This window comes from Megalobrama amblycephala, linkage group LG4 (genome assembly GCF_018812025.1).
Source record: "Megalobrama amblycephala isolate DHTTF-2021 linkage group LG4, ASM1881202v1, whole genome shotgun sequence".
NCBI lineage: Eukaryota > Metazoa > Chordata > Actinopteri > Cypriniformes > Xenocyprididae > Megalobrama > Megalobrama amblycephala.
The window spans coordinates 44556083-44677978 of NC_063047.1; the positions used below are offsets into that span (position 1 = coordinate 44556083).

Consider the following 121896-nt stretch of genomic DNA (forward strand, 5'->3'; position numbering starts at 1 on the left):
GAAATTGTATAATTTAAAACAAGGAAACAATACGGTTAACGATTATGCCTTGCAGTTCCAAACGCTTGCCGCAACTCATCACCACCTTCCGACAAGGTCTGGAACCCAACGTGCGGCTGCATCTCGCTGCATACGAGGACTCCATAGGACTCGAATGTTTCATCCAGCTCGCCATCCGAGTGGGTTCTCGTATGCAGTCGTGTCTCCTTGAGCACCAGGGCCAGCCACTAGCCAGCACTCTCCTCCGTCGGTCCGAACCCGTCAGCTCTCCAGAACCAGCCACCGAACCCACGCAATTGGATAACTCCCGTTTGTCACCCACAGAAAGACAAAGAAGGCTGACCCTGAATCTGTGCTTATATTGTGGATTGCCTGGGCATGTCATCTCTGCATGCCCAACCCGTCCTCCTCGACCCGTGGTGAGTGCTATCATTCCCTCTATCCAGAACATGAAACCACTCACTACAATTGTAAACCTTACTGCTGCTGATGTTTCCGTTCCAGTGGTGGCACTCCTCGATTCAGGGTCAGCAGGAAACTTCATCTCCGGCGCCCTCTGTCGACACCTCGGGCTCAAGACCTCGCCGTCTCCGACTCACTATCAGATCAACTCCATCACGGGCAAACCCCTGAGCCGTAAGACGTTTCGCCGTGTCGCTGGACCCCTTCAACTACAAGTGGGTATCTTCCATCAAGAACTCATCCATCTGCTGGTTCTGGAGGAGTCCACCGCTGACGTGGTTCTAGGGCGCCCGTGGCTGGAGCTCCATAATCCCACCATCTCCTGGTGCACGGGCGAAGTCCTGAAGTGGGGCGACCACTGTTTCTCCAGCTGTTTTCCAGACCTTCCTGTTCCAAGATCTCCTCCATCCAAGAACCTCTCCATCAATGCTACCTCCATCGAGAGCCCTGTGGAAAAACGCTCCATCGACATACCTCCCGATTACGCCCCCTTCAGCGACGTCTTCTGCCCGCAACGCGCCTCCAAGCTTCCTCCACACCGGCCATGGGACTGCGCAATTGATCTGTTACCGGGTGAGCCAGTGCCTAGGGGACGCATCTACCCCCTATCAGTGCCGGAGGAGAAGGCCATGGAGGAATACATCAAAGAGGCCCTTAACCAAGGATACATCCGCCCGTCTACTTCCCCTGCTGCTTCAAGCTTCTTCTTCGTGGCCAAGAAGGACGGAGGCTTGCGGCCCTGCATCGATTACCGGTCACTAAACAAGATCACAGTCAAATTCCGGTACCCACTTCCCCTCGTCCCAGCGGCCCTGGAACATCTCCGCGGTGCCACTGTGTTCACCAAGCTGGACCTCCGCAGCGCGTACAACCTCACCCGGATACGCGAGGGGGACGAGTGGAAGACCGCCTTCGTCACGCCCACCGGTCACTACGAATACCTCGTGATGCCGTATGGCCTGGTCAACGCCCCCTCTGTATTCCAGGATTTCATCCATGAGGTGCACCGGGAGTTTCTCCACAAGTTCGTGTTGGTCTATATCGATGACATCCTTATTTACTCCCGGAGCTTGGCCGAACATCGCCACCACGTTGCGGAGGTCCTCCAACGCTTACGGCAATACCATCTGTTCCTGAAAGCAGAGAAGTGCTCTTTCCACCAGCCCTCTGTCCACTTCCTGGGATATGTGATTGATCACAGTGGCATCCGGATGGACGAGGGGAAGGTATCTGCCATCCAGAACTGGCCAGCTCCAAGCACCATAAAAGAACTCAAACGATTCCTTGGTTTCTCCAATTTCTACCGTCGATTCATCAAAAACTACAGTACCATCATCAGCCCACTCACCAACCTCCTCCGTAAGCAGCCCAAGTCTCTGTCCTGGTCCCAACCTGCCACAGAAGCTTTTGAAACCCTCAAGAAAGCCTTCACCACCGCTGTCACAGCAGCAGGGGAATCCAAGTAGGCTCCATCCATGCGCCTTCTTCTCCCGCAAGCTCAACCCGGCGGAGGTGAACTATGACATCGGGGACCGTGAACTCCTGGCTGTGAAACTCGCCCTTGAGGAATGGAGGCATTGGTTGGAGGGGGCCAATCATCCTTTTCAAGTACTCACCGACCACAAGAACCTCGAATATCTGAAAGCCGCCAAACGACTCAGCCCTCGCCAAGCCCGCTGGGTAATGTTCTTCTCAAGATTCCATTTCACCATCTCATACCGACCTGGCTCAAAGAACCTGAAAGCCGATGCTCTCTCGTCTCCACGCTCCAGAAGAAAAGAATGAAGAACCCGAAACCATCCTGCCTGAATCTATTTTCGTCAGCCCCATCGAATGGTCAGAAGAGACCTTACCCTCCTCCAATGCCTCCTCACGCACTCCGCCGGGTTGTCCCCAGGGCTTGCGCTACATCACCAGGACACGACGCACTCCACTTCTGCACTCCGTTCAATGAAACCCTCTCGCTGCTCAAACGGCGCTTCTGGTGGCCAAACATGGCCAACGATGTCAGGAGGTACGTGCAGGACTGCAGGGAGTGCGCCATCTCCAAGAGCCCACGCCATCTTCCCAGCGGCAAGCTCCATCCTCTGCCCGTTCCTGAGAGACCCTGGTCACACCTGGGAGTAGATTTTGTCACTGATCTCCCCGAGTCTGATGGTAACACCTGCATTCTGGTCGTCGTAGACTGCTTCTCTAAAGCCTGCCGTCTTATTCCCCTGGAGGGTCTACCAACAGCTATGGCCACAGCAGAGTTAATGTTCAACCATGTCTTCCGTCACTACGGCTGGGCCGAGTACGCCCAGAACTCCCTCCGCCAAGCTACAACAGGATTAACACCTTTCCAATGCGTGCTCGGCTTCCAGCCCCCACTGTTCCCCTGGGACGGGGAACCCTCCAACGTTCCTGCTGTCGACTACTGGTTCCGGGAGAGCGAGAGGGTATGGGACTCAGCTCACCACCAGCTGCAGAGAGCCCTGCGCAGGTGCAAGACGACAGCCGACCTTCGGCGCTCCCACGCTCCAAACTACCAACCGGGGCAGAAGGTCTGGCTGTCCACCAGAGACATCAAGATGCGCCTGCCCTGCAAGAAGCTGAGTCCCCGCTTCATTGGCCCGTTCACCATCCTTCAACAGATCAACCCTGTCACTTACCGGTTACAACTCCCAGCACAATACAAGAGAATTCACCCAACATTCCATGTTTCACTATTAAAGCCTCACCACCCTTCTGTTCTTCCTCCCACAGAACCTGACGTGGCAGCCGTCGAGCCCCCCCTTCCACTCATTCTGGATGATGGAACAGCCTACGTTGTATGTGAGATTCTGGACTCCCGGCGCCGTGGTGGTCTTTTAGAGTATCTGGTGGACTGGGAGGGCTACGGTCCCGAAGAACGCTCATGGGTTCCCAAGAATGATATCCTTGATCCTGCTCTGTTACAGACCTTCCACACCAACCACCCAGACAGACCTGCCCCACGACCTCGAGGACGACCACCACGACGTCGGGGTCCACGGCCCTCTGGAGCGGGCCGTGGGAGGGGGGGTACTGTCACAGACACGTCAGGTTCCACCTCACTCCCTTACCCACGCACTCAATCACCAGCCTACTAATCACCGCCACCTGCACATCATCACCGCAGTCATCAGCACCAGGATAAATACCACACACTCACACACACTCATTGTCCGGTCTCGTTTGTGATACAACCTGTTGTACGCTTACCTTCAAGGACTCCAAAGTGATAGTACCTGCCTGTGTGTGAGTGTGTTCGTCTGCCAGCTCCAGCGTCTCCTTCCAGTATCATCTGCATCATAAAGAAAAGGACAGTATTACCTCTCATTCACCTTCAAGATCATCGTATTCACCAGTCTACTCACCTGTTTCTCTGCTGATCCTTTCAATAAACTGCATCATTGCTTTTATCTCTGCCTCCGGTGTCTCTGTCATAACAATATATATATATATATATATATATATATATATATTTCCCTACATAACAGTTTATTTAAAAATATATGTAAAGTTATAGTTACAACTGGGCGGTCAACTATTGTTTATTTTGGCGCGATCTCCACGGTAACACCAGCTTTTCTGGTTGGTGGATGAGGTTCACGTGATGCGTCGGTTGAAATTTCTCCCACTGAAGGGTGAAGACGTCTGTCGGACAACCGCTGTTCTAGGTAAGTGAAGTTATGTTGTGTACGACCTAACATTAGATGTTATGTTATGTTAGATGTTTTGAATCAATATTTGGCCTTTTGGAAAGAATTGAACTTAAAACTTAAAAATTTTTACAAAAAAGCCACCAAATGTGGTTAAAACTCGCAGATTATTTTGGTTATTATGATTAATGAATTCCATCACTCGTAACAGCTATCTTTAAAAATAGAATAACAACCCATTTTTGGCGCTTTTTGAAATACATGAAACTCGGATGCCACTTAGTTCTTTATTGAAGTGAATTTTGCCTATAAGGTAGCTGATTCACTGCCCCTTGAACTTGAGAACCCAGATATGAGGATTGACGCGACCGGGGTGAGATAGACCGGCCTGTGGGATGTCCGAGGCGCGGTGCTTCCTGTCCAGTGTGCGGAACAATGTAGCCCACTGTTGTTAAAAAATCACAGCAAAATCAGCAACAGTAATTGACTTTTTTAACTGAAAGTGATTCAAAGGTTGTACAATCAGATTTAATTATATCTAAATCTAATCTCTGACTTTGATAATCAGGATAGGTCTATGTCTGATATTTTTGTTTTAGCTAGTAGACATTCTTAAAACAATAAGAAAGCAATTTGTTATTTCGTAAGCATTTTGCATCAGTCATAGAATCAAATCTGGAATAATCATTGTGTCACATAAACAAAGACATGTTTTTGGTATTTGTTTTGGTATGTGTCATTGTTAGTTTACATTAACCTATGCAATAAGTAACTGTTTAAGACAGACCAGTACATTTTGAAATTAAATGCACTTTTTTTGAAGTGGAAATAAGATGTTATGCTTTGAATGCGTTACATTATCAGTACTTCAACAGTGCATTGGTTACTCTGTTTACACCACAGTTTCCATATCTCAACATTTTTAAGGGTTTTGTTTGCTAAAATGGTTTTATTTGTCATAATACTGTTGTCAAACTCTGACAAGCCAGTTAGTCATTCAATACTGCCATATTATTGGCAAGCATTTCCTGTAAAAAACACCAAAGCAACCTTATTTTTCATTTGTTACCTACATTTATTTACAGTAGATGGATGAATGTTTGTATATGTATTTATTAATTTTGTATTATTATTTTGTCTTTTAGCTGCTGTGAGGAAAAAATTGTCTGACACCACCCCAGACAGCAACATAGTGTGGCCCAGATCCGGCCCACATCTGGTACATGTGGTTTACACGCGGACCAGATGTGGGCCGGATCTGGCCCGACACTATGTTGCTGTCAGGGACAAGACTAATAGTCTGCTGGAATAAGGAGAGAGCACTTGTGGAGAAATGAGGGGCTGCAGAGCTGTACTTGACTTCCTGAGGACAGTCCTAAATAGGATCACGTTCTCCCTCACACATACAAACATTCTGATGTGTAAATTTGTTTTAAGTATTTTTTTTTTAATTTGCTCTATATTTGTTGAGAGTAAAATTACATTATAATATCTTTACATTTCAGTGCTAGATTCATTCATATATTCATGAGGTGGTAATAAGATATGCTTTGATTGTACTAAATAAAATAGCCTTCACACAGTTACACAATTCTGAATGTGGTTATTATTATTATTATTATTATTATTATTATTATTATTATTATTATTATTATTATTGGCTTGTGCAATATTGTTAAATAAACTAATTTTGAGAATTGAATTTTCTTGTGACTCATTTGTTCACATGGTTTGAGTAAGATTAGGCTGGGTTATGGCTCATTTTTGGGGTTTCTGGTTAAAGGGTGGTGGTGATATGGTTAACATATGGCTGAGAATTGGTACCAATAATAAAACCTGTATTGGCCCACTTCAGGGCCAGTTAAGGGTGATTAACTGGCTGAGATTCGGGCCGGTTATGGCCCATGTGTGACCCCTGTCTTTAATCCAGTTCTGGGCCACTTCAGGGCCGTCATTCTTTGCGGTACTTGGGGCGAGGGAAACGTGATCGTGTGGCCCGGAGCTGGGCCAGAAAACATTTGCTATGTGGGTAGTTGGCATGTCTGTTCTTCCTATGTGGAGTAGCGTATTAAATAAATGAGAGGATAAACCCTTTAGTTCATGTGAATAGCTTCTACATACAGTAGTTCTGTTGTGTTTGTTTTATGTTTTTCTGAGAATAGACATGACTTTTTTCTTCGCTGGAATTCCTACATACATCCTAAAACAACATTTGTCATGCTGCGCTCATTTGTTTCGATTTCTCCTCGAGAGGCAGTGCGAGCGCCTCAACAGCGCAACATTTTGTTAGCGTCAGTACATTACATCAGCCTATATATTATTATGCACTATCGATAATCTCGATATTATTATGCACTAAGCCACTTAGACTAAATGAATGCAGAATCATTATCGCATTTTGGTGATTCTCTAGTCATTTTTTGTTATTGCCGTTTTAATCAGGCCAGGCAAGTAAAATTCTCTTTCACTTGCCCCTTTAAAAAAATCAACTTGTCCCGGGCAATGTCGAGCCCATGCGACGTGTGTTTAGTTCTTCCTCGTTTTTTTTTTTTTTTTTTTTTTGTCCATTTAATTCATAATTAATGTTATCATGCAATAAGATTGATCTCATTTGTGCCCCCCTGAAAAAAAAAATGTAATGCCCGTCCATGAATTTGTGTCTGGCGCCGGGTCTGAGTGAGTCCATTATAAAGGGTGTGCAGATGATCAAGTCCAGGTGCTGGTGATAAGTGATGATGGGGAGATGACGAGGAAGTGAGTGCAGGTGTGGAAACACGGAGGATTAAGGGTAATGGAGTCAGGGAACAGAGGGAACTGTGACAGTTGTAGCCTATTAACCAATTTTAACCACCAATAATTGCAATAGGCTCTGTGTTTTTTTTACTTTTGGTATAAGAAACAAAGTCTCATCTTTCAAATTCTGTCCATTTTATCATGAAATTCAAAAAATAAATACTGTTTTTTGATGTGGCATGACAGATTGCTGTATATGCGCGATCATCCCTCTACTAGATACAGTAGGCTATGAAATAAAAATGCATAAACATGTTGAAAGACAGTACAACTTACTGAAATGTATCATGCCTTGTGTAATCACTAAATCAGTGCTATAAACAACGAAAAACATCAATAAAACAGCTTGTAAACAATATGTCACATATAGCATATACATTTATACTTATTTAAAAGTACTATTCTATAAATATATTTATAAAGACTCATTAAGATTTAAACTGCATTATGAGAACAGTTATAGATACATTTATATTATTTTTATAATTACTTATAAGCCATGCATTTTCTTTTTCAATGTGCATGCTCATAAGCCATTTTACACTGATTTATAAATGATCACAAAATCGTTCCAGAGACACATGTTTGCTGTATCAACTAGTTATTATGTCTTTAATGGCTAAAGTTTGCATTAGAGGTAATAAATGGTAATTTTGATATGTTAAAATATATATCTCCTCAGCCATTTGCATGGTATTGCTTATAGCAATTTGGAATTATACTTTAAAAATATTGTTGCAGTGTTTTGCTAGTATGTAACATTAAAAAAAGATACTTTTTTTCAATTGTTTGTATTAATGATTTCCTTTTTTTTTTCATTACAGGAATTGTTGTTTATCAGTTACATTTACAAGTAAGCTTAAAATGTAAAATGAGCACATAATCGTGATTTCTTAACATTTGATTTAGGAAAATTGCATCCTATGTTTTACCTTTTCTTAAAGCCAACAATGATGCATTTATAGAGATTAGTAACTATTATTACTCACAATAAGTATTTATAAGAACACAGTACGGTGTCACAGAAACGCCAGGCTTCACCGTCACCCAATCACAGCGCACCCCGTCACCAGAATACTAATCACGCACACCTGCACGTCATTAGCGCACTCATCACCAGCAGTATAAAGGACTCTCTTTCACACACACTCATTGTCCAGTCTCATTAGCATCTAACCTGTATGCTCACCTTAAGGACTCCGTTGGATTACTTACCTGTCTCCAGTCTGTCTCCAGTCTGTCTCCAGTCTGTCTCCAGTCTGTCTCCAGTCTGTCTCCAGTCTGTCTCCAGTCTGTCTCCAGTCTGTCTCCAGTCTGTCTCCAGTCTGTCTCCAGTCTGTCTCCAGTCTGTCTCCAGTCTGTCTCCAGTTCTCCTCCTGTTCTCCTCCTGTGTGCTTCGTCTTTGTGTGTGAAGTCCAGCTCCTTTGTTGTGTCTGGAAACCTGCATTCAGCCATCCTCCTTCACCTACAAAGCAAAGGACAGTATTACCACTCCATTTATCACCATTTACCTGAAGATTTGCCATTCACTCACCCGCTTAAGTGTGCTTCATCTGGTTGTGAAAATAAACACCTTACTTTTATACATCCAGTGTCTCTACCCTTCTGTGATTGTAACAGAAGACCGGACCCTAACCGACTCACTCCAGTATGAACGACATGGATCCATTTCAAGAGCTCGTCGATGCCATGCACCATACATTCAACGCCAATCCACCAGCGATCACTTCTGCACAACCCAGCACCTCTCCTTCGCCGCCAGAATACGGCAGTCCCATGGCTAAACCGCCGCCCTTCTCAGGATCGGCGGAGGACTGCAATGGATTCCTGCTACAGTGCTCGCTGGTCCTGGAGATGCAACCGCACCTTTACCCGGATGATCATTCAAAAGAGGCGTTCATCATTTCACAGTTAAGTGGCAAAGCTCTCCAATGGGCTGAAATGCTCTGGACACAGAAGAATGCAGTAACCCAGTCACTCTCCAGTTTCATCTCCCATTTCAAGGAGGTTTTCGGAAAACCTGCATGGGATTCATTAATTGGTGAGCAACTTTATCATTTAAAACAAGGATCTATGACTGTGAATGAATATGCTCTTCAGTTTAGGAATCTTGCAGCTGCCAGTGGATGGAATGAACAATCTCTACTCACCACCTATCGTCAAGAATTTAATCCACGTGTGCGGTTGCATCTTGCTGCATACGAGGACACCATCGGGGCTCGAACGCTTCATCCAGCTATTTATACGCTTCGCCACTCATATGCAGTCGTGTCTCAAGGAGCACCAGGGCCAGCTTGAGCTTCCAACATCCCTCCACCGACCTGAATCCGTCAGCCCTCCAGAACCAGCCAACAAACCCATGCAACTTGATGATAATCGGCTGACACTGACCGAGCGGCAGAGGTGGCTGACGCTGAGACTGTTTATATTGTGGAGCTTCTGGGCATTTACTCTTGGCATGCCCCATCCATCCTCCTTGTCCCATGGTAAGTGCCATTCTTCCTCCTATGAATTCCATGAAACCACTCACCATTGTTGTAAACCTTACTGCTGTTGATGTTTCTATTCCAGTCAGTGCCCTTCTCGACTCAGGGTCAGCTGGCAATTTCATCTCCGGCGCCCTGTGCCGCCAGCTCAAGCTCAAGACAGCTAACATTTCGTCCACCTACCAGATCCACTCAATAACTGGAAGGCCCCTCAGTCAAAGAAAAGCCAATCATATTGTCGGACCCATTCAAAGTTGGTATCCTTCACGTTGAACAACTCCATCTGCTGGTTCTGGAGGAGTCCACAGATGACGTGATTCTAAGGCGCCCATGGTTGGAGCAGCACAATCCTGTTATATCATGGAAAACCAGTGAGATCCTGAAGTGGGGCAACAACTGTTTCCCGACCTGCTTCTCGACCCTACCTCAACCACCTTCTCTAAGCTCCAGGCATCTCTCCCTCTCTGCCACTTCCATTGAGAGCCCTGTCGAGAAACGGTCTGTGGACATTCCACCATGCTATGCCCACTTCAGTGAAGTCTTCTGCCTGAAAAGAGCCTCTAAGCTGCCTCCACACTGACCATGGGACTGTGCCATCAATCTGCTTCCGGGTGAGCCAGTGCCCCTAGGAAAGATCTACCCTCTGTCAGTACCGGAGGAGAAGGCCATGGAGGAGTACATCAAGGAGGCTTTGGAGAAAGGTTACATCCGCCCGTCTACTTCCCCTGCTGCTTTGAGCTTTTTCTTTGTGGCTAAGAAGGACGGAGGCTTGCGGCCTTACATCGATTACTGGTCACTCAACACGATTACAGTCAAGTTCCGTTATCCCCTTCCTCTTGTCCCAGCTGCTCTGGAACATCTCCATGGTGCCACTGTTTTCTCCAAGTTGGACCTCCGTGGCGCTTACAACCTCATCCAGATACGTGAGGGGGACAAGTGGAAGACTGCCTTTGTGACCCCTACTGGCCACTACAAATATCTTGTCATGCCATATGTATTAGTCAACGCCCCCTCCGTATTCCAGGATTTCATCCACGAGGTGCTCCAGGAGTTCCTGCACAAGTCAGTTCTGGTATACATCAACGACATCCTCATTTACTCCCGGCAGAGATGGGCGTAAATACATGGAAATGTATTTAAAATACAAATACAAAATACTGTGTGGAAAAAGTATTTTGTATTTGTATTTAAATACATGTTTGGAAAAATGTATTTAAATACAAATACAGTATTTTGTATTTTGAAAATACACAAAATGTGAAATTGAAGATTCAGTGCAGGTATCCCTATTAGGCTGAAATCTATCTGGGCTATTCTGAATGCCAAAAAGCATTTAGATGTGTGCAACTACTTAGAAACTTTCGTTTTAATTTTATATACCTCTTCCCTTCCCCTGCCCTGTAGGAAATAAAAAAACTATTTTTAACTTTTATTATGTTTTATCACCAGAAAGCTAAAGAGAAAGCGGAAAGTCCTATCTATGTAAACGATTTAGAAAAAGTTACATCGATTCACAATTTATATCATCGCTACGAATCTACGATATTGTCATATGATATCACCCATCCAACATACAGTAACGTTTATGCTTCAAACACATTTGACAAGCTACTTTAATCAACAAGTAGCACATCCTCACCTTATTCCAGAAAAGCTGCGGCTCACGTGCATGAATGTTGGGGTTAGGAGGGAGGGGCGTGTCTGGTCTGAACTAGTTGATGTATGAAAACAACACCCTGATAAAGAGGTTGACTATCTCAAAGTATTTTGAGTATTTTGAAAATACAAAAATACTCATCTTAAATGTATTTAAATACAAATTACACTTGATTTTTTCCAAAGGCTTTAAAATACAAAATACAAAATAGTATTTTTTTAAAATGCGTATTTTTCAGTTCCTTGGCTATAACATCGATAGCAGTGGCATCCAGATGGACGAGGGGAAGGTGGAAGCCATCAAGAACTGGCCAGTACCATCCACAGTTAAAGAACTTCAACACTTTCTAGGATTTGCCAATTTCTATCATGGCTTTATTCAGAACTTCAGTATCATCTCCAGTCCACTCACCAACCACCTCCGCAATAGGCCCAAGTCTCAGTCCTGGAACCCAGCTGCCACCAACGCCTTCAAGACCTTGAAGAAAGCCTTCACCACTGCTCCTCTCCTCCTTCACCCCGATCCAGACAAACCATTCCTTGTGGAAGTGGACGCCTCTACCACCGGAGTTGGAGCAGTTCTATCTCAGCAGCAGGGGAACCCAAGTAGACTCCATCCATGTGCCTTCTTCTCCCGCAAACTCTACCCGGTGGAAGTTAATTATGACATCGGCAACAGCGAACTTCTCGCCATCAAGTTGGCCCTGGGAGAGTGGAGGCATTGCTTGGAGGGTGCTCAACATCCATTCCTCGTGTTGACTGACCACAAGAACCTAGAATATCTCGTGATGCAAAAAGACTCAACCCAAGACAAGCGCGGTGGGTGCTTTTCTTCACTAGGTTCAACTTCACTATCTCCTATCGTCCCAGTCCAAAGAATGTCAAGGCTGATGCTCTGTCCTGTCTGTACAGTCCCAATGAAAACACAGAAGAACATGAACCCATCCTACCTGAGAAACTCATAGTAAGTCCCATCACCTGGACCAAAGAGACCTTACCCTCCTCCAATGCCTCTGCCAACACTCCGCTGGGTTGCCCACCAGGTTTGCTTTACATCACTCGGACACGGCGCACTCCCCTCATCCACTCCACCCACACATCACTGGGCACTGACCACCCTGGATGAATGAAACCCTCTTGCTGCTAAAAGAGCACTTCTGGTGGCCGAATATGGCATCTGACGTCAGAAGGTACGTGCAGGGATGTAAGGAATGCGCCATCTCTAAGAGCCCTCGCCATCTTCCGTCCGGAAAACTCCATCCTCTGCCCGTTCCCAACAGACCCTGGTCACACCTAGGAGTGGATTTTATCACTGACTTACCTGTTTCCAATGACTGTACCTGTGTGTTAGTGGTTGTTGACAGATTCTCTAAATCTGTGCGTCTGATTCCTTTAAAGGGACTACCCACTGCCATGGAGATAGCTAAGCTCATGTTCAACCATATCTTCAGGTACTACGGAATCCCGGAGGACATCATGTCTGATAGAGGGCCCCAATTCATCTCCAGAGTATGGAAAGCCTTCTTCTCTCTCCTAGGTGTGACCGTAAGCCTCTCGTCTGGATACCACCCTCAGATGGACAGGCAGACGGAGCGGAAGATCCAGGAGATCGGCCGCTTCCTCCATACCTTCTGTCACGGCCACCAGGACTCTTGGAACCAGTTCCTGGGTTGGGCCGAGTATGCACAGAATTCCCTGCGGCAATCCACCACTGGTCTCACACCCTTCCAGTGCGTACTCGGATACCAACCCCCACTGTTCCCCTGGTCAGGGGAACCATCGGACGTTCCTGCTGTCAACTACTGGTTCCGAGAGAGCGAGAGGGTCTGGGACTCTGCTCATCACCAACTCCAACGGGCACTGCGCAGACGCAGGATGACAGCCGACCTTCGTCGTTCCAACGCTCCCAACTTCCAGCCAGGACAGAAGGTCTGGCTGTCCACCAGGGACATCAGGCTACATCTGCCGTGCAGAAAGTTAAGTCCCAGATTCATTGGCCCCTTTACAATTGTGAAGCAGATCAATCCTGTCACTTATCAACTCCAGCCCCCCCCTTAGTACAGGATTCACCCTACCTTCCATGTTTCACTCCTTAAGCCTCACCACCTCTCTGTTTCTGTTTCCACAGAGCCTGGCGATGACACGGAACCCCCCCTTCCTCTCATCCTTAAAGATGGCGCTGCCTACCAAGTGCAAGACATCTTGGACTCATGGCGTCATGGTGGTCTTCTGGAGTATCTGGTGAAGGTTACGGCCCTGAGGAACGTTCATGGGTTCCTAGAAATGACATACTCGACCCCAACCTGCTTGACACATTCCACGTTAACCATCCTGACAGACCTGCACCGCATGGAAGAGGCCTACCACCACAACATCGGGGTCCTCGGCCCTCAGGAGCGGGCCGTGGAGGGGGGGTACTGTCACAGAAACGCCAGGCTCCACCGTCACCCAATCACAGCGCACCCCGTCACCAGAATACTAATCACACACACCTGCACGTCATTAGCGCACTCAACACCAGCATTATAAAGGACTCTCTTTCACACACGCTCATTGTCCGGTCTCGTTAGCATCTTGCCTGTATGCTCACCTTAAGGACTCTGTTGGATTACTTACTTGTCTCCAGTCTGTCTCCTGTTCTCCTCCTGTGTGCTTCGTCTTCGTGTGTGAAGTCCAGTTCTTTTGTTGTGTCTGGAAACCTGCATTCAGCCATCTTCCTTCACTCAGCCGCCATTCACTCACCCGCTTAAGTGTTGTTCATCTGGTTGTGAAAATAAACGCCTTACTTTTATACGTCCAGTGTCTCTGCCCTTCTGTGATTGTAACACACGGCTATTAATAACAATATATTCACTAATTTGACAAATAAATCTGAGTAAAAAGTCATTTTAACTATAATATAGCATTATAGCAATGCTAGCTGCATCTTTATAAATGCATTCATGGAACCATACGATGGGCTAATTAATACTTATAAATCAGTGTATAATGAATTATGAACATACATTGAAAAGGAAAATACATGACTTATAAGTAATTCTAAAAATAATATAAATGTAACTATAACTGTTCTTATAATGTGGTATAGGTCTTAATAAGTCTTCATAAATATGTTTATAAAATAGTAATACTTGCTAATAAATAAGTATAAATGGAGCTATAATTCATTATAATTCATATTCATTTAATTGTAATTTAATTTATTTAAATACTGAGACAAAATTTCTTCAATAAACCACTGTTTAATAAAAAAAGAAAACCATTATTTTTGTGTACTGTTACACCCCTAATGAGTATTACAGTATAATGTATTATAACTGTGGTTACAAGAATACAATGCCTTATAAGGTGGATTACAAGGGATAATTAATGCATTAAAACTATTTTATAATGCATTATACTGTTTATAAAGCCTTTAAGTAAAGTGTAAAAACTGTAATTGCAGATAATATTAATAAACTATTAAGGCCTCTTAAGTGTATACTACATAAAGAGAGCCCTACACTATTATAACATTTATTTCTTAAAACACTTAGATATTTAAAAAGTATGTTTTAACCTTGTCCTGTTTTAATAATTACACTTATTTTGTTGACTAACATACTAAAGCATGTCAAGTATTATAATTTTAGCACTGAATTGTTAACCATAAGGTACTGGAAATAAATTATTCCTTTCTGTAATTGTTTTAGAAAGGATCTGCAAAAAGGTTAGAGAAGGTAATATTGACAAGGGAAATGGATATGTGATTGTATTATTTGCATGTAGAAAACAAAGCAGCATAGAAATATTCCCAAGAGCTTGTCTAAATATAGTGAAAGCATTTTTTTTTTTTTTTAAATGAAGCCCGGAAGGGGCTGATTTTCCCAAGGGGTTGAGTCCGTATACCTAAGAGGAACACTTGCATAACGTGTAACAAGAAATTGTTTACCTGCATTTTATCACAGTCACTTAGCCAGCTTGTATGTTGCATTGTGTTAATTTTAACTTTTATGTAACCAAAAGAGAAGTTGAATGACCATTTCCCATGTCTATTGAATTTATTTGACAAGTAGAAATGGATTTTGTGAATTCCGCATGAAGCAAAGGATTATACCTGATACTGCTATTGAACTAGGCATTCACATATTTATCAAACGATTTTAACTTGTTATGTCTTAATCCAATTGACATATGTTCAGGAAACCAGGAATACTGTGGGGAATTGTTTGATGACACTTTGATAGTCAAATGATGGCAGAAAAATAATTGGTGGGAAGAAAATCCATTGAACCTTTACTTATCTAAAATAATCTGCAGACTGAAATTGTGCCCAATTATAATTAAAATGTAATGGATTTTACAGTAATTGAGAGTGCATCCTTACCTCCCTTACATATGGACTGGAACATCAGAACTATTTACGTTGTCCCTAGTTTAAAAAAAAGAAAGAAAAAGAAGAAGTACGTTTTACTTTTTAAAAAAAAGAGTACTTAATGGAAATAAGTGCGAACTGAATGTTTCGGACACTTAATTGGATGTTAACTTAAAATGTATTATAGTTTAAAAGTGTATTAAATGCAACTGGCTGAATTTAAGAGTACTTTTTTTGTCATTTCAAAATTTCCTCTGTTGTCTTTGAAATATGGTTTAAGTGTCCTGCTGAATGTACTGACAGGAACTGATGGTAAACTGAAATGTATTTTGATGTCATTTCTATTGAAACTTGAATGTCATATATTTAAAATATAATTGTTATTAAACATTTGTAATGATGATGTTGCAATTGTTACAATACATTCAATTTAAATGTAATATTGCACATGGGCGTAGGTTTGGGGGGGGGGGGACGCTAGGTACTAGTCCCTATCAATATTTTGAGATGACAAATTTGTCCCCACCAATATTTAGCAAGCTCCTTTGAACTGCTATGGATCTTTACACTGCTATTTGGATCGATTCTAACGGCCAGGACGACGACAGTACAAGAAACGCCGTAATTTGATTGGCGGCGAGGTATCTGACAGGCTACACGCGCGGGCCGGGACTACTTTTGTGCTTGCACTAGCAGCGAGCGGGTGGTGTGTGTGCGCGCGCGCGCGCATGTTGACGACGCCAATGGTAAGTTACCAGGGCTGTCTCTCTGCCACATACAAAGGCCAGAGTAAAAACATTTTAATATTCCGTTTTTTTGCCCCTAAGAAGAAGAAAGTGGACATAAGAAGCTTTTTCATAAAGCAGAGTCAGAGTGTAAGTAGGCAAAATAACTAGCTAGCCACACAAATAAACTAGCAGTAGTGACTGACCAGGCTTTCAAATGCAGATTCTACTGTGGAAAATATTATTAACTGGTGATAGTATGTGTTACCCAGGATGATAGAATGCTACGTTAGCAAGTAACTGAATGTCAATTAGCCTGTACCTTAACTTAGAATCTAGCAGTCAACATAAACGGTGGATCTGAGACATTTTTCGTTTCCTACATTCTGTTTATGTAATGTATTTGTGAGTGTAGCCTACCCTACATGCAGAGAAATAAAAGGGAAACCACCCACAGTTTAATGAAGAACTGACATTGCTTGACACATGTGCTGGAAAAACGTGTTGGCAATGTTAAAAAGGCAAAAGTTAACACTGTTGGTTATTCAAATATAATGAATCATTATTTAATTTATAATATCCAATAACACTATCTGGTAGGAGGGTTAAACTTGCTAGCCATAGGATAGACTTCAAAATTAATTAACCATTTTGTATGCAGGAAAGACAGCAACAAACCACAACAGATTTACAATTACATTTATTCATTTAGCAGACACTTTTATTCAAAGAGACTTACAATTGAGAACAATATAAGCAGTAAATCTAGGACAACAATATGCAAGTGTTATGACCCTTCCCAGTTTAATCTAATGCACTATTTTTTATTTTTGTTATACTAATCAATGTTATATAGTTCAACAAGAGTTAATAGTTCAACAATAGTTCCTTGTGGCAGAGTATTTTTTATTAGTGTAAATACTAATGTACATAATAATTTCTGTTAATAAAACGTTTGGTTGTGCAGCATTAAACAGTCTCAGGTTTTTATTTTTATTTTTTGAGAGTGCATTTTTGAGATTATACAGTTATACTAGCTCTTTAGGGACAGTATACAGGATGGTATATCGGGGTCAGGAATCCTGACTCAGGATACAATAGAATGAGATGAAGTAGATTCACTTCTGTATTGTGATATTCTGTATTGCCAACAGTCTGATATAAAAATGCAAATCACCATTAAAGCACTGGTATCTTACAACAAAAGAATTCCGGGGGGTGTCCCCACCAAAGCTGAGACCAAACCTACGCCCATGTTGCACACTGCAGTTAACATGCTTATTTAGCCACAGCTTTGATCTGTTCATATTCCAGCTTGTGATGCTATGAAAACAAACCCTTGTTCAAACTATCTGATATGTTGTGAAGCTCTAAGATTGTTTCTGACACAGGTCACCTCCTATAGATTCTACATTGAGTGTGCTTTGTCGAATTCAGCCAATAAGCCAAGCTAAACACTTGATGATTACCTAATGAAAGCTTTTGTAGTCATTAATAATGCATTATGGGTATGCATCTGAAGGATTACATAAGTAGTGTGTAAATAGAGACTATACACTTGAGGATGTATTCTTGTCTCTTTAAGTCAACTTGATGCATGTTAAGTGTGAACAGAGCAAAATAGTTATACACTAAGGAGCGTCTATCGACTTCCTGACATTCATTCTATTAACAAACCTGTGATATTGACAGCTATAGAAAGTATGAGTGTACTTTGCCCTCCAGTGGAGAATATGATGTATGGCACTGGTATGAGTCTAGAAATCTGGCCTGCTGGCAACATTTTCTAATTTTAGTGCTATCTTGCTGTGCATACACTCTGCATGCCTCAGTCACACTTCGCCACCCAGTGATTAAGCTTGAGTCATGAAATGGTAGAAGGGTTCGCTAATGTTGCTGAAAAGACTGATATCCACAATCGGTTTTTAAGCCTAGCACAGCTAATGACTGTGAGCGTATGTGTGTGTTTGTGGATGTGTAGAAGCTCTTGGGCCCTCTCTCTCTCTCTCTCTCTAGGGGGTTTGGAGTAATGGCGCACAGCAGTGAAATCTAATAACAGCTGTGAAGAAATTAGCTGGGGTATATGGCCCCACATGCTGCCGTAGTGATTTAATCTCACTTCAAAATCCACTGCTATAAAGATTAAATAAGGCATGGTGGATAAAGATATGGTATAAATAGGCAGTGCTAATCAGAGTCGGGGCTGATCTTAAAACAATATTTTGTCACAGATTTAAAGGTGCCCTAGAACCCTTTTTCACAAGATGTAATATAAGTCTAAGGTGTCCCTGAATGTGTCTGTGAAGTTTCAGCTCAAAATACCCCATAGATTTTTATTATTCAATTTTTTAACTGCCTATTTTGGGGCATAATTAAATATGCACCGATTCAGCGCATTTCCTCTTTAAATGCTCGCGCTCCCTGGCCCAGAGCTCACAACTCTATAATACATTGCATAAACAAAGTTTAATATAGCTAATATAACCCTCAAAATGGATCTTTACAAAGTATTCGTCATGCAGCCTATCAGATCATGTAAGTATGGTATTTATTTGGATGTTTACATTTGATTCTGAATGAGTTTGATAGTAGCCTATGCTCCGGCTAACGGGTAATGCTACACTGTTGGAGAGATTCATAAAGAATGAAGTTGTGTTTATGAATTATACAGACTGCAAGTGTTTAATAATGAAAATAATGGCATGGCTCTAGTCTCCGTGAATACAGTAAGAAACAATGGTAACTTTAACCACATTTAACAGTACATTAGCAACATGCTAACGAAACATTTAGAAAGACAATTTACAAATATCACTAAAAATATCATGATATCATGGATCATGTCAGTTATTTTTGCCCCATCTGCCATTTTTCTCTGTTGTCCTTGCTTGCTTACCTGCATAATGTATGTTGATTCGGCTGTGCACAGCTCCAGACGTTAATACTGGCTTGTCTAATGCCTTGAACATGGGGGAAAATTTGGGGGTATACATATTAAGATCCCGACTGTTGCGTCACAGTTGGTGTTATGTTGAGATTCGCCTGTTCTTCAGAGGTCTTTTGCACAAATCAAATTTACATAAGAAGGAGGAAACAATGGTGTTTGAGACTCACTGTATGTCAATTCCATGTACAGAACTCTATTTCACTATGCCGAGGTAAAATCAATTTTTTAATTCTAGGGCACCTTTAACATGATATGATTCTGCTTACCTTTGCAGAATGGAATGCTAGCATACTGTTTACTGCTTACCCTATTGTACAGTATATGCTATATTCTGCTAAGAACTGATTTAATTAATGGGTGAAATAGCATGCAGTAAACATTTTTAACTGCAAGATTGTCACTAGGTTGTAAAATTTGTACAATTAATTATTGATTGTTGCTTTTTGCTGTTAACAATTTTGTACAAAAATGTCTTATCAATCTATTAAAATGAGTCTAGAAAAAGATTCTACACAACTGCTGAACAAGGTGATTTCTTTAGTTTCAGAAGGTTTTTTCTCAATTTTTTTTTTTTTTTTTTACCTCCTATTACCCAAAAACTTGGCAGATCCTAAGTTGATCCTTGTCTATTTGTAAATTACAAGACATGGATAGATCAATAGGTCATTATATCCTCTGGGGGAAAATTATGTTTTCATTTGTTGACAAGCATTGTTATTTGAAATCTTAGGTCTTCTATTGTTCTCTTTGTGCATGATTACGTTATGAAATATTATGAGAAAACATGGAATTAACTTCCTTTGTTGATGGCACTCAGATTAATATTTCCTGCAGGCTGGAAAACACTTCTCAATTTTCCAAGCTAGTGGAGTATATTAATGATATTGGAAGGACTATAAGACCAGCATTACTAAATTCTGACAAAACAAAGCTATTGTTCATTAGGCCAAAAAAAAAAAAAAATTATCTGAAGGTAATCTGCTACAGCTGGACAGAATAATTTAGATGACAATCTACATGACAGAATTGTTATGTCATCAGATCTTGGTGTCTAGCCTAACAGAAATTTGTCTTGTTAAAATCACATTTACAGTCTTCCTACAACATTCTTTCACATTAGAAATATTCTAGGTTCAGAAACATGCTCTCTGTTCCTGACTCAGAAAAGTGTATGTATTCATGATCTCTAGATTACGGTAATGCATTACTAACACCTGCAGTCTCCATAAACATGCTTCAGGTGGTCTCAGTACTTAAGTGATTTTCAATCACACTATAGTTTGTCATGTTCATTAAGGTCACAAAACAGCCTGTTGATAGTATCTAGAATATCAAAAACTAAAATAAGTGGTTGAGACTTTCCCTTTTGACTCTTAATATTTAGAATAGACTACTTAGCAATGAACTGTGTAGAACACAGCTGAGACACTCTTTCATTTTAAATCTAAACATAAAGATTCATATCTTAGCCAGTCATACGTCTAACTTATGTCTCAGTATTTTATTTCTGCACTAAATAATAATAATAATAATAATAATAATAAAAATCACTCACACTAACATTATCTCAATAGTTTTCCCTTCTTCTCCCTAGGGATACCCATCCCACCTCGTCTGTGTTGCTGAGAGACGCCTACTGCCAACTGCAGTCTATGCCAGACAGACAGCAAATGATGCTTCACTGGCCAGCTCTACCAGTCATTTTCGGATGGGATTCAAAGACTACAATGTGCCAACATTCCTCCAACACTGGCCAGACAAAGAGATACGCTTCGCAGACCACTGCTTGCATCTTTACCAGTCATTCTAGGATGGGCAAAGAGTATAATGTGCCAGCAGGCTAATACCAGCCAGACAGCAAGAGACACTTCACTGACTATATCTCATTTTAGATTGGACTACAAATGCTAAAATCTTTGGTCTATAACCCTGCTCCTGGAGACCCACTGTTCTGCAAAGTTAATTTCCAACCTGCTTCAACACACTTGCATGTACTGAAGTGATCCTGAAGGCATTGATTTTCTGGTTCAGGTGTGTTTGATTAGGAATGGGGCTAAATTCTGTAGCACAGTGGGTCTCCATAAGCTGCTCTAAATTAAAGGGGGGGTATCACACACAGTTTCTGCCAATCTCATGTTAATCTTGAGTACATATAGAGTAATAATGCATCCTTCATATCTCCGAAAAGTCTTTAGTTTTGTTATATTTATAAAAGATAGTATTTTATTCTGTGTTGTCATCATTTCACCCCAAAATGGCGGAAACGAAGTGCTGCTGCTGGGCGCCGGTGTTGCAATGGAATGTTCTATTGAGTTGTGCTTCTTGTTAGTGTATATTCTTTGGTTCTTTGGGAAGCTGAAAAATGTAATCTTTCCCTCACAATCAAAACACACACCTCTTTGGTGACAGGAGCTGTTTCTCATTTCGGAGGCTGCATCCTCCCGGGGTCGCATTTGAAGGCTGTATATGTCATCAAGGATGTCTTATTTAAGAAAAGTAACCGCAATAAAATTGACTGATATTCATTGTGAGGTGTAAAATACTGTAATTTCTTTCTTATGTTGCAATCTAACGGTTAATTTAGATTGCCTCGATGATGTATGCAGCCTTCAAAGGGTGCAGCCCCTGAATTGGGACACAGCCATTATTCAAAAATCTCTTGTCTTCAGTATCCCTAACAATGTCATGATCCCAGTCTGTGTTTCCCTGTCATGTGGACTTTTGTTGTATTTTCTGTCCTAGTGCCATGTTTTGTAGTTCTTTGTAGTTTTTCTTGTTGATTACTTCCTGATTGTTCCCAGGTGTGTCTTGTTTACCAGTCACCCCTTGTGTCACCCCAGTGTTTCTCATGTTCCTTGTCTAGCGTTTCCATTACACGGTTGTATTGTGTGCATTTGTTGCAGCTTCATGTTCATGAGTCTGGGTTTATCTTGTTCCTTGTCTACATATAGTTTAGTTGTTTTGTTTCAATAAATTTCTACCGCATTTGGATCCAGCGCCTCTTGTCTGCAGCAGCAGCGTTACAGAACACTAGAACACATGGATCCAGCAGAGGAAATTCTGTTCCTTCGACAAGGTGTCAGTTCTATCGAGGATTACACTGCGCTGTCTGTGTTTTTGCTAATCGTTTGGACTGGAAGGACGCTGTTTTGAAAGACGTTTTATTATCATGGATTAAACAAACCTATAAAATCACTCCTGCCAAGAGGAAAAAATTATTTGACCTTAGAACAATTGATTGACTATACTCTTTTGTTAAGTGGTTCCCCCTTCACTGTGGGGGTTGAAGAGGACCCTTCCCCTAAACATTTTTTGGAGGGGGGCACCACACACCAAACTCCGATGGCCACGGAGCCTGGCCCATCTTGGTCATCAGCATGTCCTCTTTTGACCTATGCCTGTTCACAAGATGGCCGTCATTACAGAGCCTCATCACGTCTCAGCTGATCCTCCAGAGCCTCGACCCAAGATGGCTGCCACGCCTGAGCCCTCAGAGATTGCAGCGCTGGCCATTATGGCCACAGCTATTTGGTGAGTGTGGGCTGCACACATATCAGCTCCAGCCCATGAATCCGCTCCACAGCCCGCTCCAGTCCATGAAGCCGCTCAAGAGCCCGCTCCAGTCCATGAATCCTCTCCAGAGACTGCTCCAGTCCACGAATCTGCTCCAGAGCCTGATCCAGCCGATGAGTTCACTCCTGAGCCTGCTTCAACCTATGAGTCCAATCCAGAGTCCACCTCAGTCCATGAGTCCACTCCAAAGTTTGCCGCGTTCCCTAAACCCAGCCTCGTAAGCTATGAACTTCCTATCTGTCCTGAAACGACTATGGAGGTCGTCCCTGAGTTCCTTGTCTGCCCTGAAACGACCACTGAGGTCATCAATGAGTTCCTTGTCTGCCTGGATGTGACCATGAATGTGGTTTCTGGGGTTTCTGTCTGCCTCGACATGACCGATGAGGGCACCTCAGCTCACGTTCTTCACAGCTCAGGTCCCACTTCTGCCGAGGTTCTGAGGAACCAGAACTGTCTGCCTTCAACACAACCAGAGAGGACATTCCAGTCAGAGTCTTTTCTGAGCTCCCTGCCTGTCCAGTTATGGCTCTAGTGGGCAATGCTAACCTTTCTGTGCTTGAAATGCGCGTGAGAATCGCATGCGATATATCGCCCAGCCCTAGTTCCAAGCTACTATTTGTTCCTTGACCTTGTGGATTATTTCAATAAATCTTACTGCACCTGGATCTGCTTCCTAGCCTGCTTCTTGCCTGCCTGTATACCCCGTTGTTACAGAATGATTGACCACACAATGGATCCAGATTTTAGATTAGTCCGCCTTTCGACATTGCTTATTTAACTGACCTGCCAGACTGTGCACTTATCGATTTGTTCTGTTATGGACTAAACAAACCACTTCAAGATAAACTGGTCCGTGATGGTCCTCAAGCATCATTTGTGGAATTTTTGGACTATGCCCTTTTGCTAGTTGGTTCCTCTTTCACAGTAGGGGAGGTCGAGGAGGATGCTACCCCTAAACATTTTTTGGGAGGTGGCAATAGGCAGCAAGCTCCAGTGTCCACGAAGCTTGACCAACCATGGATTCCAGCACGCCCTATGCTAAGGGTTGCGAGCCCAGTCTTTGAAGCAACTTCCACACCAAAGCCTCTTCACAACATAGCCGCCATGCCAGAATCTTCAGCTAACATGGCCACCACACCAGAGTCTTCAGTTAACCTGACCGCCATGCCAGAGCCTCTCTACAACACGGCCGCCATGCCAGAGTTTCCAGCCGTCAGGGCCGCAACATTTGAATCTCCAGCCATCACGGATGCCATACCAGTGTTCCCGGTCATCATGAATGTTGCACTTGAAGACACCCAGGGATTCCAAGGGCATCTGAAACTGATATCCAGCTTGACGGATCCACCATTGATTTCGGCAAAGGGCAGCTGGCATCACAATGACCGCAAGCATGTCACCCGTAGTGCTGGAGGATGCCCTTGAGCTCCCTACCTGTTTTGACAGGGCCTCTGAGGCCAACACTAACCTCTCTGTGCTTTGTGTTCTAGTTCCACTAGATCTGCCCTGGGAGTCTTCAGCTCCACCGTTTTTGTCATCAGCTCCATCTGCTCCACCATGGGGATCTTCAATCCTGTCTACACAGCTGTGGTGGTCTTCTGCTTAGCCATGGGGATCTTCAGTCTTGTCTCATTTGCTGTGGTGGTCTTCTGCTCCACCGTGATGATCTTCAGTCTCATCTGATCTGCTGTGGTGGTCTTCTGCTCTGCTGTGAGCATCTTCAGGCCTGTCTACTCTGCTGTGGTGGACTTCTGCTCCACTGCTGGGATCATCTGCTCCACTGTGGTGGTATCCAGCTCCAGTGACGTGGTCTTTGATCCAGACTGCAGCGCCCTGGCCACCGGCTCAGCCTACACTGCCTTGGCCACCTGCATCACCTCCATTTCCAGTCCTTTCTCCACTCCATGGACCTGGCCCTCCATCCCTCCCCTTGATCTGTCTTTGCTCCACCACCCTCTCGCACTGTGACCAAGTTAGGGGCATCTGGAAGCCGCTCCTTAGTAGGGGGTTATGTCACAATCCCTGCCTGTGTTCCCTGTGTCTGTCATGGACACCAATATTGAAGTTAAGTTCTGTGTTGTCTCCATTATTGCCTTGTTCACCTCATGTTTCCCTGCTACTCTGTTCCCTTGTTTGTTGCCATGGACACTCATTTGATCAAACCCATCTCCTTGTCAGTGTCCATAGTAATTTTTAGTTAATTGGTTTTGCTCAGCATTTATAACCCTGCCCTGACATTACACTACCCAACAGGCCCAATGTTGCAATATTACAAAATTGCCTTAATTTGTGTCTTTGAGGGTTAAACTCACGGGGCTGGATATACGAATTAAGTTTTAAACTTCCTTTGTTCTCACTCAAGAGATTCCCACCGAAAGTTCGCAAATTCATGGCAGTTCATGGAAGTAAACATTGTGCTGAACGGTGCATTCTGTGTCCTTCTGAGTTCATTCTGTCAAAGTAAGATTAGAACGCAAGTCTGTTCTTTGCGTTCTCAATTGAGAAACAGCCTGTGTCTACCCCAAACGCGAGCGGCGTGACACGACACTGGAACCCATTATAATCACTGATACTGTGTGCACTGGATGTGACTCAGCACAACGTCGAATCCCAGACAGTAAACTGATGCCCCGTTATATTTCTGATGTACAGTACTCCCAGTGCTTACGCTGTTTCTGACACGAAGGACAAATGGATTTGCATTTTGTAACAGTTGCTTTGACCGTTCGTCCAATGTAGACAGTTTCAAGCTGTAGTGGCATTGTAGACATGGTGTAAGGCAAATCCTGTCAATCCAAATGTAAAAAATGAGGAAAACCATAATGGAATGGTGCCAAAAAGGCCACTATGGCAAATATAGTAATATACAGCAATTTTTAAAAATACTGTAAATCTGTATGTGATGTCACAGAAAATTCCCATGATGCAAAAGGAATCACAGTTATTTACTGTAAAGATTAACAGTAGTAAACATGGTTACACATCTAACAAACTCATTCAGTCAAGTCATAAAGTCCTAATAATCATTTCTAATGTCTACATATTGTCACATCCCCGTAGCCTACATCACAGTATGCTCATCATAGTTCAATCATGTCTGAAATAGACGGTTCCCATTTCAGTGTACTGACTTGAGAGTGGGTGCTATCAGATCTGATTTAATTGGAGTGGTTATTGCAAACAAAAGCAGACATCACTAGGTTTTAGAATAACTTTACTCCATCTTGAGTCGGAATGTCAGATATGAGAGACTATAATTCATTCATTGAGTGGTTTGTAAATCAGTGCTGACATTGGATGCGAACTATTTCAAACTGTTCAGTCCAGTTTGGTCTATTGATTGAACTGGTACACTGAAAAGAACCTGAAAAGAGTGATTTGTTTACTAATGGGTGTTACTACAACTTATACCCTGATATTAATTGAAAACAGCATAGCATCCTTGGTTAAGCCACAGCCTGTACCTCAGCATGATGAATGTATACAGGAAACCTTTTCATATGTTTGGGCAGATGCTTGCACATCTGTATCAATCTATTTTTCTAAGCATAATTTTGTGCATAGAGTGCACAAACTCTATGCACAATAGAGTGAAATCAAAGTCTCCAGAAGAGAACATGCTGGAGCACAATCTGAAAATAATGAGAGTCAGCAGTACAGTCTATGCTCAGAAATGACTCTGTTTGTGTTTTTGAAAATGTATACAAATGGAAAAAAAGTCTGTGTGTGTGCCTCAAACTGAGAAACATGTGTTCATGTCATGTGTTTTCACACAATAGAACACATTTACTTTGTATCTGATTTTTAATGATAAAACCCCTTAAAATTAATGAGGTAATTTAATACCTTGTATCCTTTTGGGCACCGCAGACACATTGTTATCCATTTGGAAGAACCCTGTATCAAATTATACAACATAGAAACGTCCATGTAAGGGCAGGCTTTAGAAAACAAAAGTGACTCCAATTTTAAGACAGTTTAGAGCTAGAGAGTAAAAAACTGAAAGGAATTCAAAAGAAACTGAAAAATACTTTATTTTTATTTTAAAAAAGATGACATACTTTGTGAGTCTCTGAAGAAGATAATGAAAATGGCTTCCCAAACACTGAGATTATTGTTAATCTACTTCATTCTAAAAGGTAGGTCTATTAGACATCTTTGTATTACACACACACTATAGAGTATAATTGCTCTGTTATTTTTACTTTTTTTAAAGAAAATTCATCTTTCTATGCACACTTTTTTGTTTATCTGAACTTTTTTCGTTCTGTTTCATCTTTTCAAGACATTCATTCTTTGACTGAATTATGCATCTCACTGAATATATGGGCTTATCTATTCCCAATAACCCACAGTCACCGCCATAAAGCTCTGGTCTCCTTCCGGATGGATGGTTAAAATGCCGTGTCAGTATGAATACGAGACTCAAGGAAGTATCCAGCAGTTGTCCCTACAGTGGAGAAGCCCCAGGAACCAGCTCCTCTGCCACCTGATCAAGCACAGAAAGTACAGCAACTGCACAGCTGGATACTCGGTGCACTACAACCCAGGGAATATTACTCTCATCATCGCTGAGGTGAAGCAGGAGGATTTTGGGAGGCACGTGTGTTCTGTGAGCAAGCTTCACGAATTCTCAGACTTCAGCATTGAATTAAACCAGAAGGAAGGTGAGGATGGCGCATTAAATGAGGAAATTCACAGTAATATCTTATCATTGAAAAGTGATGTGATTACTTGTAATAGATTGAAAGCATGTACAGTATCAAGTTCTGTACTAACTCACTCACAACTTGAAATCTTGTTTAGATCTCTCTGCTGAATTGCCAAAAGGCAAGGTAGATCAGTCAGGTACTGTATGTAACTGAGTATTTCAATTCAGAGAGCATTAATAAAATATCATGGGTACAGTTTTTATGATGATTTTAGATTATTGATTGAGTGCCTAACTCTTTTACCCACAGGTTCTGCAAAGGATCATTTCTTCCTTCTTGGTTGCAGTCTTTTTGTATCCATTTTTGGGTGATAAGACAAGAATAATAATCAATAGTAGTGCCAGACTAATGTTTCACACTAGCAGATGCCTTGTATTCTGAGATATGGCACACCTTATATATCCTAAAAATAAGACGTCGCTTTTTTTTATTGTTATTTTTTCATAACACGACCACTGGATGGCAGTATACTCATGTATATCACTAAACACAATTTTAAAGCTATGAGACACGAAGTACATGATTGATGTGTAAATAACATTAATTAACATTTTTGTTATAGTTAAACATACAATAAAAGTGCAAATAAGTGCAATAAAATGATCTACTAATACAAATATCTATTAATCTGTATATGTATATACACACACACACAATTGTACAATATATATATTCTTTTTTTTTTTATCTTTTTTATCTGTAAAGGGTACTAGTAATTTAATCCTGCATAACTAATAGCAAAATATGGGTAAAACACCTTTAAAAAAAATCAACACTTCCTTCATATTAACACAAAACATTGGGTCCTATTTTTACAGACATTTCACAGAGTGTAATTTATTTGTTATTTTTAGATTAGTGTGGTTATGAGATGCATATTTAAGTTCTTTCAGACCTGTCAAGCAATCAAGCAAGCAAAAAATCACTGTGCTTTGCACATCATTTCTGTCATTAATTCAAAATGCACAGTGTGATTATGCATGTGCATGTTTAAATCTGTTAATAGTGGGGGTGTGCAATGCCAAACCAGCATGTCAAATAACTGACAAAATAAATGCAACAACACAAAGGTTTTAAAATACAGAGTGACATGTTGTTTACCAAGTTATTTGCCTTTTTAATGCTTGATTGATGCTTCTTTAATCAAAATTAATCTAGGGTGTGATGAAATGACACTTTCAGAATGAGCATTCATTTACCATTGAACATTCAGCGTTCATCTTTACAGGCACATTGGCTTGTATCCATTATAGGGGTCTGTGACATGAGCTGGCATGAAACAGTGCCAGCATATAAACATGACTGTATGTATGCCTGAAGGATTGTGGACTGACATGCCTGCCACCTTCTCAAAGACAATTCAGCCTTAGAGCATTTAATGCTATTTTAATCATACAACGTATTGTAAGAACACAGATAGCTGAAAACAATGACAGTTATGTACATATTAATACATAAAGATGCTGTGGTAACAAATAATTTAATGTTTGCATTGTTATAAATTCATTGTGGCAAAATATATTAAGTTATTAAGTATCTTGAATTATATATTATATCTTTAAAAATGTATAAAAGAGGAAGTGTGCTTGTGTAAGATGAGAAAAGATGAGACTCTTATTTAATCAAAGTGCACCAGTGGTTGTACAAGTGTAACTGGAATCAAGCATGTCATTTGAGAGTCTGCATGCATAAGACATTAGCTTTATTCATTTTAACCTGTCAGCATAGAATAACACATTAGGCTGTGACCTACAGATTAAGGCTAGTATAAATTTTTTAACTGGCAGTGTCATGGACTACTGATAATGCTGTTCTTTTGAATTTTCTATTAATCAAAGAATACTGCAAAATGTATCACTTTCTACAAAAAAAAAAAAAATATATATATATATATATATATATATATATATATATATATATATATATATATATATATATAGTAAGCAGCACAATTTTTTCAACAATAATAAGTGTCACTTGAGCAGCAATGATGCTGAAAATTCAGCTTTGCCATCACAGGATTTAATTAAATTTTTTATTTGCACAAAAAAAACAATTCTGAGCTAAGGAAGTATCATTTCATATCAGATTTATAATATGATTTGTGCACATGGTAGTGGATGTTAAATGACAGAACTGGTAACATCTGAATCATCAGGTTCTCTCATTCCATTTGTTATATAACATATACACAAGCTGTTCATTTACATCAAAACACAACGAGAAATATCTTATTTGACCAGATAGGGAGGGTTTTAACACTTACCACTTTATCTGCTGAATCCACAAAGGGTGCACAGAATAGGACAGTGTATACAGTAGGCTTGATTTCACACAACTGTGACTAACACATACCCACGCTGTCTGTTGTATTTTTTGAGTTGTTGGCTTATGTTTTATATATTTGTTTCCAAATTTAATTTTCTCTTTTTAATTAAAATGTTTCATATTTGTTTCAGTTTTTGAAATAAAATGTTTAAAATGAAATGAGGGTGGAGGGTGGTGATAAGATTGCATAATAATGATTTTTAAGTAAATGTTATTACCACATTAAATATATGCATATTTATTAAAATGTTTTAAATTGGTTTTACAACCTATCTGGTAGTGGTAAAGTTGTAACAAACAGCACTTTTGTATATTTATTTACAAAGTTTAGGGATAAGTTGTACAGTAGATTCCCTTTTTAGATTAGGTTACAAACATACTTTCAAAACTACATAAACAACATACATAACTACATAAACAATACTGACACTGAACTTAATGTATTGTTAAGTGCATACTATTTACAATTAAATGAAAATGTATTATAGTTTAAATTTATATTACATGCATTTATTTACATTTACATATTACATTTGACCTTAATAGGGCTTTTTTGACCCAATTAAGTAGGATTTAAGTATACATATGTACAGGTGCTGGTCATATAATTAGAATATCATCAAAAAGTTGATTTATTTCACTAATTCCATTCAAAAAGTGAAACTTGTATATTATATTCATTCATTACACACAGACTGATATATTTCAAATGTTTATTTCTTTTAATTTTGATTATTATAACTGACAACTAAGGAAAATCCCAAATTCATTATCTCAGAAAATTAGAATATTGTGAAAAGGTTCAATATTGAAGACACCTGGTGCCACACTCTAATCAGCTAATTAACTCAAAACACCTGCAAAGACCTTTAAATGGTCTCTCAGCCTAGTTCTGTAGACTACACAATCATGGGGAAGACTGCTGACTTGACAGTTGTCCAAAAGACGACCATTGACACCTTGCACAAGGAGGGCAAGACACAAAAGGTCATTGCAAAAGAGGCTGGCTGTTCACAGAGCTCTGTGTCCAAGGACATTAATAGAGAGGCGAAGGGAAGGAAAAGATGTGGTAGAAAAAAGTGTACAAGCAATAGGGATAACCGCACCCTGGAGAGGATTGTGAAACAAAACCCATACAAAAATGTGGGGAAGATTCACAAAGAGTAGACTGCAGCTGGAGTCAGTGCTTCAAGAACCACTACGCACAGCCATATGCAAGACATGGGTTTCAGCTGTCGCATTCCTTGTGTCAAGCCACTCTTGAACAACAGACAGCATCAGAAGCGGCTAAAGACAAAAAGGACTGGACTGCTGCTGAGTGCTCCAAAGTTATGTTCTCTGATGAAAGTACATTTTGCATTTCCTTTGGAAATCAGGGTCCCAGAGTCTGGAGGAAAAGAGGAGAGGCACACAATCCATGTTGCTTGAGGTCCAGTGTAAAGTTTCCACAGTCAGTGATGGTGTAGGGTGCCATGTCATCTGCTGGTGTTGGTCCACTGTGTTTTCTGAGGTCCAAGGTCAATGCAGCCGTATACCAGGAAGTTTTAGAGCACTTCATGCTTCCTGCTGCTGACCAACTTTATGGAGATGCAGATTTCATTTTCCAACAGGTCTTGACACCTGCACACAGTGCCAAAGCTACCAGTACCTGGTTTAAGGACCATGGTATCCCTGTTCTTTATTGGCCAGCAAACTCGCCTGACCTTAACCCATAGAAAATCATTGCGTTATTGTGAAGAGGATGATGCGATATGCCAGACTCAACAATGCCGAAGAGCTGAAGGCCACTATCAGAGCAACCTGGGCTCTCACAACACCTGAGCAGTGCCACAGATTGATCGACTCCATGCCACGCCACATTGCTGCAGTAATTCAGGCAAAAGGAGCCCCAACTAAGTATTGAGTGCTGTACGTGCTCATAATTTCATGCTCATACTTTTCAGTTGGCCAAGATTTCTAAAAATCCTTTCTTTGTATTGGTCTTAAGTAATATTCTAATTTTCTGAGATACTGAATTTGGGATTTTCCTTAGTTGTCAGTTATAATCATCAAAATTAAAAGAAATAAACATTTGAAATATATCAGTCTGTGTGTAATGAATGAATATAATATACAAATCAACTTTAATAAATCAACTTTTTGATGATATTCTAATTATATGACCAGCACATGTATGTGTTGTCTTTAATATGAGTGTACTACTGAATATACTGACAAGCATTTATGGTAATACTCTATGACTGTCATTTGAAACATGTATGTCATGTTTTTTGATATATTTGTAATTGAAGATGAAGATGCAATTTACATTTAAAATATATTAACTTAAAATGTAATATCAAATAACACACTACAGTTAAAATTATAATAAAGTACGTTAGATGTGCTTTCGTATGTCAGTCAAAACATCAAAATAAGTGTGCTTCTTTAAAACACAAAAGATTATTAAAACATATTGATTTAAAATGTTAAATGAATAATGTAACTTTTTTTTATTTGACTATTACAAAGTGCACTTTGTTTAGGTGTGTTAAGAAACATAAAACTCTCTTAACTACACTTAAGTCGACTTTTATGTCATTTAAAAAAATAAAAATAAATACAAACTCGATTCCAAAAAAGTTGGGACACTGTACAAATTGTGAATAAAAAAGGAATGCAATAATTTACAAATCTCATAAACGTATATTTTATTCACAATAGATTATAGATGAAATGTCATGCCAAATTGGCTCATTTTGGATTTCATGAGAGCTACACATTCCAAAAAAGTTGGGACAGGTAGCAATAAGTGGCCGGAAAAGTTAAATGCACAAATAAGGAACAGCTGGAGGACCAATTTGCAACTTATTAGGTCAATTGGCAACATGATTGGGTATAAAAAGAGCCTCTCAGAGTGGCAGTGTCTCTCAGAAGTCAAGATGGGCAGAGGATCACTAATTCCCACAATGCTGCAGTGAAAAATAGTGGAGCAATATCAGAAAGGAGTTTCTCAGAGAAAAATTGCAAAGAGTTTGAAGTTCTCATCATCTACAGTGCATAATAATATTATCCAAAGATTCAGAGAATCTGGAACAATCTCTGTGCGTAAGCGTCAAAGCCAGAAAACCATACTGGATGCTCGTGATCTTCGGGCCCTTAGACGGCACTGCATCACATACAGGAATGCTACTGTAATGGAAATCACAACATGGGCTCAGGAATACTTCCAGAAAACATTGTCGGTGAACACAATCCACCGTGCCATTCGCCGTTGCCGGCTAAAACTCTATAGGTCAAAAAAGAAGCCATATCTAAACATGATCCAGAAACACAGGCGTTTTTTTATCTGGACTAAAGAGGACAAGGCCAACCCAAGTTGTTATCAGCGCTCAGTTCAGAAGCCTGCATCTCTGATGGTATGGGGTTGCATGAGTGTGTGTGGCATGGGCAGCTTACACATCTGGAAAGGCACCATCAATGCTGAAAGGTATATCCAAGTTCTAGAACAACATATGCTCCCATCCAGACGTCGTCTCTTTCAGGGAAGACCTTGCATTTTCCAACATGACAATGCCAGACCACATACTGCATCAATTATAACATCATGGCTGCGTAGAAGAAGGATCCGGGTACTGAAATGGCCAGCCTGCAGTCCAGATCTTTCACCCATAGAAAACATTTGGTGCATCATAAAGATGAAGATGCGACAAAGAAGACCTAAGACAGTTGAACAACTAGAAGCCTGTATTAGACAAGAATGGGACAACATTCCTATTCCTAAACTTGAGCAACTTGTCTCCTCAGTCCCCAGACGTTTGCAGACTGTTATAATAAAGAAGAGGGGATGCCACACAGTGGTAAACATGGCCTTGTCCCAACTTTTTTGAGATGTGTTGATGCCATGAAATTTAAAATCAACTTATTTTTCCCTTAAAATGATACATTTTCTTAGTTTAAACATTTGATATGTCATCTATGTTGTATTGTGAATAAAATATTGAAATTTGAAACTTCCACATCATTGCATCCTGTTTTTATTCACAATTTGTACAGTGTCCCAACTTTTTTGGAATCGGGTTTGTAAATAAATAGGCCTATGAATTAGGCTACTACAAGTGCACATTAAGTGCACTTCTTTTTCACACGGGTTTCTAATAACTGTTATTTAATTCAAATATGGGAGCATTTGAGACACATTCTGAAAAAGAGTAGCTAATGGACGTTATAAAACAAAATGTGTTAATTGTAATATTTGCCACACCTGGCAACACAATAAATTAAACAAAATGGCACAAATCTTGTCAAAGCTTCTTAAACTGGTTACTGGTTACAATAGGCAGAACCTATTGTATTTTTAAGAGTGAAAAAACATCGAAATAAAGTTTATAGAATTTTTCTAATGTACTTATTATATATAAATATATATTATACATATTTAATCCATAACAGTCGGCATGAAAGCCCAGATGAAGAAAGTCGTGCGATAAATGGTTGCATGTGATGGGGGAATATGTCACGCGCCCTGATTGGTCAATTCAGCTGAAGCGCTCATCATCTACAGACAGTCGGAGCACACAGAGAGCTCAACACACTGAAAGAGAGAGACAACATCTTTACCGATATATTCTTCAGTCATAGTTTAACTGGACAACAAATCTCAAACTACTCAAACCTGTCATCACAAATCGCAATGGATTGTCGAAACGTAAGTGGAGTCCGTGTTTATGTTTGTACAGCTTTAAAAAAAAAAAACTTATGTATTATGCATTTTAAAGATTTTGGTTAGGCTATTTCGGTTATTTATTAACAGACTGAAGGGAAGTGTTATATTACATTTTTGCTATATTCGAGACATTTTTAAAAGATCTGTTGTTTAAAAATATATCAACATTTCTGATTTCTCCACAGTAAAGGTCAAATTGAACTGTAAATGTTATTACATAGCCTAATCCAGCAACTTGACCAATTTAGCCGAGTTAATATTTTAGGATTTAGGGAATATTTTAGGATTTGCTGGACTCCATTTACATTAAAATATTAAATTTGCAAATTAATAAAAAAATATGCATTATGATTACAGAGTTTAATCCGCTAAAACCAACCATTATCTAAGTGACTATTGACAACAGGATTAAACAGAGAACCTGCTGTAGGTGGGTAGGTGTATTTTGAACATGTTCAATGCCCTGGCAGAGGAATCACAACTTATAGCCTAAAGATATTTGAGGAATATTAAAACATTTCTAAAGTTTAAGGCAACATTTATAACTGGTCATGTTTTTGTTTTAAATCTGTTCATATCTATATATATTCACAGTATGTAGAATGACACTTCTCAGGCTGTTTGAAAGGAATGAAATGCGTTAAGCAGATATGCTGTGTATGCAGTCGTTTGTGGTAAGGGTCATTGGTCTTGTGCATTCATAAGTGCTGATTTTCAGAAGTGACATGTCTGTGTCTAAAGATAGAGCACTTGAATACTTGATCAGTTCATTTTTACAAGCTCAAACACAAGTACGGTTCTACTATTTCTACATTTCATGTTGATTAAATAAACTAGAGAATGAAAGCTGGTTAATAGAAAGTGTGCAAAATTGTTGCACACTCCATGTACAGCAGGAGTACAAGCAGTCTTTGTTACACAAGTCATCTATTGCGTGGGCTCAGAGTTGTGTGTTTGTGGGAGGGTCTAGAACTTTCTAGAAACAGCAATTATCTGTGTATAATTTGGAAGATGTTGCTGTGACTGATGAGACAGATGGTCATTTGCATGTTCCAAACTGATGGGCCGTCTTTCCGATAAGACACTCTCACAAGTAAAGTTCACACAAGATGTTCCTTGATTGATGATTGGTCTCAGAATCAGTGCCCATCTTGCTTGAGAAATCTCGGTTGCTAAACATTCCCAGAAGTAAATAAATGTAGTTATTGCTTATCTTTGGTGTTGCATAGAAATTTAAGAGCATGTCGATGGAAAGTCAAAGGTTGTTTTCTTTTCCTTCTATCTTTTTTTTTTTTTTTTTTTTTTTTTTTTTGAGACATGAAGGGCTTTATGGGGAATGATCATGATTTATGGGGTGAGCCCTTGGGTTCTTGTTTGTTGTGTATTGGATTATTGTGTATCCCTGCATAATAGTGCTGAAACCTCAGAGGAGCATCAGGCTTCCACCCCACTCAGCTGGATCTTCACACTGTTAGCCTGCGAAGCTCTGAATGCTTTCAGCTTCAGTCCCTTGACTGTGACGCACCCCCAGCAGGCAGCGAAAATTAGTCAAGCTGTCAGAAACTTGAGGCTCGCTAGGGACCGCTGACAGATTGTTTCCCACTGGATGAGGAGAATAAAAGAATCAAAGAAATCAAACAAAAAGAATGTGTATTCCTCTAAACATAATGATTTACCTTTGAGATACTGTGTATTTTAATTATTTTGATTCTGAGAGAAAGAGAAAAGATTTTGGAGAGAGAAACGGAATTAATGGAATAGTATTTTTTTCCTCAAAAAAATGAAAATCCTTTCATCATATAAGATGTAAAGATAATGTGAAGATTGTTGGTAGTCAAACCATTTTGGTTACCATTGACTTCATATAGACAAAAAATTATCTTCTTTTATGTTCCGCAGAAGAAAGAAAGGTTTGGAATGACACGAGGAGATGAGTAAATGATGACAGAATTTTCTCTAGAGAGTTTTATTTGTTGCAGTTTACAGTTGCTGATTCTGTTTTAATCAGTATGAAGCAGTAATATTAAAAGATTACACTATAATAATGCTATAAATCACAAATGCTGAAAAGTACATTCATCCAAAAATAACTCATTCAGGTGCATGAAAACACATTTACCAATATTAAATCCTAAAGCCGGTGCACTGTTGCTCCCAAAGGAATTTTTTAATGGGACTTTCACCAAAAACTGGGTTGGTGAGAGGGCCATTAAACAATTCCTTTGGGAGCAACAGAGTGCCGACTTTAGGTTTGACATGACTGTAACAATACTTTACCATTAGACACCCCAGCAAACAACACTGCAAAAGTGAAAAGATACACATTCCACCACGATCTTTAGAAGAATCAACACAATTCGTATAATGGCAATTCATAACTAAAGAATTCATTAAATTTCATCTGCTGACGCCCCACTGACAGTTAGGTTTAGGGGTGAACCTCCATGGTTACTTTTTTCGAAAAATCATACAACTCTGTACAAATCACATTGTAATAATTCATACAGTTCCACCTCATAAAATAGTAACGTTTTCTCATGAGATCAGGTTGGAAGAACTGCTAAGCACCTTCTGAATATCCTATTGTGTACTCAAGATATATAGACATACTGACATAGAACCACTGATCATATTTAAGGTTTTTCCAGGAGCTTATTGGGATCCTTTTGTAAATTTCTCAGAGAACTGATTGGCAATCTGCAGTCATTTTACACTTGGTGTTCTTGATACAGATTGGTATCAATGGGGTATTACAAAGTGTGAAAGTTCGTTGACACTTTGCTGTAGATCTTGACAAGGATCTGTAACTGTAACTGCCATGTAGTCATAGCTAAAATGGCTGACTGTGTTTTTAAATTTTTTTTTATCTGAACTGCAGGAAGGATGCACTCAGCCGCAAGATGAAGACATCATGGACATTCCCCTTGATGACCCAGCCGCAAACAAGGCTGCTGCTAAGATTCAAGCTGGTTTTCGAGGTCACATGACCAGGAAGAAAATGAAGGATGACAAGCCTAGAGAAGAGGTTAGCAGCATGGGCAGTACATCAAAATACATTTGCCAAGGGTGACTTTACTAATACCACAAAAAAAGACTATACAAAGTACCACACAAAGTACTATTATATAAATTTACTTTGAATTACAGATTAGACTCAATGCCTGATTACATCTGTAAATTACACATATTAAAATATTCGAAATACGAAACAAATTTACAATTTAAAAATACCGTTTTCCATTGAAACAGTAATATACCATAAAAACAATGCATTCTGGGTAATATTATTTGTCATTTTTGAGAAAGTAGCCTATAGGCCTCTTTTCTTAAAATGACAAATATTACCCAGAATGCTTTTTTTATGGTATATTACTGGAAAACGGTAATTTACTGTGTAAATGTGTTTAGTTTTTTTACAGTTATTTTTTAGTGTGTTGCATGGTTTATCTCAAGACATTTTTGTTTGGTTCCTAAACATTTGTATGTGTAGAATTACTATTTGCACCACTGGTTAAGTATCTTGCTTATACAGCACAAGCCCTACAACTATTTTAAAAGTGTCCATAAAGAACATGGCAGACAGAAATACAACTGCAGTGTTAACTCTGTAGTGTGATTACTAAATCCATCAGCCAGTCCTCTAAGCCATTATCTCATTGAAGGTTGAATGTATGCGTGATTTTGCCACTCCTGGGTAATTGAGGTAAATCGGAATCCCAGTCAATCTTAAATTATCTTAATCCATCATGTATTGAAAGAACAATAACCGTTAAAGGTTCATTGGAACTTTCGTTATCACAAACTCTACACAGACCTTTCAGTCTGGAATCAGTATTTCTCCAGCAGACATCAGTATGGTTAAAATGGTATCCTAGCAATAACGCCTTAATTGCTTGTTGCTAAGCAATAATACAGATGGTACCCAGTTAATGTCATGTGAGCACCCTTCTCAGTTGTATTGCCTACGTATGGTAATGCTCCCTATGTTTTACATAAAAAGAAAGCTATAGCTACAGAATTTTGACAGGGTTAGACTTTTATGAAATCATGTTGAAAAAGATTCAAATGAAAAGATTTTGTCATTTCTTGGTTTGAATTTAGCAAGTCTGTTTTATGCACAGGAACACAATACAGTCATTTTTATATGTCAGTCTTTCATAACCATCTTTCAGGAGTTTTGTGCAGGAAAAAACAACAACATTTTTCATCTATTTCAGAAACAACGAGAGCAGAAGTAGCTAAGAGGAGCACCATCACCACCCCCCAATAGCACATCACTGCAATAACCAGAGCTCTTTTGTTTAAAAAGAACCCTTCAGTGTATATGAAAGCATCAACATCCAAACAGAGTTTGTCACCTGACTAGCAGACTCTTTCACACATTCCTCTTCTTCCTTTAGCATTTGAGTGGCTGTTTCTGACTTGAAACGGTTTCACAGCATGACATTATAAATTCAGTTAATTTTAAGATAGAAATTTGTTCGTGATCTGTCAGCTTTCAAATCTGAAGAGTTTTTCTTGTTGCTTCAAGCAAGGCAAGCCAAATACTCTGTCTGGAGATTTGTTGATTTGTTTGAGGTTGTGCTTTACTTCTTTGGCTGTACTGAATCTTACAATATACAAGTATGCATTTACTAAACGTCAATGTTTTTTCTAGCATAAATTTTGTTTATGCCTGTTTAATAAAGCAAATTAAGTTCCACATATCCGCTTTCTGTGTTCACTGGATGCCTTATTATTGGTGCTTTTGTGTTGGGGGTAATAAAAATGTGGCCCCACTTTATAGGTGTCTTTAACTACTATGTACTTACATTTAAAAAAAAAAAAAAAATGTTTGGTGCAATGTACTTATTGGGCTTATTTTGTATTGCAAAACACTTTTGCTGCTATAGAGGTGGATACAGGTAAGGTTAGGGACCTGTGTCGTGGTATGTGTAGGTTTACGGGTGGGTAAGTGGTAAGGGAAGGGTTAACAGTGTAATTATAGATGTAATTGCAGAAATTAATTACAGCTGTAACCACATGCAGGCTTTTTAACATATATGTACAATGTACACAATAAGTGCGTTGTATCAAATGTTAATATAGTAATTAAAGAGGGTCCAAAAATGTTAATTGCTGCTGATTGAAAATAGCTTAGATATGTTTTTAATTAATCAAGAGATGTGGTTTACATCACAAATATGCAAGCTGTGCAATACACAGAGAATAGTGTTTTATTTCCAGACAGCTTGTGTCAGACCCATATAATTCAGCAAAGTATTCCCAAAGCTTAATCAATCTTTCAAACAGTGAGACCGTAGCCTTCAAATAGCACAGATGCTCATTAAAAATGGATTTGCTCAAAAGCACTCCTTGCGTGCTGTCCTGCCTGTGCATATCTTTTTGGTGCATTTGTGTGTCTGTACCTGTCTATTTGTATTGAATCATCTGCTGGTAAAATACAGCATTTTTACCTCATGTTCTTGTAGCTCAACTAGTAAAGCATGGCATTAGCGGTGCCAAGGTCACATACAGATAAAATGTATAGCGCAGATGCACTGTAAGTCACTTTGGATAAAAGCATCTGCCAAATGCATAAATGTAATGTAAATGCCACTCGAAAGCATTCTTGCCCTTATTGCTCAGTGCTTAATCAGTCTACACTACTAATATATGCAGAAAGCTGTGTTAGCATTGCCATTCATTTCAATGGCAGTTGTTTGGAAACCACAGAAGTACACAATTTAAAAAATGTGCCATCTTTAAAAGACTTTAAAATAATATAAGAGGGAACTGAATGCCATGTCTTTTGGACACTTAATCACATTTTAATTGCTATTAAATGAAAATTAATTATAGTTTAAATGCAATTATTGAAACTTTAAAGTGTTATGTCAGGACTAAAAAAAATCAAACACAATTGATTTGCTGCTGCTAGCTTATTTAGCCCTCCCTTTCCACTATAGGCAAGAAAAACTGTGATTGTGAAAGTGACCCAACATTCTACACTTTGCACTTTCAGTTTAAGAAGTACAGTACATTACCTAGGTACTTCTAGTGCACTACACCTCACTGTGCCTATTGGTCACTGTAATTTTGCCAAGTAAAGACATCAACAAGATATCACCATCATTCCTGTCTAAAAAAATGTAGTCCTTATCCTATCCCTAACCCCTAATCATAGCCCTATACCCACAACCAGTGTTGGGGGTAACACATTACAACTAACTTGGTTTACATAATCAGATTACTTTTTAAAGTAACTAATAAAGTAACTTTTAAATTTACAACAAATATGTGACCTGCGCTGGCAAAATGAGTCTCAAAGAGTAAATTTTCAAAAATTAGTTATTGTTACTTTCAAAATCTTTAATAAACCTTCAAATTATGTATGATTTGTTGGAATCAGCAAACAAATGACGCTACACCTGTTTGAAGTCGATAGAGTCAGCAAAGTCAATTTTGAGAAAAATCGAGTTAAAGTTTTCTGAAGGTTTCAAAACAAATTAAATCATTTACCTTAAAATCCCTGTTAATAACACCTAATTTGGCACACACCTCGTTAAAACCAAATTTCTATAGGAAAAAATATATATTCAACTTTTTTTTTTCCAATATTTTACTTCAATATTTGGAAGTAGCCTACTGTAATTCTGTTTATATACGTGGATTGCACGCTGTCTGAGGCATCTTTGTTCGCGCACTTTGGGTCGGTCAGTCAGTGTGAGTTAGATCGATTTGTTTATATCAGCATGAGTTTGAAAACCACATTTTTTTGGTTCAAACTCATGCCATCAAAAATTCGCTATGAATATTCAGAAAGCTGGAATGCTGCGCTTTAAAACGATACCATACTTGCGCTGAGGCGAAGTACGAGTGTTGAAGTGAGCAGAGAAAAATGGCATTTTTCATGGACAAAGGACAGGTAGGCTACTCCTCTCATAAAACATACAAATAAAGATACCTTTAGATGTCTAATTGCTATTTGAAGCATTTGGATTGCTAGACGAGGGCTTAATGAATTCATTTTTGTGAAAGCCTCAAATTTGACCAAAATCAACATTTCTGACTTGTTTTGCCTGTAGCTCATAATTAGCCCATGCGCATTCTGACTCTTTTTTTTTTTTTTTTTTTTTTTTGCCAGCACGGGTCACTAAGATACTTTTTCGAAAGGAAAGTTCATTTTTTTCCCTCTGACAGCTCAGAGGGAAATAGGTGAATAACACTGATGTAGAAGCACCGAAGTTTAAACTTTACATAAACTGTAAACTTGTCTTTCAAATCTGATTGGTTGATTGGAATGTTGTTCCAGGATCAACAAAGATGTTGATCCAGTAACATGTTGTACTTGGAATCATATTCACCTTGTTTTTATAGTGTGAGCACACAACTAGCACTACTTACACTACAAATAGCAAACAATGGGGTGATGCAGTGATTTTTTTTATGTATTTGTAGGCTAGCTCAGAAGTTAGCATCACCCTGGTTCTCTCAACAGAAACCCAATAGGATTTTCCATTGGCTTTTGGGTTGTTGCAGAAAATAAGCTCTCTGCCCAACAAAAGGTTATGGTTCTTACAACCTTTTTTCCCATTATGATAACCTTCACAAATGAACTTTTATGAATTTTGAAGCCTACATAAAATCGGCAGAAGTAAAAAGCTAAATGTAGACTATAAACAAACTACACCACGGTTGCATGACTTCAGCGTTCCCTACATTAAGCTTCCAACAGCTTTTTCAGTCTTTATTTAAAAAACATTTTCCCTGAAAGGATAGATTAGAATAGTTTGCAAGAGCACAATAATAAATATAATGAGGCTGTGAATGTGGACTAGTGAGTAGGTAAGTTCAGGGTCATTACTAGTAGGGGGAAAAGAGGGACTGAGTACAGGGGGCCCAGAGTCATTGGAGGGCCCATAACGATCTCCACTGAGGGCCCCTGCACTTTCTACCCCACCAAAATGCAATTTCTACTGAGGGAGTGCAATGCAATAAACTGTACAGGGGGCCCAGTTAACCTAGCAATGCCACTGGGTGGCATGATAACATTCAATATCCCATAATGTCCACTGTAGTCCCATTTAGCCACTTGTTTATCTTTAAAAAAAAAATCACAAAGTATTACTGATGTATTTTATGTCATAGAATAACTTGTGAAAATATCTTAAGCTTGTATTAATCACAGACTTTATTTCAGGCATTTAACCAAAAACCCATTAAAAAAAAAAACATTGACGATGGAACCGGAAATGCTAAAATGCTAAAATTTCTGGGTTTTAGCCTACAAAAATATATCATCCCTGCAGCACTCTTCAATGCCGAATTATGCAAAATGGCACACACCCATAAAATCCAAGGCTGTGTTCAGCCCCGACAAAACGTTGCAAAACGTTTTTTAAACGGAAACGCTGGTGCGTTGAACACCCTGTTCGGATGACGCAAGAGTTGCAACTATGGCAGCTGAGAAGGCCATTCTTTGTTTTCTTTTTGAAGAAATGATATGCTGTATTTTTACTATAAAACTCTTACGACAAACATGTCTTCTAATATCTTCAGTTGTTGCGTATACCTAGCTGCCACGGACATATTTGTAAATGATTTTACTTGGACCCATTGTGCGAGCTGTCTCTTTAATACCGCGTGGTTTATATACATGTTGATGCTGATTGGGCTGACATTTTTGACACACTCAACAAAGAAGAGAAAACGTATCTCAAACCCCATTGCACACGTTTCCAGGAAACATATCGTTCAACCCGGAAACCGTAGCAAAACCAAAGAGCTAAGAACCATAAAACTTAGTGTATATTCTTTGGAAAAACGTTGCGCACCAGTTTGATCTTGAACGTGCCCCAGCCCTGCTTAGATCCTTATGGGTGGCTGTTTGTAATGCCTGATCAAAAACTTATCACATTAACATGTTATCCATCCATCCACTTCTCCAAACTGCTTATTCTGTGTAGGGTGGTGGGACATGTTATTTTGTTCAAGATAATCTAAAAAGCTTTTGTTGCAGTGGTTACTTGTATAAGGAGCGCTCTGTTATCTCTTTTTATCTGTTATATATCTGTTATATTTTCCGCACTACCGTAACCTATACTATCTAAAACTATGGTTACATATAGTAAGTTCTTGCAAAAAAGAAAGAATACATAAACATTTAGTCAGTATGCAAAGATAATTTTTCTGCCAATTGTTGTAATTCCAACATGCACCAGCAGGGGCTAACTAGATCATGCTAATCAGCCAAACCCTGACCCTTTTTGGTTTTAACATGCCTTGGTCAAACAGACATTTTACCAGTGGGTTGTTTAGAAGACATCCCATTCTTCCCACAGAGTGCTCTTTGTTGGCAATGAAAGAGTTCCTTTAGAACTCATGTTTTAATTACAGTACACAACTCACAATGGACAGGGGAAAGTAGAGCGTGCTGTAATTATCTCTTCCTGCCCTGTCCCCTGACAGAGATTTTATTACATCTTGGCCTCTTCAGTGATATAAAGCAGTTAAAATAGAGCAGTGACACAAGACTGCTGCAAGCTACAGTGTGCAGTTTGTAAAAGACACATTATATGTGGTTAAAAATCAGGGTTCAAAAGTGGATAGAAGTGCTTCGTAAAAGATGAAAACTGTTTTAAAGTCAGCATGAAACGGAAGTTGAGATAGTGTTTTCTTCCTTATTGTGATGTATATCTGAGTAAAGCAGCTTCTTGAACAAGGGCTGGATTTGATTTTGTCCAAGGGGATTGGATCGTTGGATAATTTTCATTTGCTATTGCTGTGATGTCATGTGAGTGAAAGATTGTCCCGCCCAAAAAAGAGAAGAGATGTCACTGCAAGAGGGAGGGGAAGTTATTTTGATTAAAGATTACAAGGCACATTAATTTAAAAAATAATAATTATAATGATGATGATGATGTACACAGATAAATTGTTTAATAATAAACACTGCAATATGCCATTAAAAAAATAAGAATTGTCCATTTTGATTTCATGGTGAATTTAACCAGAAATCTGTAAAGGGTGAGTAGTTAATGTCAGAATTTTCATTTTTGGGTGAACCAGCTCTTTAAGCAGTACATGAAAAGTGTTTCTGTTGTTTCATGAAAAAGGTTTGAAACGTCTGTGTATTTGACAAATATTGCATCTTATCCACTTTTTCTGTGATAAAGTACACAAACACCATGCACTACGGGAAGCAGAAAGTGCCTGACTTGACGGCTTCATTTTCAGTTCCGCCCCTGCATGACTGCAAGTAGCAAATCTCGCCAAACGGTCTGAGCAGCGCAGCATGAAGTCGAACACAACTAAAATGATTGGAGAAGTCCTGCATACACTAGATAGAAGTATGTCATTTAACCGGAATATTAAAAGCACAATATTAAAATATCCAAAAACCATTAGAACAATGTTATATATTTTGTTGACTTATGTACTTACATTATCCCAAATGTTTACAAGAGAAATAAGCAATTTTAACCAGGACACAGGCCTTGTCCATGCGTCGCCTATCAATGACATCAGACGCGTGTTACCCTCTGTTTCTGTTTTTATTTTATAGAAACCATGGAAACACCAAATACGTTTTAATATATTATGTGTTTTTATTAGACAGGTGAGCAAGGTGAGTTTGGATACATTCACTGACTACTGAAAACTAATCATTGTTATATAGCTCAACACAGTAGGGTGAATTCAGGTTGATTGGGACACTTTTTCCAATTCATCTCAATGGCAAAAAATGTCCCAATCACCCTGAATTCATTCAAGTCTTATTGTTTAAATCTTGTTTCTTGATTTACCGCAAGAACCATGTTTTACCATGCCTAATATCAATCTATCTTACTGCAGTGTGCAACAAGTGTCTCATAGTAGCCGCCGAGCGAACGCACGGAGTAGCACTATAAAAACTTTCAACACACAAATGTATCTAATATGATAAAACAGTGATGAGTTACCACACATACACTTGACCAGAAGAAGTGGAAGTGGCGACTGCAGCATCATAAAAGCTCCACTGCTCTCGAGCCGTGTGTCGCACTCGTCTCTCATTAACAGTCGCTTCGATTGTTTTCAGCCTGCTTCATACAGTAATGTTAATAAATCTTTAAAGGTGCAATGTGTAAAATTTGGTAGGATCTATTGACAGAAATGCAATATAATATACATAACTATGTTTTCAGTGGTGTATAAGGACCTTACATAATGAACTGTTATGTTTTTATTATACATTTATTAGCCATTTCTATCTCATACACCACGGGTCCCCCCTCCATGACAAATCGTTATTATGCGTCGACATGTTTCTACAGCAGCCCTAAATGGACAAACTGCTCTACAGAGTGCGTTTAGTCACTATGTTGTTGTTCTTCTAAATCGTTCATGTTTTTAGAGGCAGCTTGCATCATCACTACAACGAATACGCACAGTAGTAATAGTAATAGTAATAATAGTCGTCTGGTTTATTAGAAGCAGAGACCGTTCTTTGTTAGAAGTAAGAAGAAACCTCATTGCTCCACGCAGGCTACTCTGCTTTCTAAGACGATGACATCTTTGTGTCGTGTCGGCCAGACGGCCACTGTAGCTTCTCTGAAAGGGAGGGGTGCGAGGGGCAGTGTTGCCAACTGCTTTCAATTGAAAGTAGCTAAAACTGGTTGCTAAATGTCACTAGATGACATCATAATAGCAAATTCATTGATCTATATAAATATGAATATAAATCAGTAGGCAAAATAAGAATCTAGATAAGGTTTGTCCAAGAAGTTGCTAGATTTGTCCCTAAACTTTTGAAGAAAGTCAAATCTAGTGACAAAATCTAAAAATTGGCAACACTTTTGAGGGGTGCGCCGTTAGTTGCAGTGTGCAACCTCACCACTAGATGCCGCTAAAATTTACTCATTGCACCTTTAATACCTTAGCTCAGGGGTTCCCAAACACATTCCTGGAGCCTCCCCAACACTGGATGTTTTCCATGTCTCCTTAATCAAACACACCTGATTCAGATCATCAACTCATTAGTCGAGACTCCAAGACCTTAAATAGGTGTGTCAGACAAAGGAGACATGCAAAATGTGCAGTGTTGGGGAGGCTCCAGGAGTGTGTTTGGGAACCCCAGCATTAGCTCATCCATGAATATGATTTCTGCCCGACAAAACTCTCATAATTCTGTGCTCAATCTCAGCGTCATCAAGCTACGCCTTTGTTTTGAATAAGCGACCTTATTACTACATATTGTGCCTTTAAGTAACGACATTTTGTTTAAAAAATTACAAGGACAAATTAAATAAATAAAAATAAAATAAAAATGAAATGAAATGAAATATATACATGGATGAATCGTTAACAATTAGATCAATGACATGCATTTTTGCTTGTCAGCAGAGGTTTCGGGGAAAAATCTACTTTTCCTAGGTTTTTGACTCGATTGAAACCAAACCAGTGCAGCAAGATTTTCTGGAGACTGATTGTCAATAATTATCAAAAAAAAAAAAAAAAAAAAAAAGGTTGAAATTTCAATTCACGGACTCTAAGAGCCACCAAAACATTGGAAGTGGGGGGAGCCACTTTTACTGAAATGGCTATAACTCTGAATGAGAACTGAATGAGATATTTTCACCACACTTAGAACACGTTTGTATGGGCTCAATCTTTGGTCACAATAAAAAAAAAATCTCTGAGATTGGACACTGTCACAGACACGTCAGGTTCCAACGTCACCCAATCACAGCGCGCACCTTCTCCAGAATACTGATCACCGCCACCTGCACCTCATCACTCTCCTCATCAACAGCACTATGAGGCACTCACGCACACAGCACTCCACGTCCGGTCTCGTTTGCATACCCTACTTGTTTATGCTTACCTCTAGGACTCCTCTTCGCATACCTTCCTGTCTCCATCGTGTCGATTCCCATTGTGTGCCTTGTCTGCTCTGTGAGTGTGTTCCCTTCTGCTTCCAAGTGCTCCAGCGATTTCCAGTCTCCAGCGTCTAACTCCCTGCAAAGAAAAGGACAGTAACTATCCCATTTGCTATCAGTTCAAGTCAACTACTCCCAGTTCTCTCACCTGTTTCATTCTCCTTGCTCTCCTGTGGTCAAAATAAAGACTGTGTTACATTATACCTGTGTCTGTCCTCCGTCTACTGTAACAGAAGACCGGACCAACACCGTTGACCCAGGATGAGCCAACCCGACCCCTTTCAGGATTTGGTGGATGCGCTCCGGCGCACGCTGACTGTCCATCCATCGCCACCATCTCCAGTTCCTCCATCATCACCTGCACCAGCACCAGCTAGCCCCACAGAGCACGTCAACACACCTCCTTCACTGCCGCCGTACGCCAGTCCCATGGCCAAACCGGCACCCTACTCAGGATCGGCGGAGGATTGCAGCGGGTTTCTGCTGCAATGCACACTGGTCCTGGAGATGCAGCCGCACCTGTACCCGAGTGACACCGCCAAAATAGCGTTCATTATCTCTCAGCTCAGCGGCAAAGCATTGAAGTGGGCCGATTCCATCTGGTCCCAGCAGGGCGCTGTAACCCAATCCTACTCGTCGTTTATTTCCCACTTCCGGGAGGTATTCGGGAAACCCATCACAGACTCTTCAGCTGGTGAGAAACTCTATAATTTGAGACAAGGATCTATGTCCATTTATGATTATGCTTTGCAATTCAGAACGCTTGCAGCCCTCAGCGGATGGAACGAACAAGCCCTGATAACGAACTACCAGCAAGGATTGGAACCTCAGGTGCGGCTGCAACTCGCTGCATGCGAGGACAACATCGGCCTAGAAAAGTTCATCCAGCTCTCCATCCGCTGCGCCACTCGCATGCAGGCGTGCCTCCAGGAGCACCAGGACCAGTTCTTCTCCACCGTGCCACTCTGCCGATCCGAACCCGTCAGCACTCCAGAACCAGCTCCAGAACCCATGGATGTAGTAAACTCGTCTATCTTATGAAGAACGCCGCCGCCGCCTCTCCCTTCTTCTGTCTCTACTGTGGTGAACCGGGGCATGTGATTGCAGCATGCCCCACACGACCGCCGCGACCCCTGGTGAGTGCCATTATTCCTGCTACTCGCAAAATGAAACCACTCACTACTGCCGTCAATCTTACTGCCGCCAATGTTTCCCTTACAGTGGTCGCGCTCATCGACTCGGGGTCCGCCGGCAACTTCATCTCTGGTGCCCTCTGTCGTCAACTCCGTATCAAGACCTCGCCTTCTCCGACCATCTACAAGATCTGCTCCATAACCGGCCGACCCCTGAGCCGTAAGCGCGTCCGCTCCGTGGCAGGACCTGTTACCATTCAAGTGGGACTTCTACATCAAGAAGAGGCGCATCTGCTGGTTCTGGAGGACTCCACCGCTGACGTGGTTCTGGGGCGCCCCTGGTTGGAGCAGCATAATCCCACCATCTCCTGGAAGACGGGCGAAGTCCTGAAGTGGGGCGACACTTGCTTCAAACACTGTTTGACGGAGCTGCCAGTTCCACCAATTTCCTCACCTGATCTCTCTCTCTGCGCCACGTCCATCGAAAGTCCTGTTGAACAACGTTCTGTTGAAATCCCAGAGTGTTACGCCCCCTTCAGCGACGTATTTTGCCCTCAGCGGGCTTCCAAGCTGCCTCCACACCGGCCATGGGATTGTGCCATCGACCTGCTTCCGGGTGAACCAGTGCCCAAGGGAAAGATCTACCCTCTTTCCATCCCGGAGGAGAAGGCCATGGAGGATTACATCAAGGAAGCCCTCGACCAAGGTTACATCAGGCCGTCTACTTCCCCTGCTGCTTCCAGTTTCTTCTTTGTGGCTAAAAAGGACGGAGGCTTGCGGCCCTGTATTGACTACCGAGCACTCAACAAAATAACTGTGAAGTTCCGTTACCCCCTTCCTCTCGTCCCAGCGGCCCTAGAACATCTCCGTGGTGCCACTGTGTTCACGAAGTTGGACCTCCGCAGCGCGTACAACCTCATCCGGATACGTGAGGGGGACGAGTGGAAGACCGCCTTCATCACCCCTACTGGCCACTACGAGTACTTGGTCATGCCGTATGGACTAGTCAAAGCCCCCTCCGTATTCCAGGACTTCATTCATGAGGTGCTCCGGGAGTTTCTCCACCGGTTTGTCCTGGTCTACATAGACGACATTCTCATCTACTCCCGGAGCCAGGCCGAACATCGCCAACACGTTGCGGAGGTCCTCACCCGCCTTCGCCAATACCATCTGTTCCTCAAGGCCGAAAAATGCACTTTCCATCAACCTTCCGTTTCATTCCTGGGATATAACATCGACCACAGTGGCATCCGGATGGACGAGAGGAAGGTGGAATCCATAACCAACTGGCCAGAACCCACCAGCATAAAAGAACTCCAGCGTTTCCTCGGTTTCTCAAATTTCTACAGACACTTCATCAAAGGTTACAGCTCTATCGCCCATCCACTCACCAGTTTACTCCGCAACCAGCCCAAGTCTCTGTCCTGGACCCCGGCAGCCACCAACGCCTTCAACCAGCTCAAAGAAGCCTTTACCACAGCTCCCTTACTCGTGCATCCTGACCCAGAGAAACAGTTCATTGTTGAGGTGGACGCGTCTACCACTGGAGTAGGGGCGGTATTATCGCAGCAGCAGGGGACCCCAAGTAGACTCCATCCATGCGCCTTCTTCTCCCGCAAGCTCAGCCCGGCGGAAGTCAACTATTCCATCGGGGACAGGGAACTTCTAGCGGTCAAGCTTGCCTTGGAAGAGTGGAGGCATTGGCTGGAGGGAGCCAAACATGCTTTCCTAGTATTAACGGATCACAAAAACTTGGAGTACCTTCGCTCTGCGAAAAGATTGAACCCTAGACAAGCTCGCTGGGCCATGTTTTTCTCCCGCTTTAACTACACGATCTCCTTCCGCCCTGGTACGAAGAATGTCAAAGCGGATGCTCTCTCCCGTCTACATGCTCCTGAGGAAAAGACTGAGGAACCAGAACCCATCATTCCTAGCTCCCTCATCGTGAGTCCCATAACATGGTCAGAAGAGACCATTCCCTCCTCCAATGCCTCCACTAACCCTCCGCTGGGCTGTCCACCAGGCTTGCTCTATCTTCCACGGACACGACGCACTCCCACCATTCACTCAGCCCACACGTCACTTGGCACTGGTCACCCGGGGGCCAATGAGACCCTCTCGTTGCTGAAAGAACGCTTCTGGTGGCCAGGGATGGTGGCCGTCGTCAGAAGGTACGTGCAGGGCTGCAGGGAGTGTGCCATCTCCAAGTCTCCTCGTCATCTGCCAGCTGGGAAACTCCTTCCGCTGCCCGTTCCAGATCGCCCCTGGTCACACCTAGGAGTGGACTTCATATCTGATCTCCCTGTCTCAGACGGATACACCACCATCCTAGTTGTTGTGGACCGGTTCTCAAAGTCATGTCGTTTAATTCCACTTCCTGGATTACCTACTGCAATGGAGACCGCCGAAATACTCTTCAACCAAGTCTTCAGATATTTCGGAATTCCAGAGGATATCGTCTCCGACCGAGGGCCTCAGTTCATATCCCGTGTATGGAAGTCCTTCTACTCACTCCTAGGTGTGGCCGTCAGCTTAACATCTGGATATCACCCCCAGTCGAACGGGCAGACGGAAAGGAAGGTTCAGGAGATTGGCCGCTTCCTCCGTACCTTCTGTCATGACCACCAGGACTCTTGGAACCAGTTCCTGGGTTGGGCCGAGTACGCCCAAAACTCTCTCCGACAGTCAACTACTGGGCTTACACCGTTTCAATGCGTACTCGGTTACCAACCCCCACTGTTCCCCTGGGATGGGGAACCCTCCAACGTTCCGGCAGTGGATTACTGGTTCCGAGAGAGCGAGAGGGTCTGGGACTCAGCACACCACCAGCTGCAACGAGCCCTGCGCAGACGCAGAATGGTAGCCGACCTCCGACGTTCCAACACCCCGGTCTTCCAGCCTGGTCAGATGGTCTGGCTATCCACCCGTGACATCAGACTGCGTCTGCCCTGCAGAAAGCTGAGTCCCAGGTTCATTGGCCCGTTCCCCATCGTCAAGCAGGTCAACCCGGTCACCTATCAACTCCGCCTTCCACAAGGGTACCGTATACATCCAACTTTCCATGTGTCACTCCTCAAAGCTCACCATCCCTCTGTTCTTTCCACAGGACCTGACGTGGCTCCCGCTGAACCCCCCCTTCCACTCATCCTGGAGGACGGAGCTGCGTACGAGGTTCGAGAGATCTTGAACTCCCGGCGTCGTAGTGGTCAGCTTGAATACTTGGTGGATTGGGAAGGATTTGGTCCCGAAGAACGCTCCTGGGTCCCAAGGGACGACATCTTAGATTCCAGTTTACTCCAAACCTTCCACGACAGTCACCCTGAGAAACCGGCACCGCGGGGAAGAGGACGACCACCACGGCGTCGGGGTTCTCGGCCCTCTGGAGCGGGCCGTGGAGGGTGGGGTACTGTCACAGACACGTCAGGTTCCAACGTCACCCAATCACAGCGCGCACCTTCTCCAGAATACTGATCACCGCCACCTGCACCTCATCACTCTCCTCATCAACAGCACTATAAAGCACTCACGCACACAGCACTCCACGTCCGGTCTCGTTTGCATACCCTACTTGTTTATGCTTACCTCTAGGACTCCTCTTCGCATACCTACCTGTCTCCATCGTGTCGATTCCCATTGTGTGCCTCGTCTGCTCTGTGAGTGTGTTCCCGTCTGCTTCCAAGTGCTCCAGCGATCTCCAGTCTCCAGCGTCTAACTCCCTGCAAAGAAAAGGACAGTAACTATCCCATTTGCTATCAGTTCAAGTCAACTACTACCAGTTCTCTCACCTGTTTCATTCTCCTTGCTCTCCTGTGGTCAAAATAAAGACTGTGTTACATTATACCTGTGTCTGTCCTCCGTCTACTGTAACAGACACTTGATTGTGCTATAACATGAAAAAAACATGAATAGCAGTTATAACTACACAACCGTTAGTCAGACTGACTTGAAAATTGGTTTGAAATGTGTCTTGGTCCAAGGAGCCATGATTGTTTATGAGGACATTGGTGTATCTCGAAAAACATGGCTGCTATCGGCCAATGAATTTGAGCAACTATTAGACAAGATTGGAATGAAACTCAGTGAACATGTTCAACCTATGGTCCTTGAGGTCCGTAAGAATTTTGAAAGAAATCAGCCACTAGGAGAAGTTTTACGCCTCTGTAATCATGTGGTGTTTCACACATAAATACAATATTCATAGCATTTGATAGATCTCCTAATACAGAACAACTTCGCCCCACTGGAAATGGAAATGACATACAGTGAGTCTCAAACACCATTGTTTCCTCCTTCTTGTGTAAATCTTATTTGTTTAAAAGACCTCCGAAGAACAGGCGAATCTCAACATAACACCGACTGTTACGCAACAGTCGGGATCATTAATATGTATAACCCCAATATTTGCACGCAAGATTTAAAGGGGACGTAGCCTGAATCGGTGCATAGTTAATGATGCCCCAAAATATGCACTTAAAAAAATTAATTTAAAAAAATCTATGGGGTATTTTGAGCTGAAACTTCACAGACACATTCAGGGGACACCTTAGACTTATATTACATCTTGTAAAAACTGGTTCTAAGGCACCTTCGCGAAAACAAATACTTTTGTAAAAAAACCTTCTTTTGCAAACTAATCCTAGGTTTTTCGCCCGATCAGAACCAAACCAATGCAGTTCACTGGACTCTCTGGAATGCTGGACTCTCTAGATTAATAATTATCCAAAAAAGGTTTAACTTTACCCTTTGGATAGCTATAACAGGGTCACTTAGAAAATAGGCATGGCAAAATATACTCAAAAGCCTATAAATCCTAAATGAAAACTCTGAACTTCACAAAAATAGGTGAGCACATGTGACATATGATTCTAAACTTTTATTGAGATCGAACCGTAGGTGGTGCTATAACTGTTAAAAAGCTTTAAAAAAACAAATGTTTCCTATGGTAAATTGCTGTAAATAAACTGTATTGGCTGTAAACGGTTCTATTTATGATCGAGATGGTTACAGGCTTGCAAAATAAAACATAATACCCTTTTCACGCATGTGCTGAAATGCCTTAAAGTGCTTGAACCCCAATAATTGTTGCTCGCAGCTACATTTTAACATAAAACTTGTTCATTTATATATTACCACATTAGGTACATTATTTGGTTACATGACATTTTTTTTCCCCAATGTAGTACAGAGAGTTTGTCTTTGTGTGCTGTGGTATTTCATCTTCGAATGAAATAAACAAAATTTCCTCGTGCATACCACAGAAGTGTTTTTTTTGTTTGTTTTTTCATGAGGAAACATTGTATCCTTTTCTTTCACATAATGACACACCTAAAAAATACTATTTTCCAATCTAAAAATACTCTTCAAGAGCCATTCTCAAAAATAGGCGCTTAAGGGTAAATAGTTCATATCAAAGCAAATCAGAACTCAAGGAATTCAGCATAGCAACAACCCCAGCATGTCTGAATCCACGAGTAGTAACTGAATATCCTGCTCTGTGTTGCGCTGTGGGATGAGAGCCTTAAGTTGCTTTGGAGCCTCTGAGCCCACTTTACGCCCACGTCGGCTCCCACTCGCTCTGACACGTCCAGGGACTCAGCCGGGGGTGGGAGAGTTATGAAATATGAATTTCACTCAGGTTTCCAATGGCAACACAGACAAAATCTGCCACAGTGTTGCCTCCTGCTTCTGTAGGCTCATATGTTCGCCTTTCATCTCTCCTTTTGTTGGTAAATATGCTTTTTGTTTAGTACAGAAACCATATTCATGCTAAGAAGTACAAGCTTGTTAATGACAAGAGACCATTACATCTACACTGACTTTTATGATGGAAAATGAATTAGTCACTTAACAGGTTCAATCACTTGCTATATTGTATGTGTATTCATTGAAGTGAAATGTGAACATAAATGTGAATGTAATTTTTGATACAGTTCACTTCACCTTTAGAGTATAAGCTTCTAGCCTGTGGTTTCTGTCATGCCCTGCTTAATTTGATTTAATTTTTCACTCAAAAATGAAACTTTTGTCATCATTTACTCACCCTCATGTTGTTCCAAACATGTATGAGGGTTTTTTTTTCTTCTGCTGAACACAAAAGAAGATATTTTTAAGAATGTTGGTAACCAGACAGTTGACGGTAGCCATCGACTTCCTACTATGGAAGCCTACCGTCAACTGTTTGATTAACATTCTTTAAAATATATTATTTTTTCAGAAGAAAAAAACTCATACAGGTTTGAAACAATGTAGGGGTGAGTAAGTGATGACAAAAAAGTTTCATTTTTGGGTGAACTATCCCTTTAATGAATGTTTTTTTATCAGAGATACAGTAAAACTCAATCTGGAGACCCTGAAGAGACACTTTCCATTTTGTAGTGGGATAGAGAAGGAGGGGTCAATTTGGTTCTTTCAAACCAGTGGAGGGCAGCATTGTATAAACATGCCCTACGGAACCCCAGCTGTCTACACACTGTAAAGTGCATAAAAGGTTGCTGTCACTGAAAGCATCTGTAAAGTCGCTGGGAATTCTGCCAATAAAAATCTTTACTACAGCTTTACAGCATGTTACGCAAGCAAAGAGATTAATGCAGCTAGACAACTAGACACATATTTATTCTGCCTGCAGAATTTATATTAATTGAAAGTCTGCATTATTTGCGTATATTTCATATAGCCTATAGCCTATATCATTTATGCCCATATTATTTGTCAACTTCCCATTTGGAAAATTTAAAATCATTTGGTTCTGGTTCTTGATATGCCTTGTTGTGACCAGTTTTATGATGGTTAGTCAGATCCCAGATCAGCTTAAATAAATTACTTCTCTTATCTCATTTTTGCCTGCTCTCCCCTTCCTGTTGATGTTATGAACAATGAGACGGAGGGAGATGAAGCATGAAGCAACAAGTGCATTCAGTATTTGCCAGGAATCAAAACCATTTGATCTTTAATAAAATAGATTTGCATTATCATTTGCATGATTTTTTTTTTTTTGTAAGTGTATCAGGAGAAGCATATACTCATGCTAGTATTGCAGTACTGTCAATGCTCCTTTTGTTATTATTTTTACATTATTTTCATTCATCTAATATGAACTATTTTGTTGCATAATTATCATTTTTTAAAAGAAGAATCCAGTTCTTTATTAATTACTCAAGGAAAATTCATTTGTGAAATACAATAAACAGTCAGGCAGTGAAACAACAACAACCTCCCCACATTAATTACCACTCCCTTCTCCCCTTACACAAACAGACCTATTCAACATCTACAAATATGCTATCATGGTGCAATGGTTGTGTGAAAGCACGTACACACGCACATGTGTGTGTGAGTGAACGTCTGTGCATGTTTATGCGTGTGCGTAGCCCAGCCTCGGAAGGAATAGCAGGACTCTGAATTGGGGGACGTGCTCAGAGTGAACAAATCATGCTAATTGTTTTGGGAAGACTGTGAAAGTTAGACCCAAGATGAAGGCAGAGAAGGAGGCTTTCTCTTGGGCATCAGCCGCTTTTGCAGCACCTCTCCTCTTGATCCTTGCAGTTCTGATTCACTCAGGTAAGAGGGACAAATGTAACTTTATATTGAATGACAACGCTGCACTGTTGGCCTTGACTGAGAGCTTGTGGCGCAGTAGTTAAAAAATGACAGAACATCTTTTAGTTTTATACTTTGTATAAGATTTTTCAAGGACTTCAGTGTTATAGCATGTCATATGCTGGGGTGTTTGCAATGGGAAGAAACCAGAAAGTAACCATATTATCTATTAGTATGGTGAATGTGATTTCACCAAGTACGACATGTTCCTGGATCAACATCTTTGTTGATCCTGGAACAACATTCCAATCAACCAATCAGATTTGAGGGACATGTTTACCGTTTTTGTCAAGTTTAGGCTTGCAACCAGGGTTAGGTGCTTCTACATCAATGTTATTCACCTATCTTTCCCCTCTGATTTTAGGGATAAGTTATGGGTAGGATTAGGTTTAGGGGTAGGAGGTCAAGACAAAAAAAAAATTTTCGGACAGAAATGTTGTTCCAGGATCAACAAAACATGTTGATCCAGGAACATGTCTTACTTGGCAAAATCACGGTGACCCTATTAGTATAGACCAATACAGAATTTGTACACTTTTGGGCACTTCTGCCACATCAGCAAACAAATAATTCTAAAGCTTAAACTAATGTCACTTTTTTAGCTTTTCTGAATTTTGTAAACAGTAACTGGTGTCAATGTGATGGATGGTTGGCTACCCAAATAGGTTACACTTTATTTCGATGGTCCACTTTAGACATTGTACTAAATATAAGTAACTTTGTAACTACATATCAACTAACTATCATTTGATTATTAGTAGAGTATACTGTTAGATTATGGTTAGGGTTCTGTTTAGTACAATAAGTTGACATGTATTCAAAGTTACTTATAGTCAGTAGAATGTCTGTTGGGGAGCATCAAGTGTTTAGCAGATATTAAGCAGACAGTCTACTAATACTCAAATGAGAGTTCTTTAACATCTAGTACCAAAGTTACTTTTAGCTAGTTAAATATCTAAAGTGGACCATCGAAATAAAGTGTTTGCCCAAAAATTAAATGTTTTGCTTGCTTTCTTTACAATAAATGGTTTATAATTCAATGACATTCATACATTTTAAGAGTGACTAAATGTATGATAAATACCTGGAATATTACTACCACACCCAAATGAAAATGAAAATAAAAAGTATAGAAAAATAAAAATACCCATGAGATGCTGCATGTGTTCTGTGATCTGTAAGTTTTTGCCTATCCGGATGTACTCAGCAGTGTCAGAGCAGATAGCAGTATTGAGACAATAAGTTACTAGAAGGACAAAGATGGATGGACTACTTCATATTCCTATTTACAACATCATGAAAACCCATTTCTATCCCTACATCGTGACTACTTTAGAAGCTTGTTTGTGCTGTACAATTGGCCAATGTTGTCATCAACAGAGCCACAGGAGCCCCGTGTGTCACTTTTCATCTCATCACACTGATTGTTTGTCGCTCTGTGGGCCCTTTTCATTCCAGGAAATTGGGCCAAACAATTCAAGCTTTTGTGTTCTCATCTCTGGCAGGCCTTTCGCACTGTAAGCAGTTACCAGGGAGATGGGCTGTTTCCACACAGGCTTTATTCTGCTGGTTATCAGAGAAAGAGAATACTTTACATTAAATTACTTAAGGCTTTAAAAGCAAATACGCATATTAGAATGATTTCTGAAGGATCACTGAAGACTGGAATAATTCAGCTTTGCCATTACAATAATAAGTTACATTTTAAAATATATTAAAATAGCAAACGGTTTTTTTATTGTAATAATATTTCAATTTTTACTGTTTTTTAATCATTGAATGCTGCCTTTGTGAGCATAGAAGACTTATTTCAAAAACATTAAGAAATCTTACCAACCCCAAACTTTAAGGCAGTAGTGTATCTTAACTAGTTGGTTGGATTTTGTTATTTATTTTCTGTCTGTGAACCTATCAGAACACACCTGTGATCCTTTTTTGGCCTGTAACCTAGCCATTTGCTATTACATATGTCATCTGACTCATTAATGTCTGAAAGTGCTCAGTTTTAAAGGGTGTTTTAGGCTGTGCCAGTGTCCTGTGTGAAGGTTATGGTGTTGTTCTGTCTGGCAGTGGGATCTGATGAGTATTATTATGGCTTCATTTGCACAAGATTGCAGTGAAGTAAGACAGAAGGCAGGGAGAGGCCTTAACAAACTGACACATTAAGTGTAATCTCCCCTGTGTGTGTGGAAACAATAATAAGGGGAATGCTAAATCTTCATGCACTAATGAACAATTATGTGAACACAAATAAAGTGAACACATATGGAACTTAGAGTCTGAATAAAATGGAAATTCCTCTAATTTTTAACCCTCTGGTGCTCTACAGTCATTTTGACAGTTTTGTTGAATGCACAAAAAAAAAAAAAAAATGGACGATTCAAAAAGGTTAAATGGTCCTGAAAAAAATAGTCACACTTGTTCTCCTTGCAGTCAAAAATGACATTAGAAATTAATGGGGAAATAATTTCATCTAGTAGAAACTTTTGGTACTGCGCCCAAACTAAGTCTTACTAAAAGCTAATTTTTTGAGGTATCAAGCTAAATTTGGAACACAATTTTTTAAATTCATGGCTTTGATTGAGTAAAATGTCTTTTGGAAAATATATACTTCATATATAAAATGAATATAGTATTATTGTGCATTTTGCTATACTACTTTAAGTTCACTTAAAAAAAAAAAAAAAAAAAAAAAAAAAAGATTATTTCACTTTATCAGTAATCTGCCAAGTGTCGTTTTTAATGCTGCAGTCTGTAAGTTTTGCCTCTTTGTCACCATCTCTGTTTGAAACCTGCAATTGCAGTTATTTGCAGAATTATCATCTTTATGTGAGTTGTGCCTTGGCATGGCTCCTCAGCACGGATGAATCTAATGTTTTCTGTCACAGATTGTAGTCTTGGTAGTATGAACAAAATAAGAATTTTCCCCGGAAAATGTTATCTGAACAAATATCATGTATGCCACTTTTGTTTTGACCAACTAAGAAAAAAAGCAATACAATAAAACACACTGCCAATGGTGATTAAATCTAATGATCGCTTAGCTTGGATCACATCAAACCGTGTAAACAATTATTATTGTTATATGTTCTCAAATTGTTAATGTTAACAACATCAGCATTGTGTGACTATGTGTATTTAGTGTGTATTAGCATTACCTGTAGATTTCAATTTCTGTAGCCACTCCACAGACACAGAAGTCTTTTGCTTTTGACTACGGGTGAATCTCCAGTTGTCACTGATGATTGTCATTTAGTCCTTTCTGGATTACAATCCACCATCAAAATGATAAGTTCAATTATTCCAACTGCTGTGAGAAAAGGCTATAAATTATCCGCTACCAGCAGCATCCTCACATGCCATATAGCTGGGACTCCTTCTTTATGTAAACAGATGTGATGTAATGACGCAAAGACAAACGACTGAATGCTTGAATTTCCTGTGGAAACCTATCAGTATCAATTTTATTAGAAAACATTATTATAAGCTTACCATTGTGAATCGGGCTAAGGTAAGGAGATAGTTTTGAACACTGGCTGGTTATGTACTTGTTCAAAAACTGATTTTGGATCATTTTTAACCAAAAAAGTTATGGACTGCAGCTTTCAAAAGAGACCAAACTTAAGTCTGTGGTCCAAAGCATTCAAGATTTATTACAATTTAATTTGGAAATTTCATTTTCAGGTCTATGCTCAAAAAGTGCATAAATACAATTTAGTATCAGAAAATGCCCTAAAAATACAACATGTTAAATAAAAAACATTATCAAACTAAAATATAATACATTAATTTCATTGAAAAAAAAAAAAATCTTTTATGTTTGACCGCAACAAGAGCACCAGGTTAAATGCATGTTATTTATCTTGTTGTGAATGTTTATTATTATAATTAAATAGCTTGTAATGTTTCATCAAAATGTCATGAAGTGAATCCAAATGTCATCAACTGAATCTTTCTGTTAAATGACAGACTTCTCTCTGATTGTATTTATGCTGGATTCAATTTTTTTTTGATTAAAAAAATTTGCTTTTTCGATCTGTTTCACTCAGATGAACATCACAAAAAAAGATTTCACCACTTCTGTTACATAGTGACTTTAAAGGGTTAGTTCACCCAAAAATGAAAAAAAATGTAATTTATTACTCACCCTCATGCCGTTCCACACTCGTAAGACCTTCGTTAATCTTCGGAACGCAAATTAAGATATTTTTGATAAAATCCGATGTCTCAGTGAGGCCTCCATAGCCAGCAATGACATTTCCTCTCTTAAGATCCATTAATGTACTAAAAACATATTTAAATCAGTTCATGTGAGTTCAGTGGTTCAATATTAATATTATGAAGCGATGAGAATAAAAAAAATAAATAAATAACGACTTATATAGTGATGGCCGATTTCAAAACACTGCTTCATGAAGCTTCGGAGCATAACGAATCAGCATGTCGAATCATGATTCGGATCGTGTGTCAAACCGCCAAACTGCTGAAATCACGTGACTCTGGCGCTCTAAACTGCTGATTCATAACGCTGATTCATAATGCTCTGAATGCTGAATTTTTATTCAAATAAATGTTATGATTTCACAATTGTGTTAAATAGCATCAGTCATACATTATGCATGTGATAATTATGTAAGTATTAATTTATCAGACAATTTTGTCCTACATTGCACTTACTACAGGTTCAATCCTTCTGGAGGAGTCTGAGGTGAAGTGCTTTGCTCAAGAGCATAATGGCTCATGGCTCACTCCTTGTGTGGATCAAACCATTAACCTTCTGATTATGAACCCTGAGCTTTACCCACCGCACAACTTTTACACCACATGACCAGAGATGTATAGTAACGAAGTAGAACTACTTCACTACTGTACTTAAGTACTAAAATGCGGTATCTGTACTTTACTAGAGTATTATTTTTTTCTCCTACTTCCACTTTTACTTCAGTACATATTTTCGATGAGTTTAATACTTTTACTCCGATATTTTTTTATGTGCTGCATCGTTACTCGTTACAATTATAAAAATGTTACGAATCATTCCATTCCAAACCCACATTACCACTGCCAGAACGGTGGATGGCAGGTTTGATTAAGATGGCACATCGAGCGAATCAAGCGATTAATTCTGCCTTTTGATCAGCGAAAAAGATGGACGAACCAAAAACACCACCTTCCATCCCATCAGTTAGTTAAGCCCTTTTGCTAACTAGCGACATGCTGCGGTGTTCACTTAACGTTAACTAGCTGGCTATCATAAAGGCTGTCACGCAGCGCGTTGAATGGTATTTTTGACCCATCACTAATGTCAACTTTCTCTTATTTTATGACAGCCTACTGTTGCCAAAAATAAATCGTAGAGCATGTCTCCTTTGGTGCTGCTTAATCACATGCCCGTTTTTATAGTGTAGTAGTGTTTTATAGGTTAATGGTAGTATAGTTTTACACTGACATAACTAATGCAGGAGTTTTCCTGCACTGAAAGAGAGAGAGAGAGAGAGAGAGAGAGAGAGACAGAGAGACAGAGAGAGCGCCCCGGCCGCGCGCGCGCATTCACCGTCTTAAAACAACACGAGAGCTGTCTTGCTCTCAAATTGCTCTCTATTTGTTTACATATTTAATGTGCACTGTGAAGTAACATATACAAACAATGAACAGCTGTATTTTTATTAACTAAGATTAACAAAGATTAATAAATACAGTAACAAATGTATTGATCATGGTTAGTTCATGCTGGCTATTAGTCTAATACATTAACTAATGTAGTGTTAACAAATCAAACCATATTATAAAGTGTTACAAACAAATCATTTACTCAGAACACCTCTTGAAATGAGAATATAAGTGTGCTTACCCCATTTTTTTAGTAAGAGTGGTTAGTAAGATTTAATCTTAATGAACTACAGTATTTTTAGGTTATTTATATGACAATGTGTAGAAAAATTGCCTAAAAAAAATAATTTAGCCTAGTTTAGACTGGAGTGAGGTGAAAACAGAAAAAAAGTGCAAAGCAAGTTGTTGTTAGCTAGCTGTTAATTTTATTCAATTGTATATGGTATAAAATTAGACTATTAGTGAAAATAAACTTTTTGGTAATGAAATCAAAGTGCTGACAACAAACAAAGCATCTCAACTTGTCTGCATCTCAAGTGGTACTTAATCACACTTAATCTGTTTTTGTTTACAAAAAGTTACAGCCAAAGGAATTGTGATTGTCCTTTAGGTTTATCATTAAACTTTTGACTACTTTCTTTAATAACTACATAACACAATACTTGTACTTTTACTTTCAGTACTTGAGTAGTAAATTTTAAAATAAACTACTTGCAATACTTAAGTACAAAAAATGTTGAATACTTTAGTACTTCTACTTAAGTGTGGTGCTTAAAGAGCACTTCAACTTCTACTCAAGTCACTTTTTTGATAGAGCACTTGTACTTTTACTCAAGTCGCGGTCTCTAGTACTTTATACATCTCTGCACATGACCATCCACTATATAGGCTGAAATCCACTATAGGCTGAAATTTAAGATTCATAAACAAATTAATAAACTTAATATGATGCATATTTGTCAGTCATAAATAAAACAGGTAAGATTTCTGCACTCAAAAAACCATGGCATAGTTTATTGATAACTGTTTGCATCCATTTGATTTGAACTTTGACTTGATCTCTTCACATTTTGACAAACTAACGTTAATCTCATAAATTAGATGTTTAATAGATGTTCACGTCACAGCAGGTGTTCAGGGGGTGAACATTACCAGTTTGGAGACGCTGATCAGAGGGACAGTAGGTGGAGAAGCTCTGCTCTCTGTCCGATACTCAAGCACCAGTCTGGATCCTCCTGTAATCAAATGGCAGCTGAAGAGGGACAAACCTGTTACAGTGGTCCAGTCCATTGGTACGGAGATCATTGGTAACCTGCGGCCAGAATACAGAGACCGTATCCTTGTGTTTGAGAATGGTACACTGCTGCTGCATAACCTCAGGCTGTCTGATGAGGGCACTTATGAAGTAGAGATCTCCATCACCGATGACACCTTCACTGGAGAGGGCAGCATCGATCTGACAGTGGATGGTAAGACTCTATTTTAAAAAAAAAAAGAAAAAAGGAAATCAGACATTGTAGACATTTGTGTAAATCATACTAATAAAATCCTGGCTGATGTTTTACCAGAGCCAATCTCTAAGCCACACGTCCACATGGTCACTTCTACTGTTCTGGAACTGACAGAGAATTTCACGTTAAACTGCACCCATGACACGGGTACAAAGACCACCTATAGCTGGGCAAAAGGTGGTCTTCCATTACTAAATGAGACCCGTCTGCTGCTGTCAGCGAACCAGAAGGTCCTGACCATCACACGCGTTCAGGTTGTTGATGAAGATGTCTACAGTTGTATGGTGGAGAACCCTATTAGTAGCATGAGAAGTCTGCCAGTCAAACTCACAGTTTACAGTAAGAATGGGAACATTTGAACATAATGAACAATTTTTAAATACATTGATACTGTATTATATATTCTGTAAATATGTTTATGTAATATTTGCAGTTCGTTAAGAAACAAAATGGCTGAAACTTTTCTTGTTTCCAGAAAGGAGCTCCCTTTATATCATACTGTCTACAGTTGGAATATTCCTCCTCGTCACCCTTGTAACAGTGTGTGCTTGTTGGAGGCCATCGAAAAAGTATGAATTTATTTTTCTTTGCCACTTATCCATCATTATGTTAACAATATTAGTGTAAATTAAAGGTGCTACAGAGTTTTGTTTTATACATTTTTGCAATATTACTTGAAACTGTCTTTACTAACTGATAAAAGACTATTTATTAGGTGCACTGAAAGGAATAATATTAATATAAATCATCTGTGCACGAGGTAGGGCCTTAAAAACATCAGCCAATCGTTTACGTGAATGGCCCTCTGGCTTGTCAATCACTGCCGTGACGTTCCTTGTGAGTGATGTGTGCGGCTGCGCGCTCCAGTAACTTTCCACACTCCACAGGCGCCGCATGCAATGTTTTTGTCAGGAGACAGGAGTAACAACTGCAGATTATGAGTTACATGCGGTGAGTCCGACATAATGAATCCACTAACACGACACAGCGAATGCCAGTGGTAAACAAACACTCGTGTTCCAATACTCGTGCACGAGTTTTGGGAGGCGTTCCCTCGAAATGAGCTGTGAAGGAGGGGGGATGTTCTTACGCATGCGCTCATTTCAAAAACTCACTAACAGTCTTTGGTTTCTCAGTCGACGAAAAGATCCTCTGTAGCACCTTTAAAGGGATAGTTCACACAAAGACAAAAATTCTGTTCAAAAGTTCCAAACCCATAAGACTTTCGTTAATACACCTATGAATTTGATGAAATCTGAGAGCTTTCTGTCCCTCCATTGACAGCTACGCAACTGACACTTTGACTCTTCAAAAAATTCATAAAGAGTAAAACTAATTGTAAAAATGTATTGTAAAACTAATCCATATTGAGCGGTTTAGTCCAAATTTTTCAAAGAGACACAATCGCTTTATATGATGAACAGAATTAATTTAGGCTTTTATTCACATATAAACATACATCTACTCACACATCAGTTGTGGTAAACAGAAGCTCAAGCATGTTTGCTTGACATGTGCGAGAACCAATGAGGTTCACGCATGCACGCGGTTGAGCTTCTGTTGATGTTCGCTGATTGATGTTTATATGTGAATAAAAGACTAAATTAAGGCCCTGTTTACACTAGTGCATTTTCATTTTAAAATGCATGTGTTTTGCTACTGTTATGCCTGTCGTTTACACTACGCCGGCGTTTTCAAATCTCAAAAACAGAGACTTTCGAAAATGCTGCAGACCCCGTTTTAGTTTGAAAATGCTGGGGTTGTGTTTCAGTATAAATTGAAAATGATAGCGTGGCTTTGACGACCGCATAAAAAATAAGACTGAACTGCAATCTTTGCTGGCTTTGTTGTTATTTTTAGCAGCCATTGTGCAGTTAAACTCTGCACTCTTTTTTTTAATACTGCAGCTACCAATATGCGCAAAAGGCAACTGTTTACACTTGTACACACGTCCAGTATGCATGAATGGTCATGTGACATGCGTCTTCGGTCGTGTAGTATAGACGGAGATTGTTTCTGAAACGCTGTATTAAAACGAAAACGCACTAGTGTACTGTTCATCATATAAAATGATTGAATCTCAGAAAATATGAACTATAAATATCAACTTCTCAATGCTTCAAAGTGTCAGTTGCGTAGCTGTCCATGGAGGGACAGAAAGCTCTCAGATTTCATCAAAAAGATCTTCATTTGTGTTCCAAAGATGAATGAAAGTCTTACAGGTGTGGAACGACATGAGGGTGAGTAATAAATGACAGAATTTTCATTTTTGGGTGAACTAACCCTTTAACATATGTCACCATATATACTTTCATTAACAGATCAAAAAAACAGAAGTCCAAAACTATTATACCAAGATCCATTCCACAAAACCACCACATCAGGTATCATGACGTCAAGCCTGAGGGTATGTATTCAATGTTATCAAGTTGTTCCTTAATATTGACTTACTGTCCATATCGAATGTTCATCAGAGTAAAAATACTCTGCTGATATTAATTGATCCCAATTTTTTGGTGATTTAAAAAAAAAAAAAAATGTATAGTTGATCGAAATTATTTTGACTCATTCCTGTTTTTAAAAATAAGCAAAAATAGTATACAAGCATGCACTTTGTGTTTTTATTAAAGTATGTTATTCATTTTTCTCTATTATATTATATTGTATTATATTATGTTATATTATATTATATTATATTATATTATATTTATATATTTAAATAATGTCAACAATAATGGCTGATCATGAGCACAGGATGCAATATGGGGCATTATATTATATTATATTATATTATATTATATTATATTATATTATATTATATTATATTATATTATATTATATTATATTATATTTCATGATTAATTGTTCAATTATATACCTAGATGATGTCATCCCAATAATGACTGATCATGAGCGGAGGAATCCTGTATCACTTTACATCTTAAAAGAGAAGGTATTATGACATCATTATTTAATTTCCCTCTCCCAGCACACCCACTTTATGGTTAAAAATAGCCTTTCAAGTGGATGAGTGGTCCATTACCTCAGTAGAGCTGTCTGTGAGTCAGAGAGCAAAGGTTGAACCCGTTTCAGCTTCAGAAACATTTCTTTGCATTACACATTAATATTCATGTTTTCACCACATATTCTAATATACAGTAGAATAGGTTATGATGTTATTATATCTGTGTTACAAGAATAGCCTAGAAGTTTTGCATGTCTTCATAATATGAAAGTGCAATGATGTAGGCGTGCGAAGACTGTAAATGCCTGCACTTGACATCCTCAGGATTCTCCTCCTGGCGAACCGCCATCAACATGTGAAACATGCACCTCCATTAGCAGCAGCCCTCCAAGCTACAGCAGCTCATTACCTCCTCCATCCGAATCGCTTGAGCCTCCGGCTCGCTCCTCTCGCAGATACCCTCGCACCTCCACCAAATCCCCACCGCACCATCGCCGGAGGAAGGGACACAGTGAGAGCCCACCAGCCCCCTCCTCGCCCCGCAGCCGAGAGTCCGGTCGAGTCTCACAGTCCTCATCTCCAGCCAGGAAGCCTGAGGATCCATCCACCCCTCCACAAGAACCCAGAGGCTCCCCAAAAATATAGATATCGATGCACTGACCACGTCTGCCGAGCCCACATGCTGCAAAAAGTCAGATAATGACCTGCACAAATACTTTTGCATTAATGTATGTAAATATGTAAATACACATATATGTGTCTATGCTACAAAACTATGCATTTCAAACTTGTTTAGCTTTATCATGTTAAGACACGTTTTATTTGAAAGCACATTGTGAATGCTGAGTTGATCTAACACTCTAGGTCTCTTCAGGTTCTCTCTCAGAGATGTCACTGGAATGTGATTGTGTTGGCTTGGCAAAGCTTTCTAGCTACATCCACCATCAGCACAGTTCTTCAGTGTTTTCTAATATAGTGTTCTCACACAGTTCCAGTAGTCCAGTGGTTCCCAACCTGGGGTCCGCGTCTCGCTTTGCAGGACATCAGAGTTTGAAAGGGGATGCGGGAATTATACACTCTAAAAAAATGCTTTGTTAAAAACAAACCAAGTTGGGTTGAAAATGTACTAACACAGCAATTGGGTTGTTTTAACCCAGTGGTTGGGTTAAATGTTTTGCCTAGGCAGTTTTATTTAACCCAACTATTGTTTAAAAATTACTGATGGCTGGCTTAAATGAACCCCAAGTAGGTTGGAAATTAAAAATCAGACACATAATTACTAGGCAACAATAATAATCAAAATGTGAACATTTATTAATAATCAATTTAATAAATATTTATTGTTTAATTATTATTCATTAAACACATTAATTAATGTTAATTTCCAACATATTTTGGGTTCATTTTAAGCAAGCAATACAGTAATTTTTAAACAATAGTTGAGTTAAATAAAACTACCCAGCAGGTTGGGCAAACATTTAACCCAATTGCTGGGTTTGTCCATTTTTAACCCAACTTAAAGGGATAGTTCACCCAAAAATGAAAATTTGATGTTTATCTGCTTACCCCCAGGGCATCCAAGATGTAGATGACTTTGTTTCTTCAGTAGAACACAAATGATGATTTTTAACTCCAACCGTTGTGGTCTGTCAGTCGTATAATGTGGGTCAATAGGAACTCCATCTATAAGAGTAAAAAAAACATGCACAAACAAATCCAAATTAAACCCTGCGGCTCGTGACGACACATTGATGTCCTAAGACACGAAACGATGAAAATGCGCTCTGATGACGGAAGTGATCTGTCGCACTCATTGAAGTATAAGCACGAGACATCACTTCCGTCATCAGAGCGCATTTTCAGACCTCACACACTGGATGCTGAATGCAGTTGGACATAGTGGTGTATTAGAGGTAAAAAATGATATAAATACTGTTCGGTTTCTCGCACAAACCGATCGTTTCATGTCTTAGGACATCAATGTGTCGTCACGAGCCGCAGGGTTTAATTTGGATTTGTCTCTGCATGTTTTGTTTTTTTTACTCTTATGGAGTTCCTATTGACATGCATTATACGACTGACAGACAGCAACGGTTGGAGTTAAAAATCATCATTTGTGTTCTACTGAAGAAACAAAGTCACCTACATCTTGGATGCCCTGGGGGTAAGCAGATAAACATCAAATTTTCATTTTTGGGTGAACTATCCCTTTAAGTTGTTTTTAACCTAGCATTTTTTTTTTATAGTGTATGCTTTGAGTTTAAATAGAAATGCGAAAAAACTACAACATAACTTGACGATACTTTGACATGTTGTTCTACAGTGTAAATTACACACCCGCTTGCTGAAAATATGATTTTTTTTTAAAGCAGTTATATTTATTTGTTTCTAATAAGCAACTAAATAAGAGAGTTTGGGGTATGAGTGTGTGCAGTTTGTTGTAGAACAAAACTTCAAAGTATCATCAAGTTATGTCTACCACAAGCATTATTTTACTCATAATAGAAAAACCCCATAGGAAAATCTCGAAAGAACCACTGGTGACCCAGCAACCACCTAGCAAGATCTGCATTCAAACTGGCCAAGTATTCAATTGTTTACAATTGTTGTAAACTTCCAGGCAATGCTTTGTCAAGCCAACAGTGAATATTTGTGTTTCCTTTTTTCTTTTTTTAGTTTTTATTTCCTCATTCACTTGAAGAACATGAACTGGCCTGTTTTTATTTTGGTGAATGTTAATGACAAGTAGAGCTGATCTGTAAAGAAGATGTTAAATAAAATATTGAGAAAGACCTAAATGCAAACTTTCACATATTTGATGAGATTTTACGCAGTGTTTCACCCGCTAATAATCTGAGTATTATGTAATCGTGTCTGTCTTGTTGAAGTTCATACTGTTCCTGAAAAGGGAGAGACAATGTGTGTGCTGATTCACACAAAAGACACAGTAGGCTCCTTGTTATGCATGGGCACGGCCGTTGAGAACAGGCATTGTAAAGCGAGCAGGCTGATCTTGTGTTGATTCTTACCCATGCATAAATGTATAAGTTGGAGACAGAAACCCAAATAAGCACAGAGAATGCTAATAACTTACCCTGTGGAAAAACAATGCCTCAAATAGTTTCAGGCATGAACAAGTTGTGAAAGACTACAAAGAGAAGCATAAGTAGGACATTACATTATAACAACAATGGCTATTTAAAATGATAAAATGACTTCCTTTGTGCATTTAAAAAAAAATGTAAATAAATAGATGAATAAAAACTCGGTTTTAAATTGATACACAATATACATTAGATTTATAATTAAAAAAAAAATAGGGATATAAAATTCTGCGTAAAACCACCATATTTAATTTTAGTCGGTTAGGTTAGGTTAGGGCTTGGGAAAAAGTAGTAGAATTGGCGTGGAACTAAAACGAGCATGTAGTCTTTTTCCTATCGAACCTACATTTAGCAGCACATCGGGCGTGACCAAATCGCTACAGTTTTTGAGTGGCGTTACTTTCGACGAATAAAATCTTGACTTCACAAAGCTGTGGCCAATAGAATCATAAATGGGCGGGTCTAAAGCAGTTGTGATTCGGTTAGCGTCATTGACAACGGAGTTTTAATTTTGTCAGTTACAGAAGTAGAAATATGAATGTTATTTGCATGAGGACAGTAACAACATAATGAATTCCCGTCCTTTAAAAAGACTCATATTAAGAAGGTTTGTTTTTGCTTGAAGGGTCAATGTTGGGCTTGCTAATAAGGTCTGAACATCGAAAAGCCGTAAATGATAGTTATACCCATTCATATCTAACGTTACCAGATTTTATACGAAAATGAATCAAGCAAGAACACCTAAGGAAAGGGTTTGTTCTTCGATAACGCAAAAGAACGTATTAAAAGAAAATAAAAGGATAACCTCTGGACACAGAAGAAAGACCAAAGATGTGAGAGTGTTGGCAGAGAGGAACTCGGCTGTGGCGCCTGTGGGTGTTTGGGTGGAGAGTGGAGATGAGTGTCAGGAACATCCCGCGGTAAGAACTTACATATGAGAGCTGGAGAGATGCAGTTAAACACGAGCTTCACCTGGTCTCGCGCTTATTAAATCATCTAACGTTAACTTGTTACAGTGATGATTTTGGTCTATCACACATTTCTGACTTGGAAAAGGTGTCAAGAAACACTCCCACATTTGTTTTCTTTAATTTATGGGAAAAAGAAATAACAGTAACTAGTTACAAACCAAAATCTAGACCCAAATTAGCTGCCACTAAATTCTGGCTACAAAAACCCTGTTACATCGCCATATTATCAGGGTTGTTATATTTACAGCTAAAATTGAAATAAAATTAAATATTGAAAAACTTAAAACTTACATTTTCAGCTTGTTGCCAATTCAGCATTTCAATTTTTTGTTTAGTTAAAGTTGAAGTACTAAAATAACTAAAACAGAAATAAAAAATAATAAAACTAGACACATTTAAAAAATAAACTGATAAAAAGTGACAAAAACACAACAAAATTACTAAAAATAGAACTAAAATGGAAAATATAAAAATATAAACTAATTAAAAAAATTATATATATATATATATATATATATATATATATATATATATATATAAAGATACTAAAATAACACTGGCTGTTACTTATAATTTATTTTCATTTATTTTATTATTTATAAATTTTGTCTATTTTAATAGGCTCACATTTATTTATTTATTTATTTATTTATTTATTTATTATGTAAATTTGTTATTTATTTATAATGTATGTTTTAATAAATAACATAATTCTGAAGCTGTTTTTAGACATATCCCAAGTTTTGTTTCAAAACTTGCAAACCCCAGATGAATAGGCTCATATTAAATTACCTCTTAAGGTTAAAGAAAAAAAAGAAAAGAAAAAAATACTTCAGGCCCTATTTTGTACCTATTTGTACCTATTTGTGGAAAGCCAGGAATGTAATGTAAATCTAACCTTGTGTGTGGGGCAGGTCCGGGCTTTGCTTACGGAAGAGCTTCTAGAGGAGACCCGACGAGAGAAAGAGGAGAGTCTGCGCCGATTTCAGGATGCAGTTCGTAAACGTATTTCGCAGCAGGCCCTTCTGCGCAAACAACAGCAGCTACTGAAATCATATGAGACCGTAAGAAATGCCTGTTAATGAGCAACAGAGGATGGCACTCTTTTTCCCTGAGAAGGGCACAATTTGTCCATTGACTGTATTTTTTACAGGCACAAGGCACAAATCCTGTGTTCTATGGAAAGAGATCTATTAATTATGTTAAATTATAGCATAAACTTTACACTGTTGTTCAAAAGTTTGGGGTCATTTTTAATGTTTTTTTCAGAAGTCTCAAGTAATGAGAAGCTATGCTCGTTTAAGCTTCATTTATTTGAATAAACACAGTAAAAACGGTAATATTGTAAAATATTATTGCTATTGGAAATAACTGTTTTCTATTTTAATATATTTTAAAATGTAATTTATTCCTGTGATGGCAAAGCTGAATTTTCAGCATCATTACTCCAGTCTTCAGTGTTACACGATCCTGTAGAAATCATTCTAATATGCTGATTTGATGCTGGAAAAAAAAAAAAAATCTTATTATTATCAATGTTGAAAATGTTGTGCTGCTTAATATTTATGTGGAAAACGAGATGCATTTTTTAAAGAATTTAAAAAAAAAAAAATCTTTAATGTCATTTTTTACAATGTAGGCTAATATATCTGTACTGAATAAAAGTATTATTTATTATATACTATTATATTATTTATTAATATTTACATTTCAGTTTTAATTTTAGTTGAAGTTTTGTTGTATTTTTTTTTTAAATATATTTTTATTTAGCTTTCATTTATGCTTATTTCAGTTTCAGTTTGAGAAAATTCAACTTAAGCTTATTTTTTCAGTTAGTTTTTCATTTATGTTTTGCATCTAATATTAATATTGTATTTCAGCTTTACTTCAGTTATCGATAACAAGTTTTAATCATTTTAGTTTAGTTAACAATATCTGATAAAAGTATTATTTTAAAAAAATCTTACTGACTCCAAACATTTAAACAGTAGTGAACATGGTATAAAAAATTGCTAGTTTCATGCAAGTCATTTGTGTATCTTTTTTTTTTTTTTCAGGTTGATTGTGAGGGTAAAGTATTGCACACTATCAAAGCAGCCCATCGCCTTACTCGTCAAACCAATTTATTCCCTTCCTGGACACATGGGGAGCGAGCTATCTGCAGTCCCAGCTTTGTCAGTGCTCACGGGACAGAGGGCATTTTTTCCACTCAGCACACGCATCATGTACGTGTATTTACAGGCAGAACTTGATTTCATCAAGTACAACATGTTCCTGGATCAACATCTTTGTTGATCCTGGAGCAACATTCCAGTCAACCAATCAGATCTGAGGGACAATATTAGAGTTTATGTCAAGTTTATGCTTGCAACCAGGGTTAAGTGCTTCAACATCAGTGTTATACACACATCTCTCTGATTTTAGGGATAACTTAGGTTTAAGGGTAGGGATATGGTTAGGACTAAATTTTCGGACCAGGATGTTGTTCCGGGATCAACAAAATGTGTTCTTTTGCATCTATGTGGATCAGTTTGCTTGCATGTTTTCATCAGAATCTAGATGTAAGGGAGTGATTCTTGACACTTTTTCCAGGTCAGTAAAGTCAGGAAGCAGGTGAGACACAGACTAGCTGCTCGTCAAACAGTGCAAGAGGGAGATGAGCTATCACAGCTACCTGGTGGGAGATGGAAAATATCCCATCTAGAAATGTGAGTCATGCATTTGGGTCATTTCTTAGACCTGAACGTTCAGTGTTGTGGTATTAATATATTCACATTTGTTATATACAGAAACCCGAATCACATACTTTAAGAGATCAGAAGGATTATACTGAAGGTTCAGATGATGGAGGAGAGGAAAACGAGCAGGATGTTGACACGGAAGATGAGCTGCTGTTGGGGCAACATGATCAACCTTTTCATTTGCATCGCCAGAGAACCAAGACTGTAACTTTTCAGAACGATATGGTAAGAAGTCCTGTGTGGCCTTACATTTAGTCCCAGATGGCACACCTATGTTAATAAAAAAGGAAGGAAAAGTTGGCACTCCACAGCTACCAGCTACCTGACTGACCCAACACTAAAATAAAATATCACAAATAATGCAATTAATCCATACATACAAAGCAATAACATTATTAAAGAAAATGGCAATTATAACTATGTTAATAGACACACAATGTAAAAAAAAAAAAAAAAAAAGTGCACAGGTTTTTATCACTGCTGGAAAGCAAGGCTTTGCTTATAAATGTGTCGGGGCTGCTACAATGCAGTAAGTGCTTCTGAGGAAGAACCAGTATTTTCCAAAGTTTGTGAAGTTCGTGGCATAGGATCTTTGGAGGACATGAAGAGTAAACGATATCCATGAGAACAACATTATTTCCTGCTTTATTTGTGCACTCTGCCCATTAAATAAGTGTTGAATAGATTTACACACTCATGTCTTCAATGTTATCTATATCAAGGGTTTTAGATGCCACAGACCTCCAAATATGATCACCCCCATATGGAAGTTTGTTTCCGCCACTGAATAAAAAATAAAAAAGGTAATTGCGGCTTTTTTCTCCAATTGACATCTCGCATTTTTTTTCTCAGAATTGCGTGATGTAAACTTGCAATTGCAAGTTATGAAGTCAGAATTGCGTGACAAAGTCGTAATTGTGAGTTATACAGTCAGAATTGTGAGATATAAACTCTTTTTTCCTCAAAATTGGACTTTATAACTCGCAATTGCGAGTTTATATTTCACAGTTCTGAGAAAAGAAGTCAGAATTACGATATAAACTCGCAATTGCGAGAAAAAAAGTCAGAATTGCGAGTTTATATCCCGCAATTGTAAGTTTATAACTCGCAATTCTGACATTATAAGTTGTAATTCTGACTTTATATTCTTATATTTAAAAAAAAAAAAAAAAAAAGATAAAAAGTCACAATTACCTTTTTTATTTTTTATTTAGTGGTGGAAACAAGCTTGCATACCCTCATGCGAGGGACCTCCGTGATAAAATTTAAAAGGCAGTGATATGTATTCATGTATAAAGACCCAATTTATACTGTAAGAAATTTATATTATAAATAAAAATATATTGTAAATTATTGAGTTTCTGCTATGTTACATTATCAAGTTTTTTTTCTTCTCACTAAAGTATTGTACTCTTAGAGCTCTGTCAAAGTTATCAGATACATTTAACAATTTTTTTACTTTCATATTCTCCAGATTTGATAATGTCACTATTTCTTTTTGCTTCTTATTATTGTGATAATTTTATTCTATTAACACTACTTTTTAACACTAAAAACATAAAATGTCCATATAGCTTTGTGGGGGAAAAGTTAACAAAAAGTAATTGACTTTAGTCGGTGACAGTATAGAAGCAAATTATTTCATTTGGAAAAAATTATTTAGTTTCCTGTCTTTGTAATATCACACACAATATTCTTCTCACACAGTACTTTCAAAAACCAAAAATTATTCAGACATTTTTTATATTTCTGATATATTTTTACTAGTTGGTGCAGGACACTATAGTTCATTTATGTAAGTGAGGGTAGCAAAATAAAGTAAACTGTGACATATTATACCCAAAAATTCTTCATATAGTGGACTACCAGTAAAATTGATAAAAAATTTGGAACCAAAAATTATTCAGACACTTTGACCTAACCATGTTTTGCTTAAGTGTTATCTGACATAATTAAGATAATTATTTTCTGACACAGTTTAACTCTGAGATCTTGTCATATTTTATTACCATTTTTTTTTAAACTATAGTAAATAAACTGTATTAATGAATGAAATGTTGAAGGTGTCTGAATAAATTTTGGTTTGACTGTATAGCTGCTTTATATTTTAGACAAAATACTTCTGTCATGTTGTAAAGAGATACCAGGTTTTTGCATACTTAATTATGATTGTAATATAATTGATATTCAGATTCACCTTTCCTTAAACATCATATAAAAACTGGTTGATGGTTGTTGTTTTTTAATTTTTTTTTTTATTATTATTATAAGGTAATATTATTTTATTACCTTAGATAGCCCCTTCCTGATTAAGTTGGTGCTTCTGAATAAAGCTGTCTTACACCAAATGGCCTTTATGAAATTTTCAACACAATATGTTATTTCATGGATACAATTTGGTGTCTCTGTAGGTCTATGAGCCAGATCCCATGGCTTCCTGCACAGGCTTCACAACTGACTACAGAGCTTCCCAAGTGCTTTGGCCTCATGAGAATCAGGAGGAGCTGAAGAGGCAGGTGAGGAATCACACTTTATTTAGAATAAAGTCTCCTCTTTAAATTATTTTATTAGGGAAAGTAATGTAGTTTTTATAAACATGCATGCAAATGAAACTGATTATCTGATTGTAAGCATATTACACTGAAAAAAAATATACATGATTCTTAAGTAGTCTACTGTTCAAAAGTTTGTAGTCAGTAACATTTTTTTATGTTTTTGAAAGAAGTCTCTTTTGCACACCAAGGCTGCATTTATTTGATAAAAAAAAATCAAAATACAGCAAATTACTGTAAATACAGTACATTACTGTTACATGTAAAATATTATTACAATTTAAAATAAATGGTTATTTTAATATATTTTAAAATGTAACTTATTCCATTGATTCCTTCAGAAATGATTCTGATATGCTGATTGGTGCTCAAGAAACATTTCTTATGATTATCAATGTTATCAACAGTTGTGCTGCTTAATATTTTGATGAAAATCGTGATACATTTTTTCAGGATTCTCTGATAAATAGAACATAAATAAAAAGAACAGCATTTATGAATTCTATTGAATATTGAATAAATGTTTTTACTTTTTACTGTTGCTTTTGATCAATTTAATGCATCCTCGCAGACTAAAAGTAATATTTATTTTAAAAAAATTTTTTACTAACCTCTAACTTGTGAACTGTAGTGTATTTAGTGTGTAGTCTTGATGTAGGTGGAGTCTTTTTTACAAAAAACAAAATGATCATAATAATATTGTTTTCTTCATGCTCTAACTGTATTGTTTCAGAGACAGTCTCAGTTCCTCATGTATCGACGTCACTTCATGGACATTGAGCGAGAGCAAGTGAAGGAGCACCAAAGGCACAGGAAACATCTGAAGAGAACTGCAAGGTCGAACCTCACCACATGTTCAAGACATCACATGTTTGTCTCTTTTCTTCAACAGCATCACATTTACATATTCATAAATTCACTGCTACTGAAAAGGATGTCTATTTTCATTCCTTTCCGCATAATGATTGCTCACTTCTCTTTTGGTTTCTTTCCTGTTGTCAGACTACGGGAAACAGTTTACCTAGCTAAATAGATACTGTAAAATAATAAACCAAAAATAAGACTGTGAGCAGGGTGCCAGGTCTTTGTGACAAAGACCAATATAAAAAAGACATGACTTAATATTCTAAAATGTCACTCCCATAACAAATACACAGATTTTAAAGTTCCTAACAGTTTCTTTTTGATTCCCAGAAAAACACACGTATTGTCAAAATGTTGTCATGTTGTCAACTATTGATGATAAATGATTTAGGTAAATGTAAATAGATTCAAACTTAATTTATATGTATATGTGCACATATGATTTTTTTTTTTATTACTTTTTTTATTACAAATAATAAAAAAAGTTTTATTTTAGTTCATTTTAGTAACCAGTCCCTATGCTTAACTGCATGTCTTTTGCACTATTGAAGCAAGTAACCACACATCATTTTCCTTTCATTAAGTTGTCCAAGAACACAAAAGACTTCGTGCTGTGCTTTATATTATACTTTCTTTTATAAACCCGGAGAACTTTTTGCTGTGTGTAGGATTAAGAATGAAAAAGAACAACTCAGGAAAGCTGAAGAGAAGAAGATGGAAAGGCAGCGACAGCAGGAGGAAGAAAGAAAAGGCATGGCTGAGAGGGAGTATTTGATTTTGGAGCGATTGAGGCTTGATGAGGAGGAGGCAGCAGAGAAGGTAGAGCGACGAGAAAGAACAAAAAGGACCAAAGAAAGCAAACGGTACATACAGCCAATATATGCACAACTATTGTCATGTTATGAGTATGCTCCTTATAACCAAAAATACACTATTGTTCAAAAGTTTGGGGTCAGTAAGATTGTTTAATGTTTTTGAAAGAACTCTCTTCTGCTCAACAAGGCTTCATTTATTTGATCAAAAAAAACAGTAAAAACAGTAATATAAATGGAATATTATTCATTTAAAATCATTCACTGTTTTCTCTTTTAATATATTTTATAATGTAATTTATTCCTCTTCTAGCAAATCTGAATTTTTAGCATCATTATTCCAGTCTTCAGCGTCACATGACCCTTCAGAAGTCATTCTAATATGTTGATTTGCTGCTCACTTCGACACTGCGTTCACCTTGCGGTAGTCCACACAGAACCGAACTGAGCCGTCCGTCTTGGGAACCAAAACTATCGGGCTCGCCCAGTTACTGCTGGACTCTTCTATTACTCCCATTTCAAGCATAGCCTCTAATTCTGCCTGAACGACATTTTTCTTGTGTTCGGGCAATCTATACGGCCGGCTGCGAACCACCACGCCCGGCTCTGTCTCGATGTGGTGCTGAATGAGGTTTGTACGGCCCGGTAGGGGAGAAAACACGTCTGCAAACTCTGCTTGTAACTTGGACAAATCAGTGAGCTGCGAGGGCGAGAGGTGATCTCCCCCCGGGGCCAGAGCGAGGGACTGTTTTTTGACATTCGCCTCTGGCCCGAGATCATCCTCTCCGCTAATCACCGTCGCCAGCATCACTGATTCCACCTCATTCCATTTTTTTAAGGAGATTGAGGTGGTAAATCTGACGTGCTCCTCTCCTATCGGAACGCACAACCTCATAATCGAGCTCACCGACTTGCCGTGTCACCACAAATGGTCCTTGCCACTTTGCAAGTAATTTCGAGCTTGAAGTGGGAAGCAATACAAGTACTTTATCTCCCGGTGAAAATTTGCGTAAGTTAGTTCCTCGGTCATACAGCTGGCTCTGTCTGTGCTGGGCTTGTAACAAATTCTCCATAGACAGCCACCCCAACGTGTGGAGTTTTGCTCTCAAGTCCAGCACGTACTGAATTTCATTTTTGGCTTGAGATGGTCCGTCCTCCCAAGTCTCTCTTAGGACGTCTAATACCCCACGGGGCTGGCGTCCAAAGAGAAGCTCGAAGTGGGAAAACCCCGTGGAGGCTTGCGGGACCTCTCGCACTGCAAATAACAGAGGTTCTAACCACTTATCCCAATTTTTGGCGTCCTCTTGAACGAATTTACGAATCATGGATTTAAGCGTGCGATTAAACCGTTCGACCAACATTAGCTATGTTTCCAAAGAAATGAATTTAATGTAAGTGTATGTGTTCAAGAGAACCAAATAGTCACTTCCTGGGAAATTGGCGCAAAATATCTGTAATAAAAATGGAAGTTGCTGCAATCAGTGAAGCCACTGTGGCTCTTTTTTTCTCCATCATAAATGACTTACGCTTTAGAGCATGCAGATAAAAGAACTATAAACGCTTTATGTATCTTGCGTTCTTTACTGTAACTTTTGATCAATTTAATGCATCCTTGCTGATTGAAACTTTCTTTAAAAAAAATTAAAATCTTAAAGGGTTAATTCACCAAAAAAACTGAAAATTCTGTCATTACTTACTCACCCTCATGTAGTTCTACACCCGTAAGACCTTCGCTTATCTTCGGAACACAAATTAAGATTTTTTTGATGAAATCTGATGGCTCAGTGAGGCCTCTATTGCCAGCAAGATAATTAACACTTTCAGTGCCCAGAAAGACATATTTAAAACAGTTCATGTTACTACAGTGGTTCAACCTTAATGTTATGAAGCAACGATAATACTTTTTGTGCGGCAAAAGAACAAAATACCGACTTTTCAACAATATCTAGAGATGGCCGATTTCAAAACACTGTTTCAAAACTTTACAAATCTTTTGTTTCGAATCAGTGGTTCGGATCGCCAAAGTCATGTGATTTCAGTAAACAAGGCTTCGTTATGTCATAAGTAGGGGTGTGACGAGATCTCGTGGCACGAAATCTCGCAAGACTAATATGTATATAAAAGTAATCTAGTGATATTGCCATGACAGAGTGTTAGGATGATTAGGAAAGAATATGCCACCGCTACGTTTATATTACGCCTCCACTGTCGTTTTGCTTTGTATTTAAATAAAAAACATTTAATTCAGTTGAATAACGGTCGCCGCCGCTCCATATTTACAGAGAACGCGCGATCGCTGAAAGTGAAAGTAAACGCGAGCGCGCATTCAAACGCGATTTCAATACACCGCATTTTGAAAGCGGCTCCCTGATGAATGCAAATATCTCTCAATATGAAAGCTATTTTAGGCTGGGCAGTGTAGTTGTAACCATCTCTTAGCTTTTTAACCATTAAATAAACCATTTTTATTTATACTGTTTTTATTTCTATGATCAGTTTGTGGAAAGGAGTTCAGTTAGGAGGTTAATGGTTGTAGAAGCTCATAAATCATGTACAGTAAGGTCTGAAGAGACTGAAATCATACAGGAGAGAAGTCAGTCAGTTGAGTTTGTGGCAAAACCTTTTACAATACTTGAGTATTGTTGTCTTTTACTGCATATGATAATTCATACTAAGAAAGTAGAACTGAAATGACATTCATTGCAAGATGATTAGCTAAAACATTCCAAATACACCTGCAGAATATTTTTTCTAGTCATGTATTTCGCCATTGAGGATTTCTTAAAAATAGTGTGTAAAAAATCTTGTCTCGTCTCGTCTCGTGAACTCAGTCTCGAGTCTCATCTCGTCTCGTCTCGTGAGATACCTGTCTCGTCACACCCCTAGTCATAAGTGTTTCGAAATTTCAATAGTTCATGTAACTTTGGCAACTTTGGTTTGATACGCGATCCGAATCATTGATTCGAAACAAAAGATTAGTAAAGCTTCGAAGCAGTGTTTTAAAATCGGCCATCACTAGATATTGTTGAAAAGTCTTTTTTTTTTTTTTTTGACGCACAAAAAGTATTCTCGTCGCTTTATATTAAGGTTGAGCCACTGTAGTCACATGAACTGTTTTAAATATGTCTTTAGTAGCTTTTTGGGCATTTGAAAGTGTTAATTATCTTCCTGGCAATGCAGGCCTAACTGAGCCATCAGATTTTATCAAAAATATCTTAATTTGTGTTCTGAAGATGAACGAAGAACTTACGGGTGTGAAACAACATGAGGGTGAGTAATAAATGACATAATTTTCATTTTTGAGTGATGACCCAAAACATCATGAATGCTAGTCTACACCATAAAAGCCATAACCATAAACCAACTGTAAATTCACCATAAAATATATTGTTTTACATTCAGTAGAATTGTGTTATAATAACTTGTAATGAGCTGTCATGGCATGTGATGATTCTGTGACAGGTACATTGAGGCAATGCAGGCTCTACTGAAAGAGAAACTGGAGAAGGACAAAGTAGAGCTGCCTCCTCTGTGTTCCTGTGGAGACACTTTCTGGAACAGCCATCCTGATACCTGCGCCAACAACTGTATCTTCTACAACAATCCAAAAGGTAAACTGCTCACTCTGTATCCGTTTCCTTTTATATTTTAGGATAATTATAGAATATCCTATTGCTCCTTAAATGAAAATAATTTGAATGTCCTGTTATGCTGTATATTGAGTTTTTGCCCTAACAAGCAGCAAGTGACTCAATATTTTATTAGTTGCTTGGTTCTTATTTCTGTGGTTTTGTGTCGGATAGGTCCACCCACAGTGAAATATCATCGGTCCAAAGTCCTGCTCCTAATAATTATAGAATGAACTTCTGATTGGTTGTGATTATGTTGTTGGAAAGGAAAGCTTGTCACGCCGTGCCTGGTTAGGAAATTATTTTACTCACAGTACCATGACTGGACAGATGATACATGTGTGCCTCTGTCACAACATGTCATAACTGTAGATATTTTCCCAGACAGTGTGAAGTTTAATCATGGATTTAGTTCATCATAGGAACAGCCTTATTTAAGAATGAGATGAAAACAAGTTTTAAATACCCTAATGAAAAATAAGTACACTTTGGCATACTTTTTAAAAGAGAACTTACGGTTATATAACTAAATGGAATGTTTTCAGACACTTTACTGAATGTGATTTACAATTAAATGATAATGTATTATAGTTTAAATTTATATTAAATGCACTAAGTGCTTTTTTTGACCCACTTAAGTTTAAGACTTAAGTACATCTTTATACGCAATCTCATAATTGTTTCTATTGTCTTTGAAATATGATCAAAATTGCACTGCCAAATATACTGACGTTCTGAGAAGCATTTATGGTAAACTTTTATCGTTTGTATGTCAGTATTAGTAATTAAACATTTGTAATGAAGTTGCAAATTAGTACATATTAACTTTAAATATAATATCAAATAACACACTGCAAGTACTTTACATGTGCTTTTGTACGTTAGTCTGCACATCAAAATAAGTGTACTTCTTAAAAGCATGATCAAAAGTTGTTAAAACATAATGATTTAAAATGTACTTAAAGGTCCCATTCTTCGTGATCCCATGTTTCCAACTTTAGTTAGTGTGTAATGTTGTTGTTAGAGTATAAATAAAATCTGTAAAATTTTAAAGCTCAAAGTTCAATGCCAAGCGAGATATTTTATTTAACAGAAATAGCCTACAACGAACGGCCAGTTTGGACTACATCCCTCTACTTCCTTCTTTAATGACGTCACTAAAACTGACGTTGACTAACCTCCGCCCACAGGAATACACAAAAAAAGGGGGCGTGGTCTTGTTGCGCTCCCACGGAGAAGAGCAAGAGTTGCGTTTGTAAAGTGTGTTTGTCGCCATGTCGTCGAAACGCTGTTATTTTCATCCCGCAGTCCAGTCACCTTTGTTTGGCCTTCCCAGGGACGCTGTACTTAGAAATCAGTGGTTACAATTTATGTTTAACTCGGTTCCCGAAAATTATAATCCACATGTTAAACTATGTGCAGCACATTTTACTGAGGACAGCTTCCTCAATCTCAGTCAGTTTAATGCCGGATTCGCACAAAGATTATTTTTGAAAGATGGAGCAGTTCCCTCTTTGTCTGGAGAAGGCGTTGTTTGTGGACCACAACCGGTAAGTGCATTTTATTATTTACGTTGGTGCGTTTAACAGTTTCTGTAACTTATCACACAAAGGGCAACGCTGTTTAGCTTTGTTAACTAGATGGCAATTAAAACTTATCCGACCAAAACTTTTAAAAAGTGTAGTAATTCAACCGGACACCATCGATTGTTGGTGTTTGTTATGATCAGTTTAAATTATTTGTTGATTATATCTGTTGTTTACTGTTTAACCACATGCTGGTTTAGCTGCAGCCACGCGAATCATTGTTCTATGTTTAGGCCTATGTAACGTTACCTACTGTAAATAAACAGCTTACCATTGTGACACATCCTGTAAAAGACGTGTTTGCACAGGTTCTACTCGATCCTCTTCATCTATGTTCTCCGGGTCTGATTCCGGCTCAAATTGATAAGGTAAAATTAAAGACATGTTTACGATAACACTGAGCGCATGCATCTCCCCGTTATGGTAAGAGGCGTGACCTTTCCGGGCAAGGAGCGCTAAGCTGCTGTCGAATCACAACACAGGAACCGCTGGCACAATCAGAACTCGTTACGTATTTCTGAAGGAGGGATTTCATAGAACAAGGAAGTCATCAGCCCGTTTTTACGACAGTGGAAACAGCGGTATACAGATAAGTAAATTATGTGAAAAATACTGTGTTTTTTTACACGCGAAACATGGACACATGTTATATTGCACACTATAAACACAATCAAAGCTTCAAAAAACCACGAAGAACGGGACCTTTAAAAATAAAGTTTCATTTTACATTATTAAATATACAGTAAACCTGGCATTGTATATTATGAATATTGTTGGCTCCTTGACAAAGTGCTTTGTTCCTCACAAATAAAAGCGTCTGCTAAATGCATAAATGTGATGTATTTGTTTGTTTATTTATTTTTCTTCTCAGCGTATGCTCAGGCTCTGCAGTCTGTTTTGCTAAGCTGTGATCTGAAGGAAGGAGGCCTTGGACAATATTCATCCACCTGGAAGGCATCCTCTATGGATGTCCATTCCCAAAGGAAGTGATTGTATTAAATCTTTAAAATCATTACTGAACGTGTTTTAAGACTGGACAGCCTGAAGTGTTATGTTGTATTAACTTAAAAGGATAGTTCACCCAAAAATGAAAATTCTTTTATCATTTACTCAGCCTTAAGTTGTTCCAAACCTGTATGAATTTCTTTCTTCTGCTGAGCACAAAATAAGATATTTTGAAGAATGTCAGTAACCAAACAGTTGATGGACCCCATTGACTTCCATAGTATTATTTATTTTATTTTTTTTATTTTTTTTCATACTATGGAAGTCAGTGGGGTTCATCAACTGTTTGGTTACCCATATTATTCAGAATATGTTCTTTTTTATTCAGCAGAAGAAGAAAAAAATCATACGGGTTTGGAACAACTGACAGTATTTTTATTTTTGGGTGAACTATCCTTTTAATGAGTTCATGGTGTAATATTTTTTGTATTGTACTCATTTATGGTTTTAAATAAACGGACAGTAATGTGACCAACATTTTTACTGTTTTAATAAACCTTACTGAACTGAGAAATTCAATTTTGTGGTTTTGTTGTGTCACAGGTTTGTTTTTCTTTGAGCACCTAAATGTGTGTGTGACCTTTAATACTAACAAAATGAAAAATTCAATTAGAGATTGTGTCAACTAGACTATCCCCTATGAAGGCCTCGTCGACATGACAGCCAGTGGCACAGATCCTCAACAAACATGTCTCCACAGCAGCGTGATGAATCCAATCTTCAACCAGATGGAACTGGATTAAATATTGTGACTTTCCAATCCCAACCTGACTTGTGACCTGTGATGCTGCCTGAATCATAATCACACCATGATTGTTTGTTGGCCAGAGGAGAACTGGCCCCCTGACTGAGCCTGGTTTCTCCCAAGGTTTTTTTTCTCCATCCCTGCTGCTGTCACCTCTGGCTTGTTTAGTTGGGGACACTTAATATTCCACAATATTACTGATCTGCTTTCATTGACACCATTGTATGAGAACTGAACTGAGCTGGACGGTGGCATCACTGTTCTCTCCAGAGCTGCTGTATGGATAAATTAACTAAATTAATAACTAATGATTTTTACAATGGAAACGAATCAATACTGAACTGCTGTACAGTCAAAACAATCTTTGATACATTATTTACCTGCTATTACTCTAAAGCTAATTTGGAACTATATCTGCATTGAAAAAAGTGTTATATAAATAAAGGTGACTTGACTTGACAAAACCATATGCTTTGTATCTGGTTGAGAAGTCAGTAAATGAATGGAAGTCACATTTTTTTCTGTCTGTGTCTGTGGAAATAAGAAGTATTTGTTTCCACTCCAGAAAGCAGCATCCTAATTTTTTCTAGGAAATAATTTCTCTAGAATCCTAATTTCTCAAATGTAGGTTATGTTTAGTTTGATGCATACAATCTTGCGTTTATTTGGCATATTACATTTGTATTTGTATTGTTAGTGCAACTTGTGCTCATGAGTTAAAAAGATTTGTGCAGTATACTAAGCACATACAGATTTGTCATAAAGACTAATAAGGTGTATTAAAATCTGAGTGGATGAGCAAAAAAGAAACTTTATTTTGATTATTATCAATAAATTCAACAATTTATGATGGAGCATTTTATCCATCCTATAGAAAACAATTGTAGAATTAATTTGCTTACTGTAAAAGCTAGAAGTGTTTTGAGGCCCTTTTGGCCTATGTGACTATAAGGGTCAGATGTGTCTGAGAAGTTAACTTGGCCACTAAGGATATTTTGCTGGTAATTATCCACCAGACAACAGGTGGCTGTGAAATTAATAAGATCATTATTAAGAGTCTCATGTGAAGGCTTCCTGCCTCTGGGGAGTGTTTATTGTTTTTGATACAATGTTTCATTTTGCCTATGAGAAAGGGTTGACCATCAATTGGCAGAATTCCACCACGAGAGATAAAGTCAAAAGATGTAGACTAGTTGGCAGTCAGCCACCCTTACAAAGAGAATTATCTCTTACATAAGCAACAGCTGCAGTTTAATTGGTGAAATGACTGTGGTAAAAATGTTGGGGAGTACTTGGGAGACTCCAAGAATAGAAAGGGAGGAGAGCACCTGTAAATAAGATCAAATAACTGTAGGATTGGATCTCACACTGTAACAGATAAGAAAAATGTATAAAAACTTTGCATCTTTGCAACTTGGCATCTCACTTTGTTGCTCGTCAATAAAGTTCAACTTCTGGGACCTGGAACTTTGACTCTGAGAGTTTTTCTTTGAGACCAGAACTGAAGGGACACAGAGACATCGAATTTGCCACAACACTTATTGAATATGTGTCAAATATCACGAAAGAAAGAAAGAATCCATTCAGGATCATGCATTACAGTGATTTTATCACATTTAATGTTTATTTTACCCCTGCTAACTGACAGTGGTGTATTGCTTTAAAGGTGCCCTAGAATAAAAAATTGAATTTACCTTGGCATAGTTGAATAACAAGAGTTCAGTACATGGAAATGACATACAGTGAGTCTCAAACACCATTGTTTCCTCCTTCTTATATAAATCTCATTTGTTTAAAAGACCTCCGAAGAACAGGCGAATCTCAACATAACACCGACTGTTACGTAACAGTCGGGATCATTAATATGCACGCCCCCAATATTTGCAAATGCCAGCCCATGTTCAAGGCATTAGACAAGGGCAGGCAGTATTAACGTCTGGATCTGTGCACAGCTGAATCATCAGACTAGGTAAGCAAGCAAGGACAATAGCGAAAAATGGCAGATGGAGCGATAATGAAATAAAATAAATATAATGAAATAAAATAACTGACATGATCCATGATATCATGATATTTTTAGTGATATTTGTAAATTGTCTTTATAAATGTTTCGTTAGCATGTTGCTAATGTACTGTTAAATGTGGTTAAAGTTACCATCGTTTCTTACTGTATTCACGGAGACAAGAGAGCCGTCGCTATTTTCATTTTTAAACACTTGCAGTCTGTATAATTCATAAACACAACTTCATTCTTTATAAATCTCTCCAACAGTGTGTAATGTTAGCTTTAGCCCGTTAGCTAACATTACACAATGTAAACATCCAAATAAATACTATACTCACATGATCCGACGCATGCATGCAGTATGCATGACGAACATTTTGTAAAGATCCATTTGAGGGTTATATTAGCTGTGTGAACTTTGTAAATGCACTGTATTATAGTCCACAGCTCAGGGGGGGCAGGGAGCACGCGATTTAAAGGTGCCGCAGCCTGAATCGGTGCATAGTTAATGATGACCCAAAATAGGCAGTTAAAAAAATTAATTTAAAAAAATCTATGGGGTATTTTGAGCTGAAACTTCACAGACACATTCAGGGGACACCTTAGACTTATATTACATCTTTTAAAAACTGGTTCTTTAACTCAGGACCATAACAACCATAGACCAAAGTTTCCCAAACTGGGATTTGCAAACCCCTGGCTGCAGGGGGGTTGTAAATTAATGAAACTATAATAACTAAAGGATAAAAAGCTCAAATTGAAATAAATCATTTGAAAATAATCAAAATGAAACTCTTACTAAAAAGATTAAATATTTTATTTCTTTACCCGCATGCCATCACATCGACATCAGAACCGTGAACATGCGTCAATGTTACTAAATTATTGAAATATTAACTGAAAATCTGAGAGAGTACTAAATAAATACTCACTAAAATACTTAATCAATCAATCATTTATTTATAAAGCACTTTAAAAACCGCAAAGTATGCCAAAGTGCTGTACAAGAAACACATTTCACAAAATACTAAAAATAATAATAATAGCAATTAATTAAGATACATAAGTAAATACCTAAAAAACTACACACAAAACGCCTGTGAGTTTAAATATTTCAGGTCAAAGTGGTTCGGCTGACAAAAGTTTGTGAACCCCTGGCAGCCCAGAAGAGCCGAATAATGAAGGGTTAATTTAAGCTCTGATGACGTCAATCTGTATCACATGTTCACGCCGCTGCCAGATCCAGTCCAGTGTGTGCAGCAGACCGGGATGGAAAACAGGAATGGCGACGGCACAGCTACACTGCGCGAGCTAAAAGATCAATTAATTCTCATGTGATGTTGTAGTCCAGACAAACGGGTATTAATAGCATCCGGCTTAGAACGTAGACGGACCACCAGTCAAGGCAACCATGGAAATCTTTGGAAATTCAGAGCGCTTTAAGGTTTTTCCACCTCTGGAATTAGGAAATGACAGCACGTCTCCGATAGTTTAAATGCAACTTTTACATCTGGTTTAGGATTGCCGGCTTTCAGTGAACATGTTTAGATGGACTCGTAGTTTTAGGTCGTGAGAAATTATCGCAAGCAGATCTGAGCCACAAAACGCGATTAGTCAGCTAGTTTCGTTGTATGTTTTAGTTGTTTTTGATTTTACGCTTACATTTGCGTTTTTACAAATCTTAATAGAAATGGAATTTTTAATGTATCTTTTATAACGTCGTTTAATCTGTAATAAAGTTCCTTTTTTTTACAACGAGACAATCAACGGTGGGCTACGTTAACTTACCTGTAAAAATGAGATCTCTCGCCCCGGGCATCAAACTCATTACCTCTTTCTCTAGAGACAGCTGGTGAGTAACAGGCCCATGTAAACACAACATACTTTTGTACAGATAACATGCTTTATGATGTTACATTTATCCCATCATGTGGGATTTTATTGTAGCAGACGTGATTATTGATTTTTAATAATGCTATTGATTTAAGCTGTTTAAATGTAATCTGCAATGCAGTTAGTGCTAATATGCTTCTCAACATGTTGAATTCACTATTTGATTTAATTTGTTTTATTAAAAAATAAAAAAAAAAGGTTTGTTTTATTTATTAAGAATCTTCAATCACAGTTTAAATATGCTTATGCAAAATGTGCGTGCCTTATGAATGAACAGTACCAAAGTGAAAGAGGACTGTGACCTAGGCTAAATGTCAAGAGGTTTCTCTTTTGCAGCTTGCATAGCCCTCAGACTGATGTACTCTGTGTTAAGCATGCTTCCCCCACAGGAAATGTAAAAAAAAAAAAAAAAAAAAAAAAATTTATATAGATCATTCAGTGTGTGCGTGTTTGCCTTAGGTGAAGTGTTTTCCTGCACGTCACGTAATGTGGTTTCATTTCTATCACAGCTTCACTGTTTTATGTAATAAAGCAAACACCTTCAGCTTTCACCAGACTTGACTTAATGTTGCTTTTTCACTTGTAAATAATTTTATTGAAATGTTCCTTTCATTTATTCCTTTTGATTAGGTACAGATTCTCTATCCTCATCCTCACGTTTGTCTTCTACACCAGCTACCACCTCTCTCGAAAGCCTATCAGTATTGTCAAGGTAATAAAAATTCATAGACCTGGAACCTAAATATTAACTAGCTAAATGACCTGTAGAGAAGACATGCAACAAACAGATTTTTTTATATACAGATAAATTACATGATTGCATTTGGATGTAAGATTATATAATACATTAATATATATATATATAATTTTTTTTTTATTTTCTTGACAGAGTCAGCTGCACAGAAACTGCTCTAATGTTATTCATCCAGCAGACCTCAACATCACTGACAATGACACTTGGTGTGATTGGGCTCCTTTTGGTGAGTTTGATTCTTTTTTATATTTGTGGAAGCTTGTTTCCACCATGAAGTAAAAAAAGGGGTAATTGCAACTTTTTATCTTACAATTCTGACTTTTGAGAATTGCGAGATATAAACTTTTTATAAACTTCAATTGTGAATTATTAAGTCAGAATTGCTAGTTATAGTCAGAATTACATGATATAAACTCGCAATTGGGAGAAAGAAAGTCAGAAATGCAAATTAATATCTTGCAATTCTGACTTTGTCACACAATTCTGTCTTTATAACTTGCAATTGCGAGTTTAAATCTCTCAATTCTGACTTTTCTTTTCTCTGAATTGTGATATAAACTCGCAATTGCGTGTTTTCCAATTGTGAGGGGGAAAAGACTGATGTTTTTCTCAGAATTGCAAGTTTATATCTCTCAATTCTGACTTTTTAACTTTCATTTGGATGTTATAAAGTCAGAATTGTGAGATATAAACTCAATTCTGAGAAAAAGTCAGTTTATATCTTGCAATTCTGACTTTATAAGATGCAGTTGCAAGTTTATATCTTACAGTTCTGAGAAAAAAGTCATAATTGCCAGATATAAAAGTCTTGTGTGAATAAAAACTCGCAATTGTGAGAGAGTCAGAATTGCACAATTCTCACTTCATAACACGCAATTCTAACTTTATAACTCTCAATTGCAAGTTTAAATCTCGCGATTCTGAGGGAAAAAAGTCAGGACTGTGAGATAAAAAGTTGCAATTTTTTTTTTTTTTTTTTTTTTTTTTTTTTTTAATTAGTGACAGAAACAAGCTTCCATAGCACTTTTTTCCTCCATACACTAAAAGTTTCAAAAATTCGATCAAAAGTTTGGCGTAGTTAAGATTAAAAGAAAAAAAATTAAAAGAAGTTTTCTATACAGTAAAAATATTGTGAAATGTTATTACAAATTACAATATACCTTTTTACATATTTTTAAATGTAATTTATGTCAAATCTGAATTTTCAGCAACCATTACTTCAGTCTTCAGTGTCATATGATCTTTCAGAAATCATTCTAATATGGTGCTTTTTTTTGCACAAGTAACAATTATTATTTATTAATGTTAAAAACAGTTGTACTGCTTAATGTTTTTGTGGAAATTGAGATAATTTTTTCAGCAATTATTTGAAATTGATATATTGCACCATTGTGTTTTTACTGTCACTTTTGAACAATTAAAATGTCCTTGCTGAATCAAAGAATTAGGTCTTACTGACCTTAAACCTTTGAATGGTGGTGTATATTAACGCATCAATCTCTGTCTTCAATTCAGACCGGTACAATTACCAGAACCTATTTGGAGTGTTGGACAACTGCTTCCTCGTTGCATATGCTATCGGCATGTTCTTTAGGTATGATATTGGATTTTCTTTGTTAGACTGATGTGTTTTGCTTGAGGTATAACACCTGCTTTTGAAATATTCTTTGACAGTGGGATGTTTGGAGAGCGGTTACCCTTGCGTTACTACCTGAGCGCAGGGATGCTTCTCAGTGGCCTTTTCACTGCTCTTTTTGGCCTGGGCTTTTACTGGCAAATCCACTCTTTGTGGTATTACTGCTTAGTTCAGGTAAGCTAGTTCTATTTCATAACTATAAACCAATGTGAAAGGTGTGTTGGTCAGTGAAAAACTTTGCTAGAGAGAGAAAGAACCAGAATTGCACAATGTGAAACCAAAAAACAGAAGTGATTCTTCTCCAATGGCACGTTTCTTGTCAGGAGTGCGTTTTCAAAACAAAATTAAAAGCATTTTGCATATTATCAAATAAAAACATCATAAGTGTTTGATAGACAGAAATGTATCATGTTGAACATTTTCTTAAGCCCAGTCTTAATGGCCCAAAGTTATTTCATAGTAAGCTATGAGTCATGTTATGTGTCACAAGGCTAGCACATGACCGAACCATGCGGATTACTTTGCTTCTTGAACATGTCAGACTCATGTGCTCATCAGGTTTGCTGAATAATGTGTTTTTCTTTTTGAAGGCCTTAAATGGGCTAGTGCAGACTACAGGCTGGCCCGCAGTGGTGGCGTGTGTTGGGAACTGGTTTGGGAAGGGAAAGTAAGTGACTGTCATATTCTGTGCTGCTTGCTCAGTATTTGTGTTGTTGACAGTGCAGAATTGTATCTGTATTTTCCACAAACACAACTAAATGCAAATCTCCACAGTCCACACCTGCTGCCACAATTCATAACCCTTAAAAAAAAAAAAAAAAAAAAAAAATTATTGTGCTTTAAAATCATCATTAAACCTCAATTGCAAACCATTTTACTACAATAATATGACACATTTCAGAGTGAAGCAGGATATATAACAAGAAAATGGCCGGCAGGTCTGATTTTTATACATCAGGAATTGATTGGATGGTGAACAGTTTTTTTTTTTTTTTTTTTTTTTTTATTATTATTATTTAAGAAAAGAGACAGATATAAATTTGAGTTAGCAAAACAATTCCAAATAACTATTTATAAGCTATTTATTAACTTTATCCAGTATCCAATAACCTGCATTGCCTAAATTATGCCAAGTTATTACATTTTATTACATTTTGATTAAAGACTTATGGTAACACTTTACAAAAAGGTGTCATTTGTTTACTATAATAGTTAACATACTGTAAACTAACAATGAACAATGCTTCTTAATTTATTAATCTTAATGTTAACCTCAACATTTACTAATACATTATTAAAATCAAACATTGTATCTGTTTAGTTAACCTTGGCTTAAAGCACTGTGAAATAACATGAATATGAACATTTTTATGAACATTTTTTATTAACTAACATGAACAAAAAAAGTTAAATGCTGTAAATATATATTGTTCACTGTTAGTTTATGTAAGTTAATGCATTAACTAATGTTAATGAGACCTTATTGTAAAGTCTTATCATATTTTTTTCATGTTTGAAATATTATTCTTATGTAGTGAATATTTATTTTTCTTTCTTTTTTTTTTTAAACAACTTCATTGATTATTTGTGCACACAATAAGATAAGATACATGTATACTACCATTCAAAAGTTTGGGGTCAGTAAGATTTTTTTTATTATTATTATTTTATGTTTTATTTTATGTAAGTGACAGTACAGAAATCTATAATATTACAAAATATTTCTATTTCAATTAAATGCTGTCTTTTTGAACTTTCAATTAATCAAAAAATCCTGAAAAAATTATGATTGTTTCCACATAAATATTAAGCACAACAAATGTTTTCAAGAGATAACAATAGTCAAGTCTCCTTTATTTAACAATAATAATGTTTCTTTAGCAGCAAATCAGCATAATAGAATGCTTTCTGAAGGATCGTGTGACACTGAAGACTGGAGTGATGATGCTGAAAATATTCAGCTTTGCCATCACTGGAATAAATGACATTTTAAAATGTGTCAAAATAGAAAACAGTTATTTAAAATTCTAATAATATTTCACAAAATTACTGTTTTTACTGTGTTTTTGAATACATAAATACAGCCGCGGTGAGCATAAGATCTTAAAACCACTAATAAAGTAAATAGGGTCCATTTTGATTTCATGTTGACCTTGAAATTCCAAATTCAATATAACTCCAAATAAGTTTATTGGTAAATGATTGTCACAGTGCCAGGTTGTGCTGTATATTCAGTCCTCCTGATGCTCCGTTCACACAGGCGTGGATTCATCATGGGAATCTGGAATTCTCACACCTCAGTGGGAAACATTCTTGGTTCCCTCATTGCTGGTGTCTATGTGTCGTCCGCGTGGGGCCTGTCATTCATTGTGCCTGGTATCATCATCGCTTGCACTGGAGTCATCTGCTTTTTCTTCCTGGTTGAAAGTGAGTCACATGCTTCATGCTTCATCAGAGGGGAATTGGCATATTTATGCATCCATGTTGTTTTCAAAGACAGGAACAGAATCACAACATGCGGTTTCTCTTTTACAGAACCTGAAGATGTGAACTGTACACCACCACAACACCATGTGAGTTCACTAACAATTTAAAAATTAATTTGCTCCTTAAAAATATTTGACTAGATATCTACTCAATGAGACTTTATGCTGGGTTCACACAGTTTGATCTAATTTGCGTCTTGCAGTGTGACTCGCTAGCTGCATGTTACTACCATCATTTCGCTTAACTTGAATAACCAGCTAAACAGCCGTTCTCCCCTCCCAGCTGTTTCATATGTGAGCAGAGTTGGAAACTAATCATGCGAAAAGACTCACTGACACTTGTATGACATTAGATTACAATCAATATAATAATAATTTTGACAAATTAAAATAGTTGCATTACCTTTGGCCTATCATTTGCAACAGGATAGTAAACAACACTGTAGTGAATTGGCTTAGAAATGGCCTGAGAATTGAAAGCAGAAGTTATGGAAGCATATTTCCACCATGGAATAAAACAATTCTCACAGTTGCGAGTTTACATCTCCCAATTCTGCCTTTTTTTCTCAGAATCGCCAGACGTAAACTCGCAATTGCGAGAAAAACAGTCAGAATTGCGAGATATAATCTGACTTTATAACACTCAATTGCGACTTTATATCACACAATTCTGACTTTATAACACGCAGTTGTGAGTTTGTCTCACAATTAGGACTTTATAACTCGTATTTGTGAGTTTATATCACACAATTCTGAGAAAAAAAGTCAACTGAAACTGAACTGGAATACATTATATGGTTTTTAAAATCAGAATTTGTTCAACACTAGTAGGCATCATACACTTGCTGACTTTGTAAATGGTTACATAAGAAAAACTGGGCTTATACACTAAACGACTGAGAATCACACACTACCAGACGTACAAGCCATTCCGAACACAACAAACTTACGCAGAAACGTGCCTCGTTGCTAAAAGACACATGACCAAGAAAAACAGTGTGTTCTAAATTCAACTCAAAATATCAAACATATTTGATTTCCTCTGACTGAAAGGAATCATAATCTGAAGCTAATAATGATAAAAAATAATATTTGCAGTCTGTGCTCATCATACACTGTGATTTTCTGTGAAATCTGTCAACTCTGTCTACCCAAAATGGCTATAACTTTCAGCAACTAGCGTTGAAAAAGCTGTGCAGAAGTCATGTAGTGTATTCCACCATTAAAGAGTTAATTCACCCAAAAATGAAAATTCTGTCATTAATTGCTCACTCTCATGTCATTTCAAACCAGTAAGACTTTCATTCATCTTCAGAACACGAATGAAGATATTTCTTATAAACTCTGAGCAATTTCTGTCTCTCCATATACAGCTACGCAACTCACACTTTGATGTTTCAAAAAGTTCATAAAAAGATTGTAAAACTAATCCATATGAATTGAGCGGTTTAGTCCAAATTTTCTGAAGATACACGATCGCTTTATATGCTGAACAGATTGAATTTAGGCTTTTATTCACATATAAACATTCATCAGCGCACACATCGGTTGTAGTAAACGGAAGCTCAAGCATGTTCGCTTGACGTGCGAGAACCAGTGAGGTCCATTCTCGTGTTACACAGCACATTTGAGCTTCCGCAAGAACCAATAAGGTTTTTTCTCATGAAGCATGTTCAGTTGATCTTCTGTTCATGTTTGCTTATCAATGTTTATATGTGAATAAATGCCTAAATGAAATCTGTTCATCATATAAAGTGATCATGTCTTCAGAAAATTTGGACTAAACCGCTCAATTTATATGGATTAGTTTTATGATCTCTTTATGAACTTTTTGAAGCATCAAAGTGGTAGTTGCATAGCTGTCATTGGAGAGTACAGAACTGGCTCAAATTTTATTAAAAATGTCTTCATTTGTGTTACGAAGATGAACGAAAGTCTGTACTTAAAGTATTGTCTCTTACTGTTCTTCCTTGAACAGACACAGTTTTACCTCCATTATATAACATTAACAGGCTCTAATGTGTTTAGGAGAGTGTGGAGCAGGAGCCTCTTCTGAGGAACTCGTCCAGTAATGAGGAGATCTTCAACAGTCACACATCCACAGCCGTGGAGCCGGTGGAGGATCACACAGAAGCCATCAGCTTCGGCGGAGCGCTCAAGATTCCTGTGAGTGACCTGTTATTCTCAGTTTTACACCCACAGCTGTTAGTCAGCATATATAAGGAATTAATTTTTAAGAGATTGTGTTGACCTGATCTGTTCGTTATTCTGGATGAGCCCATCTTGTGAAGTGTCCAAAAATAAATAAAAAAATCATGCTTTTGCTTAATTTTTTTTTTTACTGAAGTGTACACCTCAAAAATGTTTTCTTTCTTATTATTTTTGTCTTGTTTTCTATTGAAAAAAAAATTAAAAAAACAAAACTAAAAATTCTTAAATCAATGGACTTTTGCTTGAGAAGCAAAATGACTAAGATTTTCTGGAAGAAAAAACATCAAAATTATTTGACTTTGTGCTTAAAACATGAAAAAATATCTGTCATTGGGACGAGAAAAATAAACTTAATTCAAAGGATAAAACAATATTATTTTTCATACCACACTGACTTTTTGTTTTTTCTTTTTAGCATAAAATTTGGATAAATGTTTCGGTAAACAAGACTTAATAACTTAAAGGCATAGTTCACCCAAAAATAAAAACTGTCATCATTTACTCACCCTCAAGTTGTTCTAAAGCTTTATAAGGTTTCTTTCTTCTGTTGAAAAGAAGATATTTTGAAGAATGTTTGTAACCAAACAGTTTCTGGTCCCAATTGACCTCCATAGTATTTTTTTCATACTATGGAAGTCAATAGGGACCAGAAACTGTTTTGGTTACCAACTTTCAGCAATTCTGCTTCTCAAGTAAGTGGATCTTGACTTAAGAATGTTTAGTAATATGTAGTGGAAAAAAGACAAAAATACTGAGTATGAAAATCATTTTTTGCTATGTATAAAGATTAAGTCTTATTTATTAGTCTTTAAAGGTGCGCTAGAACTTTTTTTAAAAAGATGTAATATAAGTCTAAGGTGTCCCCTGAATGTGTCTGTGAAGTTTCAGCTCAAAAAAGATTTTTTTTAATAAATTTTTTTTAACTGCCTATTTTGGGGCATCATTAAATATGAGCCGATTCAGGGCTACTGGCCCTTTAATTCTCGTGCTCCATGCCCACGGAGCTCGCGCTTGCCTTGAACAGTGCATAAACAAAGTTTACACAGCTAATATAACCCTCAAATGGATCTTTACAAAGTGTTCGTCATGCCTTTAAACATTTTTAGATTAACATTAGCACATCAAAGAAAGCGCCTTGGAACGCTACTTGCTGGAAGGACCTTGTGAAGTAATCCTAGAAGGTGCTCTTTGGTTGGGTTCCAAACATACTTTTAGAAAAGAATCCAAGGCATTTCTTCTGATCGAAAAAAGTAAAAAAAAAAAAAAAAGCCTGACACACTCTACATCAGCGTGTAGTGTTTTAGCCATTTTTAATGTTTCTTTTGTGTTAGCCATGATGTTAATAAAGGCTTTTTAACTTTTTTGGACCAGAAGAAGTGCCTTTTAGATTTTTTTCCTAAAAGTATATTTTTAGATTTACATTTAATCATTTAGCAGATGCAAAATAACTTCTATGAGGAATGCTAAAATAAGCAATTCATCCTAATTAGTAACATCAGAAATAAGGAAATATGATGTTGCAAATTTGATATGGTATTTACAGAAGTAAATATCATAGTGTCATTGTTGCAAAATGTATTATCTTTATTCTGCAGGGTGTGGTGGAGTTCTCCTTATGTTTGCTTTTTGCCAAGTTGGTCAGCTACACCTTCCTCTACTGGCTTCCTTTATACATCGCTAATGTTGGTAAGAATCCTTCATCAGATTCTCTCAGATTCACTCAGCTCTTATGCACAAATAAACAGTCAAAAATTCCCTATAAATTTCAACAAATCAGAGTCTGCTCTCTTCCTTAGCTCATTTTGATCCTAAAGAAGCTGGGGACCTATCTACATTGTTTGATGTTGGAGGAATTGTGGGTAAGCACGTAGATATATGGCTAAAATAAACCAAATATTTACCATAAGAAATATCCAAGTTTGTGTTTTTTTGTTTTTTTTTCTGTGTTAGGTGGCATCCTGGCTGGATTGATATCTGACTACAGTGGGGGCAGAGCCACTACTTGCTGTGCCATGTTGATTATTGCTGCTCCTATGGTGAGTTGCAATTGTTCTTTTGCCTCATTTTTGCCCAGACTTTGGGCAAAAAGTCTACAAAATAAACACACATATCGCCTATGTTATATAAGCAATATATTGTAGATTGATTTGAACTATTTATAATATGTAAAAGCATTGCATTTTCACTTATCCATTAACTAAAGCTAATCGATTAGCTTTATGAACCATAAAATTTATATTTGGGAGTTGATTCCAGTTCTAATGTGCAATGTTTATGTCGAAAGACACTGATTTTGTCTGTAAATGTTCATCATAGCAGATTGTGCTTGCTAGAGAAAAGTATAAAACTGGCAAGCTTGTAACTACAAACTGTGAAAGGCTGTCAAAGTTTGCTCACAGTTTTTACAGACATCTGAAATCTTGTACACACAACGCCCTCAAGCTCGAGTTTACCTGTGAACCTCTGTAAATGGATGGACTGGTTACTCTTTCCTTGGAGAACTGCTGCTTATTCATATTTGCTTTTCTTCCTCAAGCTGTTCCTGTACAATAAGATCGGCCAGAATGGCTTGCCAACCACAATTGGTGAGTACAGAGTACCAGGGGTTTTGGTTTTGTTTTTGTTAGTTTTTTTGCATGCGTTGTTTTGGTTTTGTGTTGTTTTATTTTCTTGTTGTTTTGTTTGTGTTTTTGTTTTAGACATAAAAATACGATTTTTGATTTGAACAAATGTGATTTAAAGGAATAGTTTACCCAAAATTGAAAATTATCCCATAATTTACTCACCCTCAAGCCATTCTAGGTTTATATGACTATCTTCTTTCAGCTGAACAGCCAGTATATATAATGTCCTGGTTCTTCCCAGCATTGTAATGGCATTGAATAGTGTCTGAGATTTTGAAGCTCCAAAAAGTGCATCCATCCATCATAAAAGTAATCCATATGACTCCAGTGGGTTAGTAAATGCCCTCTGAAGCGAAGTGATGGGTTTTTGTAAGAAAAATATCCATATTTAAAACTTTATAAACTATAATCACTGTAATGCGTTTTAGCATGCACAATCTGAATTCAAGCGTTTTTTTTTTTAATACTTAAACTGCATTAATATTAAGTTTGCTTTTTGCTTTTTTGCAATCTATCCAGGCTACAATATAGCATTAAGTAATATATTTTACACTGTTGAATGTAAGGGCATCAGATGATTTTGTTAATTATCACAGTTATCTTGTGAATATTGATTTCCACAAATGACAACATGTCTCTTTTGTGTCTCCTATGCCCTTTTCTGACCTGCAGGCATGTTGCTGTGGTGTGGTGCTCTCGTGAATGGACCCTACGCCCTCATCACCACTGCTGTATCAGCTGACCTAGTAAGCGCTGGGCACCTTTCCTCCATGTGCTCTTCACATGGACATTTGTAAAGTAAAAAAAAAAAAAAAACAGGCTCAAAACAGATATACCAACACTGACCTTTTAAGTCTTTCGGTCAATAACTGATCAATAAACTGTTTTGTAATGCAACAAGCTTCATGTGTTGTAAATTTCATAATGTTTTTTTTTTTTTTTTTTTTTTTTTATCTTTTAGGGAACCCACGAGTGTCTGAGAGGGAACTCTAGGGCACTGTCCACTGTGACCGCCATTATTGACGGCACTGGATCAATAGGTATGCATGGAATGTGAGATTTTTATTTATTTATTTTGTTTCTCTTTTTAGCTTCATGTTATAATAATCTGACAGTGAATTTTAAGTTTTGTTTATGGCACTAATATGGCACAATTTTTAAAAGGTTATTGACAGTAAATTTAAATGTAACAATCAGAAACCAATGTTTGTTTTGAAAACTTCACACTGTCCTGGGATAGCCGTCTCATGATGTCTAATGTGTTTGGTGGCCTCTAGGTGCCGCTATTGGGCCTCTGTTGGCTGGTCTGATCTCTCCCACCGGTTGGAACAATGTTTTCTATATGCTCATTGCTGCTGATGTACTGGCCTGTCTGGTGAGAATTAATTTGCAGTTTATCATAATGATTGTTTATTCCAGTATTATCTGTCATATTATCCAATAAGTAATAGCGTGATGGATGTGTGTTTTCAAACCAGTGTCTCACTGTCTCCTCTTTATTTCTGTAGCTATTGTCCAGACTCGTCTATAAGGAGGTCAGAGGATGGTGCGGATACACTACAAGGCAGAGAGGGTGAATATCCCTAATTCACTCTTGTTCTTTGCGTTTATGGTGAAATATGTAAGGAGATCCTGTATTCACCCATATTCATGTAAAATGTATATAAAGGGCTGTCAATAGATACAATTTTTTAAATCGTGATTAATCTCACCCTTTTGTGTGATTAATTGCTTACTTATCGAGAAATTAATCATACATCATTTATCTTGTTTAGCGTGTTTATTTTGTCAACATTTTCTGTCCAGCAAAGTAAACTATTAGATTGAAGGATGATTTTCACAAAACTGTATTTTCTGCAAGCTTTTTTCAAGATAAATGATAAATTCCAAAAAATGACAGTTGGAAACTCCAAAAGGACACCAAATAACCAAATGATATAAGGAGTCCATATAATTCATAAATTTATGCACACCAAAGCACACATGAAGTCAAGTCAAGTCAAGTCAAGTCAAATTTATTTATATAGCGCTTTTACAATTGGTAATTGTTTCAAAGCAGCTTTACATATTAGAAGCACAGAAAAAAGGGAAGTGGTTAAAAATAAGCTGTACAAACAAGCGTGGTAATATGTAACATATACAAGATGGTGCTACATTAAGCCAATGTCGGCTGACTCCCAGGGGTGGAAAAAACCCCCTAGGAGAAAAACCCAGCGTGCTAACACTGGGAAAAAAGTCCTAGGAGGGAAAAAACCCCTTGGAAGATATATATAATATATGTAAATGGATATGGAGATCAAAATCTGAATTATACATTTTTATTATAGAGATTAAAAATAGATTATATATAAATATATGTAAGCGGATACGGGGATTAAAAATCTGAATTATAGATGCAGCCAGAACTGGATCTGTAGGCCCATTGTCTCCTGGGCTACGTTGTAGTCAGGTCCAGACACAGGTTCTCCATCTGATCTGGATACGGCCTGGATCCAGCACCCGGCAAACCTCAGGATAAGCAGAGAGACAGATATTAGCGTAGATGCCATTCTTATTCTGATGTACAGGTATATCTAGTGTTATAGGAAATGTTCTCGGTTCCGGCCGACCTAATTATTGCAGCGTAACAATCCTTTAACGGATTTGAAAAATGTTAATGTATTGATAATGTGTTATGTGTATGCAAGAGCAAAGAGATGTGTTTTTAGTCTGTTCACACTTGTAATTTGTTTCATTTGGTCCGGACCAAAAAAAAACCATTTAGTCTTGGTCCGATTAGCATTCAGATTGGCAATTTTAGCACCAAACCAAAAGATACTGAACCTAAAGGCATAAGGATGCATTCACAACCTGATTGGTCGGATTTTATGATGTATTGCCTATTTTGAGACGAAACCTACCAAATAGGGCTGCACGATTAATCGCATGCTTTTGTCATGCGTGTCTCGTCAGTAAAGCCGGTTCTGTGATTAGCGGTAAATGTCCATCACCTGCTTTCAAATGGAGTGGCACTTAATATACAGAGCCGTAGTTCGCGGACAAGCTGCGCAATATCGCGTTCGTAATCGAAAGCGATTCATCTGCGATTATGAACACGATATTGCTTAGCTTGTCCGCGAACTACGGCTCTGTATATTAAGTGCCGCTCCATTTGAAAGCAGGTGATGGACATTTACCGCTAATCGCAGAACCGGCTTTACCGATGAGACACGCATGACAATCTCGTGCAATTAATCGTACAGCCCTACTACCAAAAAAACGATATGCGTGAGGATTCTGTCCTTTTTAGGGTCACATCTTCCTGTTTTTGTTTCGTTTACATGCCTTTGGTCCATGTTGCGTTCATATACCATTTGAACCACATCAGAGTTCGTTTGTAAGTGGACCGAGACCCCGAGACTGTCTAGTTCCGCTTGCCTGGTGCGCACCATGGTTCGGATGGCAGCGTTCACACATGTTCAAATGAACCCCACTAACAGAGCAATCGCACCAGGGTTCGTTTTAATCGAACCAAACATGACAAGTGTGAACACACTCTTAGAATTTGTTTACATTTTAGATGTGTCAAGTTGTGATACTGAACAGGACCATATGGAGAAGACAAAAAAACAAAAAAAAACTAAACCTAAACCACCTGTCTGGACCTGATTGCATATAGTACATGGATCCATTCAGAATTACTAAACACAGCAACTTATACAGTACAGTCCAAAAGTTTGGAACCACTAAGATTTTTAATGTTTTTAAAAGAAGTTTCGTCTGCTCACCAAGGCTACATTTATTTAATTAAAAATACAGTAAAAAACAGTAATATTGTGAAATATTATTACAATTTAAAATAACTGTGTACTATTTAAATATATTTGACAAAGTAATTTATTCCTGTGATGCAAAGCTGAAATTTCAGCATCGTTACTCCAGTCTTCAGTGTCACATGATCCTTCAGAAATCATTCTAATATGCTGATTTGCTGCTCAATAAACATTTATGATTATTTTCAATGTTGAAAACAGTTGTGTACTTTTTTTTTCAGGATTCCTTGATGAATAGAAAGTTCAAAAGAACAGCATTTATCTGAAATACAAAGCTTCTGTAGCATTATACACTACCGTTCAAAAGTTTGGGGTCAGTAAGAATTTTTATTTTTATTTTTTTGAAAAGAAATTAAAGAAATGAATACTTTTATTCAGCAAGGATGCATTAAATCAATCAAAAGTGGCAGTAAAGACATTTATAATGTTACAAAAGATTAGATTTCAGATAAACACTGTTCTTTTGAACTTTCTATTCATCAAATAATCCTGAAAAAAAATATTGTACACAAATATTTTGTACAATTGTACACATTAAATGTTTCTTGAGCAGCAGATCAGCATATTAGAATGATTTCTGAAGGATCATGTGACACTGAAGACTGGAGTAACGATGCTGAAAATTCAGCTTTGCCATCACAGGAATAAATTACTTTGTGAAATATATTCAAATAGAAAACAGTTATTTTAAATTGTAATAATATTTCACAATATTACTGTTTTTTACTGTATTTTTAATTAAATAAATGTAGCTTTGGTGAGCAGACGAAACTTCTTTTAAAAACATTAAAAATCTTAGTGGTTCCAAACTTTTGGACTGTACTGTATATGACAGATAAAAATATTATCCTGAATATGTGTGGAAACAACTTGAACGTACAGAAATGTGTCTGTGCAGAAATAGTGTGTGAAGCATTCACTTACTGGATAATTGGAGAAGCGAGTTAAAATGATCTGATTGAAAACGGAGAAGCGAAATCGAGTTAAAGGGTTAGAATAGAAATTTCTGCCTATCAGGGTTACAGGTGCTTGCTATTATCCAACTGCGTGGCGTAAATTATGTTAGTGCTTCATTCATTTATTTGCGTTAAAATATTTTAAAGCGTTAAGGATTTTGAATTGATCGCATGTGTTAACATTGACAGCCCTAATTCAAATTCATGCATGCATGTGTACATTAAAATGCCATATCTCTTCACCTTAAGATTGTCACAAAGATATTGTTTGTTTAATGTTTAATTAAAAAATACTTAGACATAATATCTATATTTATACACTACAAGTCAAAATTTCCTATGATGGCAAAGCTAAATTTCAGGTGTCACATGATCCTTTACAAATCATTCTAATAAGCTGGTTAAAAAAAGAATAATTGTTTTGATTATTCTTCAAAAGGAGTTCTTCATCTTTAATAGTACTTTTACAGTGATATTTTCCATGCTGTGACATCATTGGCAGATGACTTTATTAAGGTGTATTTTTAACAGTCTATATTTAGTTAGTGGCATTTGAATGTGCCGAATGATGCTGCTTGGGCTGATTGCCATTACATGTACTTGGTATTAGTGGCAGCCCAAAATGTAGACCGCCATGACCAAAGTCATGCTGTACTTGAACTAATTGGGCCTTCCTGCTTTCAATATAATTCAGTGAAGGCTATTTTTAGTGGTTGCAAGGCAATCACAATTACTCTAAAAGCTTGTGACCCACCTTGGGAGTTGTTAGTTTTCACTGTTTTCCCAAATGGCTGGCAGAAATCTGTGTGTTGAGGTGGAAAATGATGTATGCGCTTCAACTGCAATATCATTACGTTTCTGACACCCTTGTAATTATCAGTCAAACTAAATCCGGTATTTTCCATTAACAAAAAATGCTCAGCTAAGCCATTTTTGTGCTTTTTACTACATACATTCATTCCACTAATGGTCTCCAATAGCCCCTTTTGACACTTGTCAAATCCACCACAGGTGGTAATTATTTGATCTGGTTTGTGTTTTATTACATTGAGTGAATCTGATGATTAATAGGGAAGCGTTTAATTTTGTACCATGTGTTTGCAGTGGTTTCATCTGCTCTTTTCTTTCAGGTTCAAAGAGATCTGAGCTGTCTGTGGAACAAGTGAATATCACACCTGCGACGGAAAATTACCTGCAGCATAACGACAAAAAGGGACCAAGGACTGATTCAACACACCAAGCCTTTTTATGCCCAGGGTTATTTTATATGAAAATTGTAACATGAGACTTTCATCCTTTTATACTGACAATGGAACAAAGCTCAGCTGCTGAGGTGAAGGAGGAGGAGAGTTACACACACCCTCGTCCACACGTCGCCTGAGCCGGACGAACACAAGAGAATCACTAAGCTCCTTCATTTTAATACAGGATGTTTTAGTGACTGATACTTAATCCAAATGTACCTTTTTTCTCGCATTAAAATATGCCATCAGTGCTTCGTCCTTTTATCTGCGCGGCGTCTGCGTGATTATTCATAACCTCACACACTAAGTACATTTCTTGTTTGTTATTGGCCTGGCTGGCCGTGTGATTGAATCGGACGTGCAGTATGTGCGGTTGAAGAAGACCCGAGTAAGTATTTCAGTAGATACCGAAGTTTATTCATATGTAGACACTTAATGACTCTCAACTTTATATAATAGCAGGTAGCTCTGAACCTCTCTGAGGCTTTGTATGTAGAGAAGCACATTGCTAGTAGCTGGCTTTCTTGCCTTAGGGTGCAGATACTATCAACTTTTGTCAATGATAAAGCGTGTGAACGGCAAACGGTCATGGCTGCGGAATGATGCTCGGTAATAAATCATTTCTGAAGACTTTAATTACTGACTGCACATGTCCTTTCCATCTGTTTTAAAAGCAAAGTCTCCCATTAGTCATTAGCATTTTGTTTCAAAATATTAAATTATGATTAATAATTTTATTTTATTTATTGCCATGTCCAGTTCATTGTCACACTATATGGGGGTAAGCTGTCATAATACAACCTACCATTAAACAGCCTGTTAGGCTTTTTAGCATAAATCTTATAAGTGGAACAAAATTTATTAAACAGCAAAACTGCACAAGGTAAAATGACACTGAAATTCAGCTTTGCCATCACAGAAATAAATTACACTTTTAAATATATTAAAATACAAAATCATTTTATTTTAAATTGTAATAGTATTTCACAGTATTTTTGATCAAATAAATGCAGCCTTGGTAAGCATATAAGAAACTTCTTTCAAAAGCATTAAAAATCTTACTGACCTCAAACTTTTGAGCAGTAGTGTACCTTCATTATATAGTTCACTCTTAATAGAAGTTTAGTTAAAAGGAAAACAAAAAAGAAAATGCAAAATTACCCTTATGCTCAGATCAAAGATTTATATTGTACAGACAAACATGCACATCTCAAGATATACAGTGTGAAAATGTGCTTGTCCCCTTCCTGATTTTTTTTTTTTTTTTTTTTTTTGCATATTTGTCACACTTTAATGTTTCAGATCATCAAACAAATTTAAATATGAATAAGTAAACACAACATGCAGTTTTTAAATGAAGGTTTTTATTATGAAGGGAAAACAAAATCCAAACCCACATGGCACTGTGTGGAAAAAGTGCTTGCCCCTAAACCTAATAACTGTTTGGGCCACCTTTAGCAGCAACAACTGCAATCAAGCGTTTGCGATAACTTGCAATGAGCCTGTTACAGCGCTGTGGAGGAATTTTAGCCCACCTGTCTTTGCAGAATTGTTGTAATTCAGCCACACTGGAGGGTTTTCGAGCATGAACCGCCTTTTTAAGGTCATGCCACAGCATCTCAATAGGATTGAGGTCAGGACTTTGACTAGGCCACTCCAAAGTCTTCATTTCGTTTTTCTTCAGCCATTCAGAGGTGGACTTGCTGGTGTGTTTTGGATCATTGTCCTTCAGGATTTTTTGGTAGACAGCAGAATTCATGGTTCCATTTATCACAGCAAGTCTTCCAGGTCCTGAAGCAGCAAAACAGCCCCAGACCATCACACTACCACCACCATATTTTACTGTTGGTATGATGTTCTTTTTCTGAAATGCTGTGTTAATTTTACGCCAGACGTAATGAGACACGCACCTTTTAAAAAGTTCAACATTTGTCTCGTCAGTCCACAGAGTATTTTCCCAAAAGTCTTGGGGATCATCAAGATGTTTTCTGGCAAAACTGAGACGAGCCTTTATGTTCTTTTTGCTCAGCAGCGGTTTTCGTCTTGGAACTCTGCTATGCAGGCCATTTTTGCTCAGTCTCTTTCTTATGGTGGAGTCATGAACACTGACCTTAACTGAGGCAAGTGAGGCCTGCAGTTCTTTAGATGTTGTTGTGGGGTCTTTTGTGACCTCTTGGATGAGTCGTCGCTGCGCTCTTGGGGCAATTTTGGTCGGCCGGCCACTCCTGGGAAGGTTCACCACTGTTCCATGTTTTCGCCATTTGTGGATAATGGTCTCACTGTGGTTTGCTGGAGTCCCAAAGCTTTAGAAATGGCTTTATAACCTTTTCCAGACTGATATATCTCAATTACTTTCTTTCTCATTTGTTCCTGAATTTCTTTGGATCTCAACATGATGTGTAGCTTTTGAGGATCTTTTGGTCTACTTCACTTTGTCAGGCAAGTCCTATTTAAGTGATTTCTTGATTGCGAACAGGTGTGGCAGTAATCAGGCCTGGGTGTGGCTAGAGAAACTGAACTCAGGTGTGATAAACCACAGATAAGTTATGTTTTAACGGGGGGGGGCAAGCACTTTTTCACACTGGGCCATGTGGGTTTGGATTTTGTTTCCCCTTCATAATAAAAACCTTCATTTAAAATTTGTATGTTGCGTTTACTTGTGTTATCTTTGATTAATATTAAAAATTTTTGATGATCTGAAACATTAAAGTGTGATAAACATGCAAAAAAATAAAAAATCAGGAAGGGGGCAAACACTTATTCACACCACTATATATATTATAAAATTAAGTACAATGTAAAAAGGTCAAGGTCATTGTTGAAGATCAAGGTACTGGACATCTTCATCTTGTTCAAAAGTTTTCATCCCCTGGTTCTTAATACATCATGTTTCCTTCTGGAGCGTCAGTGATTTTAATTTAAACCTTTTTTAATAGTTGTGTTTGAGTCCCTCAATCGTCCTCAGTGTGAAAGATGATCTCAAAATCATATACAGTCACTGCTGGAAAGGGTTCAAATATGCAAAAGATGCTGGGAAACTGAAGAATTTTTGGGACCTAAAGGATTTTTATGAAGAACATTGGGCAGTTTAACTGCTCAGAACAAACAAGGGACTCATGAACAACCATCACAAAACAAAAAAAAACAGTCGCAGATCATCCAGGTAGCCACACACAGTGCTAAGAATCAACATACTTTTTAATGTGGTCATTTTTATAAATTCAGCAATTTTTTTTTTTTTTTTTTTTTTTTTTGTCTTGTGGACTATATGTAAACATCTTTTATGTAAAATATTGTATTCAGGACATGCATTTTGTATGATTGCTCTTATTTTGTTAAAGTTATTCACATTTTAACAGATTCTGCAAGGGGTTCACAACCTTTCAAGCAGCACTGTATATATTTTGCTGCCGTTGTGATACAGGTAAGGTTAGGAACAGGTTTGGTGGTATAGTTTAAACTGATAAGTCAACGGTGTAATTATAGCTGTAAATACAGAAATTAATTAACAAGCAGGTATTTTTAAATTATAAGTACAATGTAAAAACCTGTAAGTGCATTGTATCAATTGATTAATTTAATTGTCAGTACATAAAGGCACTTAATATACAGTGGGACAGAACATTGCATCTATAACAAGCAATTTTTTTATTTAAGTATGTCTGGGTAGATATTTCATTTGTCAAGAAAAGGAGCAGTTGTAATGGATACGCGTGTCGCCTCCAAGCAGTAAATGACATAGAGTACATAGTCAGCTCCAAGCTGTAACAGTTCCTTGGCAACGCTGGAGAGCAGGGGAGTGAGTGATAGCCTACTTAAAGAGCAGAGCTGTGACTCCTGCTGAAGCCGACCGCATCCAACACCTCCATCAGCATCTCTGAGTGAGCGGCTGCAGGAGACTGAATGGCACATGCTGAGGTAGGGCAACAGCTTTTTTTTCATTTATGTGCTGTCAAATATTCTGCAAATGCCTGTTTTAGTGCCAATATTCCACTTTATATCCTATGAAATCAGCAGTTGCATGTAACTTGTGTTGGATGATAAATCTGAATTAAGTGAACAATGAAGTTCATTTTATATTTTTACATTTTGTTTTGAAGTGTTCTTTGCTGGTTCAGAGAAGAAGGTAGCTATAGATTGTGTATCTGTTGCTAAACCATCATCATCATCATCATCATCAGAGGTCATCATGGGGTCAAGTTCCTCATCTTATGCCCCTAAAACTATTTATCTGGAGGTGGATGGAAAAGTGCAAAGGGTGAGTCTGAAGATTTTCAACATATAGGATGTATGTTAACATTCAGTAACATGAACTTATGCTAAAAAAATACTTCTACAGTATTTATTAACATTAGTTGAACAATTGTAATTTTAACTAACATTAACAAAGATTTATGGTATCACTTTAGTTTAGGGTCCAGTTCTCACTAATAACTAGTTGCTTATTTGCATGTATATTACTAGAATATTGGCTGTTTATTAGTACTTATAAAGCACATATTAATGCCTTATTCTGCATGACCATATTCTACATCCCTACCCAATACCTAAACTTAACAACTACCTTACTAACTATTATTAAGCAGTAATTAGGAGTTTATTTAAGCAAAAGCCAGAGTTAATAGTTAGTAAATAGTGAGATTTGGACCCTAAACTGAAGTGTGACGAGATTAATAAACGCTGTAACCTATATTTCTCAAATGTTAACAAATGAGTAAGTGTTGCAGATAAACCAAATAGCATCTGTAAACAAATGATGCAAGAGCTTCTCAGAAATAACTTAACTACTTGGAGTCATTTTTGAAATGATTATTAACAGACTAGCATGGCAATGACTTGTAGTGGATGTTTGAAGTCAGTTCTCCTCAGTTCAGTACTCAGCTTCACTAACTATGAACACGACCCACTAATGTTTGACAACCAGAAATTGTCACAACACGTTTAGTCTTAATTTTGAGTACTGTTTATTGTTTTATCCTTTACAAACTGTGAAAATGTGTGTGAAAATTGTGCATGAAAAGTATGCTTGTGCTGTCTTGCTTTAAGATAAATGCCACTAGTTCAATGTTTTTGTATCTAATACTTTGTGTCCAAATACTTTTTAATAAATAACCTCTGCAGAATAAATAATGTGTTTTCTGTTCATATCGTTCAAAGGTTTGGGGTTGAAAAGTTTTTTTGTTTTTTTTTTCAAATGTTTTTGAAAGACGTCTTTTATGCTCACCAAAGCTGCATTTATTTATGACATAGACCTGTCACTTTTGATTAATTTAATGCAAATCTTAATAATGACTCCAAACATTTGAACAGTAGTGTAACTTATCTAATAAGGACAACATTGTATTAATATGAATATAATTACACGTAACGGCTAGTATTTTAATTTATTTCAGGACAGTCACCTCCAAGATAACTGCGTATGTTAAAAATATATTGAGGGTCATTGTGGGTGACAGGTGCCTTTGACACATAGAGATGTGTGACATCTGCCAAGGGCAAATTCAGCTATAATGACCTAGTACTAGTAATCACCTCATTGCTAACATGACTGATGGTGTTAGAAACTTAATTGCAAATAATGTTCTTTAATTTTTGTTGATTTCTACTTTTTCATCATCTCATTAAGAAAATATTTCCCTTAGTTTTTCCAGTAATACTTTAGGGTCAAATTCTCTCTATTAAAGGGTTAGTTCACCCAAAAATGAAAATTCTGTCATTTATTACTTACCCTCATGCCGTTTCACACCCGTAAGACCTTTGTTAATCTTCAGAACACAAATTAAGATACATTTTAGTTGAAATCCGACAGCTCTGTGAGGCCTCCATAGGGAGCTATGACATTTCCTCTCTCAAGATCCATAAGGTACTAAAAACATATTTAAATCGGTTCATGTGAGTACAGTGGTTCAATATTAATATTATAAAGCAACGAGAATATTTTTGGATCACCAAAAAAAACTAAATAACGACTTATAAAGTGATGGCCGATTTTAAAACAATGCTTCAGGAAGCATCGGAGCACAGATGAATCTGTGTGTCGAATCTGCTGTTCGGAGCTCCAAAGTCACATGGTTTCAGCCGTTGGCAGTTTGACACGCGATCTGAATCATGATTCGACACACTGATTCATTTATGCTCCGATGCTTCCTGAAGCAGTGTTTTGAAATCGGCCATCACTAAATAAGTTGTTATTTTGTTTTTTTGGCGATCCAAAAATATTCTCGTCGCTTTATAATATTAATATTGAACCACTGTACTCACATGAACCGATTTAAATATGTTCTTGAGAGAGGAAGTGTCCATTGCTCCCTATGGAGGCCTCACGGAGCTATCGGATTTCAGCTAAAATATCTTAATTTGTGTTCTGAAGATTAACGAAGGTCTTATGGGTGTGAAACGGCATGAGGGTAAGTAATAAATGACAGAATTTTCATTTTTGGGTGAACTAACCCTTTAACTACCTGTAGTTGCTTATAGCATGTATATAGGATATTGGCTGTTTATTAGTACTTATAAAGCACATATTAAGGCCTTATTCTGCATGATCATATTCTACATCCCATAATCCTACCCAATACCTAAACTTAACAACTACCTTTCTAACTATTAATAAGCAGTAATTAGGAGTTTATTGAGGCAAAAGTCATAGTTAATAGTTAGTAAACAGTGAGAATTGATTGGACCATAATCTAAATTTGACCTTTTTTCATAATACGATCTCTTATGTTTTTTAGGTGATTTTCAGTCGACACTGTAGTCCATGTGACATCAAGGAGCTCCTTTGTTCATCATCCAATATTGCCAGGTCAGTGTCATTGTATCACTGCAAAAAGTGATTTAGTATTTTTGTCTTGTTTTCCAGTTCAAATATCGAAACATTCTTTAATCAAGATACATTTGCTTGAGAAGCAAAATTACTTGAGATTTTAAGTACTGAAAAATTGATCAAAACCAGTTTGCGCTTAACCCTCATGTTGTGTTCAGGTCATTTTGACCCATAGAGGATTTTCTTTTTCCTGAAAATGTTTTTAATGTTATCATTGGACTAAAACTTAATGACTTTGCTCACACTGGGTATACTTGCCAAAATGTTTTGGATAAACTTTGTATTTTGAGTTTTGGTTCTTGTGGTGTTCCCAGTCAAAAAATGGCCATCAAAATATAGCTTATAAATATCTCCTTACATTATATTATCACTAAATATTGGATTTAATAGAAAACAAGTGAAAAAATCGCTTTTTTTTTTTTTTTTTTGTATATACTTCAGTGTATAAACTTCCATCAAATGTTTAGCACAGATTATTGTCTCAAAAGTGACTGGAATATATTTTGCTCATGTCTCTTCAGAAACACAGCTATACTTCTGATTGACTCAGAAGGAGCATTGATATCCATTGACCCTACCATGCCAGCAAACACTCCAAAGTAAGAATTCAAAATTGGGATAATGGCGACAACTTAAATAAAGACTATAAATTATATTACTTCTTGTTATAATTAATGAATAATTCAAAAGTAATTATTGTTTTACTTTCTTTCTTTGTTTCAAGCAACTTATATAAGGTTATGCCCCATTCCACAAACCAAGGAGGAGGTATGGAAGATGTTTTATTCATGAAATTTTACATAATTAGCCAAAGGCAATGGCTATATTACATGTGTCAAGTAAAATAGATTAGAAATGAGGCAACTGACAGTAGTGTACTCTATAAATAAACAACTTTTTATTCCCCTCAAAAGAGAAGGAAGACATGTTCCAGAACGTCCTGTCACAAGTGGCTGAGCAGTTCAGCAGGTAAGATGAGTCATATCCTGTCAAACTGTCTGCATTTGCTGTAAAGTAAATGCTATGAATCAAATCAGTGTGTGCAATTACATTATGTGTGCATGGATTTGTTTCAGGGCTTTCAGGATCAATGAGCTGAAGACTGAAGTGACCAACAGACTGGCCATGCTGGAGAAGAGAGTGGAACGTGAGTGACGCTCTGAGGTCTAATGCATGTCAGAAATGACACCTGATGTGAGCTAACTGTCTTTGTATTGTTACAGTGGAGGGACTGAAAGTGGTGGAAATTGAGAAGTGTAAGAACGATCTGAAGAAATTGAGAGATGAAATGACCTCTAGAGGAGGAGTGCGGTATGAACACTTGTTTTATTTAATTTAATTTTTTTATTATATATTATTTTATATTAAATTACATTATATTATAATTTCATTTCATTAATTCATTTTATCATGTCATAATATATTGTATTTATTATTTTATTTATTTATTTTTAGCATAGCAAAGTAATTCCCTTAGGAATCTATACACCGTTTTTTATTGGTTGTTTATCTCTTGCAACCAGAGTGACTTGCAATTGCAAATATAACTTTAGTGATGATGGGAAGAAACTCTCTCCTAGACGAGATGTCCCGAGCTACCCAAAGGTAAAAACAAACAAACAAACAAATAAATACCATTTGTATTTTGGCACACATACATACTGCATCCAAGCAAAATCAATGTAATTCTGTTGTAATGTTGTGTTTTGTCACTCTGTTATGTGTTGGTGCAGTACACACTTTCTCAGGAAACAATAGAGGCTCTGAAAAAACCCACCTTTGATGTATGGCATTGGGAACACAATGAGGTCTGTCATCTTTTTGTGTTAAGATATCTTGAGACATTGTTTTGATTTTTGTACAAGAGATGTTTTTGGACGTTTTATTACTCTTTCATGGCTCAGAAATCTTAATGGAGTTCTTAGTTGTGTTTCACTGAAGTATCAGTTTTTCTTTTTTTTTAAAAAATCTGAATAGAACAAAAATGTAACATTTGGCTGCAGTAATACACACAACGCTGGAGATTCAGAGAATAATAAATAATAAATCCAGGGAGAAACTCATAGAATGCAACCATCAAACATAAACGAGGCCGAACCAAGAACAGAAGAAACCAAGGCCTTAAATACATGTATACAGAGATAATGAGGGAAATAATGAACAACAGGTGAACATAATCCAATCAGGAACCATAGAAACTAACTAGCAAACAGAACTCAGGCACAGGGAACAAAATAAAAATGAAACCAAACCAAAACACCACTAAACGGACGTTTACACGACAATGTACTAAAAATGTAAAAGTTTTTCCTTTGTGTTTTTTGCGTACAGAAAACAACGTTGTTAAAACGATCCCCGTTCACACGGATCCACAAAAACGATTAAAAATGCTGTATTATGCTGCCAGGCCAGTAGTTGGCGATGTCACTTTGTGAAGACACACTACACTCCTTTAGACTGAACACGTAATATGCATGTACATGATGTCACCGTTTTCACAAATTCATGTTTATGTAGTTTACATGGAAACAGTAACAGTATCATTATCAAAAACTTGCACTTTGAAACCTGTTTTTAAAAGTTTGCGTTTTCAGGCCCCCAAAACACTGTTGTCGTGTAAATGAATGGCCAAAATGCATGAAACGCGTTAAACATAACCCTGACAACAAAATATGAGACAGTTGTTCATTAATAACGTTAAAATTATAATCAAGTACTCTACATGTGCTTTAGCATGTTAGTCAACACATCAAAATAAGTGTACTTCTTTAAAGCACAACAAACAATTATTAAAACATAATGATTTAAAATGTACTTTAAAGTAAAACTTAAAGCTTAAAGTAAAAGCATTGTCAAAGTGCAATCTCAAAAGTGTATTTAAAGGATTAGTCCACTTTTAAATACAATTTTCTTGATAATTTACTCACCCCCCATGTCATCCAAGATGTTCAGGTCTTTCTTTCTTCAGTCGAAAAGAAATTAAGGTTTTTGATGAAAACATTCCAGGATTATTCTCCTTATAGTGGACTTCAGTGGCCTCCAAATGGTTGAAGGTCAAAATTACAGTTTCAGTGCAGCTTCAAATGGCTTTAAACGATACCAGACGAGGAATAAGGGTGTTATCTAGCGAAATGATCAGTCATTTTCGAAAAAATCCAACTGTATATGCTTTATAAACACAAATTATCGTCTTGCACATGCTTCCGCTTTCCGTATTCTTCAAAAATGTCTTACGCCTTCCCTATTCAACTTACAGAACGAACGAGGCGCCAGTTTCGTTTTTTTCCATAAGTAGATTAGAGAAGCTGTAGGACATACGGCATAAGCGTTTTGAAGAATGCAGAAAGCAAAAGCATGTGCAAGACGATAATTTGTGTTTATAAAGCAGATACAGTTGGATTTTTTTCAAAAATGACCGATCATTTCACTAGATAAGACGCTTATTCCTTGTCTGGTATCATTTAAAGCCCTTTGAAGCTGCACTGAAACTGTCATTTTGACCTTCAACCGTCTGGAGGCCATTGAAGTCCACTATAAGGAAAATAATCCTGGAATGTTTTCATCAAAAACCTTAATTTCTTTTCGACTGAGGAAAAAAAGACATGAACATTTTGGATGACATGAGGGTAAGTAAATTATCAGGAAATAAAGTGGACTAATCCTTTAAGTGTGTTAAGAAACATAGTTGTGAATGTGTACTCTTTTTAAATGCATTTTTACTGAATTGATATTATCTGCAAGTACAGTTTTTTAAAAATATACTTTTAAGATTTCAAGGTCATTACAAGTGCACATTCAATCACAAGTAACTGAGATATAAATGAGATTGAATTTGTAATTTGTCATTGTCTGTAATAAAAATGAAGTTTGTGGTTATCAGCATTAGTTGTTTTATCAGCCATTGGCCTACAGATCACATGTAATAATCTGTATGTTTTTTCATTGACTGAACGCTGTTTACAGATGCTTAGCTGTCTGGAGTATATGTATCATGACCTGGGACTGGTTAAGGAGTTTAATATGAATCCCATAACTCTCAAAAGATGGCTGGTAAGATGAGCTTTCTGTGACCTGTGTATTAACTAAAGTACTTGGCCTCAAAACTCACCTGCTGTGTCTCTGCCCAATCAAAGCTGGCAATTCAAGAAAACTACCGCGACAACCCTTTCCACAATTTCCGTCACTGCTTTTGTGTGAGCCAGATGATGTATGGAATGATCCATCTGTGTAACCTTCAGGTGAGGTCATGGTGACACATGTATCTGTCCTTTAGAGAGAGTGATTGTGTGTGATTGTCAGATCAACATGCTACTTGCTTTTGTTCCTTAGGAGAGGCTGACAATGACAGACATGTGTATTTTGATGACCGCAGCAGTTTGTCATGACCTGGACCACCCGGGATACAACAACACGTATGTCACTGACATATCCACCCTCTCAGAGAACAATCCCACTGACAGCACTGTTCTGTGTTATTGTATGCAATGCAGCAGTTAGCTAGCTAGCAAACAAACATACAGTACAGTCCAAAAGTTTGAAACCACTAAGATTTTTAATGTTTTTAAAAGAAGTTTCGTCTGTTCACCAAGGCTACATTTATTTAATTAAAAATACAGTAAAAAACAGTAATATTGTGAAATATTATTACAATTTAAAATAACTGTGTACCATTTAAATATATTTGACAAAGTAATTTATTCCTGTGATGCAAAGCTGAATTTTCAGCATCATTACTCCAGTCTTCAGTGTCACATGATCCTTCAGAAATCATTCTAATATTCTGATTTGCTGCTCAATAAACATTTATGATTATTTTCAATTTTGAAAACAGTTGTGTACTTTTTTTTCAGGATTACTTGATGAATAGAAAGTTCAAAAGAACAGCATTTATCTGAAATACAAAGCTTCTGTAGCATTATACACTACCGTTCAAAAGTTTGGGGTCAGTAAGAATTTTTATTTCTATTTTTTGAAAAGAAATTAAAGAAATGAATACTTTTATTCAGCAAGGATGCATTAAATCAATCAAAAGTGGCAGTAAAGACATTTATAATGTTACAAAAGATTATATTTCAGATAAACACTGTTCTTTTGTACTTTCTATTCATCAAATAATCCTGAAAAAAAATATTGTACACAAATATTTTGTACAATTGTACACATTAAATGTTTCTTGAGCAGCAGATCAGCATATTAGAATGATTTCTGAAGGATCATGTGACACTGAAGACTGGAGTAATGATGCTGAAAATTCAGCTTTGCCATCACAGGAATAAATTACTTTGTGAAAATATATTCAAATAGAAAACAGCTATTTTAAATTGTAATAATATTTCACAATATTACTGTTTTTTACTGTGTTTTTAATTAAAAAAATGTAGCCTTGGTGAGCAGACGAAACTTCTTTTAAAAACATTAAAAATCTTAGTCGTTCCAAACTTTTGGACTGTACTGTATGTTCTAAGAACATTTTGCTAATTAGGGCCCGAGCACCGATGGTGTGAGGACCCTATTGTAATTGCTCAGTCAATTATTCTTCTTTTCCGAAATGAATCACATTTTTGAGGGCCTAAACACGCTCAAAAAGTCATGAAACTTTGCACACGCATTAGAAGTGGTGAAAATTTACATCTTTACATATGAGTTTCAGAATTAGGTGTGGCAAAATGGCTCGATAGCGCCACCTACAAAATTTCAATTAAGTGCCCCTCGCGCCACATTTCACGTACAAGTATGAAATTCGGTAGACACATATAACAGCCCAACACCTACAAAAAAGTCCCCCAGGTGCAAAATCTGAAAATCCAACAGAAAGTGAGATATTTTGAATTTTCTCTGCAAAATTTTTTACAGTTTTTGCCATTTCTAGACGTTGTACTCCTCCTAGAATTTTAATCAGATCAACATCATATTTGGTCAGTCTAATATAAAGGCCTTGGCGACGTTAAATTGCGAAGATCCCTTCGCTGAAGGAAGTGTCCGTGGCGGCCTGACAAACTTCAATGTTTCGCCATAAAACAGAAAGTTGTTGTAACTCGGCCATACAATGTCCGATCTGCTCCAAACTTCACATGTTTGATAATAGTCCTGGTTTGAAGACATCTACATGGCAATATTTAGTTACAGTCAAAGCACCACCTGTTGGTAGCAGGAAGTGTGGCACTTTGAGTGTTTGTAGTTCCTAAGGCAACTGGGTGGCGGTGAGCCAGGGTGTGAGGGCCTTTTCATCGCTGAAGAGCATTTTTTTTAATAATGTTTTTATGCAAACATTTTGAGAATATAAGTAAAGACCAGATAACTTTGAACAAATGTTTTATTAATGTTACTGGAAGAACGTTTGTTCATAACTTTGAGAGCGCTTTGCCACATCGTTAGCTAAAGTTCCTATTTAGCTTGGTAGTTTAATGTGTGTTTATTTTTTATACAGTATGAAGTGATAAAGTTTTGCCTTCTATGGTTCTTTAATCAGGTATCAAATTAATGCCCGCACTGAGCTGGCTGTGCGCTATAATGACATCTCTCCACTGGAGAACCATCATTGTGCTGTGGCCTTCCAGATCCTCTCCATGCCCGAGTGCAACATATTCGCCAATGTAGAGCCTGACTCCTTCAAACAGTTACGACAGGTACCTCAGATCCCACGCACATCCGCATCATGTCGCAGATGCAGTTTCTATCCAGAAGAACACTGTTTTGCTCAAAGGTTGTTTTTCCATAGCTTCATGAAACCAGTTAAACCACTATTCAAAAGTTTGGTAAAAAATGTTGTTACACTTTATTTCAATGGTCCACATTCTTCTAACTATAAGTAACTTTGCAACTACATGTCAACTAACTCTCATTAGAGTATTGTTAGACCGTAGTAGACTGTTAGTAGATTGTTAGGTTAGTAGAATAAGTTGACATGTTTGTTGGTGTAGCATCAAAATAAAGTTTTAGCAGATGCAGCATTAAGCAGAAAGTCTACTATTACTCTAATGACAGTTAGCTGATATTTAGTTACAAATTTAGTAGAATGTCTAAGTGGACCATTGAAATAAAGTGATTTTTGAAAAATGCTCACCAAGGCTGCATTTATTTGATCAAAAATATAGAAATCAAAATAATTTTGTGAAATATTATTACAATTTAAAATATTTTTTAATTCAATATAGTTTATTCCTGTGATGGCAAAGCGGAATTTTCTGCATCATTACTCCAGTATTCAGTGTCACATGACAGTATTCAGTGTCACTCTAATTTGCTGATTTGGTGCTCAAGAAATATTTCTTATTATTTTCACAGTTGAAAACATTGTACTGTTTATTACTTTAACATGTTTTTTTTTCTTCTTTTTTTTTCTTTTTTTTCCCAGGATTCTTTGATGAATAGAAAGTTCAAACAAACAACATTTATTTGAAATAGAATTTTCCTTTTTTTTTGTCACTTTACTGTCACTTTTCATCAGTTAAATGCATCCTTGCTGAACTTTTTTTTTTTTTTTTTAAGTGGTACATTTGCATACATCTATATAGGTAGCATATTAAATTCACAGTATAGCACTTTTAAATCAATCTGTATGAATTCAGTGGATAAAACAGAATGCTTCTGTGCATTATACACTCTTTAAAATAAAGGTTTTTCAGCAGTTCCATAAAGAACCTTTAACCTCCATGGAATCTTCCATTGCACATAGTGGAAAAAGGTTCTTCAGATTATTAAAAATGTTTTGGACCTGCTTTTGGAACCTTTATTTTAAAGAGTTTAGTCAAAATTCTGCTGACCATCTTAAACAATCCTGGATGTATTCCTTGTGTCTGCTGTAGGCGATCATTACTCTTATTCTGGCGACGGATATGGCCAGGCATGGAGAGATACTGGACTCCTTCAAACAGAAAGTGGACAACTTTGACTTTACCAATGAGGAGCATGTTAAATGTGTATGTGTTTCCTGCTATTGCTTTCTAAATACTTGTTGGCTTTGTACTCTATACTCAATATACTCTATTCCCTATTATACAGCTGAAGATGGTCTTGATCAAGTGTTGTGACATCTCCAATGAGGTCAGACCCACTGAGGTGGCAGAGCCGTGGGTGGACTGTCTCCTGGAGGAGTACTTCATGCAGGTATCGCTTTAATACGAACAGTTTCATGCAAGTGCTTTGAACATGAATGTGGTCAAAAGCTTACTAAGCTTATCTAGAAATTAATACGTTTATAAGGGATTTATAAAACCATAATAACATTTTCATAAGTTTCATAAGAGACTTCTTTTTAAAAACATTAAAAAATTTAAAACATTTAAAAAAGTTTCTGATTATTTCCTACTTATTTTTGCAGACTTTGATTTCATCAGACTTTTGGACCCCATTATAGTTTGCTTTTTGGTTTGTTTTGGCAGAGTGACAGAGAAAAATCAGAAGGTCTTCCTGTGGCTCCGTTTATGGATCGTGACAAAGTCACCAAACCAACGGCACAAATTGGCTTCATTAAATTCGTCCTCATCCCAATGTTTGAGACTGTCATGAAGGTTTGTACAGCCGTCATAAACTTTGAACTGGAACTTTGAACTGAAGTTATATAACATAGAGTCTGTGTCTGTGTTCAGCTCTTTCCACAGATTGAGGAGATCATGGTTCAGCCTTTGAGAGACTCCCGTGATCACTATGAAGAGCTCAAACAGATAGATGATGCCATGTCGGAGGTAAAAAGAGCATGTAGAGGAAGTCTTATAAATGGCCTTCAGAATGCCAATCAGATTAACTATTATTTGCTTTTGTATGATGCATCAGGCACAGAAGAAGAAAACAGAAAGCATGTCTTTGGGTGGAAAGAAGAAATAATCTACAGTCTGCTTCTTTTATGGTATGGAGGAAGAACTTTCAATCTTTCCATTTATCAAAACAGCTATCGTCTGGTTATTGTCGTTCTAAACACCGTTTTTAACCCCGGAAAAAGGAATGTTTCACACTTGTAATTTAGAAGTGGGGTTAGCACCGATTTTAACCCAGTTTTTACCCAGGGTTTTTGCGGTGCCAAAATTGTACCTACAGTGCAAAACGATGTGGCGTTAGAATGTTACGAGATGATCCGAGCAACGGATAACCAATTGGTGCCTCATATTCACGTACTTTAGACAGTAACAGACACACTGCGCATTGTATTTAAACAGTAAATTCAGCGTTTGAGTGGAAAAGTGTCAAATGTTGACTGAAAACGCGACAATTTGATTGAAGAAGCGACCATTTCATTCTTACCTTTGTAGTCCGAAATGTCCATTCAGTATAAACTTGATAGTATGCTACAGTCGCAGTACGAGGATGCGCAATGCTAAAGCTAGGCTATGTAAACAGGTCACGTGCTGTAACCAAAGAATGACACTGACATCGCAAATATGCACATAAAAATGTTAACCCAGGGTTTAGGAATGTACAATGTGAAACGTCAGCTTATGAATACCCAGAATTAATTGTTAACGCCGGGTTAATTATGACTAGTGTGAAAAGTGAAGCAAGATAACCCAGGATTCCGTTTACCTGGGGTTTACAATGACCCAGGGTTAACTATTTCAAGTGTGAAAACCACTATTCAGGGGTTTTTGGGACACCATTTCAAGTATGTTTTTTTTTTTCTGGAACACACACACAAAAAAGATATTCTGAAAAGAGTTTCAACTGTTTTTGTCCATACAGTGAAACAGACTGTTTGTATATGGACAAAAGACTGACTCACCCCTGTTGTCTTCCTCTAGGAATCTCAGGCCGATCCTGCTCCCAGTTTTCTGAAACTGAGGTTTTGAACTGTTTGGGCTCTCCAAGCACCCTATTTCTGAAGGAGAGTGTTGGACCCCCTTCTATGTATTGAGACATCAAGAATTTCCAGAAAAGACAGTCACCTGTAGTAAAGGAGGGGGTCAAAGTGACTAATTCTGTTGATTTTGGTGATCTAATTATTCCTCACAGATAGGCTATGTTTACACTATTGAAATAAAGTGCTTGGCCCTCAAATATTGTTTTACTGTCACAGTAAAAATATAAATAAACACGTTTTGGAAGGTGCAGTCAAGATTTGTAACTTGAAGATGCTTGATCAGATAATGGCATTATATGAAAACACAAACTGATTTGTACTTTGGTACGTATTGATTTTAATTCTGGCACTGAGTGAATTTTGTAGGAAATGATTTTACCAAAGCAGTTAATAGTAATAACTCAGGAAAACATGTTAAGCATTGTTCCAACAGAAAACCTTACATGTGAACAAAAAACTTTGAAAATCAATAAAATATAATCTTGAAACATGTCTAAATTGGTGTTGTTGTTTTTTATATATTCTTGGGACTGTAAAAATTCACAGCATTTACCTGTGAAAACTATAAAATATTAATTTCTAGAAGAGCATTTATAAATTGAAATTGATCCCTGAAAAAAAGTGAGGCATTTACAAGAAAGGCATTTACTAAGGCGATGTGTCTGAGACACCTGTTTAAAGACGCAGGTGTTTTTGAGGGCTGCAGGTGCAGGAGACATGTCTGTTGCTCTCTGTCGTCACTGGATCTGGATGTGACAGTTACTACACAGCTAGAGTCATTCACAAGATACTTAAATGCTTCTGTTATTGGCCAGCAGAGGAAGCAATTAAACACTTTTCACATACTGTACTCATGATGATGTTTCCTATTGCCTTGAATAACACACAAGAAATGCAGTTAAATATATAAGACATGTCAAAGTTGATGAGACCACACCATTCTCTTTGGATTAGATTTAAATTTTAGAAAAACTGTAACTAGTTAGAAAACCATCAGAAATATTGGTCCCACTTTATAGTGTTGTTAACTACTATATACTAAGATTTAAAAGAATCTCTTTAATTTATTACACATGTTTTTACATTATACTTGCATGTAATTACAATATTGTAATTCATTTCTGTAATTACATCTATAATTACACTGTTGACCCTTCCCTTACACCTTAAACCTACCCATACCACCAAACCTGTCTCTAACCTTACCAGTATCCCACCTCAATAGCAGTTTTTTGCAATACAACATAAACCAAACAATCTTTTTACATAAGTACACAGTAGATACACCTAAGATAAAGTGTGACCAAAATATCTAATCCAAACATCAATCCGAGACATAAATATAGATATACAGAACTGCAATGAAAAATAACAAATTTGATTATTAGTCTGACATTAGTTTTCTTTTATTTCTTCATTTTCTTTTAATAATAGGAGAGGACTATATTCAGTATTATATTTGCATACCTTATGTGTATATATTTGGAGCTATGACTACCAAAATATGCATTATAGCAATTAATGTATATA

At 37.7% G+C, this 121896-nt stretch overlaps 5 protein-coding genes across 8 annotated transcripts; all 5 read left to right on the forward strand.

The window, feature by feature from the left end:
• Positions 1-34230: 34230 nt before the first annotated feature.
• On the forward strand, positions 34231-39107 carry nrgna (neurogranin (protein kinase C substrate, RC3) a). Its single transcript, XM_048189528.1, has 3 exons — positions 34231-34385; positions 37282-37428; positions 38621-39107. The coding sequence occupies exons 1-3, from the start codon at positions 34371-34373 to the stop codon at positions 38639-38641; spliced, it is 183 nt and encodes a 60-aa protein (XP_048045485.1). The 5' UTR covers positions 34231-34370; the 3' UTR covers positions 38642-39107.
• A 16686-nt stretch (positions 39108-55793) lies between these two features.
• Positions 55794-67489, forward strand: hepacamb (hepatic and glial cell adhesion molecule b). Of its 2 annotated transcripts, none has more exons than XM_048189529.1 (7): positions 55794-55995; positions 62772-63113; positions 63213-63494; positions 63631-63724; positions 65477-65562; positions 66038-66108; positions 66445-67489. In XM_048189529.1, exons 1-7 carry the CDS (start codon positions 55908-55910, stop codon positions 66763-66765), a joined length of 1284 nt encoding a protein of 427 aa, XP_048045486.1. In that variant the 5' UTR covers positions 55794-55907; the 3' UTR covers positions 66766-67489. The 2 variants fall into 2 exon arrangements, with proteins under 2 accessions (XP_048045486.1, XP_048045487.1); XM_048189530.1 differs by having other exon boundaries at positions 62775-63113.
• Positions 67490-69653: 2164 nt separating this feature from the next.
• On the forward strand, positions 69654-83375 carry ccdc15 (coiled-coil domain containing 15). The gene is made up of 10 exons (XM_048189531.1): positions 69654-70144; positions 71110-71259; positions 72253-72420; positions 72788-72903; positions 72985-73161; positions 75348-75452; positions 76222-76325; positions 77021-77215; positions 80627-80775; positions 83251-83375. The coding sequence occupies exons 4-10, from the start codon at positions 72880-72882 to the stop codon at positions 83367-83369; spliced, it is 873 nt and encodes a 290-aa protein (XP_048045488.1). The 5' UTR covers positions 69654-70144; positions 71110-71259; positions 72253-72420; positions 72788-72879; the 3' UTR covers positions 83370-83375.
• Positions 83376-87363: 3988 nt separating this feature from the next.
• Positions 87364-104014, forward strand: slc37a2 (solute carrier family 37 member 2). Of its 2 annotated transcripts, none has more exons than XM_048189533.1 (18): positions 87364-87986; positions 88658-88739; positions 88917-89007; positions 90297-90375; positions 90456-90591; positions 91008-91084; positions 92678-92844; positions 92953-92990; positions 94932-95069; positions 96710-96800; positions 96911-96973; positions 97065-97150; positions 97651-97699; positions 98411-98484; positions 98700-98778; positions 99016-99113; positions 99247-99359; positions 103637-104014. In XM_048189533.1, exons 1-17 carry the CDS (start codon positions 87931-87933, stop codon positions 99313-99315), a joined length of 1473 nt encoding a protein of 490 aa, XP_048045490.1. In that variant the 5' UTR covers positions 87364-87930; the 3' UTR covers positions 99316-99359; positions 103637-104014. The 2 variants fall into 2 exon arrangements, with proteins under 2 accessions (XP_048045490.1, XP_048045489.1); XM_048189532.1 differs by having other exon boundaries at positions 87365-87986; positions 99247-99311.
• Positions 104015-107079: 3065 nt separating this feature from the next.
• pde9ab (phosphodiesterase 9ab) lies at positions 107080-120988 on the forward strand. Of its 2 annotated transcripts, XM_048189534.1 has the most exons (20): positions 107080-107668; positions 107851-108008; positions 110485-110555; positions 111098-111175; positions 111301-111344; positions 111491-111545; positions 111653-111723; positions 111800-111887; positions 112100-112181; positions 112310-112384; positions 114540-114626; positions 114710-114814; positions 114906-114988; positions 117046-117202; positions 118382-118495; positions 118578-118682; positions 118958-119086; positions 119165-119260; positions 119349-119421; positions 120308-120988. In XM_048189534.1, the coding sequence occupies exons 2-19, from the start codon at positions 107940-107942 to the stop codon at positions 119397-119399; spliced, it is 1560 nt and encodes a 519-aa protein (XP_048045491.1). In that variant the 5' UTR covers positions 107080-107668; positions 107851-107939; the 3' UTR covers positions 119400-119421; positions 120308-120988. The 2 variants fall into 2 exon arrangements, with proteins under 2 accessions (XP_048045491.1, XP_048045492.1); XM_048189535.1 differs by having other exon boundaries at positions 107080-108008.
• The last annotated feature ends 908 nt before the right edge of the window (positions 120989-121896 follow it).

Bases quoted from the DNA above. Each gene is read 5' to 3' on its own strand.
- slc37a2 (XM_048189532.1), top strand. From the start codon at position 87,931: ATGAGATCTCTCGCCCCGGGCATCAAACTCATTACCTCTTTCTCTAGA. The intron at 90,376-90,455 runs GTATGATATTGG...ATTCTTTGACAG, and splicing joins GCTATCGGCATGTTCTTTAG to TGGGATGTTTGGAGAGCGGT. The intron at 98,779-99,015 runs GTATGCATGGAA...GGTGGCCTCTAG, and splicing joins TGACGGCACTGGATCAATAG to GTGCCGCTATTGGGCCTCTG.
- ccdc15 (XM_048189531.1), top strand. From the start codon at position 72,880: ATGGAAAATATCCCATCTAGAAAT. The intron at 72,904-72,984 runs GTGAGTCATGCA...TGTTATATACAG, and splicing joins AAAATATCCCATCTAGAAAT to AAACCCGAATCACATACTTT. The intron at 75,453-76,221 runs GTGAGGAATCAC...GTATTGTTTCAG, and splicing joins AGGAGGAGCTGAAGAGGCAG to AGACAGTCTCAGTTCCTCAT.
- pde9ab (XM_048189535.1), top strand. From the start codon at position 107,940: ATGGGGTCAAGTTCCTCATCTTATGCCCCTAAAACTATTTATCTGGAG. The intron at 111,888-112,099 runs GTATGAACACTT...TCTTGCAACCAG, and splicing joins ACCTCTAGAGGAGGAGTGCG to AGTGACTTGCAATTGCAAAT. The intron at 112,182-112,309 runs GTAAAAACAAAC...GTGTTGGTGCAG, and splicing joins ATGTCCCGAGCTACCCAAAG to TACACACTTTCTCAGGAAAC.
- hepacamb (XM_048189529.1), top strand. From the start codon at position 55,908: ATGAAGGCAGAGAAGGAGGCTTTCTCTTGGGCATCAGCCGCTTTTGCA. The intron at 63,725-65,476 runs GTATGAATTTAT...TTTCATTAACAG, and splicing joins TGTTGGAGGCCATCGAAAAA to ATCAAAAAAACAGAAGTCCA. The intron at 65,563-66,037 runs GTATGTATTCAA...TTATATACCTAG, and splicing joins TCATGACGTCAAGCCTGAGG to ATGATGTCATCCCAATAATG.
- nrgna (XM_048189528.1), top strand. The intron at 37,429-38,620 runs GTTAGCAGCATG...CATCTATTTCAG, and splicing joins ATGACAAGCCTAGAGAAGAG to AAACAACGAGAGCAGAAGTA.